The 144,179-nt window shown below is 39.7% G+C and overlaps 1 protein-coding gene across 7 annotated transcripts; it reads right to left on the reverse strand.

Annotated features, from left to right (window-relative positions):
* Positions 1-11,321: 11,321 nt before the first annotated feature.
* Positions 11,322-106,283, reverse strand: SLC6A11 (solute carrier family 6 member 11). 7 transcript variants are annotated; one of them, XM_051627788.1, is made up of 15 exons: positions 106,260-106,283; positions 105,132-105,362; positions 101,094-101,228; positions 100,781-100,921; positions 99,270-99,360; positions 79,765-79,897; positions 58,368-58,502; positions 27,300-27,403; positions 21,704-21,828; positions 19,455-19,567; positions 17,960-18,097; positions 16,128-16,230; positions 15,189-15,289; positions 13,803-13,973; positions 11,322-11,846 (listed from the first exon to the last, which is right to left on the reverse strand). In XM_051627788.1, exons 2-15 carry the CDS (start codon positions 105,349-105,351, stop codon positions 11,694-11,696), a joined length of 1,863 nt encoding a protein of 620 aa, XP_051483748.1. In that variant the 5' UTR covers positions 105,352-105,362; positions 106,260-106,283; the 3' UTR covers positions 11,322-11,693. The 7 variants fall into 7 exon arrangements, with proteins under 7 accessions (XP_051483748.1, XP_051483750.1, XP_051483745.1 ...); XM_051627790.1 differs by lacking the exon at positions 106,260-106,283 and adding an exon at positions 105,974-106,067; XM_051627785.1 differs by lacking the exon at positions 106,260-106,283 and adding an exon at positions 105,806-105,962.
* Between the last annotated feature and the right edge of the window lie 37,896 nt (positions 106,284-144,179).

Raw genomic sequence — 144,179 nt, forward strand, 5'->3', positions numbered from 1 at the left:
TCTGAGTCCACACCCTCAGCATAAACTGGGGGTCCAAAGAACAACATAAGGACAGAAAGGGACTGGCAGAGGTGATCCCACATTCGCTTTTCAGATACTGGCAACTTCTCTGCTCTTTATAACTAACTGCTGCCATTGAGAAGGTATTAAAGCACAGAGTGAACTCCATCCTTCCAAGGCCTCTGGGGGGCATTTTCCTCCTAGCTTGGTCTCCAAATGTGCTGCAAACATTTTTGCCAGGTAGCTGGAGAAACCAAACTGAGTCCTACACTTTGAGCAAGGGGTCAGTTTTAAGGTCATGGTAGAAAAACGAGATGAAACAAATCCAATTGCACCTTGGCAGCAGCTGGACTCAGATCTACCCTAGCAGAGGCCTGATGCATCTGCTGACCTGTGTGGTGCCACTGAGTGAGGTCACCGAGGATCTAATGCTTAATGCAGTTTCTTCTGTGGGAGGAGAGCAGAAGTGTGCATCTGAGGTGAGCCCTAGGCCAGCCTATGCCAGACAAGAGGAAAGCTGCATCTTTTGAGCATCAGCTTTTCCAAGAAAAGAAGCCACTGGAGCAAATGTAACACCCATCTATAAGAAAGGAGGATCCAGGAAACTATAGACCTGTCAGTCTGACCTTAGTACCAGGGAAGGTCATGGAGCAGATCATCCGTGTGTTTTGTTACACAGAGAGATGTGCAGACAAATTAGAGCCTTTTCTAGTGTGACTGCAAGAACAGAAACCTCTCCTGTTCTTTAGATGTGCTTGCATCTATACACCCAATCCAATCACAAGTGGCAGCAGAATTTACATTCAGTCTCCATCCATCCTCAGGAGTGCTGTGTTGTGTAAGCAGAAAGAAACTATTCCTGGTAAAACAGGTCCAGGATAATGTCACAGCTGGTGCTTTATACACTCTCCTTTGTCTCCTGCACATTTAATGGTGCTCGAGGTTCACGTGCACAATATGAACAGAGCTGAACATGCTATACAACATTTCCTTTAAAAGACCAAATTGATGAAGCCCTTTTAAACATTTCCAGAAGCAAACGCTGCTCAGACAGACAAATCTAGTTTTGATGTGCACCCCCCAAAGTAACTATGTCAGACTCAGAATTTATGTCTACATAAAGAAGGTTAATGAACCAGGCAAATTGGACTGCACAGGAGACAAATGCCAAATATTGCTCCTAGCTTTCTCTTGTGAGTCAGTGGCTGCTGTGGGAATGGGGATACTAAAATAAATAGCACCACATAGTCAGTGCAGTCAGACCATCCCCAAATGCCATGAAGCTGTCAGTCTGCATGTCAGGATCAATGTGCAAGCTTGTCAAGAGAAAGGCAGGGCAAATCTGGAGCTTTAAATAGTCACCATCTTTTACAGTAGTTTATTAGCAGTAATGGAAGGGAGGCCTCCCTGTGACTCCAGATCAGGCTCTTTAGTCAGAACTGCACTGTAATCACCTTTTCCTGGGAAATCTGTAAGGAATACCTATTTATTTGTGTCTGAAAAAGAAAAAATCCTAGTCAGAGGTGACAAAACAATTGAGATGATTTGAAGATGCTTGGAGTTCCAATCCAAGATTAAAGTTGGCAGCATTGACAATGTTTGGGGGAAGGGGCAATTGAGGAAGCAGAACAGTTCTAACTGGCATTGACAGAAACTGAAGTTCAGCAGTGCAGCCACTTTGAAGACTCACAGAAACCCTGGGGCAAGCCCTCAGGGCCCAAGCTCAGTTTTTAATCAGCTGTTTCAAAGAACCTTCAGAAACCAGAGCTGAAGGACCTTGACAGACCACCAAAGGTCCAGCTGCACAACTGCTCTAAGGAGAAACCTCCCACTAACTTCTGTGGTCTCTCAGTTGAGGCCTCAGTGTGATTTGTTCCATGCTGGACATGTTTTAGCAACATCCTGCCCCATTTCAGGTGGCTTTTTTCCTCTCAGAGCTGCTTCTCAGGTCTGTTCACAAAGAGTATGTAGAGAAACTGAAGGCTTTGCTTCACGTGCCTACACATGCACGCACCATTAAATACAAATCTGCACCTTCTTCCCATCTTCCTTTGCCTGCTGCTTATCAAGCACATCTCATCACCTCCCATCTGTATAGCAAACTGTGTCTGCAGGTACTAATTATACCCTTTTCTAATTGAACAGGAGGTAGGAGCTTTTCCAAGGCATCTTTGCCCTTCTCCACACCAGGCATGCTAAAAATATGAAAGGCTCAAATTTGAAGTAGAAGTCACATGCCAGAAAGGAGGCACTGGAGAACTTGGACATGTTTTGCCATTCCAATAAGAATTATAGTGTGCACAACTGCCTGCTTCTCCTGCAGGCTTACTTTTAATATTCCCAGACACTCAGTGAAGCATCTGATTGAGGATGGGACAGCAGGGACGTTATAGTTTTGCAGACTGTATGTTCTGAGATGTTCTTCAGAAATATTTGACAGGGTTCAGAGCAAGAATAAAGTGAGGACTGAAAAAAGTCAGATTTTAATTTGGCTTTCAAGGTTCAACTAGGCCAGAGCAACCTTGCAATGAAACTGGTTTTACTGGGTGAACTGACTGGGGGTGTTTGGTGTGTTGGATTTTTTGTTGCTTGTTTTAAAATAAAACAGGGTCCATCTCAGATCCACTGATCAATAAGAGTTTGCTACAAGTCTTCCCAAGGGTTTTCAGCAACTCACATTTAATTACATATAGGAATATAACAACTTGAAGAAAATCCAAATTAAGTTCCCTTCCACCTTGGTTGATACAGCCTAAAACTTCAACTCCTGACAAGAAAGCTGTGGTCCTGCAATGCCAGTGAGCTGCTGTACACATCAACATCCCTGAGTATCAGTGGATACATGCAGTCCTGAACACAGAAACTGTAGGATCTACCTGCAGGATGCCATTAATTCCATTTATTTTATATTCAGTACAAACATGAGAATTTTTGAGGCCTACAAATGATTATGCTGACTCTACACATGGTGGTTTTGATTATTTGACAGCAGAAGTTTTGGGGAAGTGGAAACAAGACATCTTTGCAGCAGCTACCATGGGTTAACACTTCCAGCTGAGAGCTGCATCTTAGGTACACACAGAGGGACAGGCTGGTGATCTCTGGTAGCATTCTTAGAGAAGATGCCTTCAGTGAAGGCCAAGAGTGAAGTACCAAATGGCTCATCCTTCTCAGTGTAGCTGCAGAACCTCCCTCTGCACCTTAGCCTTGTGTGTGTCACAACCAGTATTTACAAATGCCTCCTTATTGTGGCTGGAGAAGATAATGATGATAATTACTCATCAAAATGCAGGGGAAGGTTAGTTGTGTTATGACCCAGACCATCTCTCAGACACAGAGAAGAGCATAAATGCTTGAGAGTGCTCACACTGTTAGTATTTCCTCCTGTATTTTCAAAAATGACTGCCTTTCACTGCCCATTTTCTGGTGAGTTTATTCCTTGCTTGATCTTTGTTCAAAGTTTTCTTTGTCTTCTCTATTTCACATGGAAATTACAATTTCATTCTGCTCCAAAGAAAATAGTCCAAAAAATTTCTTTTTTGAGAACACAACCACTGTTTAAGACAACAATTTGGTAGGAATTCCACTCAGTAACTGAGGAAACAATATTACTGTGCACATCTACCTTCTCTTTTCCACTGGGTATGTTGTGGGCTGTCACTGTTCCTGATGCCACATGTTATTTCCCATTATTTTATCAAGCACAGTCTCAACTGACAACTAATACTCCCATGACATTATTTAATAAACCTTTGGGAATACGTAATAAAGACATTTTCTTACAGCTTCTCTGCAAAGACTGTAAATGCATTCTGCACGTGAGGATCTAGGGAAACCTCTCTTGACTCCCTTTCTCCCGGTTTAGTTGCTGAGCTGTGTCTTTTATGTTGGCATGTGCTGCCACCTAATGATGAGGAAACCAAATCTTTCGACGAAAAGAATCAGAACTGCCTGAAAAAAAGGGTGCAGCTGCAGAAAGTGCTTGCAGATCTGCCTGCCTGAAGTGGTGCATGTCAAGCACATGCACTGAACTAGGGAAAGCTGGTGACAGGGCTGACCTCCACTTGCCTGCTGCAAACAGCAAGTGGGCTTTATACACAACCCCCCAGGTCTGTCGGGTTTAGATGATTCTAGCTAAAAGGTGGCCTCACTGCAGCCCAGAAATCCTGTTAGAAGGTACCTTTCTGGAGCAGCTGGTGCTACCTCAGCCCTGCACCCCCACTGAGAAAGGAGACCTTTCCCAGGGGACTCCTCCACATGATGGCAGAGGATAGTGGAGTGGAAACAGCATCAGCTGCTTTCCCCGGATTTCAGTTCTGGTAGGAAAGTTTCAGCTGGGGGAAACTCAGCTTCTAGGTCAGAGATTTCATTCATTATTGCCAGATTACTGGAAAGAAACAGTCTCTGTTTCAGCTAACACATGCAAACGAGGAATGGGAGCTGCTGCAAGCAAGCAGCATTCCTGACTGCAAAGAGCACCAGCCTCATGGAGTTCAAGCATTCCTCAGTTCTGTCAGCTCAGGAACTTATTTATGTAGTAACCTGCCCTCAATGCTGTATCCTCACTCCATCCTACCTGCACACTGGCCCTCAACACAGAGCCAACAGTGCCCAGCACAGAAGCATCTGTCGTAACAGTTGAGATATTCATAGAAAACCCCCAAACTCTCCAAAAGTACAGGTAAATTTCACTCCTTCAGCTGAACAGATTAAACTTGTGCTTCCTCTGCCTTCCTGTACCAACTCAAAGGCCATCTCAGCCCATGCACTAGGACTCCATCAGACCAGGTGTTACAGCTCCCAACAGGAACACACAAGGCCTTCAGAACACCATCTGGAAAAAATCATTTAACTCCAAATGTTTTTAAACCACCTTACGCGAATGACCTAAATAATTAAGGTTCTTTTAAACTAGCAAGAGCAGTGCAAAACGTGGGGCAGGCTTACAGCTTAACCTGTGTGTGGCTAGGACAGATAATCCTTGGGGTGGTTGTGGAGGTTGAGTTTGGCAAGGGTGGGAATAACAAAGGAACAACCTGCACATTCTGTTGCTTCAAACCCTACAACCATTTTGCCACTTTAGGTCACGGCACACAAAGGCTTCCCACACAATTCAGAAATCCATGAAAAACTACAGCCTAGTTCCAGAAATCACAATGTTAACAAAAAAAGTTGAGACAAAACTCTTACCACCCACCCAACACCTCTTGGGCCCTACCTGTTGTATCCTTGAGGGACGTGAAGGCGTTGCCAGCCACTGCATTCATCACTCCAGCTCCAACAAAACCTGCTTGGTGACAAAGAGCCACCCAGAGCAGCACTTCCATAACACCCCATCCAAAAAGAGCTTCTCCCCACCATCTCGTACATCACTTTTCTTTCCTGTCCCAATCATTGTTGCCATGTGCTGTCAATTACTTGTAATTAATCCAATCAGCTAATAGCCTCCAACAGCACCACCTGCTCCCTCTTCCGCTGAGAAGCACAGGCTGTTCTGAATTGCATAGAAGGGGGAGGAAAAAGGTGGTTCCTACAGAAGCTGTAGGCTCTAGGGCTGGAGGAGGAGAAGTTTGTGCCACAAGAACCCAAGTTTTCTGTGAAGTCTGAGGCAAAAAGTTGGTGACTTGACAAACTGGCAAAGCAGAGACTATTAAACATAACCCGGGCTAGTTTTCTGGACAGAAGCTCTAAAAATATGCAGTAAAGGTTGAAAGCTGATTTAAATGTCACTTGTAACCCACCATGCTTTTATCCCTGCAGACAAGACAAAGAGATTAGTTGTCCTTTGCTTGTCGTAACAGCCTATTTCTTCATTTCTGCTTACTGACCTGGTGCTGTGTTAGTTGGCTTGTAACTTTTGCCACAGACAACAAAACTAATTTCACTAGGAAAAAAAAGCAAAAGCAAACCACAAAACACCAAACCAAGCAATCTGATAAAGCCCAAAATAATTCCTTTGCATGTTTCTGTTGAAGTTTATACGTTTGTTCTTCCAAATTGATTTGGGACAAGCCAAGAGAAGGGCTGGATTAACAAGAACCCATTGTGGTTCTTCCTGGCCTCCCTGCACAGGGCTGAGAGCAAAGTGGTGCCTGCAGCAGCTTCTGCTCCATGGCTGAGCAGCTGGGCTTGCTCCTGCTGACAAGCCCGGGTGTGCTGATCACAGAGGGAAGGATGTAAAGACAGAAACAACCCAGACATTTCCTGCCAAGTACAGATAAACCACGTAACACCTTTCTCAAAGGCACACATGGTGCCACGTCCCGACTGCGTCCCTTTGTTACCATCCTCTGTGTGGTCTGGATCAGCTCGACATCTCCCTGGTGTGTCTGGGCTTCCTGACATCAGTGCTGAGCAGGGCACAACAGCCAAACCCCACGTCACTGGCTGCAACCAAACTTAGAACTGGCCCTGGAGGGGTCAGGCTGAAGAGCTGCAGTTTGCTCTGTGGAGCATGGTGTGCCTGAACTGCAGGCAGTTTCAGCCCTGTGGGAAGAGGAGAGAAGTGATTCATCTGTGTAGGATAAGGAAGTGGGTGTTTTTATTTAAATAAAAAGAGCTCAGCCAGAGCTCTGTGTTGCTGGTGAGATGATGGACAGTAACACTTCAGCAAAGCTGCTGTGCCTCTTATGTAGGGCTGCAGTAAATGAGGAATGGATAGTGGAGCTGGCTGACCATGTTAACAGCCAGCTGATGGAAATGGAACACACCCCGATATTCGGTCGCTAACCATCTGTAGCAAGAAATTCTTGGCTATCTTATGCTTCTCTTCTTATTTAACTGGAATGACAGTAGCAAGGGCCCTCCTTCTGAGAGTCATGGACCTCACTGTGATAGAAGGACCCTCTCCAGCAGCTGAAAGTAAGATCTTGTAAGAAGCAGGGGCCTGGCTCTGGCTTCTCACATGCCTTATAACAGCACTAGAAACAACTGCTGGGAGGGCATTTCTTGGAATATGCAAAGGGTTTTCTTCCTTCCATGCATGACAATCATAGAATTGTGGAATGTCTCGGGTTGGAGAGGACCTCTGAAGGTCATCTAGTCCAATCCCCCTATAATAAGCAGGGACATCTCCAGCTAGAACAGATTGTTCAGAGCCCCATAACACCTCACCTTGAATGTCTCCAGGCATGGGGCTTCCACCACTTCTCTGGGCAACCCATTCCAGTGATCCATCACCCTCATAGTAAAGAACTTTTTCCAAATGTCCAACCTAAATCTACCCTTTTCTTGTCCTATCATTATATGCCTTTGTGAACAGCTCTTCCCCTGCCTTCCTATAGGCTCCTTTCAGGTACTGGAAGGCCGCTATAAGGTCCCCCCCCCAAGTCTTCTCTTCTTCTCAACCCCAACTCCCTCACCATGTCTTAATAAGAGCTGCTCCAACGTGCTGATCATCTTCATGGCCCTCCTCTGGACATGCTCCAACAGCTCCACATCCTTCTTGTGCTGGGGGCACCAGAGCTGGACACAGTGCTCCAGGTGAGGTCTCACCAGGGCAGAGCAGAGGGGCAGAATCACCTCTCTCCATCTGCTGGCCACACTTCTTTTGATACAGCCCAGGATGGACTTGGCCTTCTGGGCTGCAACTGCACCTTGGTGGCTCATCTCCAGCTTTTGATCCACTAAGACCCTCAGGTCCTTTCCCACAGGGCTGCTCTCAAGTGTCACCTCCCCCAGCCTGTGTTCATATCTTGGGTTACCTCAGCCCAGGTGCAGGACCCTGCCCTTGGCCTTGTTGAACCTCATGAGGTTCACCTGGGCCCACTTCTCCAGCTTGCCCAGGTCCCTCTGGATGGCATCCTGTCCCTCTGGCATATTGACCTCTCCACCCAGCTTGATGTCATCAGCAAACTTGCTGAGGGTGCTCTCAGTGCTGCTGTCAATATTGTTGATGAAGATACTAAACAGCACTGGGCCCAGCACTGAGCTCTGAGGGACACCACTTGTCACCATTTTCCATCTGGATTTAGAGCCATTGACCACTACCCTCTGGATGTGACCATCCAGCCAGTTCCTTATCCACTGAACAGTCCACCCATCAAACCTGTATCTCTCCAACTTAGAGAGAAGGATGTTGTTGGAGACTTGTCCAAGGCCTTGCAGAAGTCCAGACAGATGACATCCATAGGTCTTCCCTTGTCCACTGATACAGTCACTCCATTGTAGAAAGCCACAAGGTTGGCTAGGCAGGATTTGCCCCTGGTTAAAGAGGGCACACAATGTGTGGCACTTGAGCTTCTGATGGGAAGGGACAAGAACAGGTGATGATCAAGGCAACTGAGGAGGGCAGATGCAGAAAATTAGCTTGAAAGCCCAAGAGCAGCCTTCTGCAATCAATGTGAGCATGGCCAGCCAACAAGGAGGTGGCCAGGACTGGACTTCAGAATGACTTGAGGGAGTGCAGGACATGGGTGAGGTTGGCTGCAGCTCTCAGAGGCCAAACGTTAGAAGAGATGGAAAGAGCTGATCCTTTCAGAATTAAAGTATGTAAGGAAATCCCTCAAAATGTCAATCCTCAAAAAACGTCCTGCAAAATCTCACTTCAAATCAGCACCCAAATCTTGGTCCCCTCTATGGAATGACATCACGATGAGTAGTTGGTAGTTTAAGAGTAGCTTTAGAAAGAAGAGCTGGAAGCTCAGACTCTTGGTGCTCAGCCCTTGGTGTCCATACAGATCCAGGCAGTCGGAGCAGTTGTGCCTTCTCAAGCTCTTCAGCCTCCTGCAAACCTTTTTTAACAGCATCTCAGCCAGTTTCCTCCTTTTCACGTTGAGCTTTGTGCAGATTTTCACATCTTCCAGCCAAATGTGCAAGTACAGGATCAACCAGGACATCTTTTACCTACTTAGAAACTGGTGTTTTTCGAAGTCTTCTCTAGAAGTGCTGCTGTGCTGTGGATGAGCAAGTTCAGGTGTTCTTCTGAATGGGGAGTCATTAACATCTGAGCCCAGATTTCCTGATAGGTTCATATTTACTCAGGATTCAGTGGCAAGATGGGGCCCAGCCCCTGGTGCTGCTGCCTGGCTGGATCCCAGGCCTGCCCTTGCTTCTGCTCCAGCTGCACCAACACCAACCCTGGGGAGAGGGTGAACAGCCTCCCCGTGGTGTCTTTGGTGCTGGGTACAAGAGCTGGTCCAGTCAGAGAGGAATTGAAAAGTTTTGCCAAAAATCCACAGCACGTTTTCCTGATTCTAGCCATGCTTCATGAATCAAGGTGAGAATCAGCCTTTAAAAAAGAGCTTCATTTCCCATGGGGCAGGTGACTAAATACCAGGGTCCCTCAGGGGCGAGTTTCAGGGTTCTTCATCAGTGTGTTGGGTGCTAAAGCACAGGCTTTTCCCCTGTGCTGACATGAGGAAGACAAGTATAGAAGCATAAAATCATAGCACAAAAGATGACCAAAGGGACAGCCCTGGCCTGTGACTGAGGCCATGGTTAGAAGGTTGGTTGAATCCAGCAGCTGGAAGGTGTCCTTCCTTCACCCTTACACGGGGCCTCCTCTCAGCACCAGCAGTTCTGTGGCCGGGCAATGAGCTGCAGGCACCAAGAACAAACTGGTGATTTGGTTGGGTGGAGTTTTGGTTCCCCAGGTGGAACCTGGGCCACAGTGAAAGAGCCCCAGCAAGGGGAGGGATCAGGGCAGGGGTAGGAAGGGGCAGCAGGTCTGCACTTTGTCAGGGCACTCTGGGTTTCTGTTCAGTAACAGTGACATTACGTGGCGAGAGCAAGAAACTTCCATTTGTTTCAGCCACAGACTCACTGGATGAGCTCAAAGAAGTTGCTAAATCTTGTATAAAGGCTCCCCATTTAAAAACCAAGGGCCATATGTCTGCCCTAACAGGGTAGTTGTGACTATTTAATTTGTCAGATGAAGGTCACGTGACATACGTTGATATAAACTAAAATCCACACCATGGGTTTTGCCCATTTCCTTTAATTTTTGAAAACAAGTAAGTAGATGGAATCTTGTGCTCTTCAAAACCAAACAGAATCTTTCTTTGCTTAAAGTGTCACATAAACCTCAGTGCTTGTTCATTTTTATTGCATTATTTTTAATAAGACTGCAGATACTTCAGAAAAGGGCCATATTGTTTCTACCACATAAAAAAAAAAATCATCATGATATAGTTGGGGTTTTTTTTGCATTTTCCCCTTCCTATTGTTTCAAAAAAAAAACCAACCCAACAAACAAAACTCAAATACTATTAGGAAATTTACCCTCCCACACCCCTCCCCATGAAAGAAAAAAAAAAATATTTTTAAAAATCAGTAGAGTGTTAAACAAGTCAGATATTAAATGCACACATTTACAAGCACAGCACATTAGTCATCCTGTGTGGGACCTTAGACCATGCCAGACCCTATGTATGTGTACAAAGCTGCAGGTGAAATGGTTCATAGCAGCAGTAGAGGAAGTGTGTTCCATACCAAGTACCTAGTTCCTGTGGAGATGTTTGGATGAGGACAACAGTTCCAAACACATGGACAAGCTAAAAACCCACCAGGCAAGTGTTGCTGTTACTGCAGAGTGTGATGATTCAAAGGGTGCTCTTGACTCGTCTGGGACTCTCATTTTGTGTCTCATGGATGGCCCCTGGAGGGGTGTGGGTTCCACCTCTTGGCATGCTTTACTGTAAACATTTGTGAGGAATCCTGGTTGCTGAAGAGAACTTCACTGGAATCAAGGCCAAGGGTAGCCTAACACTGCATCTACATCTCCATGTCCTTCACTGATAAGAAAACCTGTTGATGTTTATTCTGGGAGGGAACGTTAATCCATCCCAAGGCCCAACTGTGGCTTTGGGGCCTTAGCTGTGCAACTCTGGTGGGTGGGTGGGGGTCTTTAGGGGTCTCCTGAAGGAGTACACATCATCTTATGGACCATTAACTTCCAAGAGCAGCAACATTCAGAGCTCCTAAGAAATATTCTCTCTCCAATCTCCAGAAAAACAGTGACTAGGAAGGGGGCCCATTCCACCACAATTTTTTAGGCCTGTGGAAGCAAATGGAGGGTGGAGGGGAGGTGGTGAGAGCAGCTGAGGTGGAGCTTCCTGTGGGATTCCCTGGGAGAAGAGCTTCCTTAGGTGCAAAACAGCCTTGCCCTGGCCTGGGGGGAGGCTGAAGCACCCTGGTCCCAGCTGGAAAAGCTCCCTCTGGTTTCTGTCGGCTTTGGATACAGCCCGAGTGGAGGGAGGGACACCCAACAGCAGTTACAAGTCATCCCCCCTGTCCCCTCCCAGTTTCTTCCACCATCAACAAAAGGACATCCTGGTCCCCTTTATATACAAACATGAGAAGCTGAAATGGTCTGAAATGTGTACAGATTAGGAGGCTTTTATCTAGACAACATCACACCTGCCAGAAAGCAAAGTAGAAAAGTTTTACAGCACATTATCCAGGACCCTCTAACTTCTAAAAAATAAAAACATGTACTGAAATCACCACAATACAGGAGGTCATCACTAACATACCATATCATACTATTTTTTTTTCTTTTACAGAATCATTACTTACATATAGTAATTTAAAAAAATCACTTTTAAACAAGTATACAATTTTCACTTTAAAATTAACTGGTTAATAAAAGGTTTTTTTTGTGCAAAACAAGCCAGCCTCTATCATTAAGTGAATTTATTTATTTCTTTATAAAAAAACCAAACAAACAAAACAAGCAAAAAAAGATAGTTCTTTCAGAAATGTGTCTCCTTTTCTGTAATGGTTGAAATGGTGCCATCTCCTTTCAGTTTGGCATCGCAGTCATTTATTGCTGCAATGTAGGCTCCTCCTCCAAGCTTCCCTCTCATTTTCAGGTCTGAGCTAGGTGTAACCAACTTCCTGAATTTCTAGAAAAGTGGAGAAAATGGAAATCATTCTCTTGTTCTTGGTCACAGACACACATTTCTTAAACAGACTGACTAGAAAAGCCTCTTCTCTTGCACGTCAGCTTCTCACTTCCCTGGTACAGCCACACCACAAGCTGCCTGCCCTGCAAACCCCCTCAGAGCAAGGGCTGAAGAATGAGGGCAGAGACCAAGGCAAAGGGTATTTTCATGCTGATTTAGAGTAACATTCCCTTCCATGAAGGAATTCCACATCAGGCCTGCTCCGTGGGCACATTCTCCCTCTCATGGTAGAGTCAAAAGGTCTTTACTGAAAAATTAAAAATGAGAGACTACCAAAGTGTGTGAATCTACGAGGAGGGACAAAAGAAAAATGTGTGTCCAGCTGAGAACTCTCTTCTACAGCAGTAACCTCAGTAGCAACGTTGCTGCTCACAGCTTGGAGAGAAGACATTGCAGAAAGGTGGCTTCTAGGGAAGGTGGCTTCCAGGCAAGGTCCCAACTGTTAAAACATCCCTCTCAGCATTCAGGTGTGGAACAGCCCCTGAGCAGTGTGCAGTGCCTCAGGCTGCACAACCAGAGCCCGTGGAGAAGGGCTGTTTGCTTGCAGAGACAGAGCAAGGGTGATGCTTTAAGGAAATCATGGTAAGATTTGTGCAAAACTCCCTCTTTTGACATGCTAAGAAAACTCTATTATGGATAATTTACCCACAGGAAAGATGTCCTAGGGCCACATTTAAGCAGCTTAATGGATTCATTTCCATATGGACTGCCACCAGCCAGCATAATGAGCTGCAGGGTGGCTTCTGCCTCCAGGAAAGCTGTACCTATTACGTTGAGACATCCTCAGATGTCAGACCTGTAGGTTGTGAATGGCAGATAACATGAATGTGGGTGTACACTGAGAGATCCTTCTGAAGTGCCAGATAAGTTAATGAGCCCCGGGTATCCTAGACACAGGAATTCCCACTATCTTGTTCTTCTCATTGGGATTATCCTAGAAAACATCAGAAAGACTGAGAAAGCAGTGAAGGGACTGAATGAAGTCCCCTCTGAAGGAGGCAATACTGGGATACCTACTTTTACTGACTAGTATCTGAGGAACTCCAGGTGACAGAATCAGGCTTTTCTGGAACATGAGAAATCCCTGATGGCTGAACAGGGTTTATATTCTTGTTTCTTCCATTAGACCCATCTTCACTGTCTGTCTTTGCAGAAAAGGTCTTATATTTAATAACCTTAACCTCAGCCTAGACCAGAGATAACTTCATACCAAGTCTTAGTAAACTGCCCTGATTATTTCTTTTTGCCTCTTTCTCACTTAGAGAACTGTAATCAGGAAAACTGTCCAGAAGTCACAGTGTGTGTTTGATACCCAGCTCCTGGAGAAAAATCCTGGCAGCACACACATCAGTTACCAAAACCACGGAAGGAAGGCAGCTGACCTGAATGAATGGCTGGTACAAGCCTTCTTGAGGGCTTTAGCTTCTGTTACAGATACTGAGCAGGAACAGAGAACCTTAAGCTAGAGCTGGTTAATTTACCACAGGCTGAAGTTCAGTGAATGAAAAAAAAAAGAAAAAAAAAAAGGAAAGAAAAAGGAAATTCAAGGGAAGTTTTGTCCAGGGAAATGGTGGAGTCACCATCCCTGCAGGTATTTAAAGACCTGTATGTGGTGCTGAGGGACATGGTTTAGTAGTGGGCTTGGCAGTAGGCTAGTGGTCAGACTTGAAGATCTTAAAGGTCTTTTCCAGCCAAAATGATTCTATGATTCTAAGAAAATGGAGAAAATTCAGATGCCTCTTTCCATCCATGCCTGAGAGGCCTGACCCAACTTGCCACTGGGGCAGGTTCATGGTGTTGCTTTTTTAATTAAACTGTGCTCAGTCTCATGCAGCTGAGGATTCACACTCCCCACTTCTTTTTTTCCAGTACCATTCATATGAAAACACATCTTACCTCTATGAAAGTGCCTTCTGTCTTCCACAGCTTGATGCAGATCCACAAAGGGATGCAGATCATGGAAGAGAGTGCCATCATCCAGCCTATGCCATAGCCCCAGTCAGGGTATATATACACATTGTTGTATTTCAAAGGCTTGTATTTCACCAGGAAAAAGATGAAGATTCCCTGAAATAAGCAGAGACACATATTAATGGTATTTGAAAAAACACTGTAGATGTAACAAGAAAATGATTGGCTGTTTAGGCAAGGCTTATCTCTCTCAAGATGGAAAACAGAGGTAAGCTTTCCAGTCAGAGGAAAAAACCCAACAACAATATCATGTTATGTGCAGCTTCAATAACGTCTTGTTGGTTTCCACAGAAATTAACAACCTTTCACATTTAAATCCTATTTACCTCTCGATCACAATAAAACCTGCACTTTGATGGCAAACAGTACCTGGGCAGGAAAGACTAAAGTTTTGCTACCATGAACTAGTTTGTGAGTAAGTAACAGAAGCTGCATTCTCTCCAACCTGGCATGATGGAAAAGGAAAACCAAAATGTTCAAAGTAGCCTTGATCCACTGTCTGTATCTGCAGATTACGTGTTCACCCTCACAACAGCTCTAATATATCTGTCTGAATTTGTCAGGTATTTCAGTTTCAGCAAGAGATACTAAGTTCATTTCAGAGTTGGTGAAAATTAATCAGAAATTTTCCCAAGTTTGCAAATGAACTGGCAGAACTCAAGGGAACCTGGATCTTCAGGTTGTTATCATTTACATATTGGAGAACTGGCAGATTTTAGTGTCTAATCCTCAAGAACTCATGGATCAAATTTATGGGAAAACCTTTAGAAACTCTGTTCCTCTTAGGTAGCCACAGCACACTGCCAGAGTTGGCAGCAGGACTGCTGGCAAATGCCTTCCCCCTCTTCTTGCATCCGAGATGTGCTCTTGGCCTCTTCTACTCGAAGAAAAATTGTCCTGTCTTCTTTGAAAAATGTCTGCTCACCTGATGAGAGGGAAGGGAATAGGAGGCTGGAGCCACAAGGAAAACCAGCCCAGGTCTGGAGGAGCTTGAGTTATGCTGGATGGACACCTGGTCTGCTAGTGGTGCAGTGATAAAAGCCTCTGTTGTATTGGCAAATGTTCATTTAGGGCCCTGAGTTTGCTTTTTTCCTATTATATATTGTATATACTAAGATGTCTCACAATTCACAGAATATTTAACAATTTTTACAGATCCTACAGAGTGTTTTGTCTTTTAAACATAAGCTACACATCAATCGGTGTTTTTCTCGACCCTTGTGAGCTATTATCAGCAGCAAAATTCTAATTTAGATGGACAGAAAACCTTCTTAACCTCTAAACCGAGTCAGCTGGATGTTCTGTACTTACTGCGCAAATACCTGGAGTTAAGACCATCCAGCACCACTTGATCAGTGAGAGTGGTTTGTACCCAATCATGTCTTCAATGTTTTCATAAAAGCGATTGCTGCCTGCCCAAAAAACCCAAAGGAAAAGCAGATGTAGAGTGCACATGGAAGAGGCTGTGAGGGTCAGGATTTAAAAGAGCAAAGAGAGTTAACACAGGTTCTGGTGGAGCTGCCAGGACTGAGGCTGCTGCCTCTTGCCCTGACACATCTCCCTTTGTGGCAGAGGCTGCTGCCTGCATCTGGACCTGACCAGCATGAGCAGAGGGAAGGAGGGGGTGAGCAGCCAAACCAAAATGGCTTCTAGTCAGTTACAGCCTGAGTGAGCCCAGTTAAAGGGTATTTCCATGCTACAAGCTCAGGTGTGAGTCCCCAGATGGCTGGGGATGTGTGTCAGCTGAAACTCATCTGGTGCTTTACCAAGTCAAGTTGTCAGTCCTTTGTGAGGAAAAAATGTTGAGGGATGCAACCATGAACAATCCCAGCCCTGTGGAGGTTTGCTCTTGGCTTTGCTGGCAGACAGGAGCAGCAGAGCTGGGACACCTGTGTCCCTTTTGTGTTCATGAGGTATGAGCTCCAGATTCCCAGTGCCAGAAGGGAACATGCATCCCAGATGCTTTGTGAGAGAGGACAGACTTGTTGCCGCCCCTGCTTTCTAGGGCAGGTAAGGACTTCCTTGGTGAAGGAAGGCAGATGTCAATCCTGACCAGGGCCAAGGGGGAAAAAATAAATTGATTCTGCTGTCTTTGTTACTTGGAGGGGGAAACAAGGCATTCCTGACTTTTGGTAGAGCATGGCAATGGGAAGGGCCCAAATCCATGAGGGTCCAAGGCTCCCACGTTGCTTTTATGCAAAGAGAAAACTTTCACACACACTCCAAAGCCCACATTTTTCAGCAACTCACCATAAACCCAGCCTATGCAGACACACTCAAAGATGGCAACAAAGAGAAGGCACATGCCACTGGCTGCGTAGGAGTCAAATAACTGGAAGACATACATCCCACCCTGAAAGACAAAACCAGAGAAAGGGGAAAAATGTGTTGGCACCAGTAGGAGTATTTCATAGCACATACGGCTTTAATGGCACAATCGGTTGGCTCTCTGCCAATCTTCCAACTGAAGTTGATTCCTCCCTGAAAAAAAGAATATTCATTTCTTAGTGATTTGTTATTGTGAAAGATTTTTTTCTTCCAGAGCACTTCAGATTATTCCCTGTGCCTGTTGAATCCTGAACATCTGCCTACAGGTAAATCCTGGAGCGGAGAGATCGACATTTGACTTGTTTCCAAAATGCTCTCCCACTTCCATGCTTTGCTTCAACTTCATGTGTTATCACATCAAGCTGTAGGTAACTGCAGGTGGTTTTGATCTCCAGATCACTGCATATGAAGATGCAGGGTCTTGGTTTTGTGTCTTTGTGGGTTTTTTGATAATTTTCCTGGTGGAGAATTCTCAGTCCCTTCGCAGAAGTGTATTGAAGCTTGTGCTCCACCGCATTTGCTTCACATCAAGTCTCTCCTCAGAGAAAGACATCTGATTAGTCTGGTGCAAACTGTCATTAAAAAAAAATAATAGAACTTTCATTTTGCCCTAGTCTCCACTTCCCTCCTTATCTTTAGTTATTCTCTCCTTCAAAGTGTATTTCAAGGTAATATATTCTGGTCAGTTGATTGTTGTAAAACATTGCATGCTGGGGACAAGAGACTAACATACTTACAATTGCCTGAAGCCTTTTTTGGGAGAAAATTGCTCATTTTCAGTAACAAAGCAATTTGAAAAGCACATCATCTAAGGACTGTGGCTCTGTAGAGGGAACTGAAGTGACCTGAGATGAGTTCAGGAAGCCCTGCCAGGCTGCTTCACCCCCCTGAGCTGGCTGAACCTCTGCGTGTGTCCCTGGGTGGGCAGCGCAGCCCAGCTGCCTCCCCAGGTCCTCCTGATCTGCAGCTCCTCACACACCACACGTCTCTCTTTCCTCCTCCCTGGCACAGGGAGGCTCTGCTGGCCCAGCAAGCAGAAGAACGTGGGCAGAGCACAGTGTGGACTCTGCCCCTCTTCTGCCAGCTTCGAGAGGGCAGCACAAAGCAGAAGAGAGGTGACAGAACCCACAAGCCCTGAGCAGCCAGACTGAACTCCTGCCAAGCATCCCAGGGTTCCCCCCAGCCTGGGTACCAAACACAAACATTATACCATGAACTGATGGGAGGGACTGACACCCTCTGAATTTTTGGTTTAGAACATCCCAAAACAAACACTGTGGTTTGTTTGAAAAGATTTTTTCCTTTTTTTTTTTTTTTCCTTTATTAATTTACTCTCACTGAAGCAATTTCCACTCAGAGATTGGCTGCACAGATTTACCTGCCCTGCTGATATAAAAATAAACCACATTTTTTTTGTTTCCTATTTTCACTTTTCTTCATCTTTTTTATTGATCTATTCAGTAGTTGCTTTCAGACTGGTCTGCCCAGAATAAATAAGCAGAAACTACAGGCAGTGTATCTGGTTGGCTGGTGCAAAGCAGATGGAATTTCCTTGGCTAGGAAACTTTGGATAAAATATTTCCTGGGGATACATTTCACATTTCAAATGTTAGACAGTGGCTGGGAACAGTCTCTCAAGCATTTTTTTGTTGTCATATTCCTGATGGTGAAGTTTGTCTGTGGCAAATGTCCCTGCATTTTATCTGTGATGATTATAAACTAAAAACCCAGCAGTGCAACAGCGCCCATCTCACCTCAGTTAACATGATCAGGCCAATGAAGTAAGACACAACAGAAAGGCCAAGAATCAAGAGTTCTCTCCTGTAGCCCCTTCGGAAGATCTTTGGGTACATATCCACCACAGCTGTCACGATGCTTTCCACACACACAAACTAGGACAAATGACAGGAAAGTACAAATTAAACACATCTCATCTTCTGCTGGGGTTTGGATTTGCTATAAAACACTTCAGACACCCTTCTGTGTTCTCCCAGAGACTGAATGATCCCTGAGGACACTTCATAAACAGAAGCTCAAACTGAGAGGAATGTCATTTCAGAATTAGAAGGCCAAAGCTATGGATTTCCAGCCCACCACCAAATTCCAACAGTTGAATTACCTCACAAGGCTTTTGCCCTGTAGCAGGTGGATTACATGAAAATTAAACCTTTCCAATGTGGCTTTTATGGGACCAACAGCTCATAGGACTGCAGCAGAATTTCACTCTAGGCATCCTGCTCCTGTCACTCAAAGGGATGCTGGGCAGTGCTGTGAACCTTCCAGCACTGCTAAAGCATCTACAAGGTTTTTGGACAAGTTCTCTCCAACTTACAGAAGAGAGAAGTTCCACAAAGCTATTCAGTGCCCCAGCCAAGTACCTCTAATGAAGGAGGGAAGGAACGTTCTTACTAACTTTAAAAATCATCAGAAAAGGAAGAGGCCTGAGCTTCTGACTTACTCTGGAGCAAGGCATCTAAAATAGGCACTAAAATCAATGTCCACAAGTAGACAATGCAAAGCCTGCTTCAATCAAACAGTCAGGAGCAGAACTGAGGAACTGCTCATTTCAAAAATGACTTAAAAAAAACAGAAAAAAGTTAGATCAGGAAAAAAAAAAGAGCTGTTATTAAAACGTTCAGTTTAGTGATTGGAAATGTCATGAAAAATAAGCACTGAACAGCTTCATTCTCCTGTATACAATCATAAATTTTCTGAACCAAATCATGCTGAGACCTAAAAGTTCCAGCTTCTTTGCATTTTTCATCAAACAGCTGTCATGGTTTTTGTGGTCACATAGGAAGGATAAGGTCTGTGCTGTCACTTGGCTGCAGGATGTGCCTGTCCCCTGCTTGCTGGGGTACCTTGAAGTATAAATGCACCATGGGAATTTACATTGTCACTATCTGATATGCAGCTTCAAAATTCATTGCAAAATGCTCTGAAAATGGGAAGACACACTGGTATTGTACTGAACAGTAAAGTCTATCAACTCTATGAAAGTTCAAACTGATTTCCACGTTAATAATGAAAGCTGCAGTCAGCCCTAATCAGTGTTCACAGCAGATCAAAAAGGAATCTCCACTATCACATAATTAGGATTTTTAAAAAGGAACTGGAATCAATGGTTTTAAGCAAGGAATCAAGTTAGGGTTCATGCTTTCATCAGGTTAGATGCTGTTTACATCAAGGATCCTGATACACACGTGCTAGAGAATGTGACAAAATCTTTAAACATTGTTTGTTTCATACCTGACTATCTAATCCAAGGAATATGAGCATCATGAAGAACAGAGCTGCCCACAGAGGAGAAAGAGGCATCATTGTAACAGCTTTAGGGTAAGCAATGAATGCAAGTCCTGGTCCTGAAAAGGAAGAAAGGCAATAGTTTATACTTGAGTACTGGGTCTGGCTGAGAAGGGGTTAACTTCCTTCAGAACGGCCTGGAGGGAGCTGTGTTTGGGATGTGGGGATGGAACAGCATTGCTCACACAGCCCTGTGGCTGTTGCTGAGCAGAACCTGCACAGCATCACTTACTAAACTGTCTCTATCTGGACCCACCAGTTTTCCCACTTTTGCTCTTCCAGTTCCCTTCCCCATTGCACTGGGGCGGGTGAGTGAGGGGACAGCAGTGTGGGTGCTGAGCTGCTGGTGAGGGTCAGTTCACCCTAACCTGACTGTTCTTTTATGGCAGATAGGAGGAGATAAATACAAGATCAAAAACCTTGGCAAACTCTACATTTCTAACAGTCTAAACATCTGGTGATGAGGCTCCTCAGCACTGAAGATTAACTTGGCCCATCAACTCTGCCTACCTCCTGTCCAAAAGTCTGAAGGTCAAAACTTCCACTAAGACATCCCTGTGCCTCCTTTGTTCTCCTCCTTTGTGTGAACATACTGTAAGTCTCACACACCTGAATAAATAACAGCATGTGCTCCTGAGATTGCCTTAGAGGACTTATTAGCACTGAACTTCTAAACATACTCTGGAATATTTCTTTCCCTAGGACAGCTCAGAATCTGACAATTTGTGCAAGAATGTAGGCAATGGTAAGAGCTGCATCCTGGAAGCCACACACGGTGCAAGCCAAACATCTGCTGGCTTGTTCAAAATCTGCTCTGCATTTCTGCCTGCTGCTGCTGGTAATGTTCATTCCTTGGTTGTGTGTTTAGAGAAATCTTTAAAACAGAACATTTTTGCAACAGCATTGGTAACTTCTCAGATGTGCTAAACACCATCTCACCTAGCTATGTTTTCCTGATCTTTTTTACCTGTACTCATTTTTCAGCTGCTGCAAACTCTCATGCTCTAACAGCTTTTATTGATGTTAGCCAGCCTTTAAAGCCAGGTCACAAGTCTCTGTGCTTCTTCTGCAATACCTTCAGTGAAGACCTGTCAACACACAACTGCTTTTTCATTTAATACAGTATTTACAAGCTCCTATAATTTCCAGAGTCACTGCAGTCTTTTAACCTTTTTCTATATAGTTCCTATAATAACATAAGCCAGTTGTCTTGAGGGCTTTAGAAAAAGAGGAATATTTTCCATGACAGTAGCAGTGAAGCTCTATCTGCTTTGCAGTTTTCCTGCTAACCTTGACTAACTTCATGAGAGTCATTTCTCCTTCTCAACAGTTCACCATTATGCTGCCTTCCTTTTTTTTCCTGTTCTTGTTCTGTTGAGTTTCAAGTGATGCTTAAAGATGTTCCATTCACAAAGGTGTTAAAGAGCAATGAATTTTCACTGCGTGTCCAATTCCAGGTGATGGTCATAAATGTTAGATGGTTAATTTCTCATAGAGCTGGGCCTTTGGGCCTTTCTGGACTCAGAAGACCAGAGGTTAATGATTGGTAGAGTTAGGTTATGGTTGGACTCAATGATCTTAAAGGTCTTTTCCAACCAGAACGATTCTGTGTGTCCGTGGGAGGAAAACTTCCTGACATTAGGAGATGGTATCACCCACCTGATTATTAGAAATCTGTATTTGGATAGCATATGTTAAACAAGACTTGAGAGAACTTCCACTGATTTCTCCTAAACAGCTGGTTTCTCATTACTTTCAGAAATTCCTTTTTTCTTTCTTTCTTTTTTTTTTTCAGAAGGAACAAATAACTTGTCTGCATTTCATGTCTCATTTACAGAAAGCTGAATGCTCCTTTCATGAGGCCATGAGACTCAAGGGGCAGAACTAAGCCATGCATCTCTGCTCAACTCTCTCCTGGTTGCTCAGCTGTGTTCCAATAGCTCCTTGACTTTATGAATTTGGAGCTATGCACAGTAACACAAATATTTTTCACACATAAATGTATGACCATAAAATAGTTAAGAACTCTTTTTATAGCAGTTATTCTAATGAGTCAGGTAACAGGTTTTTAAGAGGAGTTTGGTAAAACTATCTGCAAAACAGTCAACTTATCCATAAGACATGGCACAGACTAAACATTCTGACAGCAATCTCTGGGTATTCTTGTTAACTTTTGTCAGCTTTTGGGAACTTACCTGATTCTGCAACTTCTGCAATGGGCACGCCTTGTTCATAAGCCATAAATCCAAGAACTGAAAAGATAGCAAAACCAGCAACAAAGCTTGTGCCACTGTTCAAGCAGCAGAGCATGATGCAGTCTCTGAAAATATAAATAGAAAACACTGCAGTTGATCTCCAGACCCTGGGTTTCTTTCATATACTGAGCCATAGGACTAGTAGAACCCCAAGCAGCAGGACTGGACATGAAGGTGCTCACTAAAACTAAGCTCCCAACAGTTATTGTGCCAAGGGAAATGATGAGCCTTTGCTGAAAGTTACCATTGAAACATCCTTTGTGTTTTAACTGGTTGAATTGCAAACTTGTTGCTACTCAGCAACACTACACTGCTTTTCAGCAGAATCTTTAAAAGACATGTAAAAATACTGTGAGAATGGAGTTGCAGGAATGTATTTCAGAAGACATGAATAAATTATATAAAAATGGTAGCAATTGGTTTCCTGGAAAAAAAATCCTACAGTCAGATCTTACCTAATTCTATTCCAGTTAGAGTATAATGACACTATATATCCATATAAAAATTCAACTCCAGTTTGGTTTATAAACATTTTTCAAGAAGCTGTGGTAATGAAAAGCATCATATATAATCTAAGGTGTTTGTATATACCTAAAAAAGTGCCTCACAAGTAGGCAAAGACAGTGCAGGGACACTGATCTCAGACCTATGTATCCTACACACTGAACAACAACAATTACAAGGCCAAGGTGAAGAAATATTTCTTTTCCCAGGTTGGAAATATCACAAGAGTTAATCACTTTTCAAAAAGGGAAGGTACTCTTGCAGAAAGGTGTGCTCTTTGCCCAGAGCCCAGGGAAATAGGCTTGTTCATCCTGTGCTCAGAGAGCACTTCAGGCTTGACAGATGATGAGGTAGGAATGATTTCTCATGGCAGTCTTTAAAGACTGTTTGCTACAAGAGACATACTGGGGTGCATTAGAAAGGGGGTGGTTAGTAGGTCAAGGGAGGTTCACCTCCCCCTCTTTTCTGCCTTGGTGAGGCTGCATCTGGAATATTGGGTCCAGGTCTGGGCCCCTCAGTTCAAGAAGGACAGGGAACTGCTGGAAAGAGTCCAGTACAGAGCCACAAAGATGATGAAGGGAGTGGAACATCTCCCTGATGAGGAAAGGCTGAGGGAGCTGGGTCTCTTGAGCTTGGAGAAGAGACTGAGGGGTGATCTCATCCATGGTTACAAATATGTAAAGGGTGAGTGTCAGGAGGACAGAGCCAGGCTTTGTTCAGTCATGTCCAGTGACAGGACAAGGAGCAGTGGGTGCAAACTGGAGCACAGGAGGTTCCACGTAAACATAAGAAAAAACTTCTTTCCTGTGAGAGTGACAGAGCCCTGGGACAGGCTGCCCAGAGAGGTTGTGGAGTCTCCTTCTCTGGAGACATTCAAAACCCACCTGGACACATTCCTGTGCAACCAGGAGCCCGGAGTTCTTTGTGCTTTGCAGAGAAATAAAACAAAGAAAAAGATCCTCCTCTTCCTCACCATTCTTCTCAGTATTTCAGCACTGAAGTAGCTCTGCAGAGACTCAGGCCAGCCTATCTCACCTAAGAAACTGATGAGTTCAATGCTGAGGAATTAAAACTAAGTGTGATAAAACCCTGTCGATAAGAGATGTCAGAAAGATGAATTTTTTTAATCCTTTGGGGAAAAAAAAAGATACTACTCAAGGGGGATGGATCTGGCTGCTCACCAGGCACATGACACCTCCGCCTGGAACAGCCTGTTTGCTGCAGATAAGATTTATTTCAGATAATTCCCAGTCCAAACAACAAGATATTTTTGTCTGGTTAATGGCACAGGACATTTGAGAGCTGCTGGTTCTTAACCATGAGAAAAAGACTTGAGGTGGAAAGACATTGCTCCCTGAGCACCTTCAGAGCCCCTGAAGGCCCTCTTGAAGGAAGGTCCTAGAGCGGGGCCCAAGTGGTATGAACTGGACAATCCTATATAACTAGAGAGTGAGAGAAGAAGGGGAGCACAGACATTTATCCACTTGTGGGAAGAGCGTGCCATGGTATTAAGTAGTTACAAGGCAGGCATGCATTTCTCCAAGGAAATGGGCAAAATGAGCCTAAGGGGAGTTTCATCATCTCCAGTTCCCGAGGCACCTGTTCTGGTGACAGAACACAGCCACAGCTCCACCATTTTCTTCCCCAGGTAGACACTCACAGCCTGAACACTCAGTTCTCTGGGGACCCAGCAGTGTTTCCTGTCCCAATAAAAATGTAACGTCCAATTTTGATTTCCATCATTCCTTTTTCTTTGCAGACATTCTCCTAACCTTTTATCTCCTTCTGTTTCTTTCCCTTAGCCAGAAGTAAGTAACCTCTAGTTCAGTCTTTTTTTCTGCTGCAGGAAGAAAAACAGAGAGGGATCTGCATCCATTGATTGTGAAACTAATGAATTTTAAAACACATTTGCCCAAAAAATCATTGGAAGAGGAACATGAAGTTTATCTAATTTCCCATCAATTTTTTATAAGCACCTTTGGTAGGAAGGCATCCGAGCCTGACTGAAACCCAAATTGATTTCAAAGGAAAGGAAAACTTCAAATTTTTATGAAAACTTCACATTCTTCCCAATTAACATCTTGCCAATCACCTGAATAATTCAAGACATGCATCCTTATCCTCTCTCTGCCTGACAGGCAGGATACTGCTGAAAATTGATTCTGCCTTCCTCAAGGAGCTTTTCTTAGTAGAGAGAAGAGCACACAGAGCCTTTTGCATCCCTATGGTTATTTCCTTGCCTTTATGTTTCCCCTCAAGACCAATTCCCATTCCTCTTTTCCTCTTAGACTAGAAGCTCAATGAAGGACACACCTTCTTAAAAGTTTCGTCCATGAGTTGGCAGTGTGTGAAATCACTCATTTATCTCCTGCACCACAGCAGCAAGATGGCAGCTGACCCTGATTTGTAGATGGGGCTCATACATGAAACTTGTCCTGCTGAGGTGCAGGCTCCAGCACCAGGGAGTGGTGCTGGGAAACCAAACAGCATGTCCCTGGTGGGGAAGTGCAGTCTGTCCAGCAGGGAGCTGGATCAGTTCTGCAAGTACAGACCACATGCAGCAGGAACAAGAACATGGTCCTCTTCTGTCTGCTGAGGTTGTCTGAAGTTAATCCACCACTTAGGAGGGTCTGAACAGATTAGGAATTCTTGGCTTCTTAAAACTTAGAGGAAACACCAGTACACTTTTATTTCTATGGGGCAGAGACTGTCTGCTGATGGTGGTGCCTTTCCTTTCATCTTTTCACGAGAGTCACTTTTGACATAAGCTGTGGAAAATCCAGGGTGGGTCTCTATTAATGTATTACAAGGCAAGATAAGTAAGGACAACAGAAATTCATTTCCTATTCAAACGTGTGAAGGGGCTTGTTTGCAATTCATGTACAATGGCAATGAATTAGATCAGGTCACTAATAAGAAAATCCCCCGACAGTTTATGCTGACCCATTTCCCACTAAAAATACCTCATCATTATTTTTCACTACAAATGTGGAAAAAAAATGAAATAAAAATAGTAAAATAGAGTGCAGAAAGAGTGGAAGTAGATGTTACCATCAGACAATACACTGCAGGTATTGCAAGAGGCAAATCAGTGTCTTGACTTTAATTTTTTTAAGTGCTAGTTAGAATACAAATTCAATTCTGCTTCCCACTGCACAGCTGCTTTGTATGTCTTGCTGAAATCATCCCTCCCGAGTTTAAGGGACAGGGACTTACCAAACCTTCATGACTCAGGCTTGTTTTTACAAGGCGTGTGTAGAGGGGGTTTTTGGAGGTCTCCTGTGGAGTCCTGCACCTCATATACGTCTCTCTGGTCGCCCAAGCCTAAGAAGTTAGCCTTAGTTGTCCTGTTCACAGCCCTGTTTAACTAGCTGCTTTCTACAGTTAACTTCTGCCCTACTCATTTCCTCAGATTTCTTAAGAGTGAAAATCAGGAAATTTGTGAAAATATTTTGTTGGAGGAATTGTGAAGCTTGGACTCAGTAAAAAACACTGCTGCAGCATCTTGCTCAGGAGCTTTAAAAGAGAGCTGATGCTGCTTTTTACAGGCTATGCTGCTTGGGTCAGAGGAAGAGGAGGAAAATTAAGTTCTCTGATCACATGTCAAAGCTCCTGCTTTTTGTAATGAGTTACAAAGCCATAGTAAAAAAGATTACTGCAGTCCCTGAGGCAGTGACAGCATAGTTTGTATATGGGATGCAAATGGAAAGAAATAAAAATAAAATTAAATCAGAGAGAGAAGGGGTAGTGCTGTTGTTCAAGCATCATTTGTGCCCATTAGGGAAAACTTTCATTACCCACCGTTCTGTGGGGCTTTGGGTACCCTCTGCTGGGGCACCTGCATTGTTATGCTGAAAGCCATGTCCATCAGCACTGAAGGCTGCAGGGTACTTCTACTATGTGCAGCAAAACATTTGGAATTTTGGCTGTCACAACCAAAGAGCACCTTCAGTTGCTGCTAAGTTACTTTGCATGTTTAGATGGCAAAATACCCTTAATTGCCACTGGATAGCTTTGCAGACAGTCAGCTGGTGGGTACATTGATGTCTCTGTAGTTTCCAGTATCCCAATTCCCTCTCTGTCTGGAGGGCCCTACTGTTTGGTGTTTCTCTGACAGAAGAGCAAATTGTTGCTAAGACACTGAAAGAAGGCATTGCCTACAACTGACTCCTCGTGTCTCCAAGCAAAACTGTAAGTTGGAATTTAAATACTTGCACATTTGGGGTTTGGGGGGTGGTGTGTTTGGGATTCTTTTGCTTCTGGACAGTGTTATTTCCTTCACAGAAAAATGAAATTTGAATTTTCTGTCTGGAGCTCATAATGAGTCAGTGTAATGAAACTGTCATTTACTGTTTTGTGTTAAAGGCTGTAGAATAATAGGAAAACTAATTCAATAACTTCTGATGCTACAAGAAAAAAGTAGTGCTCATATTCCAGCCCATGCCAGTAAAATGGAATGAGGATTTTGTGTGAGTCATCCTTTTGACATTGATTCAGGGAAGATTAAATCCTACTGAAGTCATCAGCAATTTCCTTACTGATTCTATAAAGATGAGCAGTGAAATGCTACCTATCTCGACTGTGCTCTAGCTAGGAGTCAGTAAACTGTGCAAAAAAGTGACATTCAGAGCATAGACCAAACTCGGGTGAGTTTTAATAATAATTTTTGGGTAGGATTTTTTTTTATTTAAAGCAGATGCACTTTATACAATCAAATATTGCATCCACATGCAATTATACATGCACAGAATTCTGCAGATTATACTTGCAATGGTGCACACCTGCGTGTGCTGAGTGGCTGTGCAAGGGTCAGGTATGATCCAAAGGGATGAAAAGAGATTTTGGCAAAGAATTCCTCTGAAACATCTGTAAGAAACATTACAGAGCTCTGTTCTGCCAAAAGATGTGCATGTGCTTATGATTACTCACTCAAATAGCTAAAGGAAAAAGGAAGAATTTCTGAGTGAAGCTAAGTATGTGGACACTTCCAGCACTGAAGCTACAGGTAAAAATGAAGCGTGGAAGCTGTTACCTGTAGCAGTTGTTATTGTAGTTGTTGTAGCTTCCCAGGGCTGTCAGGCACCCCAAGCAGATGGCATAAGAGAAAAATATCTGTGTGCCAGCATCCACCCACACCTGAAGACAAAAAAGATGGAGTGGTTAGCAAAGGTCAAGAAGGAGCCACCTTTATGCATGTATTGAGTGCACATTTGCAGAGGCAACTGTACAGGGTAACAGTGTCTGGCAAACCTTTTACAAGTGAAAGCCTCAAAAAAATAGATTCTGAGTTAAATTCTCCTTTTCTTCTCAGTGGTATAAACAAGGAGTAACTCAGCTGGTCTTCACAGGGTCAACCTAATCTAAATAGATTAGTAGGCAATAATTAATGGCCCAAATTAAGCATGAAGACATGGTTGTTCTGGTCACTGTACAATTAACAAAAAAAAGTTATGTACATCTTAACAAGTAAGTAGCTTTATAAAATCATTATGGTACCATTTAAATCCTAAAGTGGTGCAAATACTAAATTCTAAATCAGAGGAGAAAAAAAAAATGAAAAAAAGAAAAAAAAAAGCATAAGCTGACACTGAGATTCTTCTCCTTAACAGCAATCTCAGGACATTAATATAACATGCAATTTTTTTTACTTTAAAGATACTCCAAAAAACCCAGTTCATGTTGTTTGAGTAGAGTCTGTGTGTGTTATTACTGGAGGTGAACATAACTCTTTTAACTCCTGATTTTACCATGAGAGCAATGTGAGGAACCCGCACCTACACAGCTGCACTATTCTTTCCAATCCAATAAATTCTGACTCCTGGTTTCCTGGGATAAATGAGCTCTGTAAGGTTTTTCTGGAAGCAGAGCAACCAAAGTCCTTTTCAGAGAAGTAACAAAACACTGCCTGATAACCAGAGGCAATAGCTGTGTAGCCCTTAGCTACACAAGTTTCAGACGAGAATGAGGTAATGCAGGTAATAACTTCACCACTAATAATAGTAATACTAATATTAGTAATCAAATACTCATAAATACATGAAGGAGATGTATTTGTTTTACATGGGATCAAGCAAGACCCTGGGCCCTGAAGCTGCTGAGAGTGTTTCTGTTCAGGAATACCATTACGATCACATTTGATTTGCATCAGTGGCTTAAATGGTTTCATTGCTGTCATACCAAGTCAGGTTCAGCTGGTTACATCTCAAAGTTGCAGCACTTGGGGAGGAAAAAAACTGCACAAAGCAAGGCCTTTGACAGGCAGGCTCTTTAACAAGATCGGAAGCTCCCAGAAGCTGTGAGCAGCCCAGGTCAACTGAAAATGCAGGGTCTGCTTAAGCGTGAACAAAAGCTGGGAGACTGGATCAGCAGGATCTGCTGCTTCCTTCCACTCCAGCTTCTGCCCAGGGTACTGGTGCAGCACATTGTCCAGCACTTAGATGAGCAACAGCCTTTCCTGTCGGCATATGCCAGCTCCACAGAAGTCCGATTGTTCCTTGGACAGCAGGTCCTAGTGGAAATGAGGGCAAAGAAGAATTGTGCTCTGAAGTGAGAACCTTCAGAGCTGCTTGAGGAGCAAAGAGCACATCTCTCTGCAGGTCCTGCATACATAGTTAGAAAAACAGGTGGAATTCTGGCCATAATATTTCCTTCAAAGAAAACAAGTGTCCTCTAAAGACCATGATGTCTGACAGTGCCACTTAAAAGTGGCAAATACTTCATGAGAAACATGTTCTGCAGGAGGTATTAACAGATCAGTTCATTATATTCTTGCCCCAATAGCCAGTGACCAGTTGACATGTAGCTTCAGAGTGCAGGGTTTAGTAATTTGTTGAGGTAAACAAACTGTTTGTTAGTCTAAGTCACACCCAGTCTTAGTCAATAAACTGCTCCTCAGGGGTAACTGTTCTCATTAAAACTTCTCGTGGGTGCAGATGGGCTCTTGTCGATACTGTGCACAAACCCAGGTGCCCTCCATCTGGCTTATGGCAACAAAAGCATTAGAAATGAATTCCAAGAGTGCAGAATTTGCAATGTCTGGCTCAGACTAGAAGTTGTAACGCTGTTCAAGTACGTGGACTGAATGTAGCACCATTCTGCAGAACAATGAGATTCTGAAGGACAGAGACAAAGGAAATGCTGCCAGTAAGCTGCAAACCAAGGGTTCTGGAGCCAGCAGCTGGTGAAAGGCTGGGACAAAAGGAGTACATTTTTTCTGAAATGAGACGGGGCTTGATGTGTTTCTGGCATGAGTGAATTCCAAAGGAAAGGATCTGTACCAGAGAACATCCTGTTCATGCTTTAAAATCTTTGTACCTTGAAAATACTTTGGTTAGTGAGAGTCAGTTCAGCACTAACCATTCATAAATTTGGGGATTGAGAATGCTTCATGGTCTTCTTTTAAGCCTCTTCTTTAAAAGTTGGAACTATCTGTTTCTTCTCGCTTTTCTCATCTCATATTTAAAATGTCAGCAGGCCAAAATAAGATTAAAATTAAACCACAAAATCTTTACTATACCTTTGTATTTTTAAATACTATTTTTAAAGAGCCAACACCAAAGGACAAAATCATCTGTATCTACTGTACTTATATTTTTGCACCCAGGTTCCAGCCACTTCCTAGACACACTAGGCCCAGTCCTGTGGTATTGGCAGCCAGGCAAAGTAGCCTGGCAAAGGCCAGCTCAGGCTAGAGCAGCTCAGATGTCTCTCTGGCTGTGGTGCAGGTTCTTGCTGGCTAAGCAGGAAGGGACTCTTCAACCAGCCCATGCCATGAAGCTCTGTTCCCAAAGGGAAAAGGTGCAGTAAACAAGCCTCAACCCTATGGCACTGCCTGCTTCCTCCAAGGAGAAATGAGGCACAACAGTGAGATACTGTGTCTCCACTCTCCATTTTCTGAGTGGGAAGGGGAGCAGCAGAGCTACCTGTTTCCTCATCCCCATCCACTTTCCAGCTTTCCAGATTCACACCATTAGCTCACAAGCAGTGGTCTCTGCTGTGTCCTGCTCATAGTTAACTGATGTTGGTACAAACACAATTCCACAGAACAGAAGAACATTTTTTTACAAAAAATGGAAAGAGCTGTTTTGCAAAGTCCAGCTCTCAAAAGCTAGCAAATCCAGGATTTGCCTGCCTGGCTAATCTCAATTTGGCTTCCTTATGTGTAGGTCTAGGACTCAACTTCATTTACATGACTATTCATCTTCCTGCCCAGGGAGATTAATTGAGCTAGTGAAACAGAGGATCCTGTTGTCTGGAGGATCCCTTGTCTCTTTTGTTGCCATGATTGTAGTACATGTAATGAATGAAGAAGGATAAAGGAAGAAGAGGGATGTGCTGTAGTGAAGACAACAGAATTCTGCTCTGGAGAATGAGAGTCTTTTCATGTCTCTGCTATAAAAGTTTCTGTGTGACGTTATGTCCATACATCACTTGAACCAACCCTTTCTCAAATGTTCATTAACTGGGTAGTCCTCATTTAATGGGTGCCCGAAGTGAAGTACAAATTATTGAACATTCACTGTTGCCACCAAAGTGAATGAAAGCCACGTATGGAACAAGTGATAAAACCCCAGTATAAAAAGCCTGCTCTACCAATTTCAAATTGAAAATCCCCACATGACTGGCAGCCTCTCATTTTGGGCTCATTATAAATCTCTTCACATCAATCAGAAGAGGTCATGCCACACACTGAAAACAAAATAACTGAGGTTATGAAACACATGGACAGTGCAGAAATAAGTTACTTGAGAGGCTGAGCCAGTTGTGATGATCAAGGTCTGAATGATATGCAATGTATTTACAGAGCCAAGCAATGTGTGAAAAGGATAAAACAAAACTTGAATGTCTTGAAATGAGCTTAGTTGGTGCTGTACCTAGTACAGCAGAGACCTTGGGGGAAGCCTGTTCTATGTTGATCTTTATTCCTCCCATAATTCACGGGGAAAAAATAACATTCCCCACTTGAAGGACTACCATTTTTCTCTAACTTTACCTTCCCTTTACTTTTTGTATAGGTAAGAGTACAGAATTGCAGAACATAGCAATGCAGTCTAGACAGCTGGGCAGACAGTCCCTCCATGCACAGGACCCACCACGGCCCTGTCTCAGTACTTGCTGCCTTACAAGAAATGTGCAGGGCTTGACGTGGCAGCCTCACCTGTAATGTCACACATGAGGTGGGATTTGCATCCCCCAGACTCAAAGTGCAGGCCCAGAAAGCTCTCAACTGCTTCAGAGTATAAGCAATGCCAACTCGTGGCATCCCAAAAAAGTCTGCACAGATACATTACCAGGGATACCTCAGAGATCAGGATCTACAGGGCTTGCTGCAGCAGCCTTCCTCAGGAAGGAGCCCTCGCCACCTTTAGTCTGTACCATTTCCACACCCAAGCAATTGGGAGAATATTGTTAACCACTTAAGGCCATATCTCATTCCAGAAGTCCTCTACTGCTCTTAGAGCAAAGCAAACATTACTACACAGCTGTTATGGAATCCTGTGACTGCAGGAAATACATCCCAGGACAAACTGAATTTAACTGGCACTTCCACAAGCTTTTAGACAGGACAAACAGCTGAATGTAAAGCAAAAGATGTAAAATTGTTTCCTGTCTGGGGAACATGGGATAATTAAGTAGTTATTTACACTCTCATCCTGCAAGAAGATAGGTAGTTTTTAAAAGATATATTACGTTGTCACCTGAAAAGCTTCATTTTACACCTCAGCAAGGAGGCTATTAACAACATGTCACCCTCCTGTCTCGTTGTGCACGTCTCTGCGGATTAGTCTAGAAAAAGAACGCAAGATGCCTAAAATGCACATTGAGGACATTGTGAGCAGAAATTTGAGGGGTTTATTAAAAGTGTGACACTTGGTAATCATGTTTGTGACAGATGATATGTTCAAATCCACAGCCAGATCTCTCACACCTCAGTGGCTGGGCCCTGGAGGAAGACAGGCCCTGGTCAGCCTCCACTGCCCCTGCCTGTGAGGGTCAAGTCTGTGGGTCAGGCAGACAAGCTCCTGGAATAAATACCAGCTTATGGTTTAATTCTTCAGTCTGTTGCTCAATAATGGTTAAAATGCTAAATGCAAGCAAAAGAGAATATGATTTTTTTTAGGAGTGGCCCAGGGCACTAAATCACCTCAACCACTTCCTACAGTCACTCCTTGTTAACTGTCTCCATGCTCAGGTGTGTGCACCTGAACCTCCTCTCAAGCACCTGCACGTGCCCACAGCAGCCTCCTGACTGCTGATTCACAGATCTACTGGGATTGCAAGGTGATTGGATTTTTTTCTCTACTTTAAGTCAGCAGATGAGAATAACCATGTAACACTAGTGCTGTTGTCACTGTGGTATCAGGTAGGAAAGAACATATATGGGCCTGAAAGATATGGTGGAATTTACACCAAAAGAACCCCAGAGAAGCTCTAAAGAGCAGGCACTGTCTAGATGATGAGGTATATGCCTAATATATTCCAAGTAGCAGGAATTAATCAAGTTGCTATAAAGCTCTGGCTTTATACCAACCAGGAGACCAGTACTGTCCATGTCATTACAGCTGGCTCAGACCTAAGAGGTGCACCTGACTGAGGCAGGAGGGGTGTCATGATGTCCTCCTGGTGGCACTGCTCTCTGAACTCCCAGGAGCAACAAGGACATCAAGGTAATAGCTGTGGGCTCTTCATACTAGTCTGGAGCGACACGTTAGGCTTTAGGTCAGAGAGATCAGTGCATGTAAAGAAACACACACGTCCCCCCTTTCTCTTTTTGCAGTGTTCTAAATTACATTTCACAGATTTCTTAATGACTCCAAATAATTGTGATACTTTGGTTCAGGAGACAGTTTAGAGAGTAATGGCTGATCCTAAAGAACTGACACATCCATGTTTCTTCAAACAGAGCTAGAACAATCAAGTACTATAAGGATTATTCAATTAAACAAAACAAATACATTGTTTATCTGTCCTTTTTTCAAAGTCTACAGTTCACAGATCTGTTAGAAATGATACACAGGTAAGGGATGATAATATTTGTACCCACACACTTGGGTTGCTTCCTTGTGTATTTCTGTCAAAATCAAGGGAATTAATTTCACACGGGTGTCTGAGTACTAGCTGAAATATGCATTCTAGTGCTATGGTTTCATAAATATGCTTTTTATTTATCCCTAACAGTGAGATTGAACACTCACTTCAGCTGCAAAGCTCAAAGCATAACTAGAGTGGTTAATGACAATTCCATAATGAAGCACTCTGAGATCATGGGAGATCTCACAGGCCAGTTAAATGCAGCTTCACTCACTCTTTAAAACACGATGTTCCAAATGTCAATAGTCATTTATTTCCCATTTTGTTATCAGAGAATGAGCAATCACTTTTGAGCTTTCTTTTAATTTAAAATATTCATGACTTCTTTATGAATCTCAGCAGTGTTTGTATTTTAAAAAGCAGTTTGCCTTTGGTTTCAAACAAGAATTTTAAAAAGAGAGTCTCTGCTGTCAGGAAATAATAAATGAAATTCCAAGGTAAAAGCACAGAAGAGTTGCAGACTTTTCTATCAGTAAGAATGCCTGAATAAAACACCCTCTTGCCAAATAGAAATAGGAGCATTACTAGGGTGTAAGCCCTGTACATCCTGACAGGCTGAATGTTCACGTGCCATTGTCTCTTATGATATGTGGGGAGTGTGTGGGTAATGTCAAAAATTCCTGTCAGCTACAGAACAACATCTCTACCTGTACTAGACTCAGGGTTTAGCATTTTCAAGTTGGCTTCTAAAGCACATGCTTTGCTTTGCAAGTCAATGGTCACAAAGCATGGTTTGCATCCAAGCCACCTGGGAGTCAGTCAAGCTATCTGGGTATTTCATGTACTCTAAAGGTAGGCAAATTCAGGGAGTGGAGGAGACCAGGACAAGAGGATTGAACCAAGAGCAGAAAAAAAAAAATAATAATAAAAAAATCTGTATGCAGTGTAGAAAAAAAGAAGAAAAGTTGGAGAGTGAACAGAGGCTGAAAAGCAGTTGTGGAACTCACACAGTGGTCAGGATAAAGATTTGGCTTCATCTTTTGGGAAAAAGTACTGTACCTTTTCATTCTCATACAGGTTAAGACATGGCAGGCATGTAAGAAACTATACAAATGTTAGGTTTTAATCTTGAAGTAGTATCTGCACTTAAAGAGTACCCCTGTCAGACATGAGGGAGTTAACAGCAGTTTAATTATGAGCACTAAGAAAAGCTTTTGGAGAATCAAATCATTTCAAAAGAATCTGCCAACTGTGAAAGTACCACAGGCTTCCTTCCCCTCCTCCTGCCACCTGAATTGGTGTTTCAGGGACTGCCTTTGGCAACTGCAGCACCAAGCACTGCTACAACAGGTGAGAATAGATCTAATTCCTGACACAACCCAGGGCCACTGGCCTCTGCTACTCAAAATAATCTTTTCATATTAAGAAAACAGCACATACTTCCTAATGCCAGGGAAAAGTACCACATAGCCTGAAATAGCCCAGGCAGTGAGCTTTACCATTTTTTATTTACAAGACTGTTTTTTCCAGTCTTAGATCCCATGCCTCTTAAGTAAATGACAGTACTACCGGTAAGATCAACTCCTGAAGTCATTGGGAAACTAAGAATTATTCTACTGATTGAACTGTGCTCACACAGTATAGGGCAATATACAACTATAAAAATTATTCCCAGAACATTTCTTAAATTGCTGGTTATTTACGTTCCTTTGCTACAAGTTACATTTTAATGTGTATATGAATGTATCCTGTAAACAAATTATAAAACAGGTAGTAGTGGAAGACTGAGCATTTTAACTCTTATCTTACTCCAATTAAAATATTTTTTTTTTCAGCTTTCTCATGATGAAGACCACTCAACTGCATCACAAACTGTCATGTTTGGTGTGGTGCAGCAGGAGAGAGCACCAGGATGATGAGCAGACTGTGGTATGGAGGCTGGATGTACATGCACTGGAAGGAAAGCAACAGGAAATATGGGGGCTAGGGTGTCAACACTTCCTGTGTTCCTTGCGTGCTCACCAAGATGAAGAATGCTGTACATGCACATGGCACCCCACCAGAAAAGACAGATTCATTGAGGTTATTTTCAGTTTCAATGCAGAATGCTTTGTCAAATGGATGGAGAAGAGGCTGAAGGAGCTACATCTGCCCTGGAGGAGCTACATCTGCCCCAGAGGCCACACTGAGCGGGACGGGGCTGTGGTTTTAGATCTAGCTGCAAACAGTGCAAAAGCTTGTACTTGGGACATTTCACTGCCAGCAACTGAAATCTCTGTTCAAAGGCATGAAAAAGAAAATTAACTAGTTTCCATTTATTCTCTAGTCACCCTCTTGTAATCAACTGTTTCTTTTTTTTTCTTCAATAGCAGACAAAACAAAAATCAGCCGAATGTCTGTGCTACACAGCTGCACAAAATACATATTGCAGGTCAAAGTACCCTTCTGTCCTCAAAAACAACTCCAGCACTTAGAAGATGCAGACACTAAAAATGGATAAATCCAGTCCTTGCATGCATTCTGTTCTTTCCCTGACTAGCAGTACACTAATAAGGTATCTTATTCCTATGAATCTTGCAGAGAAAATCAAACAGGGAATAATAAACAGTATTATGTTAGTTTTGCCACTTAATTAATACAGTTACTATAACTGCAGAGTTTCTCATGTTTGACTATAAAGTAGCAAAAAACAAAAGTAAAAGAAGTAATTTTCTAATTTTGGTATATGTCTAGTTTAAAAAATAATCTACAAATCTTTTCTATATAGTTGATTAAAGGAGACATTTATTTACAAATCAGATACAAAGATATTCCCCAAAATTAAACTAGTTCATCGCAGGGGTCACAAGGAAAAGCTTTTATCTGACTAGGAAAATACAACTTCCCCTTTGAAACTGAGACCTTGGAACAACCCAGGAGAAAACCAGATTATAGCAATGCAATTTTAAAGTAACTCTTCTGAGTGTTACTCTAACTAAAAGACACAGACTAAAGCTTCTGAGAACTTAGAGGTGACCTTCATGATAAACCATCCTGGAAATCTGAACAAACTGCCTCAGCAAATATATTCTCAATAGCTTTTAAACTTACTTTCAGAATACTTATATTCAATGAAGTATATTCCTTCAAAAGAAAACTTTCAGTGTCTACATTTATGAAATCTACATTTATTGAACATAAGGTAGAACTGTGATGTAGAAAAAATAATGATAGAAAGAGATAAAGGATATAAATCAAAGACTATTCACTGAACATGTGACTGTCCCCAGGCTACTTGAAAGTGGCAACTGTTTCTTCAGACAGTCATCAATGTAAAAGAGCTTAGCATGATGCTTTACAAGTGCAACACAGCTCCTCTAGGCTTATCCAGATGGCAAGAATAAGAACTAAAATACCCCTCAGTTACCTCCATGCACCCTCAGTCAGCTCCAAGGCTGAGGACAAAGCTGGGGTCCCTGTGTTCAGAAAAGTAAAGCTAAAAAAAAACCTGCTGGATCCAACCATGCTGGCACCAACTGTGTTACCTAAAATAAATAAGCTCTTTAGCCCCTGCCCCTGTCCCCAAATGCCTTCTAGAAAATAAATACAAAGATAAAAAAGAAAAAAATTCCCTTGTTTTACTCTTTACTCTCCCAACTCAATGAGAAATGCCATTAAATGGGAAACTAAACCAAAACAAAATATGAACTGTGCATTGTGGAGAAGCAGCAAAAAAAAACCCCAACCTGTTGAGTTTTGGAAACAGGACTTGGTTTGTTTCTGAAGTTTACTACCCGGGGGTTTTTAAACAACACAGCTTCTGAAAGCAGAGCCTTCATTAGAGCAGGAAAACACAACCTAAACGGCCAGGCAGAAAATGGCTGAATTAAGCTCTTTTTTTCCTCTTTTTAATGGTAGTGATTCTCAAAAGATTAAAAGTAGGTTAGGCGAATAATAAAACAGCTATATTTCTAGTGTCTACCTGACAACGGCTTTTGTAGAAGTGAATAATTACATGAAAATCACTTCCTTTCCACCTCTCTTTGGGACTTCTGTGGGTTGCTAGGCAGTCTCTCTCCTACCTTCTGCTAATGTTACTTACAGACGGGATGAATGCAGTATATTCATGATGAGAATGGTGAGCTGAGGGGGAGAAGGACCTAAATACTTGAAGTTTTGTTTATTCATTGCTGCCTTTGGAGACCAACACTATAGCTCAGATTACTTTACACATATTTAAATGCTAATTTTCTGAGGCATGATTGTTAGCCAAGTACCACCCTGTTAAAATGGGACAGGACCTTCCTCAATCCAGGAGTCACGCCAGTAGTATGTTTGTGTGGTGCCAGCCAATGTTGAAAGTCAGGTGTTGGAGCAAAGCATACTGAGGTTCCTTCTGGGACTTGGAAGAAGAATTCTTGCACTCAGTCTGACTGCTTTTCATGATTGAAATAATGTTTATTAGGAGACTGGGTTGCTTTCCTGAATTTCTTAACTCAAAACTTAGGAGACGCCTTGATTGCCTTAGAATCATAGAATCCTAGGGGTTGGAAGGGACCTCGAAAGATCATCTAGTCCAACCCCCCTGCCAGAGCAGGGTCACCTAGAGCACATCACACAGGAAAGCGTCCAGGCGGGTTTTGAATGTCTCCAGTGAAGAACACTCCACAGCCTCTCTGGGCAGCTTGTCCCAGGGCTCTGTCACTCTCACAGTAAAAAAAAAAATTTCTGATATTCCCCTTGAACCTCCTATGCTCCAATTTGTATCCATTACTCCTTGTCCTATCGCTGGTCATCACTGAAAAAAGCTTAACTTCATCTTCTTGACACTCACCCTTTACGTATTTGTAAACATTGATGAGGTCACCCCTCAAGTCTCCTTTTCTCCAAACTAAAGAGACCCAGCTCCCTCAGCCTTTCCTCATCAGGGAGATGTTCCACTCCCTTAATCATCTTTGTGGCTCTATGCCTTGGCATGATTCCAGAACTGGCACCCACAAGGCACTGTTGTACATCCCTATTTGGACAATTACGAGTGCACTCATATAGGTTATGGTGTATGTTCATTAAAAAAAAAGAAATAAACATTACCCAGAAATCACTCTTCTCTGCAGAGCACTAGCTGAGATAACAAGGGGTTACCTGAGATCACAGGTATGTGTGGGTGGTTGCAGAAGGGCAGTGACCCAAATGCAAGGCTTTGTGGGGCTTTAAACCCTGTCTTTGATTCCCAAACTCTGATTTCAGCCTTCTAAGCCTGCAGTTCACTTTGAGTATGGACTTGTCAGTTGACAACCTCCAAGTTACCTCACTCAGCACGGTACAACAGGAGACAGAAAAGAGACCAGAGGCTTTGGGTTCCCTTCCCAGTCAGGACATGCTGACAGTAGGATTCAAATACACAAACTAGTACCCCCAATCAAGAGAAATCCCCACCTGACGAGAACTAGAGTGCTAAACATATAGCATTTTGCATCATTATTTTACTAGTTTCTTACCAATTGTCTCTTTAGCCTGGCTAACTGCTGAGGACAGCCAGCTGCACACCCCCTGTGCCCCACACATCTACACAGCTTTGCTTCTAAGCTTAAGATCGTTACAGAAACAACAGAAGGTAACAACTCCCAGCTGTAAACCTGTTATTTCATTAAATTGCAGTAGTGAACTCATCTCCTTTCCTAATTGACATCTCAGACCTCAAGCGAGCTCTGAGTTCCAGGTAACTGAATACCCAGGTGGCTTCAGTTTCCCACAGTGGCAAACCTGAAACCCTGTTGCTTCTGCATAGTGTCACACAATGACCATCCGGAGGCTCGGAAGAATGCCTGGGCCACCGCGGGTGGCAACGCAGGTAAGATCATGCTCCAACCTCTGGGTTGTCCCAGGGTCTTTACTTCCCCATTTCGACACAGAAACAGCGCTGCCTAAGGGCAGTTTTGCCTGCAGGGGGTGTAAAAGGAGACTATTATGGCTGTGACAGCACCCTTTCAGGTGACCAGCTTCAGAGATTTAGTCTGTCACAAGGTTAGAACACAAAGAGATGGCATTGTCTTGCTTGATTTCTTCTGTGCAGATATAGAAAATCCCAGGAATAATTTTCATAGGACTTTTCCCATAATTAGAAAGGAAAAAAACCCCAAAATCCTAATAAAAGAACAGATATTTAGCCAGCCCTATCTTTTATCTAAAAGTCAATACTAATATTCCAGCTTTGGCCAAAGGAAAATTCCATCTACAAAGGTAGTTATGAGTCCAAGGATTTCTCTAAACTGTCTTTACCATAAAACTTGCATGTTTTCATTTACAGCCAATAGTTACAAGAGTTGCCTTAAAATACATGCAAGGACAGAGTTATCTCATAGTACAGGATTTCTCCTTGAAATATATACCAGTTTTCCCTTGCTTCAGTTCTGGAGTATATGGTAAGGAGATGGGAGACAGTGTAAGACACATAGAAATATTCAAGATATATTATTCATTTAAAAACATTTATGTCCACAATTTCTGGGGAAGAAAAAGCAGTCACTGAGTAGCTGGAACTTTTATTTCATGTCTGAGTGATAAGAAATGAAAATTGTCTTCAGTGGATGGGTTGCTTAAATTTTAGGAATCTGGCAACTTGGAAACCTTTTATTGTTAAGAGGCAAAAACAGAATTAAATCCCAGTATCTCTTGGGAGCAGCATCTGATTTTCCACTGACTCATTTCCTGTAATGCATCCCAAGTGTACCTGGAGTTTCCCCCAGCAGGGTGGTCTGCATCACTCCCCTGTGATGAAGCCTCCTGGTGTTGACAGCTCTCAGGTTTTGCAATCTCACAATTGCCCAGCCTTCTGCAAAGGTAGATAGGGAGTATATTTTCTACTAGAGACATCAGACTACCAGGTCTTTTGGGGGGCATGTTTGGGGATCAAGGCATGCTTAATGTAATCTCCTATATGTGATAAATAAAGATGCTCCATTTTATAAAATAAATGCAGGAAGTGCAGTGAAATAATTTCTAAAATGAGGGTGTTGATTAGTGTTCCTCTTTACTGAGACAACATCACCCAATGCTCTCAGAAAGAGATGTATTTGGCTGCTCCCACATACACTATAATGCCTATGGACAGTCAGAGGGGGTTCAAAATATTTACATTTAATTGCATTGAGAGATTGAGAGGTCATCCTGACTAATGTCTGGATTGTTCAGAAACCAAACTGCGATGTTTTTAAGGTCTTTTTTTCTTCCAATGTTCCATTTGCAAAACATTTGCCAGAAAGTAGGGCTCAGGGGTTGCTTTGGTTTTTAGATTTTCAGGGAGGTCTATCAAATGCAGTAGGGTTCTCTATCCCCTCAGCAAATTGATCATTTCAAGGCACCTAATTACTATTACAGAGCTTCTTGATTGCAATATCACAGGGACAAAAAACCTCATCTTCTCTGATAGTTTTTTTTGTTCTTAAAATTCTCATCCAGCATCCTTGGAGCCTGAGGGACACTAGAGATGTTAAGCACAGTAATCAGCCCTGTGATTTTTGGTGGGACCTGTGGGAACTGATGATCCCACTTTGAGTCCTGAAGGTTCTACTCGAGTTGCATATTTTGCCTCCAACAGCTTTTAATGTCTACTTTGCAAGATGAAAATTTCTCTGTTTAAGGAAAACTTCCATTTAGCACCATACAGTGTTAGAAAAAGGCAAGGAAACTCAGGAGAAAAAAAAAAGTGCTACCTCACTACTGAATGTTTTACAATTTTACAGTTAATTTTAAACAGGTAAAGCTTCTGCAATGTTAGGGCACAAAATTTAATTGACATTTTCCCATTGATTTCCAGGGGCCAAGATTTTTAGGTTTGATAGAATTGGAATTTGCAAAAAAAACATAACAAAACTAAAAGACTTGCTTAATGGCTTTTTTTGCTTGCAGAAATATTTATCAAGCTACAGTTTGAAGTATGTGAAGAATTAGTATATATTCTACTACTTTAATATAGTATTTGGCAAATTATGGGCTTGAGGACACCTTGTGCAGGGTAAAATAAAAATAATACTCATCCCTTAAATCATAAAGACTTCAATATTGAGCTGGGTTGGAATAATCAAATGTATGATATCCATTCTCATCTAAATAAAAAAAATATCCCTCAGGAACATATTCAGATTTTCTAAGCAATAAGTAAAATTCTATCTCAAAAAAGCTTATTTGTGTTCATTATATCTTTCTTCATTGCAGAAATCTCCTTCACAACACAAAAGATTTTCCTGACTGCAAATATTTTGCAGAAGGAACCCTAAAGGTGGTACTTAGTATTAGGACAATTGCAGTAAATATGGAAAAAAAGCATATGAGGAGATTTTACCCTTACACACCATTGCAAGGCAGAGAAGTTCCCTGAGGAGGTCACTGCACTATCTGATCAGGTCAGTCTGAAGACAGTGGTGATTCTCAGATGTTAGAGATCCAGACTCAGTATGTAGTGCATACACAAGGCCTTAATTCTGTCTTTGCATATGAACACAAAAGTCTTTCAGTCCTTATTAAAAGAACTGTCTTTGACTGGAGAGTTTGTGTCAAAGGATACATGAAAGTGATCTGGGTCTATGTACTCTTAATTGTTTTCCCAGTTCGTGTTCTGCAAAGAGATCCAACAACTCTGCTTGCTTCCTCGGGGTGGGGTGGGCAGAAACTGACAGGCACTCATGCAAGGAAAAGAGCAGAGAGAGTGGAAACAGCTCTCTCAAAAAGTGCTTTTCACTTTTAAATATTTATTTCTTGTTTGTTCTTCCATTTTCTAAAGCAGCAGCACCAGCATTAAGGCTGTTTGGGACAACCAATGCACTAAACATCTGATATACATTTTCATCAATTAGATCAGATTTCATTGCCACCTTTGCCCAACTTATCTTGGGGAGGTCTCAAGTCTTTTTTAAGGCTGTACTTTCTACTGATACAACCTTTTTTTTTTTTCTCCAGTGACTGCTGTCAGCAAGTGACTGTAAGAAAACGATCTGTCTCTATTGACTCTTCATGGAAAGCAGAGAGTAGCAGCCCTAAGAGCATGGCTTCCTCACCCACAGCACTGCCTTTCTCCAGCCACTGCCAAAAGCATAAAAGCCCAAAGGCAAATCAAGCACAAATCTGCAATGTTGATCTGCACAGAGGTGAAGAACATATTTGCCCTTCTCAGCTGCACTGGCACAGGGCCATGGGTGGGCACCTCAACATTGGATTCCAGCCCAGCTGCTGGAATTGTGCCACTGGCAGCTGCATTTCCAAAATTAAGAAACCAATCAAATGTCTATAACATTACCAGTGCAGAATTCATCTCTATTTCCAGAGTTTCTTCCCTCTGTTCCTTCTACACTTGGTATTGGAAACAAGACAAAAGCTGCTGGTAAAGCTTAGAAAAGCTGCAGAAAAGGTAAACCCCAACCAAGAGAGATTAATGCTCCTGAATTTTCTGAAAGTGGACATCAACCATGTGGCTGAAGGTGATGTCTGTTTTGATTTTCAAAAGCATTTTGGAAAAAATCTGTCAGCAAAAGCTCTTTAGGAAGTAAGCATCTGTGCTTTCAGAAAGTTGTTGCTGGAAAAATTATTGATGAGGAGATAAGAAACATTAAATAAGAGTAAATGGAGGGAGGCACCGATGGAATAATAAATACATCCTGCCTCTGCTGTTCAGTTTCTTCAGAAGTCACTGAGGAAAAAAAGGGTTGATACAAAGTTACTCAGTCTAGCAAAGATGATAGTTAAAAAAGTAATGACACTAAGTTAACCAAACTAGCAGGGATTACATCTAATTGTGATGATGGAACTTTTTGAGTGCCAGTGGAAAAGAAATTTTTTTAAAATGGCAGATAAAATTCCATTACATTTTAAGTAATATATACAAGAAAAAGCAACTCTGATTTGACCTGTGAAATCCTGGCTTCTTAGCTGACAGTTTTCGTTTGGAAGCATTATCTTGTAGTTAGGTTAGATAGTTCCAACAGTGTTCAGCAGTGGTGCTTGCTGGAAGGCCAAGAGGCAATGGGCACAAACTGAAACATGGGAAATTCCTCTTACACATAAGAAAAAGCATAAGAAAGAACAGGTTGCCCACAGAGAGCTTGTGGACTCATTCCTTGGAGATACTCAGAACCCAACTGGACATGGTTTTTGGTGAACTTGTCAGCGTGGGCTTTACAGTTGGACTTGATGATCTTAAATGCCTTTTTCAACCTAAATGATTCTACAGTTCTAAGCCCTGAGCAACCTGAGGTAGTCAAACCTACTTTGGGTAGGGAGGCTGGGCTGGAAGATCTCCAAAGGTGCCTGCCAGCCTCAGCTATTCTGTGATTCTGTGTGAGAACAGACGGAGTGGGCTAGGACTTCAGCTGAGGTGGGATGTCAGTGCAGTTTAACAAGTCATGGATGAGAGGGAAGGAGGAGTAGGGATACTTCATTTCCTGATACTTCCAGTGTAAAAACTGGAAAGTCACCAGATGAAGTTTCCAGGAATCCAGTTCAAAAGGAATGAAAGCAGGTAGCTCTCCCTGATACAATGAGCAGATCTTTTATGTAAAGCATCACCTTATATACTTTCAAAACAAATAAAATATTTCTTGATGCTTATTTTAATGCTACCTGTTCTACAGAAGAGATTATCCTGTCCATTCCACTAAGTAACATTGTCTAGTTTTTTTTTCTCACACTCATTTCTATAATTCTTGTAATCTCTCATCTGGTAATGGCAGTACAGGGACTACTATGTTGTCATGCCTATACATCTTCTGGCAGCACTTCCCCCACCAATCCATGAAAAGGATAAATGAAATAATTAATAATTGATATCAAAGGATTAAAGATAATAGTTAAACTATGAATCTAAATATATTAGTTAAACTATGAATCTATAGCAGTGAGCCACCAATGTGTACTTTCTGTTCAAATAAGCATGCTCTAACCAGCTAGCAGGTACTTCATCTTATTTTTCAGTAGGGAGACAGGAGACTGCACCTGCAGGGAGGACACCTCAGGACAGGGACCTTGCCAGTAAAAGCTGGACAGAAATTCTTACAGCAGAAACAAGCTGGAACCACAGGTTACAAGTGGACTCTTGTGTTTACAGTTCATAACGGACCTATCCATAATTAATTGTATTAATTTATACTTTCAGCCTCCCACATCCTCTACACAGTGAGTTCCACCATTTAGTTGTCCATTATGTGAAAGAGCACGTTCCTTTGTATTATTCTAAACTCACTACATCTCCATTTTTATAGACTTTTGCCAAATCCAAGGCAGGGTTCCAGTAGGACCTCCAGAGTTACTGGCTGACTGCCACACAAACAGGGACTGGTGCCTTGGCTGCAGAACCAGGAGGGCAGCTCCAGTTTCAGGTCTGACAGTGTGCAAAACCTTTTCTTTCCCCTGCTTTTCACAAAAACCCACCAGTGACTGTTGGCTATAACTGCCCTACAGAGCTACCATTGCTAATTAATGAGCAGATCAGTCTTCTAAGGAGCATCACAACTACAATACAATTCTCTGAAAAGCTGCTCTGCTGCTGAATTGTCTACAATACCACCAAAACTGTGGTCCAGCTTCATCTAATATCCACCAAATACCTCTACTATGTATTGTTTTTATTTTTAAAAATATTTATTGCCTAAAGACCAAAAGGAAAAGTAAAAAATGGTTTTAACATTTAACAGAACTCTCTCTAGAAAATTCCTCAACTAAACTCAGTATTTAATAAACCAATTAAAGGTGCCAAGTGACAACTTATTGCCTATCATCCTGTTACAGAAATAAATGCTTAACTGAAGACAGCATTGATTTCATGGTGCCCACATAATAATCTAAATATTGCCCTTCACAAGTATAATAAAACCTGAGTGCTTAGGTAGAATAAATAATAAAGACACAACCAAGAGTTAATTCTCTTTTTAAAGCATTAATCCTGAAACAAAGAGAACTGAAATCCTGTGCAACATACTCCTTCAAGTATTGGTATTGACAATATAGGCCAACAATCCCAAATGAGAGAGAAGAAAGTATATAATTTTATAACAATTTAATTACAGTTTAGTCAGCCTTCAACAAAGCTGCAGATATGGATAATCCCATCCTAACTAAGCAAAAATTGTCCCAGAAAATTAAAGCCATATAGTTAATTTAGAGCATTAACCACTTTACTAAAACATCCTAAATCCTCTTTTACTTTGAGAACTGCCATTTTCTGTTTAATACGACTTAAGACAATAGAATGTAAAGTATTCAAATTACCATCAAGACAATCAAACACTTTTATTTTTTTTTAACTTTAGCTACTTATGTGCAAAGAATAGATGTTTGCATATAAATACATAACAAAAGTATGGCCACATTGATTCAGTGCAAAGGTAGTGAACTGTCCTCTTTTAACTGTTGCCAAAAGCAGGTGCTCAGGGAAAAGACTACAGCTAACATTTACCAAAAATAAATTCCAATTTTCTGCTAGCTAAACTGATCATGTTTGTCTTCAAATGACTTGAGTATAGTGCAATGGAAAAGCTCTCCAAAGGTGGCTCTCTCTTTCCTTTGCCTACACAGGAAGCCTGGCAGTCCCACCACCTGTCTTACCTGGCCTCATACCTTCTGACTGCACATCACAGGTAACCAACAGGCTTTAAATAGCTCTTTAAATAGAGCATTTTCTCCCTGTGGTACGGCTTTGCTCTGTGGCTCCCTGTTTTCTGCTGTTTTGTGCAATCACATTCAAACTACAAATATTTTTATCCAGTTGCTTAAATGTACAAGACAAGTAACAAGTATGAGTCAAGGCCTGGAAGCCCAAGGAAGCACAGAGAAATGAAAAGCCAATAAATGTTGCTGAGCAACAATTAAGGCTAAATGGATGTGCCCTCACTGTGCACTGCAAACCCTAATGAGTTAAAACAAAAGGCTGTATATTACTCATCTTTCTCAGTCAGAACAGAACAGCAATTCTAGGAAGGAGAATTAAGAAACCATTAAGGTCACCTCCCAGTTACACCTGCAGAAAATCAGTCCTGCAGCAGCAGTGCCCAGTAGTAAATTGTTTCAGAACATTGAGGACTACAGTTACTGCCATAAAACCACATTTATGTACTCGCTGCAATCTTAAAGGCTCCATATTCACAAACAGAAACTATTTCTTTGTCCTGTAGCATTTTCCTCCTTGAATTTCATCAAGGATTAAGCACTGAGGAAGCAACAGTCATTAACTTAGATGATTTATAGAATCATAGAATATCTAATGTAAGCTTTACATTCACCCCTCCCCATACTCTTCACTTGCATGTAAGTCAGAAGCCTCCAATCCTAAAGGAGATGCCAGCTAGAGGTGGGAAACCTGGCAGCACCTGCAATAGGCAGCAAGCACTTCCAGCAAGAGTCCCAGGAAGGAGCTCTGGTCCAGGAGGGTGGATAGGCCAGCTGCTGACTTGTTCTGTGGTCTTGGACAAATCTGATGCTGTGGGTGAATGAGCAGGGCCACAGCTCTGCAACTGCCAGGGCAGCAGCACACTGATACAAAGATGATAACTTGGTATGCACCATCTGAATGTGTCTCAGAGTTAATTACTGGTGAATGGTAGCTGGAATTTGCTTGGAACCCCAGCAAGAGCCTGGCATCTGCCCAGGATTATGTGCCAAGAATCTCTCAGATTCCTCTAACAAGCTTAGAGCAAAAACTTATCCAATCAATCCCAGATATTTGGATTATTTTTTTTTTAAGAGATATTTTTTAAGGCTCAGTTACAAGTCAGAGACTGTGCCTGACAGTTTAAAGTAACTGTCATCACTAGGGAAGCAGTTACTAACAACATCTAGCTCCATCAGGAGCTCAACAGGTACCACAAGTAAAATGAGTTCCCTAGATAATTTTCATAAATAAATGCAAGGGGGAATGTAGAAAGGCAAAGCAATTAAGCAGATTTTTCCTAGACCTTCAGGAATAAGCTTGTCATGTCTTCCCTGTGACAGATTCGTCTTGGATAAGTTAATTTGGGAAACAAACATTGCACTGCTGGTATCCTAGGCTTATTTTAAATGCTTATCTGAAATGTTCAAAGAGCTGATGTGCTGGTAGGTATTTTGCCTCATACCCAGCCAGGAACACGGACTGATGTACAGGTCGTTCCAACCCACAAACATCTTTGATGTGTCTGTCCCTCAGAGTCACTTCTTGCACATTCCCCCTCCACCTGAAGGACAATTTGCTTCTGGTACTTATATTCCACAGCACTCAGCACAAGAGGATGGAAAGAAGACAAAAAGGAATCACATTTTTGTTTATTCCTTTCCAGTTTGCTGCCAACTCATTTATTCTTGTGTCCTTCAACTTGGTATTTTGATAACACACACTCTTACTTCTACTTGAACCTGTATGCCCTATGCAGTGTATAAAAAAACAACAACAAACCAACTCTCCTGGACCTAGAGAGAGCACAATATCAATATTTTACTATTTGGAGTTGTCTGACAGACTGGCTGGCAACAACTTACTTGTTCAGTGAGTATACATTCTACTTCTTTGTGACCTAAGCTATTTTAAAAATCTGCAGGTAAGTAGAGTTATATAAATACAAAAATACAGTTATTGGTGATATACCAGTACTCAAAATCATTGCCTCGTCAGTCTGAAAATATCCAGGAGAGTAAATTAGCCCCTAATGTTATTTAGCCCGTGCCTCATTCCCTCAAGCTGAGGTACCCGTCTCTGCTCTGGCTGTAAGACTGTGGTCACTCCAAGCCCTCTACAGAATTGGTGCAAAAAGGAATTTATAAGACTAATGCAAAGTGGTGGCTGACTGAATGACACTTCCAAGATAGCTTTTCCTCTCCACTGATGAAAGAGGCAGCCATCTACGAAACTGGAACTTTGCTTACACACACCAGTTATATATGCAAGTCAAATATGAAGATCAAGATGCAGAAGAGATCATTGTAGTTTGTAATCACTAATCATGAGCCACATTTTCTGCCTTCCTCCATAAGACAGTAACTCACTGAAGGCTAATGCCCCAACTAACTGCTGCAATCATTTTCCACCTATGTTTTGCTCACCTTCATGGATGGATAAACAAGTTCATTTAGACCTCCAGGCTGGCAAAGTACTGGCTTTCACTATACCTTTTTGTGAACATCCCTCAGAGTCACCATGTTGTTTTATTATTTTACACAGAGGGATTTAGAGTATTTTAAAAGCATGAGTTGTTTTTAGAGTGACAGGAACCGTATACCCAACTGGCAAATTTTGGTAAACAAGCCACTCAACATTCACTAAAATTCAGCTGTGAGCCTAGTCCTTTTTAAAGAGAGCTGGGCAAAGACAAACCTTTCATTTATGCCACAGGGTTGGCAGAAACTTGAAGTAAAACCGAGCTCAAGCACTAGAATAAAGAAATGCCATTTAGGAATTGTATTCAGGACCTGCACTTCTTGACACTAAAGGGGTTACTAAAGTACTGACATAGCTCAAATGTTTAATTTCACAGAAGAATGAAGATTCAGTTCAACTTACATTGTTTGAAAATTTGTGTCAAACAGTAAAAGCAGTTGGTCAAACACTGGAAGGTTTTTTTAAGAAGTCAAATGTTATTTCTCCATTTTTAAATTAAGCATTTGGTTTGTAATTCCTAAACAAGATGTTGCTTCAAAATGAAATAATACTAAAAAGAATAAAGGAAAACACCTCCTTAAACTAAAAACACTTTTTAAAGCTCTGACCTGCATGAAATGTTTCACTTTTCTTCTTCTAAAATACCAGTATGTGAACATGGAACGTAAGTGCAAATTCACCAGGAACCAGATCCTGCCTCCCATCCTTTACAAACTCAGCTGCACTTGCTTGATTCAAATGTTCTCTGAGAAGTTCACATGGGTTGACAATAAACAAACAAATGAAAGATCCGTGAACCCATACTCCAAACTGCATCAACTGCTGATGACTTCCTGCCAAGTTTGTAAAAAATTTACTCAATGCATTTACTGCCTCTCTCTTTGTAACCATCAGATGCTTTCTTTCCATGTCCTTATTTACAGTCCTAAATAGAAGCAGTAGCTGGCACTGGTGTGACAAAACACGTTATTGCCTCTGTTCTCTGATGGCATAGAAAGATATTCTTGCAGCCAGGATTCTGGTGCAAATAGTCACAGAATGCTCAGTTGATTTGAGCCTCCGTGTTTAAAGCAGCTGTCTATAAACATCCATATGGAAAAATATGTGAACATATGGAACTCTAAGGCTGTGAATACAGTTAGGGAAGATATCTTTAAAAATATTAATCACCTTTGCAGGAATTCCTGTATTATAAAATTTTCTGGAACTTAACATTAACACAAGAATAAATTTATTTCTTAAAAGACTTCAGAGAAAAGGATATGAACTGTATCCCCAAGTCAGGGAATGTACCACAGCAGAATTTGAAGAAAACATGTTGACTATCCCATTTATCTTCATGGGCAATTTTGATCATAAAATTTTAGTGTGTATATAGCTCTGTGTGTGTGTATGTATAAACATTTGATATAGCATAAGGAGGAAACCATTAGGCAGTGCTAGGTAAAGCAATCAACAATCAAGCCAGCTTCGATGGCCTGAACAAAAACTATTTGAATACAATGTAGTTACTTTATCCATAAGGAAGGAATTGTCAAGAACTCAGTACAGACGTTCAGAGAAGAGAGGATCTGAAAGCCACAGCTGCCAATACACACATCTCCCCATCTTTCCAGTTTGCACTCCTGGATCTGGATCCTTTCCATGAGCTGCCTGGCAGATGGTGACAGTTCATGATGGGGAAGCCAGCTTCTTTCCCCACACACATTAGGGCAGTGTGCCAGCAACTGTCACCAGCCACCTCCCACCTTCTCTCAGCTTCCCTCTCCTTGCTTTCTATCACCTTTTTCTCGCATTCCCACACTCCCCTTACAAATCAATCAGGTATGTATGGACAAGCATCACACAAGCTGTATGCTGGCAGGTACAAAACCATGGTAGGAAGAGGGAAGAGCAGCAGTCAGGCACATGTAGCTGTCAGATGCCTACGTAGCCCCCAGCTCAATGCAGTCCCCAGCTTGTTCATACTGCCCTGGAGGAAGAAACCTTTTCTGTTCCTTTCTGCCTCCTCTTTTTGTATTTCCATTGGTTCAGAGAATACCTTCAGGGAAGAACTTCAGAAATTCCTCAAGGCTACTTCTGAGGAAAAAAACATGTGTGAGCCCAACTCCATCTACCATAAAATCCTTTGGTGGAGACCTTTCCAGGCTCACATGCAGCCCCAATAACATGGCAGCTCTCCAAGGGTAGTAGTTCGTGGGGTGTACACAACACACTTTAGCTATTACTGCTTTTATACATATGTTTGCCCAGCCTTCTTTTTGTTGGAATGTTTTGGGAATTTAACTGTTATTCCAGTCCTAGGATGGAAATAAAAAGTCTCAGCAATGTCCGTGGGATTAGAAAGCATTTTTTGTACAGGTCTTCAAAGAATAATCTTTAGGAGCACTCAATGTTTTAAAGACTACACAACAGATTTTCTGCAAGCTGCACATCATTCCACTAGTGTAGTAATCTTCTCTTTTTCTTTTCTCTCAGTCCTCTGAAATAACAGGATTAGCAAGAATCCTGTTAGCAATTCTTAAAATAACTATACATTTCCAGTGCCTCTATTTATATGGCATCATACACCCAACATCTGACTGTCCCAGAAATAGTGTGGAATATTTATTTGCTTCCCTTACTGACTATCCTTACTATGCCCAGGTTCCCTTATTATTTTTCCCTCCATATATCACTTTGTATTTTTGGTGCCAATTTTTTATTTCATCTGAAACAAATGCATTTTTAGCAACCCCTTCTCTCACTAGGAGACTTGACCTCTAGAGCAGTTGATAGGCTGGAGTCACTGGTAGTATTCACAATTCCTTAACTGTTCCTGAGTATGTTAATTAATTAATGCACAAAATGGCTCTTCAAGCTTGACTGGTACTTCTTTTCAAGTACCATAATTGTAAACAGTGAAAAATCTCTCCCTGTTATGGCAATACACTGGGTTAATGTGTGGATCCTGTCTCCCTCCAGTGGCATATCACACTGCCCGTGAAGTCTAATATTAAAGTGCAATCAGAGTTTCCCAGAAACTTAGGTGATGTCTCCTCTCCATTGCCAAGGTTGCTAAGGGGTTGCAGAGATAGGTGGAGGATGGTTCATGTGGCCTAGAAGCCCCAGGGAAATTACCTAATGACCCCATTCTTTTAACAAGTCTCTTCTTATCTGCCAAAATCTGCTGTTGCCTGCCCACCTTGTTGGTGCTTGTGTAGCAGCAGCAAGAAATACAAGGAAAAAACACAAGGAGAAGGAAGCAAACTATTTTTTCAGGGCTCGAAATAACTCTCCAAAGCAATAACTGGACTTCTGAAACCTCATTTGCTACATAAAAAATAATAGTCACAATATTAGTCTGTTGAAAAAACAGAGCTGTATATTGAGGCAGAAGGTATGTCACACTCAGACACACCAGCAGTTTAGCATCACAGATTCCATTTAGATTGTGCCTTTCCCACAGCATACTAAAATATGCCTAAAATCTTTGGCCAACATAGTGACTTCTGTGGTGAACAAATACTAAGGTGTTCCATGCATTGCAGGGAGTAATTTTTTGACCAAGGAGAAGGCCCTGAATGTCTTCAGCCCGTGCCTTCTAAAACCAAGGTGTCCAAACACTGCAGTGCAGATTCCCTGCGAGAGAGCAGCAGGGATGTGTCCTTGAGCAGGGACAAGGAAATGTGCTCCCAGGCTTGCCTTGGGTCTGCCTTCGGGGAAAATGGGAAGAGTATCCATCCCAGGAATGACTGATGGCTTTGCTAAGCACCCCTGTCCTTTCAGCAAGAACACCGCATTACAGCCATTTGTTGGTCTCCCTGTCCTTCCAAACCACATAAACAATTTGTAATGCAAAAGCCATAGGACATATTCAAATGAAATATTTCCTCCTTGTGGAGAGCATGAACTGCATTGCAGGGCAAAACGTTTCTAAATATCATAGCAGTCCATATCCTGTGCTTACCTTACAATCTAAACTCTCAGTTACTTGTAATGACAGTGCAAACAGCAGACTTTGAGAAGAGCTGATTCTTTGTCAAGTTTAAAGGTAAAAAGTTTGGGTAGAGGCTTTACTACTTGACGACAACATGAGAGCCTCATAATCTGAAGCAGTTGTGTTTGAATAGTTTGAAATTGAAAATGAACAAAGACTCTTTCTTAAAAGATGTGTAAAAAGTGGGAGTTGTACTTAGCCAGTAGATTCAGCTAAGGATTTTCCTACCTATGGCCCTTGTATGAATTTCGGGCATTTCCCTCTTTATAATTTACTGCAACTCACATGTATGTGCTTCCCAATTACCTGGTTCAGAAAGCGAATACCTGATGAAGCAAACAATATAGAGAATAGCAAGAAATTGGTAGGAAAAAGGAGAGTAAATTCCACAACTGATAACAGAACTGCATGGGAACTGGACATCCTCCTCCTCTTGTTACTACTGTTTTTTCCCAGTTAATTGCTGGGGTTTTTTGTGTGTTTTTTTTTTTTTAAATGGCTGCACAAACTCTTACAGAGGTAAAAAATGCAGTCAATTTCTGAAGGAATTAGTAGACTTAGTTTTATTAAGAGGCTGGTAAGACTTAAGACATGCAGCTAGGCTTGCTTCCAGTATGGAAAGCATCCTTTGAACCAAGTCTCTCATTAGACTGCAAACTTCCCACTTGTCACATTCCAAAGAAAAAGTCTCAAAAAATTATCCACAAATTAGATATAATTTAATTGCCAACCTATGAAAATTCCTGTTTCAATTCCAAGGATCAGTATGCTTAGATAGATACACTACAGGTCTCACTACACTACTCTCCTACTCAGGAACCTGTACAGATTTTCCCTTGATTTTCTAAGCATGAAACCAACTGAAAGTGAAATCACAACTTCTTCTACATTTTTTTATTTGTTAAGAAAACAGAGCCCTAACACTTCTCTTTAAATGCAACAGCAGGGAAAGCAGCTGTATTTTCTCCTACCTTTGAAAACATGGGGTTTCATTCGGCCTCAAGGTGGCGATACAACTGTGGTAGTTGCTCACTTTTCCAAGGCTGCGGGTACTAAAATTGAATCAGTCTCGGATATTTCTTCTACTAAGAGAGTTTTTGGTAAAGAATCAGTGTGGCATTACTGCTGCAGCTCTCATCGCCAAAGCGATTACTAAGCATTGGAAATAAAAAGTTCAGGGAAGATTAGTTCTCAAATACATTTCCAGTTTGGATTTTCAGAACAGGATTTAAGAAAATATTCTCTCTACACCAACACAGTATTCCCAAATGTCTCTCACACATATGCATATTATAATTAGCCTAATTGGAGAGCAATTGATTACAGCTTTAGTGAATAGCATTTTAATTTTTTTTAAGTATAATTTTTTTGTTTATGCTCGAACATTCTAGGATGATGTTAAGGAAGGAGAGAATGACTAGCAAAATAAACTCATGTTAACCTGAAAAATAAGGAGTATGTAATAAAAACTATGGGGGGGGGAAGTGCATTTATTATAGGTGATTTTCTGCCCCCCAAAGAAAGTGTTTTATCTAAAACAACTACCTGATGTACTACAATGTTTTTCTTCTCTGTAAACACACAGACCATGAAAACTGAGCCTCAGTGCCACAAAGGAAAATGCAGAAAGAAATTTTTTAGAAAGAGGACAATGTAAGTAAAAGAGTCATGTTTGTATCATAAGACTTACCTAGTGTAAGGCTTTTTTCAGGTTAAGTTGATGCTAACTGCTGTGCATTCATGTACTTATTTTCAAGAAGGGCAAGAAGGAAAATCCAGTGAGCTACAAGCCAGTCAACCAAATTTCAGTGCCAGAGAAGTTTATGGAAGCCATTTTCAAACTGGGTGGAGCACCCACTGCAAGAGCACCCACAGGAACCCCTGGAAGCTCTGCAGAGTCACCTGCAGTCATGGCTACCTACTAGTTCAACTCTCCCAGTTGAGCTACTAGAAGTGAATGGTAGAAATGCTTCTTCCATCAAGAATTTTGTGCAATTTTAACACTTTCCCACTGCAAACAAAAGATCAGAGAAATTTAGAATCAATCCTGGGATTGATTTTCCTATACCTTATGTTGTTTTTTCTTTCCTTTGCCCTGTCATGTATTTACCATGCTTAATATTCACGGGAGTGTATAACAGACAGAAAGTAAAACCTGTATTCTATCCAGATAGAAGTGTATTCTTACATGCATTTCAGTCACAAACCCCAGATTAAATTTGTTCAAGATTTTGGTAGGCACCAACCATTCAGAGGAGAGTGCAATGTCAGCTATGCTGACATGTTCAACCCTCCACACACTATAATGAGTATCTTAATTAAACCAATACTTTTTTCTTTTTTAAAATAAAACTACCATAACTCGGCCAGTTATTAGCATCCAAGGACACAATAAACAAAAAGGCTTTATTTTTTATTTTTCTCATCATTTTAAGAACCCACTGCTGCAGCAGGGTTTAAATTTATATGTCTGTGTTTTCCAGGTCATTGACTATAATATTAGTCCTTGACCCATTAAACTGGTACGTCTGTTAGTCCCTAACTGGTTTAACCACTTCCATGCACAAATGTTTTGGAAAATCCCATTATGAAGAACCAAATGTTTTCCCCAAAAAGGAGCATTGAGTACCACACACAAGCACAACTGCATATTAAGTGTTGTCCCTGTTGAGGGACAACCAGAACCATATTTTGAGTCAGAATTGCACAGACAAGCCATAGCAATCCTATTAACTTACTAAGATGCTTATTTTCTGTGAGTTATAACTCAGGAAAGAGGCTATATTTAAGCTATAAGCAGCACCTGTATCTTCCAGATAGCAGCAGAGGGACATATTTCAAGCCAATTTGAGCATGAAGGCTATAGAGACATTCCTGTTGTTGAAACAAAGCATTTCTGAAGCTTAAATATAGTACTCCACTATTATAATGAAAAGTGATTGGTATGAGCTCTACAGATACACAGGACAAAAGATGGCATTTTCAGACCAAGAGGATTCAGTCTGCTGAAAAGATAGAATATAAAAATGAAATAGAGAACACAGCACTTGAAAGCTAAGAGGAACTGAAAAGACAGATGAATAGCTGCTTGGAAAGCTATAATGAACCATGGAATGCAAATTACACAAAGATAAAAGATTCAAGGTCTTCAAACTAAAGTGAGCCCTGAAGAGAAAATTTATTTAATTCACAGTAAACATAGTTGGCACTGTGGTTCAAATACTGCTCTCCTCATGCAGACACAGTAGTCTCCCTGGAGCATGACTTAAACAGACCTCCAAATGAAGAGGAGAACAACTTCTCCTAGTACACACCCACTGTGCTTTCATACGGTGGAGTAAATCCAAATAAACTAAAGATGAAAACTGGAAACACAAATGTCAAGGTTATTTCAGTTGTCCTATGCTTCCTTAACGGCAAAAATCTCTAGAACAAATTGAGAAGACCCTTACAGAATGGGGGATTTTGATGCAAAGGGTCATGGTTTTGAACATTATGAAGTTATGCATTTCCATAAAATGGAAAACAGCTCTAATATCTCTTCTTATACTTAAAAGTTACAATAATGCTGACCCAATTCCACATTACTTTCTTTATCGAATATAACAAGTTGTGTCAAATTCTATTTTTAAGATTGAGAAGCTAAACTGCTCTTCTTTCTTAAAAACTGACCAGAGGGCCCTCCCATAACTCAGAAAAGTTTCTCCAAAACTTGATTAGCCTCACCAAAATATTTCAGTGTCAATGAATCAGCATTTTGCCAACTGAAAAATAATTCTCTAAAACCACTTGATCACACATATTACAGTTGGATTACCTGTATTAGTGTTCACAGTTTCTAGTATGGTCCTTTCTACCTCAGGTTTTTCCTACAAAAAAGTGCCTGGAATACTAAGGCTGATTTGCAGCAGTGTGTCAGTTTAAGTCTCACTGAAGTGAAGAAGAAAGTTGGCTTGTTGAAGCAACACATTAAGCCTTCCCAAAAAACACTGGAGTATCAGCTGAGCTGTATGTGTAGGACAAACCGACACATGCACATGTGTCTTTGAAGTGCTTTATACTCCCCAGGCTGCTCAGACTAATACCATGTGCTTTGGAAATTGTCATGGCAACAATGTATTTCTTTACAAATGGAAACAGTATAGTAAATAGGCATATAAAAACCCCTTGTAGCCTGACAATGACATTGCTTAAGCTTGCATGCCCTCCCTCAATGCCAAACAGAAGCAAGGGTGTCAGTGGCACGTGAAAAATCCACATGCAGGGCAAAATCCTATTAACAGGCTCCTCACACACCACTGGAAAAGTGAAGGAACCAACATTTCAGCAGCAGGACCACCTCCTCTTCATACTAGGTCGATAGACTTCACAGGTGGAGGAATCCTCATGGTGTGGCACAAGAAAACAGTATTCAGAGAACACTTTTTGTTAAGGCAGGGGGTAACTGTAGCTGTCAGAACCACACAGCAGGTGAAACACTAACTAAACTGAACCAAATAGACAGATCCCACGTTCTCAGATAAGCATAAGCCATCCAAATTTCTTGTCTCTGCTAAAATGATCATCATCTTTGGAAGCTATTAACGAAGTCTGATCCACCTACCCCTAAAATTGTTGCATTTGAAACTCTTTTCACTCCATGATGGTAAGTTAACCTCAAACCCTTCTCTCTCCTTCCCATGTTAGTGTTCAAGTCATCTGTATTTTAGGTCTAAAAGTGAACCCGGGGTTCACTTGAAATTGGGCTGGCTTGCTAAAGTTACTACAACCTGAGTCTATTATATGTTGCAAATAAGTAACAGGGAGTGCGTGAGAGAATCCTGGGTTTCTCTGTTACTGTGGTAATTTCTGAGGTAAACTGAGACCACCTCTAAACCAGCAAGCCCTTGGAAATCCAGAGCACATCACTGACATTCTAACACCACTTCCACAACTCCTCCTTCACCTCCCATCTATGCTGACACAGAACGATGGAAACATTAGAGTCCAAAAGTGGCAACATGACTAAATTTTTAGCTAAAATTGTCAGTATTTTAAAATAATCTTTTTCTTTCTACCTTTTTCTTTTGTTTTGTTTTTCCTTTTTTGTTTTTCTGTAGACATATTACTTGTTGAACTGCACTTCACAAGTTAGTCTCAGACACTTCCAGGAAATAACCTGAAGGGATCCCTCTATTGTCTTTTACAGAAGATACACTTTTTCAGTCAGCAGTTTAAAACAAAAATTATGCTGACACATTTTCAGAAAGCAGATTAAAGAAATAATTTTGACAATTAATCCCAAACTTCCTTTCTCTCTCTGGATCCATTTAATATTTTAACAACCTTAGGAGTATTACTATATGTCTTTTACATTCCCAAACCAGGTAAGTAAAATGCTGCCTGCAACCTGACAGGTTTTGTAGAGCTTTTGTCATTTCCCTCTTCAATACCAGACAAATTTTATATAATAAGTGTTTGATTGTACTCGTCTGTCACTTGGAAAAAAAAGAAATAAATCAACTTAATCCTGTATTTCCATGTTCAACTCTACTCTGGAAACAACTGAAAAAGATACAGCTGCTGGTTTGAGTACTTCATCCCTCTCTGATTTCACTTAGAGGACTTCTGCTTCAAAGACAACAATCCTCTGAATAATTAGTTTGTCTACTAACCTTCACTGACATTTAGATTTGGAATGTGGAAAGAACTGGAAAATGGGTAAGTCTTAGTTAAATTTGTTCCATTCAACCAGTGGCAGTGATCTTGCCCCACTGTGGCAGAAGTAGCAACTGCAACTGAACAGTTCTGACAATTCAGATTTATAAACCGATGTACTTTCCTACTAAAAGAATAATATATTCCACACATGTAAGCTTTGATGGCTTTAAAGCCCTATTCACAGTTCCAAATCTCTACCAATAAACAATTATCCAGCAAACACCTGTATTCAGACTTCAACATCAAGAAACCCTTGCAGTTTTTCCCAGTCTGAGAGGAAAATGAACACATGATCCTACCTGTGGGTCCGACAGTCGAGAAAGGTCAGGGTACAAGTAGAATTTTATCCCCTCAGAAGCACCTGGTAATGTTACTCCACGAATCAGAAGAATCATCAGCATGATATAGGGGAACGTGGCTGTCACATATACAACCTAGCAGGAAGAAGCAAACATTAGAAAAATATTTTCTTTCAACTGCAACAAAACCACCTCATTTCCATGTCCAATTTGCCAACAAACTACAAAAAATAAAAAAAGGTGGAAAATACCCTCAAAAGATGAATTTTAAACTCAGAAGTTCATTATCTGTCTCATGCCTAGGTAAATGAAAGAGCTATATCAGACAACACACCCATGAATGGATTCTCCAATACATTTTCATAACTAATGAACTGGAACTTGATTTTTCAGAACATGCTGAGTATTTAACCTCAAACATTAAATCATCCCATGTGTCCCTGAGTGGGTTCACTCAGATATGGAGGAACTTAAAATCATGGCAGATCTTCACCATTTCCAGTTGCCCAAGATATATTTAGACACTTCACTCTCACTCACCTTAACAGGAGGTAGTTATGTATCTTTCAGGTGTCTTGAAAATACAAATCATGATTTTCCCAGGAAACTGAGATATCCATTGTATTCCAAAAGGCCTCAGAATTGATTAATTCATAGGTCAATAAAGTGCAAAATGGAAAGCTTTATCCCAGTGCTTATATTTATTATAATTGACTGTTAGTGGAAATGTAAACAAATAGCACTAGCTGAGTTCAAACAGACCTTGTCTCAAAGAGACTGCTCTCCACATTTAGGCTTCAATTTAAAATGGATCATCAGTTAATGAGAAGTAAAAAAGAAACACACAGAACTGACAAGGTCGTGCTCTGAGTCTTTTATTGGGTGGAAAGAATGGAGTAGCCAGCAGCCAGTTCTCATGTTCCTCTATTTCATTCCTTCCCAGCTATTTTTCTCTACTTCTTTGAATCAATAGTTACTTTTAACAGAAAATGGTCAGCAGACATATACATTTGATGACATGGCAGCTGCTGCACCTGAATATGTTACCATATTAAAGAGCAACATCTCATCCCATCATACTTCTTTAACCACACTGCTTTGCAGCCTGCTATCTTGCTCACCCTGCCACTGCTTTGAAACATTTAAAACCAGTCAACAGACTGCAGTCCTGTAGAGGCAGATTTCTTCCTAGGTTTCTTCGGGTGTATTTCCTCTCTCAGCTCCATCAAAGAGGAGCTGAAAACAAGAGAGGTCTGGTAAAAGTACCCTCATAATACCTGTACTCCTCCTGCAGCCCTCCAGATTTGTGGAGTTCCACCTCACACTCTCCTGTTTTGCTGTTCCAAATGCCTTCCAGAGCCCATCCACACCTACTAACATTATTGCAAGTACTAAACCCACAACCTCTACCGTGTATTTTCGTCATGAGGGCAGTTGTGCCTCAGCTTTAGAGAAATGGGGATGCTCCTTCCTTTCTGGTTACCATGTAGAAAGAGGATATAACCAGAGCGCAATCAGGTCAGTGTTTCTGGAAATAAGTACTAATGCTGATATCCAGAACAAGGGAAGAGATACCAAGGAAGGAAATGTGGGAAAGATGTGTCCTTCCTGAGGCAACTGACATGGTTGACAATTCTTCAGTGTTAGTGTTCATACAGCTAATGAAGCTGCTAAAGCTGCAAGCTTCTTTTGTACTGCAACAGGTATGTGATCGTGTTCAAAGCAGGGAGAAGAGGCCACCAGAAGCTCCCAGTATGCTGAGCTGTTTGATCCCATTGCACCCAGTGCATCAGTTGCTCATGTTATCATGCCTCCCAAGAACTCAGGAGGTGAGGGAGGATGGGACATTTTAGAAATCAATTGCCATTATTAGTATCATGATCACATCTGTAGGCATTAAAAGTTTCCTGAATTGTTTTATTTTCTTTCAATGCATCAAACCTCTCCGAATATAAATGTGAACACAACTGTTTCTAATTACACTGCATCCTGTTTTAATTGACTTTAATTGCTTGGTATGTTAATTTGCATTCCAATACTCAAAATGCTTTTTTTTTTCTTTTAAGCCCTTGTCAGAGCAATGCCAGCATTCAAGCAGTTGGAAAGAAAATGAAAATTTCTGGCATGCTAGTTTTTGCACCAAGTTCCTCTGCTACAATATAATTGAAAGATAAATTTACAAGGATAGTTAGAAATACAAGTATGTGGGAAGGCACCTAGTGGGATATCTAAGAGCCCCTAAGCATACTTAGGTGCTACACTTAAACTACATTAAGACCACAGCTGCTGAGAATGGATATTTCATTGACTACCATGAATTTTAAGTACCAAAGTACTGAAAGTAAGTACAGTACTAAGTGCTGGAACTTTAAATGCTGAGACCTTAAGAGACTTGGATGTCTATATCACTCAAGGTTAGTTACACAGATATCTTGGTATCTATGCAATGATTTCATGAGTGAGGCACCATAAAGATCTTGAGAACTGAACTGGCTTCCTGTTGGCATCTTTTCCTACCTAAGAATCTTTTAAGTGCAATTATGGTGCATAGGTTCTAATTTGGCTACTAAGACTGTGGAACATCCTGTCCTAATAGAAAAGGTGCTTTTCTGAACATTCTGGTCAGATTATGCTGCAGAGTTCAAGTAAAGGTGACTTAGCTTGTGAAAAAATGTAAAAGAAATAAATGGAAGAAGCTCTGCTGCAATGAGCTCAGCCACAGAAATCTAAAAGCCTAAAAATGGGTTTTTCTGGCTACAACTGCTACAGAACACACCACCCTGATGTTGACACACGACCTCACAGCAGCTTCTTTACAGGGTGAATCCTGAATAGGAAGTAGTAAACTTAAACCCTTTGCTTGGCTCTTGCTGAGAACACAACTGAACTAGATTCAGTGAACAAAATACCATTTTATGAGGCTAGGAAGCTGAGGGAAATCTTTGCTGCAAGCTGCCACATTCAAGCTTGTTTGCACTATAATGAACCAATTTCATTTTATAAATGAAATAAAAGTGTTCAATTTCACTGGATGCTTCAGAAAATTGCTGGGTTGCTCAACCCCTTCCCTAAAGTCCTCTATTGCTTCATCAGGCTATAACCACAAGTAGTACCATCACAAGAATTGTCAGCAATTTACCCAAACTCATTATTAGGAGAGTTACATGGAAAACACAAACTGAGCCAATGCCCTGCTTATCCTTACCTTTCATTTAATGTTTTCAGCCTGTTGGCTGAGCCATTTAGCCTGTACAACAGAGAATGGACCGACACACTAGCACCTTCCTTTGGCAAAAGCAGACTGCTGAGCAATCTTCAGACCCCCCTGATGTACCCTCAAGGGCTGCCCTGGGGTAGCCTTTGAGTGGGCACTTGCTGCATGAGCAGCAGCTCTGGTTGGGTGGGTGCTGAGGGTGTCAGGACCAAAAGCCCTACAGCCTCTGCAGAAGATGCCTTAGAAGGAGCCAGGCAACAGCAACAAGTGCCCCAGCAGCACCCTGAGCCAGGTGGCACCAGTGCTGGCCCCCAGCACCCCAGCCCCTGAGAACAGCAGCCCCCAGCACCCCAGGACGGGAGGCATCAGGGGCCTCTCCCAGCTCCCCAGCATGGCTGGGCTACTTTCCATCTGTGATATCATGAGATGATAAAGGCAATAAAAGATGTTCAACCACCACGGTATCCTGTGAACGTTCCATCCATCACTCTTTGAAAAAGACTCTGCTGCTGCTATGACACTGTAGCATCTACAGACATACAAATGACAACTGAAGAGAGAGGTTTCCAACACTAATCGGATTCACAAGAAAAATGGTATAAAACAAGATAAAGGAATGACAGCTGATTCCCAAATATTTAACAAGTATGCCAAACAGGGGAGGGGGAGGATCTAGATCTGCCTACATCTTAAAGCTACAATGGCATATGCAGAAAAAGAAACTAAACCAAAAACCCAGAACAGCAGAAAGGAACCAACACTTGTACTGACACATCACATTTCTGAAGACACGGAAAAAAATCTCTCATCAAGCAGAGCTGTGCAAGCCCTTGCTTTTATCCACATGGTAGTGAAGGCAATAAATAAGCAAGTAAATAAAAGTCTGAGTCAAGCAGGAACACTTTGCTTTACTATGAAATGAAAACTCCACTCCAAAATTGATTTGGAGTCAATACAAAAAAAAAAATTCCATTCCATTCTGGTTTGGCATTTGTTTTACTGAAGGGGTGGAAGGTGATCTCTCTCTTGACTGATAACTGCTTTAACAAGTAAAAATCATTATTTATAAGCTGAACTTCATTATTAGGCAATGGATGAAAAATGTCTCTTTATCAGAAAGAATTATTTTTTACATTGGGTCTGAACTTTTCAACACTTCCCAAATTCCATTCCAACAATATATTGTTGGAAACGCCCACCTGTAGTCAGAAGTTCCAAAAGGAGGGGAGGAAAAACATGGTGGTTGTTTTGACTCAGTGCAGAGGACACTGGTGCTCCAAGAGCCTCTACCAGGCCAGTCCAGCAACCAGCCACAACTGAAGAGCAGTGAAAAAGCACCCAAGGCAGACAGTACCAATGCACTGCAGCAGCTCGTGATCTGATTTGGTAGATTCTGTACTTCTTGGAGTCTTTCCATCAGATTAAATCATTTTCTGAAATGTCATTGCAATTCAGTTGTTTCAGGCCCTTCATACAAGATGTGTATAAATAAATTCTGCTTTTGGAATCATGTAACCACAGGGACAGGTTAAGCTTGCAACAGCTCAGAGCTGCATTCTTCTCAGATTCAGCAGGGGACATTATCTGAGCAAAATGTTCATCATGCTCCTTCCTAATCTCTTCTCAACCTACAGCTGTGTCACCTGTGAAAACAATCGTGACATTTCTCCTACTAGTTTACTCTCATGTCTAGGCAGCCTACAATTGAAAATACTCAGCATTAAGTACTCCATCACCAAACACTTTGATAAATCCTAGAACTCATGATCCCTGCTGAAGTGAGTGAACAATTCATGTAGATCATGAGATATTTCTCCTAGTCAATATTCCTTAAGCAGCATCAGGGTTACTAAATATTTGTTACTTGAAATAAATTCCCAGCTAATTACTACAGCTGGTTTTATTTCCAGGAGGACTTAAATCAAGATCTTTTTGCTAAAATTGCTTTTCAAGCTTGTCAGTTATTTTGATGGGGTCTATAGCCCTCAATTAATGAAAAAAAAAAAAAGTACTTCTTATATCAAACACAATGCTAGATTTTCATCTATTTGAGTAAAAACTCTCTGATTTCACAGCTAGTGCTGCAGCAAAACACTGATTTGTTAGACTACCAAGAAAAAACAAATTGAACTGGTCATAAACATGGCCTGAGAGACTTCAAGACAAGTATCTTGGAACATGGCTGTATCCACACTGCAGAACTGGTGCACTTCACACTCCCAGCAACACCTCAGCTCCCTAGTTATCCCTACTTCTCAAGTCAGTGGTTGAATACAAAGAGATGGTGTGAAACTCCCCACATCTCTTTCAGAAAGTGACCTTTGCTATGCCAGTAGAAGGGAGTTTCAGTGATTCTGAAGAGGCTACTCAATCCATGCAACTGGAAAACAGAACTCTTGGCATAGAATTTCCCCTCCACACGGAAATAATCAGTAAAGTCCAATTATGGGGACTGGAACACACAGAAGTGCCTACATAACATGTAGAAGCAGTTAATTTTATCACAGTATTTAAATCAATTATGTGAGCACCTGCATCTAAGCACTAAATAATGGCAAATTCAGATAACCAGATTCTTTCTTGAACTGACCATATGCATGCACAGTTTAATAACGACCTAATTACTCAACAAGAATGTGCCAACAGCTTCTGAAAAAGCAGGACTGATCATAATAGATGGCCTGGATCCTGAAATAATGCCTTTAAATCACTGTTGCATATATTTCAAGAATCCATTCCAGTCTGAATAGGTCTTGGTCAAATTAATAGTAAAATTCGATTTAGGACATGAAGAGACTCAGAAGGAACTCAGGGCAATTACTTCCATCCTCCCAGTGCTGCTGTTTTTCATCTCCAAAATTATAATGCCCAAACTCAAAGTTCATCCAACATTTACCAACTGCCTGAGCTTTTGCAGAGGAACTATGTTGATGAAAAAAGTAAAGGATGCAAAAATTCTAAATACTAACATGCATAGAAGTGTGCTCTCCATTTGCTAGAAAATGTGCTTGTCACATTGTTAATACATTGTTATTACACTGCCAATTCAAAAATTCCCACAGTTGTAAAAAGAGTGTGTCTAAAATAACTGTGAAGAAAGGGGAGGCCTGTCATTTGATTTTCAAATGCAGAAAGTTGCAGAAAACCTTTAGCCAAACAAGCACTGCAATTTGGCAAGCAGATTCAGCTCTACCAGCACAAACACAAAAGAAGCAATCTGATGATAAAATCAGGGTCTAATTGTCCCTAGTAACTATAGGGTGTGGTGGGGTTTTTTTGTTTTGTTTAGGGAAGGTTGTTTTGGGTGGGTTTTTTATTTTTTACTAGAGGCTATTAATTTAAATACATTACTTTATCTCTAGCATACCGGTGCCAGCCTGGAACTGGAATGGCAAATGAGATAATGGTATCCTATAATATGAATATCTAACATCAATTTACTGTTTTGGTTAACATTCAAATGTACACAGAGGAAGACCTGCCCTTTGGTCATGGGAAGGCAGAAGAGGACTGATAGGGAGGAAGCAAACTTCAGCATCTTGGCTAAGCTCATTACTGCAAGTAAGAGGCATTTATGCAGAGCTCCCATCAAGCATGGAATTTGCAGAGCCACAAATATCTCAAAGTCAAAACCTGCTATTTAATCAAGTAAAAGTCAACTTTAATAATCAATCAGGAAGAATTTAAAATATAAATTAGAACTAATTAATCAAGTGAGGGTTGTTTTTTTCACTTTGAAAAGGTCTTTTAGAAGTTCAAGCCTTTATAAATCAAAGCTGCTCCTTTTCAGAACCTTCTAAGATTTTCTGACTTTCTAAATGCCATCTAATTTGCCTTTATACACAACAAGCCAAATATTGATATTAGTTACATATATACCCAGAAATCTGAATTTTTCTTCAAAAACTTTTAATATGGAATTCCTGATATACAACAATCCCATTTCTATGGAAATAATTTACAGTGGTTCACAATGATCCCGAACTAGCACCAGAATTTCCAGTTTTGTTGCTGAGTTTACACAGGTAGAAATGGGGGGCTGTTAAGGTGCTACATTAATTTGATTTCTTAACTACTCTAGACATGCCTTCCAGATCCCATTGAAGGCACCAGTCAATAGTTCCTGACATATTATAAAAATGTTTTACCTGTAAAGCAGATAAAGATGCAAGGGTCAGAACAAGCGATGATTTTCCTGCCACACAAAAATTTATAAGATCTTAAATATGCACTGGAATGAACTCAAAATGTTTGGCCAACTCATTCCTCCAATCCAGGGGACAACACAGGTTTGTTTGCCCTCTGCTTGCTGGAGAATATGAAACTGGGTTTTGCAGCTGAGTGTTGTCCTCATGTAATTACTAGCTGCTCTGAAGAACTACTAGTTTCAGTGAAATAAAAACAAAGCTTTACCAGAACATTCCTTATCATCTCTAGCTTAGATTCCTTGCTTGTCCTCCTTCATTTTCTTCACTTGTCTTTAAAAAAAAGAAACAAACCCTCAAACAGTAAAATCAACATGTTCACAACTCTCCCAAACGATCGCCACCGCTATGGGAAAAACAGATGCCTGCATGTAGTCTGGAAAGGGGATGCAATGCTGTCTACCAAAAGGATTAGCAAGTGAGGTTTCCTGGCTATAACTCCTCCTTCTTAGGTAGCCACAGGGTAAAAATGCCAGTCAGCAAAGACCAATATAACAGAGTACACTGTCTGCACAAAGGCCTTGACAGGGGGAGCCAAGGAGAGAACCAGGCACTGTAGCCAGCATATAAGAAGTCATCAAGTAAATGCATGACTACATTAGAGATTTTTAATAACTGCAAACATTTAAACCATGAAACACCATTACAGCAGGAATTCAGAATTTCCCTAAAACTATGCACCAAAACTAGTCACACATGAGTCTCTTTTTGATATGCAGTCTATCAGTCTTCCAAGAACTTCAGGAGGTATGTTAGCAGCTGTTTCTAAATGACTCATCAGTCAGTGCTGTGCAGTCTTCTGGGAGTACCACTGTATTATCTAATCTTCTGCAGTAAATGCTGGGAAAAAAGGGATTTGTAAACAAGCAGGCAAAAAAAGACATCCTTATAGCACGTTCATACTTCTTTCTTTTGAGCATTTTTATAACAATGAAACACTCTTGTGTATTGGACTAGATTACCTTTAAAGATCCCTTCCAACTGAAAGCATTTTATGATTCTGTTGGGAGGTTCAGGACATGTATAGGACAATAAAAAGCTTTGGTTTATTGTTGAAAAAGGTTTGTGTTTGTCTGCCCACAGGATTACAGACAAATTTCCATCACCCTCTGTGGAATATAGGGCCTTATCACCATGGTGACAGCTGAGAGATGGATTCACTACAAATCATTTGCAATACTACTTGTGTATTAAGTATAATCATCCTAACAGAAAGACAATAAAGAGGCTTACCACCTAAACTAACAAGTATCCTTACCATGCAGACCCTAAATTCTCCACATTTCCATTCCCTATGGCTACTACATCTATGATAATGCAGTTAGTCACATCTTTATTTTGCTTAAAGGCTTTTTGCATTGTAACTTCCCTACTAAACAGCCTCCAAATCCAGCCCCTAAATCACCTCAAGGCTGATTTGCCTTGCACTGATCTGACAGCAGCTGCAAGTTAATTTGTGGTTTTAAGTTTCAGACTGAGAAGACGATGTGACATGATGCACAGAAAAATGAGAGGTATCCCACAGTAAAGAGATTGGGCTGGAAGACAGTGTGCCTTAAGACTATGTTACTGCCACAGATGTATTTTTCTATCTTAGTAAAATGCTTTGATGTCTCTGTTCTCCCTTCATTTCAACAGAGACGTCTGTTGTGCAGATGTAAAGGTGACCTCCTTGGGGAGCAGAGGCATCTCACCATGCTCATCCAGGACTTGGTACACTGGGATTCTAACCTCAGCAAAGCACTCCAGGAACAAATGACGTACAAACTAAACCACAAAAATACTTACAGACCCGAGCTACAGCAGTTACCCCAGACAGCAATGAACAAATTTGTACATGGAAAATAACTGAAAGTTTTGTCACAGTTCATTCCTTGTGTCAGACTGTTATTGCAGTGCCTTATGCTTTCAAGATATGACACAATCAAGCTTATACAGGACGTTTCATGGTTTTTTCTTTTTTAACCACACAATTTTTTTCACTGCCCAGCAGCAAAAATGAATCAGAGGTGCATGGCAGCCTACTCACTTCTCAGGGATGTGTTTTAATTACCACCATAGCACCAGCAGCTGCCTGAAGCTGCCTTTGTTGCTCATGCAGAAATTTATGTCATTAAGCTTTCCCAGTCTTAAGACTGAGTTTGGATTCAATCCATGTTAGTTGACACAGGGGTGGTATAACAGAATTAAAATTTGTAAATCTCACAAGAACAGCCTGTAAACAAATTTCTGCTACAAAGACATCTTTACACTGTAGATAAAGACAAAAATAAGTCCTGTACTGACTGCAGAAACTAAAGAGATTGCATTCCCACCGGCAGGATTTCGACAGAATATTCACCTTTCCACACAGTGCCACGGGGACAGATACCTATAAACTGCTTTGTGAAATGCTAAGCATGAGCCAGTCTTGAAGCTATATAGATTAGCACTAGCTGAGGACAAACTACCTGTGTGAGACTAGAGGATTATATCTATTCTACTTTAGCTCAAGAAGTATGAAATGGAAGCATCTAAGAGAGGCAGTGCTACAAATGGATACTAAATCTCACATTTCTGAATTAGCTGAGGGACCAAGGAGATACCTTGTATGCTCTTGCTGAACAAAAGGCACAAGGGATATTCCAAATACATACACCAAGATCCAACAAAACCAATATCTACAGGGATTTCTGAACACAACTGGGTAACCACCCAAACATTTCAGAAAAAGCTGCAGAAAACCTCAACAGTTATAAACAGGCAGGGGAACCTGGGACACCTGACAGGCTTTTCTGCCAGTGCAGAGGCAATGGGGATGGAAAGAGGGGTCCAAAAGAGACAACAGTCCTTCTATTTGTGACTGCTGTGACTGGGAAGGCATGAGGTGGAGGCAGGGCCACAACAGGTAGAGCTCTTTGGGAGGATTGTGACATGACCTCCGATGCATCCCTTGAGTAATGGAGCTCAAATGGAGCTGGCCAAAGAGCTGTGATCATGCACAGCCTCCCTGGGTATTGAGGAGCTTGTTCTCTGGCACTGTCCCCTCTTCTGGCACCTGGCTAATGGAGCTTGGTAAAGCCCTGGTATTGGAAGGCAGAGTGAAATTGCAGAAAGCCCAGTGAGAAGGAGCACCAGAGTTTGGCTTGAAAGGTGTCTGGGAGAAGAGGATGGCTGAGGACACTGTCTAGAAGCAAGAGCTGAAGGAGGCAGCAGCCACTGACCATGTCTGAGTGGATGGGATGTGTGACCCCAAGCCAGGCTCAAAGGTCACTTCTGTCCCCAGTAACAGGCAGCCCAGAATCAGAGGCAGTCCTGCCAATGACACCTTGGGGTTGGCAGTCCAAGCACCACAAGCCAAGGGACACCAGAGCTGTCCCACAGCTCCCTGGCCCCTGAAACGAGCAGCCTCAGCACCGGCAGCCAGCTGCTGGTCTCAGGGAACTCTTGCAGCACCCCCAAACCTGAAAGTGGCAGCGACTCCAGGTCCCCTCGCCCACTGCAGAAGAGACACCTCTTCTGCAAACTGGCCCAGCTGGCCCCAAGCTCCCTGAGAACAGCAGCCCCAGCATCCCAGGACAGGAGGCATCAGGGGCCTCTCCCAGCTCCCCAGCATGGCTCGGCCATTTTCCATCTGTGATATCATGAGATGATAAAGGCAATAAAAGATGTTCAACCACCACGGTATCCTGTGAATGTTCCATCCATCACTCTTTGAAAAAGACTCTGCTGCTGCTATGACACTGTAGCATCTACAGACATACAAATGACAACTGAAGAGAGAGGTTTCCAACACTAATCGGATTCACAAGAAAAATGGTATAAAACAAGATAAAGGAATGACAGCTGATTCCCAAATATTTAACAAGTATGCCAAACAGGGGAGGGGGAGGATCTAGATCTGCCTACATCTTAAAGCTACAATGGCATATGCAGAAAAAGAAACTAAACCAAAAACCCAGAACAGCAGAAAGGAACCAACACTTGTACTGACACATCACATTTCTGAGAACACGGAAAAAATCTCTCATCAAGCAGAGCTGTGCAAGCCCTTGTTTTCATCCACATGGTAGTGAAGGCAATAAATAAGCAAGTAAATAAAAGTCTGAGTCAAGCAGGAACACTTTGCTTTACTATGAAATGAAAACTCCACTCCAAAATTGATTTGGAGTCAATACAAAAAAAAAAATTCCATTCCATTCTGGTTTGGCATTTGTTTTACTGAAGGGGTGGAAGGTGATCTCTCTCTTGACTGATAACTGCTTTAACAAGTAAAAATCATTATTTATAAGCTTAACTTCACTATTAAACAATGGATGAAAAATGTCTCTTTATCAGAAAGAATTATTTTTTACATTGGGTCTGAACTTTTCAACACTTCCCAAATTCCATTCCAACAATATATTCAGTCTTCTAAAAATCTCCACCTGTAGTCAGAAGTTCCAAAAGGAGGGGAGGAAAAACATGGTGGTTGTTTTGACTCAGTGCAGAGGACCCTGGTGCTCTAAGAGCCTCTACCAGGCCAGTCCAGCAACCAGCCACAACCGAAGAGCAGTGAAAAAGCACCCAAGGCAGACAGTACCAATGCACTGCAGCAGCTCGTGATCTGATTTGGTAGATTCTGTACTTCTTGGAGTCTTTCCATCAGATTAAATCATTTTCTGAAATGTCATTGCAATTCAGTTGTTTCAGGCCCTTCATACAAGATGTGTATAAATAAATTCTGCTTTTGGAATCATGTAACCACAGGGACAGGTTAAGCTTGCAACAGCTCAGAGCTGCATTCTTCTCAGATTCAGCAGGGGACATTATCTGAGCAAAATGTTCATCATGCTCCTTCCTAATCTCTTCTCAACCTACAGCTGTGTCACCTGTGAAAACGATCGTGACATTTCTCCTACTAGTTTACTCTCATGTCTAGGCAGCCTACAATTGAAAATACTCAGCATTAAGTACTCCATCACCAAACACTTTGATAAATCCTAGAACTAATGTTTTTAAAATGTTATGTACTTTGAATTTGCTGTATGACATCTGTTTAACTGAAACTTCTTTATTAGACAAGCTTCAATGACGCAGGACCATATATTTACAATACCTTGAGAAAGTGTTTAAACAAAAGAAACAGGCTTAAGGAAGGAACAGAGAATTCCTCTTTATTTCTGCACAACTATGCCAAAGAATTACATGGACCTCTCAAATTATGTTGCATTTTCCAGCTTCTGTATTTTGTGCTCCCTGGCATGATTTGCCTCACTCTAGGTAAGAGTAGTTATTAATAAAATGTGTTGTGTTTTTTTTTTAGTGGCAGTTGTAGTGAGAACTGTTCTCTCTGCACAGTTGTAAAAAACAGCTCCTGTGTGACTGTACTAAAGCATCTGGTTTCAGGTACCTGCTTTTATGGTGTGAGCTGTTCTCTTGTCTTCCAATGTATTTATTGACTTAGAAGCCTCTGTCACTGCCAAGCAGCACTATCGCCAAGTTACACGATTGCCATAAGTTCAGTGTCATGGTACACAAAGGTTTCATATACTGAGCTAATATTTAGGTATGACATATATTTACATTAATGATACTCGATTTTATTGAAAATCAATACTGACCAAACTGATTAAACTCCTTTTCCTTTTAGACATGTTTAAAATAAGACTAAGATTAATAATGAAGAGGTCTTGAGGTCTGCTATTGACAGCAGGTAATTTTTTTTCCTTGCATCTCTTAAATAGTTGTCACCAATGGGTTTCTAAAAGGTGTTGCAGCATAGGAATACATTAAGTGCATTAAGTTACCATGGTCTTAAATTGGACTTTTTGGATAAGAAGCCTTTGAAGTGTTTTTAACAGAAAATTGATTGTGGTGCTTTGAAAAAGAGTAAAATTTTACCTTACTAACTTTAATAGATCTTAAGTGAGAAAGCAATTATCAAACCTTAATAAGGATATAATCCTTCCTGTACTTATGTTTAGCAAAACCTTGCACAAATATGTGCAACACAGTAATACTAAGAAATAATCAACGACAATCTTCTTACCTGCAACACACTTTGAAGAGGCATTTTTATTGAGTAAGACAGAAACAACTGGGTTATCATCATAACTGCAGCTTTTGATTACAGCCTTAGGATTTAGACTTGAACGCCAGTTAGTATGACTTAACAGTCTATCCAGTTTGATACATTTAAGCAGATAAACAAGAATCCGTCCTTTTCCAAAGTATTTTTGTTTGGTACTGTGAATTATTACTATTTAGAGTTAAAAATAGACCAGTTTAAAATACAGTATAGAATGGTTTGGGTTGGAAGGGACCTTAATGACGATCCAGTCCCAACCCCCTGCATGGGCAGGGACACCTCCCACCAGCCCAGGTTGCTCCAAGCCCCATCCAACCTGCCCTTGAGCACTTCCAGGATGTGGAAGCCACAGCTGCTCTGGGCAACCCGGGCCAGTGTCTCACCAGCCTCATAGTGAAGAATTTCCTCCTCACGTCTAACTTAAATCTCGCCTTGCTTGTGACAAGCCCTTGTAAAAAGTACCTCTTCAGCTTTCCTGAAGAGGTGCTGGCTTCTGTTTGATGCTCTTCTCTATGGCGTTGTTCACTGATTATTTTTTGGGGTGGGGGATAAAACAATTCATAAGGAACTGCAGGTTCTGTTAAAGGAGAAATTAAATGTGAACAGGTCCTATAAGAACAAATTACTGAAATTGCTGCATTTCCAATGTCTTTTTTTTATAATGGGCTAAAAGTTCTGGGTAACCTCAATGGGCAAAATGAACCTCTATGTGTACCCTTGGCCAATCAATTCTTTTCTCTCACATCTGCATGTGCCCTGAGCTGCCCTTCAGTGTTCCGGAACACACTTGTGACTTGCTTGGGCTGTGGACCAGGGCATAGATCCAGTCTAAGGAAGTATTCACATTACAGTGGATCTCTGCTGCAGCAGGGAAGGTAAGAAATCATGAAGATACAACTCTGATTAAAGTTTAATGTTTCAGACTTTCCACAGCTGTCAAACAGAAGTTTAGGAAAACCACTCGGAGAGGCACAAAAAAACTCCTTTTCTAACAAATCTGAGGTGTCCTTAAATGCTCAGTGCACAGGAGACTGAAACAAATATTGCAGTAGCTGTTTTAAAACCTCACAGAGGAGGCGGGTAGCAGGAACTCTGCATGCATCTCATGAATGTTCTACTTTCCCCCTTTGAATACAGAGATCAGTCTTGGACAGAGTGTTAAAGCCTCACCATGAAGGGCTATTCTTTGCTATTACTTTAGGGTAAAACAAAAGACACTTCAGGAGATACAATCATTGCTGCCTAGTTCCTTTTCCTGGGTTCCTACAATGGGCCCCAGTTCTTTTTTTTTTTTCCTTCCACACATCTTTCTCTTTTATTTTTTTCTTCTGTCCTTTTACTCTTTCTTTCTGCTTCATTGAATCCATTAAGGCCTTTATATAGCCTGCTATTGAGAAATAAATTTTCTTTGGGACTAGTGACTGAGTCTTAACTGCTGGCAAACAAGGCTTAACTCCTGATAGGAGGGCAGAGAAAAAGATGGGTAGAAGGTAAGAGAAGTCCATCTCTGAATCTGGGTTCTTCAAACACACCAGACACCTTGCTGGTAACCAGCTAAAGGAAAAGGAGCAAACTAATCCTAGCAGGTTTTCCAACAATCTCATGCATTAATCTTGATATACGGAGTTATCTTTCTGCTTCTATTTTCAAATATATATACACACTCTTTTCAGTTATTTTCCTTCATTTAGGCCCATATGCCATACTTGGTTGCACAACTGTCAATCAGAAGGCAGCCCAACATCAACAGAGACGTATTGCTACAAAAGAGGGGTAAAAATGGGGCCTCTCTCAAGTCATACAAAGATGATCCACAGTCAAACAACATAAGCACTATTCAGTCTACTAACAGTGTGATAACCCATTTCAAAGACACTAAAGCTAGATTCAAACCCAGTGCACTGCAGCTTACCCCAGAACTAGAACAGATCTGCATGCAAGCTGAAAAAACTATTGCTCTGGGTTGATAAAGTAGGTCTTATGCAGGTGTGCAACGCAAGAGAAGCAAGGGAGCTACACAGGGGCCAAGCAGACATCTGAGTACAGAGAAAAAAATCAATCCATGGCCCTTTCTAGCATAAGAGGTGTGCATAGAACCTGGCCAGCTCCAGCAAGTGTGCACAGGCTGGCAGACACTGCTGGCCCTCCCTGCCTTTCCCATGGTGGGAAGTTGTGTGAGGTTAGTCTTTTGGCATGGGGATACAGTCTAGCAGTGAGGGCCTTGGCAGGTGATTTGCAAAATCTAAGGTTTAGAAAAAAATGCTGAAATCTTGAAGTTCTGAGCAGTCGCTACCTAAAATTGAAAACCTCTCAACTATCCAGGAGCCATATAAATAATTCACAAAAATATAAAGAAATATGAGCTGGAAGGTGAGGGGGAAGGTGAAAAATAATGTTCTATTAGTATGCCCTCTACTGTCTCCAGCCTGGATAATGAAGTTACCTGGGCTGATGAGCAGGTAACATCCACAAACCCTCCTACACTCCCCATCACTGCAAATGCAGGTGGAGGAGGGAGCATGACTATAAAGTAAGATAAGGGGGGGATGTGGAGAGTTCAGTTGTGAGAGATGACACAACACCCAGCCAGCCAGAGCCTGGAAGCTTACATTTTGCATTTCAAGCTGTTCATACAAATTCTGGGATTTTCCTCACCAGAAAAAAAAAAAAAAAAGAAAAATAAATGTAACCAACATTTAGGTACAGCTGCAGTCTTGTTTTTTTGTTTGTTTTGTTCTGTTTTCCTAGTAATACAAAGCAAGGAGTTTGATTTGTTGGAATAAACCCTCAATGGTTCTGGTGTCTATTTTGTGTTGAACTATTCAGGCCTACCAGCCTGGGACAGAAAGTCTTCAGAAGCACTAGTGTGATGTGGGGCCCTCAATTCAAGTATCCAAGTATTCTTTGGTATTTTAACACACAGAATTAATATAAAATTCCATAAAACTTCCTGACAATTTACACTTAAATGGCCCTTCACTGGGTTCAGCTCAGCAAACCAAGCTGATCAGTGGAACTAATTAAGAAGGTAGGAACAGCACTGGAAAGGACAACACCCATGCAGTTACAAAATTCATTTCACAAAGTCCAGCTTAGAGGCCCTTATAGTGATCACAGCTATAAAATGCACTTAGCAGCCTTTACAAGACTCTTGTCCGAGTTTTACACCTAAAGCTTAAATAGAACACTCAAACCAGGGAAAAATCTGGAAGTTGGTATGGAATCTAACCAAGTTTGCCAACATGACATTTAGAATGAGACAGGCTCCCATCAGAAGGAGTAAGCAGAAAAGAATTATGAAGAACATTACACGTTAAGGCACTACGCACACACAGAGGAAAAAGAACAAGTTCAACAGCATAGGAGTAAAATAACACTCCCCAAAGACAAGAAAGTTCTCTGCCTTGCTAAGCTGTTTATAACTTTTTCAATGATGTCATGGTAGAAAGTAAAACAGTTGAATGAATAGTGAAAGTAACAAGTAAAAAAGTTAAGAGTACCTCATACTTTTATGTATATATATGCAGTAACTACATTGCCAAGCAAACTTGCAAGGTCATTTCTTAACCAAACAGTATCCTTTTTAGGGATCTTCTCCTCTAGATTGTTTTATAGACATTTGATACATGTGGAAGAGTTGAGGATTCCTGCATGTTCTTATGTGAAGTCAGGACAATGCTCTTGACCGTGACCTTTCAGCATTACCTTCCATGTCTATCAGCCTCTGCTTTTGATGAAGTTTTAAGTATTTCAGGTGGAGAGACAGCACAAAGTTAACACACTAAGATCAGAATGATGCTGAACTCCAAGGAACACAGCACAAGGAGCAGGAAAGCATCAAAAGATGCAGAAGTCCAAATCAGAGAGAATAATATTCAGTGATTACTGAAACCTGTATGTGTGATACATAACTTAGTTACAGAAAAATGTGAAAAATGGACTCATATGAGATTTGTCCCTCTTCCAGATGATCCTGAAACAATGTGGGAAGTGTGAAAAGAACACTGTCATGTACTAACATGAAAATCTGGAAGGTACACGACAATATTCCTTTAACACATCATAACAGAAAAGGCTTCGTGGTGTCATAAAATGACAAAACCTGACCTACAATTTTAAAACAGACATTAATTTGTTTGTTTGCTAAATGTTTCCCAGGCTACAAGCAATTTTCCTGGTATATGAAGACTTCATGAATCTTACACAAAGATAAAAAATTAGCAAGACTCAGCAACTATGTAGGTATATACATTACAGAAATACTCAACATTGTCATATTAGCAATATTATTTTAGAAAAATAAGATACTAAGCCATGCTCTAATGATCAGAGCCTAGAATGATAATTTAGATGTTTAGAAAATTAACTTTCTTTAGCCTTCTGTATAGTTTTTACCTCATCTTTGGAAATATTTAATGCTAGCTACTGAAAATACTTCTGCTTAAGATTGATACAATGAATTACCAAGCTCAGCAAGGTGAAACATAAACATTACATTATGATAACACTACACCTTCATCTTTTCCTCGTTTTGCTTTTTGAGTTTTGAGTTTCAAAGACCCTGCATTTAGTAGTCCATATAGAAGATTTCAAATGTGAAAGCCAGCACACAAGTACCTTCAGATCTAAGATGGAATAATTAATGGCAAGAACGTCAGAAAAGGCACAAATGAGTTTCTCCTAGAAGCTCTCAGGACCACCTGAAATTATTCTGGTATTATACATCTGTTAGAATGGAAAACTAAAATGCTTTGAGAAAGCAATGACTTTTCAAGAACAGTAATGGAGAAGTTTGAAACATCTTGTTAACAGTGTCACAAGCACTTCATTTGGAGCTGAACTTTGTTAGATTTAATATATGCAATATCTTAAAATATTAAATATTTACAATCTGAGTAGATGAATTCTGTGGCAGTGCTAGTTAGTGAATTATGGTTCTATTTTATGACAACTTTTAAGGCTTGGATTTTTTTTTTTCACCATGCATTAGGATACAGAGTAAAAAGATGAAAAGAGTAAACCAACCTCTTGAATATTTCACAGCATATGAATAAGGTAAGTCTCTCTCTCTCCTCTTACCCATTTCTCTCTTCCTGTTTGCCCTGTCCTCTTTAACTCTAGCTGTTCTGTCCCACAGACACCTTCCTTTGAAACTGTTTCCAAAGGTGATAAAGATTTAAGAAGTTTTCTATTTTGAATAAATGTGCTATTTCATCAAAATTATTCAATCTAATTAATGTATAGTGCAAATTTAACAGGCTAGCCTCAAAACCCTTTTAATATTATTATAAAAATCCAGGAGTCATTTTCACTGCTTCCTGGAAATCAGCATATAATAAATTCAATCCAGTGTGAAGGACTGTGATTGGATGAGCTTAAATATAAGCTTTCAAAATGCCAATTTGTCAGAATTGGAAACTGCAGCCCAGAAGTCTGCTCTGTCACCTATAATTCAGAGTATTTAATATCTGTATCACCCACATCACCTGACTGCTATGTCTTTGATTAACTGGTCTGGGATGACAATGGGATGGCATAAATTTCCAGTGACTTTGGCTGTAGTAAGTGGCAAGTGTAAGAATATTAAAATTCTTATGTATGTCTAAAGAGTGAACTCATGCCCAGGAAAAAAAAAAAATGGTACTCCTGGAAATAAATTGCAATGTCACTCATTCATCTAGCAAAAAGCTTTCCTTACTAGTTAAGGGAAGAGAACTAGAAAAAGAAATTATAATTATTGGCTACGAGAGACTTTTACTGCATGTTTCTTGAGAAGCAATGGAGCCTCTGCAGAGGCAGACTGCTGAATACCACAGCATCTCCAGAGGAACACAGGAAGCTACCAGTCTGCTTCCTCATGATTTTGGAAGCAGAACCACTGCTCATGGTCAACTAATCTAAACAGTGTAAATTTATGATAAGTCTACTTATTACAGGACCCTGATCCAATTTATATTTAAGCTTGAGACCTATAAAACTGAATACAGGATTTTAATGACATCTGCTGTTGCAAGACTGCTAGTTATTTCTGCTCAGCTGGAAAGATTATAATCTCATTTCAAGTGAACAAGACATCTCTTTCTCAGGCTGTTTCACTTAACCTCATCAGAAAGGTAGTTATCAAAATCACACTGAAAAAGAATAAAATTTATTCCACCTACCAGTAAATTGAGGTTTTAGCTAAGCTATCAGAATAGGGGGGGGAAAAAAAAAAAGAAAAAAGATAACACAGGTCAGTTTCACTTACTTCCAAAATGCAAGACCTATTTCTGGAGAAATGGTATAAACTGAAAGAATTTCCTGTGGTATGTATATGAAGAACAATAAAAATCTGAATGTAAACTACAGAAATGCAAAATATTTTCTTTCCAAAATCACTATAGCCTGTCCATATCAGCAAATGATTCCTACCAATGCTATTTTTCTTAAGTACAGTAGGGTTCTGCACAACCTTGCATGCATGCACAGTACATGCTTTTTCCTCCACCCTTGGGTCAGATTATACTACAGTAGAATAGATCTTCATCTTCAGCCATTCTCTCTGATGGAAAAAAGAAAACTAGCTTTGCTCAGTTTCATTTCTTCACTGCCAGCTGTAGCTCCTCAGACATCTCTAAACCACTTCTGTACCTCCCTGGAGTGCCTGCTTCACAGCCATATGGAACTTATCTTGTCATTCCCCTTTGCTTCTCTGTATTTTTCTCTTTAGGTTTTTTTCCTCTTTTCTCTAAACTATTCATGGTTATATGTATCTGTGGGGGGAGAAGATGGGCTGTTCTCCACAATCTCTTTACAATCTTTCTCAGCATTTTTCCTGCAGTGACTTGATAAGAGGAGGACTGCATAAATCTGTGTGTGCAAATACTAAGATGAGAAATGCAGTACCAGATTGACTGACACAGTTGGCAAATACAGGCAGAATTCAGCAGTTTCAGCCACAATTTTGGTAGGAGTAAGGATGTGTGTGGTTGAGAAAGCTGAAAAATTTTACTCTGACATTTTTTGAATTAAAAAAAACCAACAACCAACACTGCATTTCAAACATTTAATTTACAAATGTAGGCTACTAAACCAGAAACAAAACACAAAAATCCAACCACACTTCCTACCGAGGTAAAAAACATTTGAAAATTAAACGCACAAATTGTTCCAATCCTCCTATTTTTTTCCTTGCATTTTTTGGTTCCAGTTCCAACATGAGAAACTAATACTTTTTTTTTTTTTTTCAGACGCCCCCCTTCCAGAGCTGTCTCTTTTCCTCTCTCTGTTTAGTTGATTAATCATATATTCTACTCAGAACTACACCCTCTGCTACTCCATCATCCCATGACCAGTGTAGGCTGGGAAGCAGTGTCTCTCTGTTGGGTGTCCAGTATGGAATGGCATTCACTCAAAAACTTACAAGAGTACTTGATACTTTTCTTTTTTTTCAATCTTTGTATCTTCTCTTTCATTATTTCTGTTTTTGTTGTTCTGTTTGCATCATTTGTTGTAGGTTGCTTATATTTATAAATTCTTTCTGCTTTATGTGCATAATTTACTTGTGTCACTGAGAGTTTCAGCTCCTGTCAGTTTGGGACAAAACCCAAATTTTGGACACATGCACAGATATCAACACAATCCAGTACTGATTTTGGGGTTCAAGGATTAGTCAGTAGTGTAAATTAACAAAATCAAACCAGAACAAAACCAGGTAGACTCTTCTAACAGAGTTAGGAAAAGAGCAATTAATGAAAGCCAAAAGGAACAAAACAATGCAGAGTGTGACAGGTTCTTAATCAGCCAGTGTTACAGTTTATAGACCCCTAAGTACAGTTACTGCCAGCAATGCCACATGGATGTGAAATTCTACCATTCTGATTTACATAAATGACAACACAGGTTTGGAGCACAAGAGAGTCATAATGACACACAGAATTTTAACCTTACCTTTCCAGTAGACTTTGTGCCTTTCCAAATGCAAAAATAGCAGATAGTCCAAGCAGCAAGGAGGCACAGGGCAAGTTCCCAGCGAAGATTCCCAATATGTTCAATCCCATCAGATATAGCCAGCACCCTCCGTCTTCCAAGGGAAACAAAAAGAAAAATAATCATCATAGTGAAGCAAAACAGCACTACATATAAAACACAGAGCTAAAACCACACCAACGTCAACCAAGTTGATGCCTAGGTTACTGGGTACTGAAAATGCACCACGATAAAACAGAAGAGAGAACAAAAAAAAAAAATAGAATATTCTCAGTGGATATCATATCTGGTTGAAAATGAACAGATGTTTATTTTTTCCAGGTCACAGAGAAAATAAAATATTTAAAATTTACTTGTACTTTCTACAAAAGCCCAAATTTCTTTAAATTAGTAAGTGAGCCCAAAACAAAACACTTCAATAATAAATGTTTCCTTTCGGTTTGACTGTTTTTTCAGAGAAAAAAAAAAAGTTCTAACCTGTATTTTGACCTTGTAACATTTATTTTCATACATTTCCTTTTGTATTTGAAATTCTTATTTTAAAACACTTCTTTTCAAAACTGTCAAACATAACAACACCTTCGAGATGGATTTTATTTAGGAAATGCTAACATTAACATGTTAATATTTTTAAAACCAACCAACCAAACCTTTTTTTAAAAACCAGTCAGCAGAAATATGTATTTCATTTACTACTTGAAAATACCAAGTTTGAAATACTAGCCACTCTGTTCTAAAAACATAAGACCTCATTTATTTTAGGAACACGTCAGAGCTTACAGTCCAGGGCCAAAGTATTCACTAACTTAGTAAATAAAGAGAGTTAAGAGGTATTGGTTTTTTGGGGGTTTGACTTTTTAACAGGCATTTGTGGACAGTTGTTAGTATTCATATGGAAATCTTCACAACCAGGCTTCAGTGCTAGTTTCCAGAAATCTGGGCTAGCTTTTTATTAAAGAGAACAATTTTTTAATATAAGAACAATGCTCTTATCTGGGAGATGCATGGTCCTTTTATGTCCTTTTTTTTCTTTTACTTTAAATAAACACTCAGATCAAACAAAATTTAAATTATTTACCAGTCCCTAAAGAAAACATGGGTACTACTCTTGGTTGTATGAATGGAGAGGTTAAAAGCAGGAGTAAAAATGTATTCCTATGATGCTCAATGATTTCATGAATTCTCTTGAGATTTTTCAATTGCTCTCAAGCCTGAAAGAAACCCTGTAGATAATTAAAAGACTTTTTTTTTAATTTTCTTTTCTTTTTTTTTCAGGAATCACAGTTTTCCAGAAAAATAAAAGTATTATTTAACTGGTATGAGAGGTCATAAGTTGATACAGATTTAAATTCCACACATTCAGAGATTTGGAAATGGCTCGCCATTTTTAAATAGCTTAAAGCAAACAATTAGTCATTTGGTAATTATATGCACAGAATAATTCATTTCAGTCATTCATGCCTTTCATCAGCTTAGTAAAATCTCTACACAGACTGGCCACAGTTCACTCCACGTTTCCATAAAAATCTTTGCGCACCTGTATGCACACGTATACACATTCACCTCAACATTTCCAACATTCCACCTTACATATATTATCCTGAGCACAGTTTTGTCTGAAATCTTTATTGTCTATTATCTGTACAACCTCAGATACCCTAAACTTACACTACTCTCTCTCCAAGAGACACTAAGTGATAATAAATTAACTGAATTTCAGAAGTTAAAATCCCTGTATTAATTATCACTATATAATATATAATTAATATGCATATAGGTATACAGATAATAGAACAAATTCTGATATTAAGTAACAAAAAAGTCCAACCTACAATTACCAATATGAAACAATTCTTCCTTTTGCATTTGATCCAGTCATTGGCCAAAGCAACCAATTCAGGGAGTACAATCATGTAACTTCCTGCCTATTTTAGGCTGTGCTTAAAATAAATAAACGTTGGGGCTATATGGGAGGAATCTGATCTGGCCCTTTCTGCTTTCACCAGAGGATGAAGGCAAGTTACTTCAGCTGTCTCTAATGATGGAGTAGGAAGATGGAGAAAACAGCTGGTGATATGGTATGAAAATGAAAAGATCTGACATTCACAAAGCCTTTTAGATGGCCATACAGATGCTGCACAATCTCTTCAGTCTTTTCACACATTTCAAGAGCTGCAGCTGCTGGTCCTGCTGCAGCTCTGGGGTGCAGCCATTTATAGCGTATGTGCTAAAAACTTACACCTTAGCTAAAGCAGAACAAAATTTTATGGGTTAAAGAAAAATCACCAAAAAAAAAATAATCCCCAAAACAAACACAAACCCTAAAGCCTGAGGTTTATGTTCTTATTTTCCAAAGAATACAGAGGTAGGGAGGAAGGTTATACAAAGTTTTTGACACAGAATGTGCTATGTGCTTAAATATAAAATCATTGCCACCTCACGCACATTTTCTCTTCATCCAGTAACTAGCTTTATTCTACCATCATCTAGTTAGGGAAGTTAAGTGACCTAGCATGGAACATCCTCACGTAGCTAAGACCCACAAAGAACCTAATGAACTGTCATCAAAACGTTTGAAAATGAGGAAAGGGAGCTTTTAATGAAGGATATATTTTAATCAAGAAGGGGAAGCCCATGTTTTATATCTACACTCTATAACTGAAAATTACATCACTGAGACATAATTATTCAGAAAAGCTGATTAAATAGTTAAAATACAAATTCTTCTAAGCAATTTACCAGATGGTATCATGTGGAATTTGACTTTGGATTACATCTACCCTCTTTACAAGTTCTCACTCAAAAATCAAAAGAAATCCTTGAAATCTTAAGTAATCTTGAGTATCAGGCTGTTGCTTGCAAGAGAACCAAGACAGAGAGGGTCTAGGCAATAAAAGGCCAACAAGCATGTGCTGACAACAGGCTATGGATAACCATGCTGAAAGACACGTTACAAGTGAATAGTCCAACACAAAAATGTGATGACAAAGCAAAGAACAGCTACTAGCAAAGAGACCTATTTTGATTGCAGGTACTAAAAGGTGTCTTTTTAACAAAAAGCATTTTATAAATGGGCTAAAAAGCCTCCAACTATAAATTACTGTCATGGAAAAGAACTAGATAATAAATATCTTAATGTTCCTTATTTGGGCACGAGTGTAGAGCCTACCAGAGCAACAACCTTAACCCACCAGTAAGACTTCTGCTCTACCAGGATTAAAGAGGAACAGCTTTGACAAATGCAGCTGCTAATATCAAGAAAACATTATTGTAAACACTGACTTTCTGCAACCCTACGAAGAGAAAGCAAGTTATCAGCCTGTTGGCACCCAGCATGATGTACAGTCTGTGTGCCAGCAATATGGAAACCACACAGTTTTGTTGTGAGATTACACATATCCAGCCTTTCTGCAATTACACAAGTGTACATTACCTATAATTTCTGGGTTATTCCTGCAATGGACTTTTAATATTCTGAGAACTGAGTATTGGTATACTGACTCACAGACACAGGTTGGAAAGAGGTTCAGATCAATTTGAATTTTACAGTCTGATGAAGTGAAACGCCCAAGACCAGCAGGGGCAGCCTAAAGAATTGTAGTTGTTGTTTTGCTTAGAAAGGTTCTAATTTTTAGGTTCAAGTGGCATACTATATTTGTATTTTTTAAAGAGAAAAAGGAAAACTAAACCAAGAGAATACACAATTAAAAAAGAAACAAAATGTTTGTGTTTGGGCCACAGTAATTTTGAAACGGAAACCTTTTTCATTTAGTTTGATTTTCACTGTAAAATAATTCATAAGTTTCCTTATGTCTCAATGGTTTTTCATGGCTATTTGGGTGATACTTACGTATATGGGCACCTAAACATAAGTAGAACTTATTTTCCAAAATGAGGAGGTGTGACCACATGTAAGATGGCTGCAGGAATGCAAATCAATGCTATAGAGAAGTCTGTAAGCTTATTCAGGTACTGGATGCTGCAGAGCCATGCTAGCACAGCACTCTGCCTGCACCAAGTATTGTTACAAGTAGTTATTTTCCTGTACCACATACACCATGGATAGAGGAGTGCTTCTTTGGAACAGGAGCTAGGCAGTTTAGGCAAGCTGGAACTTCTGGACTGTCATATCATGTAGGTATGAACTTCATGGCAAAACCTGCTACAGGACAAGCCCCCAGCAACACAAATGTCTTCTGGAAGACTGGCAAATTTATTTAAGAGAAGCTGGCAACTTCCTCACTTCAAGACTGTTGCACGTCTATATGGATGATGAACTGCATCCCAGCAGTCACTAATTCCCATGAATGGCACCTGCCCAGTCTCACGGTACCTTTCAATACTCATGTCCTACTACAATAATCCCTCAGCTTCCAGACCCACAAATGGGCCAAGTGAAATACCAATCTTTATTCAGCTCTCTTGTAGCATGGTTGCAGAACTGTGTGCTGTGAGAAGAACACATGGAAAGCTCTCAGGAATTATTCCACAGTGCAAAAGAGTGAGCATGATGGAGGTACATCATGACTGATACAGTGGCACACTCAAGGCTCAAACAGAGCTTGCAGAATTACCCTAGGCTAGCACCATAATCCACACTCAGCTCTCCAAGTAATCAATTTCAGCAGCCAGTCACTTGAATTACTACAGTGCTCTTTGCTAACTGCCTAACAACTTCTTAATAAATAAATGTTATGACTTTCTGTCTCATAAATAGAACATTTCACATACCAAAATACAACTTTTTCTTCAGAACACAATTCTCAGTGAAGATTCGAGATGAGGATTTTTAAAAGTAACCAGTTCTGGGAGCTGTTTGTAGAAAGTTAATGCTCAGCCTTTTCTGAATGCTCTGTGAGAAGCTTCTGATAGCAGACACACCTACCTTGCCCATGCAGAAATCTCAGCCTGCTTCTTCTTTTGAGTGTCATGAGAAGTAAATGGTAAATTAATGGCCTCAGCACAATTAGCCCTACTGCTCTCATTTAAAAGACACGTGGTGCCAATCAACTTGAACTGTTAGCACCTTAATCAGTATTTAAATGTTTCATGTTTCCCTTAGAAAGTAAGCAGCAACAAGTCCAGAATATACAATTAAACCATAACATATGATGTATGGAAATAATAGATCCAAGGAAGAGAAAGTCTTGCTCAGAGGCCAGTAGTCATCTCCTCAGCATGCACAACACAGCTCTCCCTAATGTCCAGGCAATAGCTCTCCTGCTGAAACCATCTGAAACAGCAGCAGCAGTTACAGGTTTTGAAAGGAGGAGACACCCAGAACATTAAATACTTCTCAAGAAGCCTCAGTTCAGACATATCTGCTTTTATTATTTTATTATTCAACTTCAATAAAACAAAAAGGGGAGGATTTTAAAAATACGTGATTATCCCCTGCATCCAAGAAGTGTGGTTGATGCTCTTAGGGGTCAGAAGACAACAGAGTTGATCACAGCTTCTTTCTCCTCAGCAGTTAAGTTTCTATCTAAAAGCCGCCGTGACCTTATATAAATTGCACTGACAACAAAAAAGAGATGTCTTCCTCTTTTCTTACCACTGCAAGTCCCTGACAATGCCCTGTTCTCCTTATCTCTTAATGCAAGGAAGGACAGAGAAAGAACAAGAGCAAAAAAGCAGTAGAATCAGCATTGAAAGTGACACTGTCTGTTTTGAAATGACAAGCATTTGAAAAAGAAGTTCTATAGTGAGATGCTCAGAAGTAGCCAGATCTGTGAAGGTTGTTTGCACCAATGTTTCATCACATGTGATTGCCCATGTTAAAGCAGAACAAAAGGGAGTAATTAATGCACGGGACATAATTTATGCAGATTGCAATGGGAAGAGGTTGCAAACACTTCATGGTCATTGTAGGTGAAATTATTCTGGAAAAGAGGGCACTGCTGTCACCTGAAGCATCCCCTGGTATAAACTACGTGGTCTTGTAAAACACGGCAGTGGGATCTCAACACAATCTACAAATCAGGGGATACTAAAAATAAAAATGAAAACCAGTAATTTTCTGAGCACAGAGTGCCCCGGTTAGATAACTACGGAAGTCCAACAATCTCTGGGAAGGAACTGGAGGTAACTGACAAGCCTGTTTTATATTAACTGAATTATGAAGAATCAGCAACCTAACTTAAAGGAGGAGTTCAAGACATTTCTTTGTGATAAAACTTCTCACTTGTCCACTATAGATATTTGAAGAGGTATGAGAATGTCAGTAGCCATATGACTTAGCAAAGGTGTAACTACATGCCAGGTATACTATAAATAAGAATCTATTTCATAAGTATTTCAATGGAATGTCTTGAAACCTTATAACTAGAATTCAGTACCCCCACTGGCCTAAGGCCTGAACAGACGTACCTTCCTTCCAAAAAACTACTGCGAATCATCTACCTTGCAGGTCAGTCAGAAGAGATACTGGGTTCAATGAAGTTATCAAATATTTTCTTAACAAATGAAAACTTTCATATATCATCATACATTTAAAGAATTTTTTAAAAGTAACAACAATCCTGACAGACAAAAAAGCCTAGAAGCTAGAGAACCACTGTAGCTGCCAGTACAACAAACTGGAGGTAGCCATAGGTAACCTTTTTAAGCACAACAGAAGATAAGAGCACTGCTTATTACAAGCTGCTTCAAGCAGAGTAACTTTGAATATACCAAGTTTGCTGCCAATAACATAAGATTATAAAACATTTGCTATAAAAAAGATTTGTCTTCCACAGAGACCCAAAGATACAAATTGTTAGCTATTTTTGGACCTTATTGAAAATAGAAATTGATGAGAGTTTGAAAAGATGTATTGTAGGTATTGAATTTGGGTTTTGTTGTTGTTGTTTGGGTTTTTTGTTTTGTTGTTTAAAAATACGCAGCAGTTCAGTTTACTGAACCAGCCAATGGCCTGGGAAAGCAGCCAGGGCACTGGTGGCATTTGAGCATCTTGAATGGAATATTGAGGGAAAGAAGCTCCTTTGGTATTAGGGTTAATTTGAAATGCAAAGTTGACTCTAAACAGAGTAAGGTTTTTTAATTCAGTAGTAGCAAGCTGTTAATTCTACACAGAGTATTTTGCTCATAAATTGAAAACTTAATTTAAACCAGAATAGATTTGTAACGTGTCACACCCAAAGACACATGATGTTTGAAGGTTTCCCTGCCTCTAGTCACACATATATAGCTTGACCAAATGCTATTGAAGAATGAATTTTTTTTACTTATTTTCCCATACCTAAGCCAAAAAAATTATAAAAGTAACAAGAATCTAATGAATAAACTGAAACAGATTGCCCCAGGAAGTTGTGGAAGCCCCAACCCTGGAAGTGTTCAAGGGCACATTAGCAACCTGATCTAGTGGGAGGTGTCCCTGTCCATGCAGGGGGTTGGATCTAGATGATATATAAGGTCCCTTCCAACCCAAACCATTCTATGATTCTATGAAAGAGAAGTTTAAGTGGAACAACAGGACAGATATCTGAAGGGTGACATTCTTCATGTTTTCCATTACCTGTCAGATATGTCCATGTTTGGTCACAAGAGTATTTACAGGTAGACTGAACTAAATCATTACGTTGTTACTGCAGTATGGATTTGTTCTGGTTACAGCTTATAGTACTACACATTGTAAGCTTACAGGTTATATTGAATAAAAGTGTGGATAAAAACAAATCAACATGGACAGCTGGGAAGGAGACAACAGAGCCATAAAAAATTTCAGCACACTCTAAGTTCACATAAAATAATATTCCTAGCAAGAAACTAGACAGAATACTATGACCTTTTGCTACCTACATTCCAGGAACGTACTGTTGCTAATGGTTACCTCTGTTCTGTTAATTAACATCATTGCACACATACGACGCAGCAAAATTCAGAAAGATAAAATCCCATGAAGAAGTTATTTCAGAAAGAATTATGTACTTGCTGAAAATGCTTTTACTTTTTTAAAGAAAGTACTAAACCGCCTTTCAATTTAGTAGTTCAGTACATCTGAGAGGATGAAGGGCCTCTCCATTGCTGGAATTACTATAGAGGAGCATATCAGGAGAAAAAGCTACTTCTGACTACTCATTGCTTAATAGTAACCTTTCCATCTAAATTTGAAAACTGACACTTGGAAAGCTTATGACACTACATTATTGGTGGGGAGAACACTGCATTTTCCTGGGAAAGAGGGTCCTTACTGAAGTGTTCCAATGTGTGGAGCTGTACCAAGCTCTTGAATAGAAAGGGGATTAACTGATGCCAACACATTGTTGAAAGGAATGTACTGGGAGCACTTACTGCATTATTTCATGATTTGAAATGCTGAAGAACAGATTCAGGCTATCTGAGGAAGGTCCCTTCATGTTCCCTCTCTGATTTGGAACAGTTTCCAAGACACTTTTCTTTAAAAAAAACAAAACAAAAAACAGCAACAAAACAAACCAAAACAAAGTGAAACAAAACAAAACCAACCAACCAACAACAACCACTCGAACAGAAGAGGCAGCCTCTTGAGGTCATTTCTCCATCTGCATCTGTTCAGAAAGGAACATAGGTGGCAATGTTCCCTTTTACTCTGGGCCAGACTCTGACCTCAGAGTATTCTCTGGGGATGGAAAGGGAATGAAAACTAAGCAGCAGTGGTGCTATTGTCCAGTAACCTTTCATAATAAATGTTCTGGTATGCTCCTTCCATGCCTGCAGATTTTTCAGACCCGGTCCATGTTTACCTTGTGAACCTTGTTTCTGAGCTCCTTGTACAAAAAAACACAACATATTGGAGTACCAGTGCTGGTTTCCCATCGGTTCAGTAGAAAAGTACCAGTATCTTTCAGACATCTTCTGTTCCTGTGTTAAAATGAGTAAGTTCCTATCCAAATATATGTTTTTTGGACTCTCATATTTCTTTCTCTCATTGCAGTTAATATTCTTATTCTGAAAATGTATTGGTTTGAGTATTTCATACCCAAATACATTGAAGTATCATGTGCAAGTATACAGTCTCTTACATGCAGAAATTTGACCCGATATTATGTGAATTCTGAAAATGGTGGGATTCAGATTCCATTCACCAGAATCCTCTGTAGATGCCTGAACTGGTAGGCCCAAGAGCTACCAGCATCTAAGGTTCTGGTAAATATCTGCATGAAGACTGTGGACTGCTGCAGTATCAGATGTTTATTCAACTAGTCAGCAGTCATAAAATCAGCCTCCATTATGATTGCAGTGCCTCCAGACAGACTGGAAGGCTGAGATGTTTACCATGGACACAAAAAAAAGTTACAAGGTACATTCTTTTTGTCTCACAGATCAGAAATCACTCCTTATCTAATGTGTCTGTGACATGTTATTTGAGAGTGTGGCCAACCACAGAACTATAGGAATGCCTTCAAAACACTGTTTTGAGTTGTTTCCCCACCAGCAGCATTTGTTCTCTCCTGTCTGAATCACTGCAGCTTTCACACTACCTGACAGAAAAGCTTACAAACCAAATGCTAAGGCTCACTTGACCCCACAGCCTTGCTAGGCAGCTGTACTTGGAGCTCTTGCTCTAGTCAGGGCTTCTTTACCTCTTGTGACTGCAAGCAGCTTTAAAGGTTCTCTCTGGAAGTCAAACTGCTCTTTTCCTTCTATGAAAACACTAAGCTCTGCTGAACAGCACAGAAGCTTTCCTGTACTGAACAATCTTGCAGGGTGTTGTGGCATTTCCCTGTGGCTGTTTAATTTGCGCTAATTGCTGTCTAGTTTGGAAGAGAGGCAGATCCATGCATCTGGACTGCATAGCTCAAAGGTGGAAAAGGGACTCCAGGAAACCAAAAGGCTAGTTACTCTGTAAAATTCTCAGTATTTGATACTAAATATATTATTACATATGGGAGAAGGTAAGAAGACATATTATCTTTCAATAAAATGAACCTAAAAAGGGCGGTCTTGTCAGTTCCCTAGTCAATTTAGATACAGGCTTGTTTAATTGCATGGAACTATTTGCTTTACACAGTACTCACGCTGAGATAGCCAAGAAGATGATAAATGGGACTGTTTAAAATTGTTTTTGGAGTTACTTGGACATCTCTAAAATCCCTTACATCAAGGTCTTTTAAGATTCTCAGTTTCAAGACAGTGAGCAAATCCAATGGACACCTTCTTGGACCACTGAAAATGATAGTCTATTAATTACAAAGCCACAGGCATAAAGGATTTCAAAGGTATTGGAAAATGTCTTGGAAGAGGTACATGCTGTTTCTTTGCAGATCTAAAATACTTATTGGGGTGGGCAACCTTGGAAAACATGAATGTAACTTTTCAACTTGTCCTGTACAAGACACCTTTCCTCTTTAGGGGGGCTACTGAAGTGAACTTGCTGGTTTCAGGCAGCAGCTGCCACCAGCTGTATCTTGCTTTTAGTTTTTCAGAAGATTTAAAAGTTTGCTTAGATACAATGTAGGAGGCTATACATAATAACTCTTAAAGGAGAAGATAAGATCACTTTCGGATTTGCACAAAGACATCATGGCAAGGAGGCCTTTCAAGTATAGATCTTCTCTTATATAAGTAATGGCAGGTAATAATAATAAAAAAAAACCCCAAAACCAAAACCCATGATAAACCAATTAAAAACCTAGCAAAGCCAGAACAAACATGCCTGGCTATTTTGGCATGTTCTGCAATTGACTGATTTGGCCAACCTTGTTTTGCTATTTTAGACCTTACACAGTTATTACTTATTAAAACTTTTGTGCAATCAAACTGTGCTTCTCTCAAATGGTCTCTCACTACAACATCAGAAAGATTCTAGGTAGGTATACACATCTTTAAACACATACTCCTACATTAACAGCAATAATATGTCCTTAAAGTTACTGTTTAAAATAAATAAATAAAATTAGCAAAACTGGATACCTGAGCCAGCAGCTTCTATCGGTCACAGTTTTAAAGATCCCTGTACATGTTTTCCAACTATTAGTAGGTAAGAACATTACTGCTAGAACTTCTACAGTTATGCAATTCAGGAATATTTTAAATAGCTCATGTATGATCTTCACTACAAAACCGTAATTTCTGTTTTTGCACCACAAGCAGGCAAAAAGCCTTCCCATATTTTGTCATAGCAACCAAACAAATGCTACAAATTCCCGTAAGACATTCTAAGTAGTAAACAGCAAACTCAATGTTTTATGAATTATATCTGAACTGTAACTGAAATAATGGTATCATTCTAAATAACTAGGAAAAAGACAATTTGCTCATGGCATGTTTACAATCAAAGAAAAGTTTATTATTACCTTAAGAACCTACAGCTATTGAAGAGGAACTTGTAACATTTTAAAGATACCTTTCCAAAACGTAAAAGTGCTCTCCTAACACCAGATTTTTATTAGGAGTAAAATTTTTCATTCTAAAATCTGGCTTTCAGAAAAAAATACTTTTATTCAGTCTCCCACTGATTAAACAAAGGGTTTTTTGCAATGATTAGCTTTAAAAATATTAATGGCAATTTTTGGCTGCATCCAAAACCCAAACAGTATTTATTGCAATAACCTGACAGCCTTATCAATGAAGAAAAAAGAAGAAAAACACACACTGTCGACAGACTTCATCAGGATACAGATAAAAATCTTCCTGGATGCCTCCATCAAAATGTTCTTACACCGCATATTTGTTAACTTTGCACAATTTGCACAACATCAGGAAGAAAAAAGCACCTGGAGGACTGGGAGCTTTGGAGACTTGAAGATGAATTGGCTTGAGACTATTTGAACACGGAGGGCAGGCTGTCACACCAGCAGGCAGTAGGGAGAGAAAGGGAAGTGAGGAGGGGGATGAGGAACAGTCTGATTTCTGGCCAACGTCACTCGAGGGAGCATATGAAAAATGTTAAGGGATTTGAGAGGACATCACTGAGCAGCCATCATAAAACCAGAAGCAAGCTTGGGGAGTGAACAACTGGTTAGATAAAATGACTAGGACCAGGTGGCTAGAGGTGGGAAGCAGTAGTAACACGCATGATATGAAGACAAGTCACAGGACAATTTGAACTGCTCGAGAAAAGAGACCAGGATGAATAACAATACAAAGAAGAGACAGTAGTGGGAAGCTTATGTGGAAATGGCAGGATTGGATGTAATCCTAGGGAAAGATACTAAACTGGGGAGTTGTGGTGGGGATACTAGGCAGGCACTAAGCTATGGACAAGGGAGGAAGAAATTAATGGAGGAGTAAAGAACTGAAATACCCCATCAACATCCCAGAAGCATGCTAACACTTAGGTTCCCTCCAGACCTATCTTCCAAAGCATTCAGGACTAATATTAGAAACATAGGCAATGAAGAGCTGATCTGCATAAACAGAGAGAAGAGGCTAGGCCAGGGAGTGAACAGCCAAAACACTCACTCATCAGGCTGGAAACCTACATTCATAGTCCTCCTCTACCCTAAAGCCTGTGGAGTTTTCTACCAAGAGAACTCTCCAGCTGTCAAGCTTCCTGCTGTTGTGCAGTAACTGGATTCATAAAAGCTTGCACTTTCTTGTTAGTACTGTGTATAGACAATTAAATATTTACTGGCATAAAGCCTGGAAGTGGATCGTTAACTAGCAGCCTATGAAGTATCAGAATAGCCTATTCAAACCCTTTTGTCCCCAAGTATCCTTTTCAATCCAAGCCATCTAAAGTACTGAGGCAATGTGAGAATGATCCTGTAAACTTCTGACCAAGGCACCCACATGAGAAGCAATGTCAGGATGCCAGTCTATATTGCATGATTAGTTAATTTTTATACAAAGTAGAGCAAGTCCAAAAGAAGGTGGTGAAATTCCCACCCCATGTGGATCACACTCCAGAAAGTGGAGTATATGTATTCAATTTCTTGCAAGCCAAATCCAATGAAGAGACACTTCTAATTACTTGTTTCAAGCAAGTGGTACGGTCTCTTCAGTTAAGTAATGTTTTTTTAATCTTTGGACAAAACTGGCATGCAGACGTTTTCCTGTTTCCTAATTGAAACAAAATTTGTGAGCCATAATGCTAAATAGTATGTAAAAAGTACGTGCCTCTCATTTTTAGCACCTCTACTCCTGCTATAGCTCAGATCTCCTTCTGTAAAATGGAATAATTTGACCTTACTGAGATTTTGTGAAGCATAATCAAGAAAACTATGATTGCAAAGCCATTGACACCATGAGCACCCTAGGAAGCCTTGATTAAACTAATAACTTTGTCAGCAGAGCAGGAATCCAACTATAATGAGAATATAAAACATAATAAAATGAACCAAGAGAAGAATAAAATATTGAATACCTGTGTACTGTTTGCTCTCTATGTATCCTCTAGCAAGAACAAAGCAGATCTATTGAAGAAATATGAGGCAGTTTTTCAACTAAAGATGATCACACTAACAGATGATATGAACTTAAAGCTGCACAACTTCACCTCTGGCATTTCCTTATACCCGAATACTTCACTTTGCAACTTTTAGGGTCATTTTTTTCTCCATAGGAAGAACGTTATGTACAAGGTAAAAATCAAAAAACACTGAAGTTAATCTGCTTTGTTTTGGGTAACATGTATCCCTCAATATTAAGAAATCAACTTAACATTTTGACACCTACTCCATTTACTTATTTTAACTGAAAGCAGGCTAAGTTAGTGGTTTTGAGGCAAAACCAGATGAAGAGCTTGTGTTTCTCACAACAACAAAACAATTTTCACATGGCCTTTTATGAACTGAACAGAAACAAGCAAGCCTGGCACAACTCTGTGTTCTACAAGACATGCACAATGGACCCAGTTCTGAGAGGTGCTGAAGATCTCTGGGTACTGAGCACTGCAGGATCAGGCCCAACTTGCTAATGACTTTTCATAGGGAAGTAGGATTAACCACAATGTGACTCTTGCAGTCATTTGCAGCATGAATGAAACAGGAAAAACTCTTTTTGACTTTTCAAGGAAAGAGTTTGTGCCTTTTCCTTTTTGCTGAGAACAGCCCCTTTTATTTTCCCAAGACAAAAAATATGTTTTTTTCTCACTAGGCTTGACTTGGAAATGCTAAGGATGTGTCACCCCCTCCAAAGAATGACAGGCCAACAACTAGACCTCCTTTAACAGAGGGCTAAGTTGTTGTTATACAGCCAATAAAAAACTATTGAGGTGGAATCAACCACAAAACCATGGGTCCTCTGTCTGTCCAGCTCCCTTCCCAGGCACTAGAAAGCTCAAATTCCTGACCATGGTGACAGACTCGAGTAGCAGCCAAAAGAGCACACAGACAGAGCTGCTGCCCCCTCTACCTGCCAGACAATTTTCTCTCCTAGGAAAGTGCACAGAACAACGGAGTGGAGCACTTTTTCCTCTCTATTCTGCTTGCCAGGCTATAAACGGAGCCTCATCCATCATGGGGTTGCTTTAACCTATCCAAAACAATCAACACCTCTAGTATTACTGCAGCCATCACTACAAACTGTTGAAATTTTGGACATAAAAAATGTCACTGTGCTGTACCTTGAAATCATGGTTGCTATTTTTTTCTTAGGAAACCCTTAATCAAGCTATCCAATTAGGATGAGACAAATGAGGATGAGGAGACGGCTGAGGTATTCAGTAACTTTTTTGCCTCAGCCTTCACTCACAACCTCTCTTCCCACACCTCTTGAGTGGATGGACAGCAAAGCAGGGACTGGGGATCAAAGCCTCTTCCACCATAAGATCAGATGTGTGACCACCCCAGGAATCTGAATATATATATAAGTCTATGGGGCCTGACAAGATGCGTCCTAGAGTCCTGAGGGAACTGGCAGATGTAGTTGCCTAGCCATTCTCCATGATATTTGAAAAGTCATGGCAGTCAGATGAAGTTCCTGGTGACTGGAAAAATGGAAAGACTGCACCCATTTCTAAAAAGGGTAGAAAGGAGGACCTTGGGAACTGCTGACCTGTCAGCCTCACCTCTGTGTCTGGGAAGATTATGGAACAGATCCTCCTAGAAGCTATGCTTAGGCACAAGGGAATAATTTGACCTTACTGAGATTTTGTGAAGCTAAATGAACATGTAAGTAGTCAAGAAAACTATGATTGCAAGGCACAGGGAGGCAATTTGAGACAGCTAGAATGGCTTCACCAAGGGCAAGTCTTGTCTGACCAACCTGGTGGCCTTCTATGATGAAGTGTCAACAACAGTGGACAAGTGAAGAGCCACAGATGTCATCTATCTGGACTTCTGTAAGGCCTTTAACATGGTCCCCCATAACATCCTTCTCTCTAAATTGGAGATACATGGATTTGATGAGTGGACTGTTTGGTGGATGAGGAACTCTGGATAGTCACATCCAGAAGGGAGTGGTCAGTGGCTCAATGGCAATATGGAAATTGATGCCAAGTGGTGTCTCTCAGGGATAAGTATCAGGACCAGTATTCTTTGATACCTTCATCAATGACAGAGACAGCAGGATCGAGTGCACTCTCAGCAAGTTTGCAGATACACAGCTACAGCTATGAATTACAGGCTCACAAATATATTTTAAGTTTTGAGGTTCTTGCATGTATAATGAGACTCCTCTGAGTGTACCAAAACAACATTCAGGACTTACTACAGTACTTACCTCTAAAGTCTTAACTTTTTCCTTTTTTTTTTTTTTTTTTTTAACAAACCAACCATCCATGACAATAGGCTTTCACTCTCTATGTGACCCAGATATCAAAGCTGGAACAGAATGTTGCATTATCAGAGGAATCAAGTCCATACCTGCTAGGGTAGCAAGGAAACTGTATCCTCTGTACAGACCTGAGGAAGGGTGGCTACTAGTCTGCAGGCCAGAAAAGCTTCATAGCACTGCAAAGCATCCTCTCAGTCATGACTGTACTTGGGTGAGTTGCTGTTTGACTTCAGCAATAGCTTTAGGAGTAGACAAGAACACAGAAGCAATAAAAGCTAGAAATATTTCAGCAGAGAGGCTGAAGCCTTTATTTGCAATCCTCAAACCAATGGCTGATTTGGATTTGCTTCTAGTCACAAATAAATAAGGGCTGAGCCTTCCAGTCTAGATGATAGAAAAGACCTACTAGTACTAGTTAAATGGGGGATGGGGGGTGTGGGGGAAAAGAACAATACTTGTTTTCAAAGCCAGAAGTAAAAACATCCTTTTGGGCCTGGTGTATTAATTTCTGCACACACAAACAAATCCAGCTTGTGCCCGTTACTGGCCTCTGCTGGCATTTAGGTAACACCAGTCTAGGCTGCTGTGTGATACATGACAGCCTGTACATCCCTCACCATCATTCACTTCTACACTGAGAACACCAGGCTTGAAACAAACACACAGCATTACTAAACACGCGTTTGTGCAGACACTGAGCTCTTTTTGTTGGTGGTTTGTTCAGTTTTTTTTAAATTAAAAAAATCTGAATATATTGTGAATACTCTAGAAGACTGTGGCAATGTGATATGATTATCAGAGGAAAGATGCAGTATCACCCTGACAGTTTACAAATGCAGTAATTCAGTTCTACATAGAATGATACCCCATCCAGTAAGCAAACAGGATCACTGGTCACAAAAAGTATCAATCTAATTCACAAATTATCTCTCTGGTGAAAAAAAAAAAGGAACACCCTAAAATATCCACAACCCTCCAACTTTTTTTTCCCTTTACACAAAAAAATTGTGGCCATGACTTAGAGGAGTTTCTACTGCAGATTTGACATGGCAGAGAGCAAAGTGTAAAGGCTTTGAATGGGGTGGTTGTTCAGAAGAAAACTAGAGCCTTTCCCTTCACAGGCATCAACTTAATTAATTGTAAGGAACCTGGTCACTATGCAAATTAAATCAGTCCTGTGATTGGTTACTGCAGCAATTAAGATTCTTACACACTATCCACTTGAGTTCTGAAAATAGCAATGAGCATCTGCTCTGTGCAGTCTACCCCATCAACTTTAGTTGTGCTACTTGGTTCAAAAACAGTCTTTCAATAAATTTATGGTTCCTTACACTGGAATTTACAAAGGAGTAAAGCAACTTCATGAGAACAAGACCTCTGACTAAGTGAAATAACATTTCTGGTAACATCTATACACTATAAGATGACTTGCTGGACAGATTCACTAGTCTAATAATATATCTACTACATATTAACTGCTCTCTGATCTGCACTGCACATCTATAGATAAAGATCTCTACTATGCATTTAAGACTTATGTCTTAAATATATTCTTCTGTTTATTCCAATTAGTTACTTTAATGCAAATCAGTCCTGATCTTCAATAAAGCTCATTCTTCCACTTCTAAACTAGGGTGCCACATCTATTTTAAATATTGAAACCATGCAATATCACATCTACTTAAATTTTAACAAGGCAAATATCTTCCTCAGCAGGAAGAATATACATTCATTTTCCAAGGGTGAAAAGCCATTCAGCTTCAGTTTTGCTTGGACAAAGAAAGTTTAATATATTAAGCTATTTTGGCTAGTAAATTGTCAGCATTACAATAAGTTTGCGCACAATATAACAAAGAAGCTTCAAATAAACAGCAAATTATTTTTTTCCTTCTCTTTTTTTGTAATTTTAAAAGATTTGGAGTATTTTCAACTTTGTACACACAAGATTGTAAAAAAAGTTAGAGAAAAGGCTAAATGTGATTATCGCATCTAGTTTCATAATTCATTCCTAGCTCAGCCAAAATCAGGTAGGCACACTGACACAGGTTGCCCATGGAGGCTGTGGATGCCCCATCCCTGGAAGTGTTAAAGGGCAGGTTGGATGGGTCTTGGAGAAACCTGGTTTAGTGGGAAGTGTCCCTGCCCACGCACAGGGGTTGGAACTAGATGATCTTTGGGGTCCCTTCCCATCCAAACCATTCCAGGATTCTATGATTTAAAACCCACTGCAACCTGAACGCAAGCTTAGCTATAGAGTCTTGTAACTCTATGTGTGTCAAAATAACACTAACACAGGAATTCAGGCAATTCAAAGATAAACATAAAAACCCTCCAAACTCTAGAAACATTGGGATATAAAACTTAGTATGTGCCCTCTATATAATTCAATGGCCTGATGCCTACTTCTCTGCATAACTGCAGTTACCATCAATTGCTGACTTCAGAATATTGTTGAAAAGGCAAATACAGTGAGTAAATCAGGCTAGTACTGGAGAAAATACTTGGTTCATTTAAGTATATGAAATTTTATTTCTGGTTAACCCAAAGGACTATAAGATATTTTTGTTAAAATGATGAAGTGAGAGATAAGAGATGCCACTTCAGAAAGTCTTGTACATTTTGAAACATTAGTTGGTAAGTAGGAAGAGTAGGTAGATTTTTACATGTTAAGTGTTCAGATTATGGAAAATTTTAAGAGTAAACAAAATTCCAATTTTAACCAGAGAGTGTATGCATTTTCATGCCTTGCTCAGATTTCATTTGGCTTAGGGCTTTCTCATTTTTAAATAAAACAGTATGATATTATATTTAAATAAAACAGTATTACATACTGAAGCAATAGCTACCACCCATGAAGGCTAAGGTAACTGATGTAGCAAGACAGAGAGGGCTCAGAGGCAAAGACAACAGCATAAGCTATTATTCAAGAAAAATATGTCAATGTGAAGTACTCCGCCCAAGGACAGTGTTTTAAGTTATGGTCCTTTCAAAGTGCAGCTGTTGCTGTCCTGAACATAAAACAGAGCTCTGAACATACAGCCTCATAATAAGGCTCTATATTAATAATAAAATTAATGAAATTAGAATGGGCCCTCAAGAAACATTAGTAACCCAGATTTTTGAAACATACTCTGTGAGATGACTTAGTATTAAAAGTAACATTCCATTTCTATGACTGTCTCAACACACACTGTGCCTTGCAAGGAACAAATATGCAACTACACATGCACTAATTAAATATTTATAGTAAGAAAAAAAAATGTCATCACAAAAGCAGACCATATTTCATAAAGAAATAATTCTTTTCTGTTACTCCAGCTAGAAATCAGAATCAAGGAAACACAAGAGTGGAACTCTCCTATTACTATAGCTGAATAACTAACATTTACATAGTCCTTGAAAAAATAATGAGATAAAGAAGCCAAAATATTAGCTAGCTCAAACAAGAATGATGATGCAACTTTCAAACTCTTAAGAAAAGAAATGCCCTGGAAGAAAATGAGAAATATTAAAAATCATCTTTTCTTTCACGTCTGCCTCCTCATTAGTATGGGTTTGAGGCTCTTTCCTCCAGCAGCAGGAGCCAAGCTTCCAAGCAAGTGGCACACTTTGTTCTATGTTCTTTCAGGATATGGAATTCCTTTCCTTGTATCCTCTAGAAGAGTTAAAAACTCTCATCCTGACTTTCTTTGGCTGTATGAGAAAATTTCCAGCTGAACTCACATCACTAAGTGCTATAGGGTTACAAGGTATCTAACCATGTGTAAATGATCAAAATAGTGGAAGATAATGAATAGTCTGATCAAATGTAAAGTTTGTGTACTCACTCCCAGAATTCCATCACTGGAGAAGTGGCATTTTGTAAAGAGACTTGACTGCAGTTGCTCATATTAAGTTTTTGAAATTCCACACAGTTTTCTATAAAAGAACAAAAAAAGAGTTTGCTATATTGACACTTAAGTACATTTCTTCTTGTACATCTTCTCGTTCATGCATCCTGTATAACCACCACTCCATAACACAATTTCCCCATGTGGTTAAAGGACTTCTAGGTACAGTGAAATGTCACAGCTGCTACTTCTGCAACACTGTATTTTGGTCACCAAATCACAGGGCTAGCCCAGAAAATATCAAAGAAACAAGCTACATTGTCCCACAACGCTTTCCAAAGGCACAGTTGCAATGGCAAGGGCCAATGAAACATCTGAGACAGAAGAAAAGCTTTGAGAAACTGAGGCAATTGCTTGGGAATTACAACATACTCCTACTCCAACTGCTGAAATACTGCCAGCAATAAGTTTCCACTTTGTCTTAACATGGCAAGTGAAAAGTCACTTGGGCTCATTAATATCTCTAATATAGAGAAAGGAGATCAAGGCAGCATTGTTGAGTTGACACTTGCTATTTGCACAGATTCTCTAAGCTCCTTTGCAGAATTGCTGCTGAAGCCTTTCACATCTATTGGGCCCAAGGTGGGCTCCCTAACATAACCTCAGCTGCAAGATTGCAGAAAGCTTTAGGGTGTGCTCAGAGAACACTATAACCACCAGTTAATAAAACCATGAAGACAGTACGATTGGTACATGATCTGAAACTGGACAGTAACATGGGGAATAAAGGCAAAAACTTCAGGCACCTGGAAATAAGGGCATTGTTAAGCATTCCTCCCCATAGATGTTCATGATCTTCAAATGCAGCAAGTGGAGCGTTACAGAAAAAAAAAATACACCAATGAGAAGGCAGATGAAGGGCCCTATACTGCAAACCCTTCTGAATTCACACCTCAGCTTTCACGGAAGAGGCTACTTTGCAGGCAATGAGGATTATTTACGTGACTGAATTTTCAGAAGTAGCTTGATAAGCATTATTTCTCAACATCTGGCATGAAACAGAGTGAACAGTGAATCTAAAGTTCCACATTTAATATTTTCCTCTCCATTTAAATTCCTCCTGATTTCATTAGAGCAAAAGAACAAGACTGTAACCTGTCATCAGGTCATCAGCTCTTCAGCAGAATTCACTTACTTTATTCAGGAAGAATAGATATGATTGCAAATGAGAGTCTTGAGATTTAGCCAGAATATCTTACAAAATTAACGAAGTCTAAAGCTTCTTTTGCTATCTGCCATTATATTCTGCAGGAACAAATGCTGATACAATGACCTAAACCAAAAATGTATGAATAAATCCTCACTCCATAATTCCTTTTCTGTGGTGTAGTGTGATGTGATTGGGCCATTTCCAAAGACTTTCTACCAGAATAGTTTTCTTCCTGATATGTTCATATATCAATTATTTGGAAGTATTTCTATAGCAACAATCTCTACTGAGGTCATACCTGTGTTCCATTCATGCCCACAGGTAGCCCAAGGAAGCTCTGTAGTAAAGCAGTTAAACAAATAGAAGATAGCCCATGCTAAAATGATGATGTAATATACATTGAGATGTGCCTCTATAACTTGGGTAGCATATCCAATACCTGGAGAAAAAAAAGAGAGACACAAGAGAAAACTTAAGACTCTTCAGATACTTTAAAATCAAAGGCTTACTACTTTAAGAATATAATTTAACTTCAATTTTGATAGAGTGTACTTAATTTTCCTTCAAAGCTAATGCATTCTTTTGCAGTAGAACACAGAACTGTTTGTTACCTTCAAATAGAGGGCAAACTTTCCTCCAGCAAGTAATACCTCCTTCACTAGTAAACTGTCCCAAGGCCGTTTCCAAGAAAAATACTGGTATTCCACAGCAAATGAAAAACACCACATAGGGGATGAGGAAAGCACCTACAAGCAAACATTGAGGGGGTATTGGTTATAATTGATAAAGTTCCTTGATAGCTTAGTGAGAAACTAATTTTCTTATTAAAGGAAGGACCACCTATTAGCCACCTCTCAGGCACGATGCTGAAAGTGCAAAAAGGGTTTACTCCTGGCCACAAAAATAAAAAGTTAACCTGTAAGCTAATGTCATTAACTAAAAAAGACCAAAGTTCCTCAGCATAGACTAAATTCTGCTTATGTGGGACTCAAGCACAGAAAAGACCACAGTCGTGCTCAGCCACACAGTTCTGCTTTGATTATCGCCAAGTCAGTCTACACTACCTTCTCTTCCTTGCTTTTCTCATGAAAGCAGGGATGAAAAAGTGTTATGGAATATAAATCCCAGAAATCCTTTATGTGTTATTTGGATAAGCCTGGTGATAAAGATCACAAAAAGGGAAAGAACTACTTACAAGAACAGGAAAGCAGAACTTGGCTTTATCAGCTAGAAATAATGAGAAATTATAGGAAAATAAGAAAGCATCAACATTTTGTTAGATGCTGTCAGTAAACTCCAGCACAGGTAAAGAATAGTACAATTCAGAGCTGAAGCATTGTATACAACAGCAAGAAAATCTTCACTTGTTGATTACCACATAGCAGAGGTATTGTACTTCAAAATGAATTATCATGTCATTAGGTGTGGCACCTAAAGTGGCTGTGAAGGATGCAGAAGCAAAAAACAAGAGACAAGATACATGTTAGGCATAGTGTCACTTGATGATAATGCAGATTTTAGGTATTCCATTTAGAGTTGTACCTAAATAATTAGGAAGAAGATACAGCCTTTTGACTACATAGAGAATCCATTAACATATAAGGCATAAAGAATTGTCTTCCTCATTCCTCAAGCACTCAGACTTTCTGATGAGTCAACACACAAGGTAGAAAGCAAGCAGCTGTATTAATTTAGACTGAAACAAGGAAAGAAGGAAATAAATACTGAGGACAAAGCACAAAATAACTGATTCTGGCATTTTTTGCTTACACCAAGAAAGCTGTACTGGTTTAACCAGGCAGACCAGCGCAGCAAAGTACCACACTGAATAATTTATCTGAAGTTGTAGGAAGATCACAAAACATGAACTGTCTAACTAAGTTATGACAATGAAGATTAGTACAAGATACACAATGTGTTGCACCCAGGCCTCAGCCTACTTGCCGACAATCAAATAATTCCACAACACTAATTAACTTCATTTAAAGCTCCCATTAAATGTCGTAAGCATCCCACCATTCATTCCATTTCAAATCAACACAAGGTATCCGAAACACACTAAAGTTTTGCTGGATGCAGTTTTTCCTAGGAAAAAGTGATTTACAGTGCTGTCCAACACCGCATACACGTTGATCAGATCTTTACAGCACCAGCAGTAGCAGCGTTTCCCCCTCAATGGGAGTCCTAGAGATCAAGTTTATCATTAACGAACCTTAATCTCTGTCAGAATAGTAACTTTGAACAAAATGTCTCTGAATGCACTTTAGGATAATTTCTACAACTGCTAGGCAAATATATGCCCCCTTCATGATCCTTAAAAAACAACCAAAAAAACCCACAAACAAAACACCACTGCACACCCACAACCTGCCACAATTCTTATGCTTTAGGCATGTTAATTAGAAAGCTGAGAAACTAAATGCAGCTGCTTTAACTTGCAGTTTCTTTCTTCTGACCCAGTACATCGAGAGAGATCTCTTCATGGGTAGTATCTTGCCTCAACCAGGCAACTTGCCTATAGTTGAACCTCAGCTTAAGCAATACACCTCGATTTCACAAAGAATGGAATCCTTGCTTCTAAAACATTGTTTCTCTGTATGATTCACTGTGAAAATTGTTTGAACAAAATCTTCATAGGCTGAGTGAAGTGCTGGCCAGCAGCAAATCCAGCTCGACCCACCCATAAACACAGTCATAGTGAATTTAACACGGCAACTTGTTGAAACTCTAAGTATTAGCTTTGACACAATTTTCCCAACACTGTTCTACAACAGGTAGACAACATAAAATCACAGGACAACAGGTTATCCCAGCTTGCAAACAGAACACACTCCAATAAATACCTAGTTCTAAACACGCAAATAAACTCATTTTCCTTAAACACCCACTAAATACTGCTAGGAAAAAATTAAAAGTACAGAAGCTAATGCTTACACCTGTTTTGACTTGAAGTAACAAAGACAGGCCAGACTTCAGAAGTTCCATACTACTGCTTCCGGATTCATTCTCTGTCTATCAAGTTATTTCACAACTACCTCATATATCTTATAATTGTCTTCGCTTATCACACATTAAGCAGTTTTCAGTATTTACATCTGATGCATCAAACAAGTTCAAATCTGTTCTAATTCCAGCAGGGCATTCCAGAGATCTATAAAAACAGAGGTGATAGCCAGAGGTGATAGACCAAGTTCTCACTGAATAAAATTGAAGTCAATAGCAAATTTTCCATGGTGCTAGGAAAAAGACCAACTAAACCACACACTAACTCTTTTCTTAAAGAATACAAATCACCCAAAAATACAATTAGATTTTTTTTTCTACCTAATGTTATACCCCTAAAAATTATAGCATCACATTTTTTTACAAGCTAGCATATAAAGGTTACTATATGAACAAGGAAATCTTCATTATGCATCAAAAGAGACATTTCAAACTTTTCGTCTGCCAAAATTTCTCTGGGAAAACTTTGACAATCAACAAGAAACTGTTCTGCATATCATATCCAGTGTATTAATATTTATGTACTAGGAGTAGTACTTGGTAGCATCATTCTGAAAAAAGGTGAATTCTTATCTCAGTTTTGCCGAAGTACAGCTATATAAAGAAAGGAGCTGCAAACCATAAACATATTTCCCACAGTAGGATCAGCCTTATAGAAATGGCAGACAGGGGCCAAAACAACCCCTGAGTTCAGACGACTGTGTCTAGGTTTGAAAGGACAAGGGAAAGACATTTGGCACAGGACTGCTCACAAACAAACCGAATCTTTACAAATCAGCCTTTGGACATATTGTTCTTCTCCCAGCTTATTTGCTTACACTAAGACTGAATCAGACCCTAAGTGGAGAAAATGTTGAATTCAGTCCACAGAATACTAAGCTAAATGTTTCATTTACTTTTCTTTCCTCATTTCACAAGTCACAGCTGACCTGCTTATTCTTAACTGCAACATATCTTACATAGTTTATACTTAACTATATCCAACACATGCCACATGCTGTACTTCTGTAGAAATAAAGTTTGTTCTTTTCTCTCTCGAATAACATTCTTAGTCTATAAATTTTTTAGGATTTGCTCACTTATTTGAGTAACAGGCTGCTTTTTCTTCCCCTACCCTACTGTAGTGATTTGGGAAGTAGTGAGAGAAAAAAAAAAAAAAAGTATGGTTTAGCTTAAAAAAACTTCATATAAAAAAGAAAAAAAGTAATCTTCGTAGCAGTATCAAAAACACTACTCATCCTCTCCAAAGTATACTGTGTGAAAAACAAATTGCTATGTTCTTTTCAATGTCAGATATTTAAGAATGCTTAGGTCTGTATTCACATGCAAAAGAAAATCCAGTGTACTACTATAACAGAACACTGGCTTGTCTCAAATAAAACATCTTACAGGAGGGAAAGAAAAAAAAGAAAGAAAAAGAAACTTGTGAAAGTAAGCTACACACTACATGGGGAGGAAAAGGAAAGAGAAACACAATGATTTGTTTCTTAGTTGTCATATGCATAGTGTTTCCCAATCCACACATACACTGAAATCCTGAATACCTGTCACTTAACTAGTGCAAGAAATCATTATAAAGCTTTCTTAACTGTTTATTTCTCATATGTTTATGGTGAGCTGTAAATCAACATATAATGCCATCTTACCTCCTCCATTCTTGTAGCAAAGATATGGGAATCTCCATACATTTCCCAAGCCAATAATCTCCCCTGCCACAGAAAGCACAAATTCAACCTTATTGTTCCAGTGACCTCTTTCATGAACTTTCTTATCATTGCTGTGGACAAGGTTGGTTCTTGACGCTTCTGGGTCTAAAGCATCTTCTGGCTTGCCATTAATTATAGGAATAGTCTTTTCAGCTGTCATGACTGTTCAGCCTAGGGGAGAACAAAAGAAAAACACACATGTTTTGAGTCACTCATTAATAATATTTTTCAATGACTATAAAGCTTATAATTGGCTTCTTGTTACCTATGTAAATTTGCAGCTGAAAGTGATGGAGGCAACTCCATAAGGCTGGAAAGGTTGTAAAGAGGAAAAAAGGAACATTAAGGGGGTAAAAAAAGGAAGCTTGTGCAGAAGGGAAGATTTCCAAGTTGAGACAGGCAACTTAGGAGTATGACACTGTTTTAAGGTGCAGGTAGCAAAGCCTTTCAAAAATCCCTCCCCAGGCAAGGATCCCAGCTTGACTAACCTACCAGAGAACAGAGATCTCCTGCACCTTCCAGGCACACAAGTGAGAGCAGCAGAAGAAAAGGATGTGGAGAAGGGGGCCTGAACGGCCTGTCTGGAGGAGCAAGGAAGCTCCTACACTACTCACCCAGGGCTCTGGCTATGCCTGCCCGGCTGGGAGAGGGACAGGGTCTCTAGCTCAATACTCGGCTCCCAGCACACCTCCGGGGCTGCCGCTCTCCGCTCGGTTGCGCGGGAGGGGCAGGACGGCCGCCGGGCAGGGGGAGGCGGGGATAACGCGGACTGCGGAGGATACCAGGGAGCCGGGTAGCCTCGTCCTGTTCTGCGGCTGCTGCCCGGCCGGCCGGCGGGGATAGGATGCTCCCCGCACTCTGGAGCCGGGATTCGCAAATGCTCAGCCTTCCCTGAAGCGATGGTATAACACCCGCCTCCGCCCACCTCAGGCTGTCCCACCAGCTCCCCCCTCCTCCTCCACCCAGCATCATCACCCAAGCATCCCCAGCCCCTCGGCAAAGCAGCCACGAGCAAGCTCCGGGAGGTACCCAGCCCTATTCCTTGCACCTCCCTCGGCTTCCCCCGACCTGGATGCGGGTCCGCGGCGGAGCGGGCGGCGGCGTCTGCCTGAGCACCTGCCGCCCGCCTTGCTGCAGGGCCCGCCGCCCCGGCGACAACAGCCCGGCCCGGCGACAACAGCCCTGCCGGGCGACAACAGCCCTGCCCGCTCCCCCGCTGCCCACGGGGCAGCCGCGGCTTGGTTTGCTGCTGTGTCTGGTTCAAGTTCAGGCCTGGCAGCAAGTTAAGAAACAAACAAAACCCCAACACCCCCCCAAAAAAAAACAACCAGACGAAAACAGCTGACATTAAGTTCAGCTGGAAAGGGAAGGGGAGAACGGGATATAAAAAATGGGGGAGGGAAAGGAATATGTGGAAACAATGTGGGCACTTTCTAGTTAGGCTGGGAAATTACAGAAATGTCCCACGTGGGCATTTCTAACCCAGGTTTTGCTTAAAATTCTTTTAGTGTAAAAGAGAAGAAAGAATAAGAAAGAAGAAGAAAAAATAATACAAATAGTTTTGGTTTAGGTTGAAATATTTAAAATACAACTTTCCACACACCCCACCCCCCCCCCAGTTAATTTGCTCCATTCCCCTTGTGTGTGTGTCCCCCTATATTTTTTTGTAGGTCAGTTATTTCCACCCCATGTTTCTCAACCCAAACTAAATACCTCTTCCATTATTCCTCTCTGCAGCTTATCCTGGTCAGATCCAAGCTCAGCTGCAGCTGTGACCACCACTGCTTTGCTCCGCAGCTACAGGAGGTGCTCTTTGGAATGCTGTCTTCTCAAATCCTGGATTACATTTAAGAGTGATGGAGGATGTTTTGTCCCAGACATTGCATGCTCTTCCATGTGAGTTCTCTCCTTGCCCTCCAGCTCCATGGACTTTTACACTGCCAGGAAAATTGTTATCCAATGCTTACTGAAGGAAGTGGAAAGTTGCCCATGGATAGATTTCATATTAACTTCAGCTGACTCTGGAAGCTAGAGCCTGATTACACGCTGCTTATATATGTAGCCTCAGTGTGTTTATGCTTTGAAGCTCTACTGTGGTTAAAGTTTTTAGAATTTTCCTTTTAAATTATGTATCACTCAAGAGCGGGTTTTGGGGTCTCACCCTACATTCCCTGTCAACTCTATATTACATAAACCCTTCCACTGGACAGGTGCAGGATGAGGCCTTTTCTGCTCTTATTGGTACCAACATACACTAATCAAACCTATATTGTCAAGGGAAAAACTGCCAGTGATAAAACTATGATCAAACTGCAGAATTCTGATTTAATTTTTAAATTTGTGTCTTTCCAAACTGTTATCCACAGATATCACTACCAGAGCTGTGTTTGGTTTTGGGTGGTCTTTTCTGTTGTTTTGTTTTAATGCAGCTGTAATTCATTATCTGAGGATAGAAGACAATTTTTCCCAACCTGCCTTTGTACAAACAGAACTCAACTTTGAAGGTTTTTGTTGTTTTATTCCCCCCCTTTCAACTAGTTTTCTGCAGGGATCAACACAGGCATTGTTTTTCTGTATTCCCACCAGGCTGAGGAGGCTCACCAGGAATCACTTAAACATCAAAGCTGAAACTGAGTTCTCATTTCATTCCTGAGAGTAATTCTAAAAATGGAGGGAAGCTAAGGGACAGTAAACCTTTGTCTGATGGTTCAATACACAGGAGAGACCAAGCAGACTGATGATACCAAACGGAAGGGGTATGCTCCAAAGAACAGTCCATGGGATGGCTGGCAGATGCAAAAGATGTTTAATCAGTGCTGATTTTCCAGGGTTTAAAATTATTAATTCCAGAGGAAAAGTATCCACTACAGAATACTGTATCCACTACAGTATTCTTGTACTGATTCCCATTCAGTCTCCACCCAATGGAAGGGTTTATGGAAGTAATGTCTTAATACTTTCTGAATACTTTGCTGAAATGCAGGACAGCGTTTGGAACATAAAACTTCGCAAATTTTAAAACAGACTGATAACCTGTTTTTTTTTCCATTTGGTGGAGCCTCTTCTATTGCAATAAAAAAAAATAATCTGCTTTACAGGTTAAGTCTCACTTCACTCACTAACCTAGTGCGTCTGATGCTCCTCATCACAAATTCAAGCCTGCTTCTGTCAGCCTGTTGGGATATTTGCACCAGACATGCAATCAGAGCCCAACTGAGTGGCTGGCATGAGAGCAAAGCTTGCAGCCTGGCTGTGCTGCAAGAAAAGACATTGATAGTTACCAGGATCAGAAGGCTGTTGCTAGTAAAACCAGTATCTACTACTACAATGTTAATTAACTAAAACATTAGTACATATTCTATAGAAGGGCTAGCAGCATCACACATCAAGTAATCTAGTTATGCCCAAGTACATTTCTTCTGCATTGTTTACTACATTCCTGACAACGCGGCATCAGTTCTTCAGAAGCATTTAGAATTGTTGCCTCCAGCCTGTACACCAGAAATAAGTTTCCTGGCCATTCCTCTTAAGTCCCACATTAAATGGATGTGATCTAACACAGCAACTCCAGTTCTGCCTCATTTAGATTTATACTCCACACTCAAGGAAACCATTAACTCTCTGTAGAAAGTTGACAGGGGTGGAAGAACAAACCAGATGTTTTTGCTCGCCAAAGAAAGGTGCTGAGAAGTACCAAGTATTTTAACACTACATTTACTTAGATTTATAAACTAAAATTAATGAAGTTGAGGAATTGATATATAAGAATAACTTGATAAAAGAACTTTCAAGAAAAAGCCACATGCCTACAGGGTTTTGCCAGGACACTGAAATACATGGCCCAGATGCACCAAGGAATACACACTGTACCCAAGCTGCTCTGGTTACTGCCAGAACTCTTATTCAATCTGGTTTTCCATGTATTCTGTTCTGGGACTTCTATCTGGTCCATGCTTTCAAGACACAAATACACAGAGTGTTAAGACACACCAACACATGTGGAGGATTAACTCTTGCATTTTTTCTCCTTAGTGTCCAACCCCTCCACAGTTCAGAAGGCACATGAAAAAAAACCTACACGATACAATCTCACTGGTTTGCTTCTTATGCTTTGGATGTATAACTTTTCTTGGAAAACAGGATATTTTGCTTATCCTGCACCTTTGTTAGGATGCCTCATTTTCTGTAGCACTACATTTGGACAAGACTGAAGTCTCTGCTGCACTACGTAATCTTTTGGCCCACACATGCGCCTCTAGATTTTTGCATTTTTCCTGACCAACACAAACAAAAGAAGAGGCAATAAATAGATGTCCAAAAAAGAATTCTCATTAAGATTAAAGCTGCAATGAACAGAGCTATTTTCCTAAGAGGGATCAACGCCACGTTCGTGCAAAGTGAGCAAAAGTCATGTTATATAACTTTGGAAATTAAAAGGCTTGGGCTTGGCTCCACTTCTCATTACAAAACCACAGTAACTCCGTTGTTTTCTGTGTTGTTTCAACAGTATAGAGCCCTGGGTAAGTAAAATTGAAGGGAGAAGGGAACAGCAAGCCTCTCCAGATTTAAAAGTTTTAATTTAGATTTGATGTAAGCAAAAGCTGCACAAGCTGTATGTAAAGATTTCACGAAGCCAGGCTCTTCGTGGCTAAATAGCTACACAAAAGAGAAGAAATACACATTTCATTAGTGATAGTGATCTGACACAACATTTTGGATCAAAAAGCCTAAGAACACGAAGCAATTTGTGAACAAGATACCTTTAGCTATACTACTACAGACTAGACCTAAGTCAAACAGCAATAGGCTGTCAGATTTGTGCCTAATCAGTTTTCTGCAATGGGGAAACATGATTTTGTTGTTGTTGTTGCAGATAAGAGCTTGAAGTTAAGCAACGACTGATCGTTCGGCTTCTATTCAAAAAGGCTTAACACAGTGTATCTATCTCTCAAATTTATTGCCCATCACTCACAATGGTTGAGATGTGGAATTTAAAGTTCAAGAGAGCTTTGAAAACCACTTTTTCATCTATTGAGGTTGGCCTTTGGGAGCCTCCTCTTGTTTCTTGCCACCAAGTCTGAGATCCATATTTTCTTTCTGTTATACTAATTTTATCTTCCAGACCTTCTTGTCTTCTAAACAGAAGTGGGTAACACATTCCACAATATGGGTTTTCTGCTACAGTCTTGCTACCGTGTCTCCAGCTTTGGATCACCTCTCAGGCATCCAGCTGTCAAAGGCTGAACTCCAGTTCCGTTGCAGGGCTCATCATTGCCTTTGTCAGACAGACTTCAGACAGTGTAGTGACTGCTTCTATTTTAATATATGACAAAGGTGATCTAATGTCTCAAGAGAAAGGTGGTACACGTCATGGGTTCCTCCTGTTGCCTCCAAGCACCATTCCCATTGTGTTTTCTGGGGATACACTGCTGCAAATGTGGCTAATCCCATCTTGAGCTTCCTAAACATGAGCTGTACAGAGAGGCAGCACTTGGAGGGAACCTGCAACAGTGAGGCTTATTCACAACTTCTAAGAGTCAGCAGTCATCTATCTAAATTGAACAGAGACCCTTTCTATGTTGTGTACAAGTCCTATCTACTGACTTGGCTACCAAAAGCATGTTTTGTTTTGTTGTTTGTTTGTGTTTTGTTTTGTTGGTGGTTTTTTTTTACTTTTGCTAGTGCTTAGAGTGGCAATAAATTATAAGCAAGAAGTTATTTTTTATGAAACAGCATCCTCAAGACTGGCTGTAAACCTTGAGGCACTGTACTTCTGAATCAGAAAACATGAAGTATATTTCTATAGAAGGACAAAAAATAACCACCCAGTAGCACAGCAAATGTATGCAGCCAAAGATGTCCAACAAGACAGAGGAAAATGCACTACTCTTTTTGGAGAGAGGAAAATACCTATCCATACAAATGACAGTACTAAAGATTATAGGTGACCTTCTCAGACACCTGAAGTCCTTTATCTTGTCCTGGACATTAATTTTTACTGTAGAGGAAAGAGCAGGGTAAGGAGTTGCTTTGTGCACTGCATGGTCCAGGTTAATGTGGGTAGACTGTTAGGATTTATCAAGTTCAAATAATTCAACAACTTTACATTTCAGGTGGGAAAGAGTGAACCTGATAGGAAGCAGCATCTTCCCAAGCTCCTCGTTGAGGTCCTATTGCTCTTCTTTCACATGAACAGCCCATCTGGCCAGACTTTGTGTTAATCCATTCACTTCATACAATTTAACTGGGCTTTCAGGTTTTGGATTGAGTCTATGGAACAATAATTAAAAAAAACATTTTCCAGCTTATAAATTACGCTAATAGTCAATATTTTAAGTAAATAAACACATAAATACAAATAGCTTGCAATTATATGCCTTCATAGATATTTTTAAATGTACATGTAAAGGAGCAGAAACATTTCCTGATGAAAACTGATTTCTTCTGTTCCGCTTCAACAGCTTAGTATGTTCATCTATGTAACTTCCCTACTGCACTGGTTTGGGCTGAGATAATTAATTTTCTTCACAGTAGCTGGTATTGAGCTGTGTTCTGGATGTGTGACCAAAACATTGTTGATAACACACTAATATTTTAGGTATTACTGAACAACAAGTAGGCTGGAGGTGGAGAAGGAGTTGGGAAGGGACACAGCTGGGAAGCTGACCCCAGCTGACCAAAGGGATGTTCCGTACCATATGACATCACAGTAAGCAGTAAAAGCAGGGGGCAGGAAGAGGAAAAAAGGGAGAACAATGATTTGAGTTATGGCATTTGTCTTCCCCAATAACAGTTCCAAACAGTGAAGCCCTGCTTTCCTGGAAATGGTTAAACATCTACCTACTGATGGAAAATAGTGAATTAATTCCTAATTTTGCTTTGCTTGCACACACAGCTTTGTTTCACCTGTTAAGATGTCTTTATCTCAACACATTCTCAGTTTTGCCCTTTCAACTCCCAATCCCATCCCCTTGGAGGACAGTGCAAGTGCAGCTGTGTGGTGCTTAGCTGCCTACCAGAGTTAAACCACAGCTCCCACCCAGAAGCTAAAAAAACTGTGTGTTATATCTTGAACATACAGTGAAGCGCCCAATTGTCCCTCACAAACATGGCAACCTGTGCAGTACTCCTGTTGGGTGAAGGGTGGCAGCAACACTGCACACAGTTTGCCAAATGTAGCTTAAAATCCATCAAAATTAACAACGGCAAATTAACGTAAGAAATGCAGTCATAAGATGTGAATGAGGAAGTGGTTTAGTTCACTTTGGGGTCTGAAATAGGAGAAAAGCTCCAAAAGACATGCCAGCCCATAGGGAAGACGATTTTTCTCCATGATACAAAATAGTAACACGGCAAGTTACCCCCAAAATTGTGTTCAACTCAATCATGTTTTATTTTTTGTATTTAATATATTTGAAAACAGAGTGCAAAATCAGTATTTGTTTACTGATTAACACTGTAAGCTTTTAAGGACTGAAACACCTACTGTTTTAGAGAAAGTAGTATGTGTTATCTAAAGGAGACCTGGTATCCTCATACAGATACTATCCTACTGCAACTGCTCTACCACATAAATTACATATGACAACTTGAACTAACTCAGCAAACAGTTCTTGAGCTCTCTGCTGGCAAAGAGCTAATTAACAATTAATTCCCTCCAACAAGATCCCTGCAGAGCAGATGATGTGGTACTGCAAATGTTTCAGCCAAGCTACATTTCTGTGCACTGTTGAAAGGTACCTAGATATTTTCACTGCTTTGCTTTTTGCTTTTGTATTTTTAATCAGAATTATATTCCTTTTTTTTGAGCCTTGTTGTGCTTGGGGTTTAAGATGTTGCAGTATTTGAGTACCGAAGGAACTCCTCTTACTAAAACATTTTCTTTACAGCTGTGAAAAATCAGCTGTTAACTGACATCAAGCCAACACCTGTAGATTTCTATTGTGATTGTGTCAAAATAGAATTTAATTGGTAGACCAGAAAAAGCCTTATTGTAAAACCCTACCCCACTATGCCCAACAATAGCAACATCTCAGTGTCTTAAGAGACAAAATGCATAATACTCTCAAATTTATTATAGTCACTTACTAGAAAGTACAGCTATGTGCCAGTCTTAGTTCATGGACTGCTCCCTCTTTCACAGCTGAAAGAGGGAGTAGCTGTTAACATAGACTCTAATCTAATCCACTGGAAAGGCAAATGGAGAAGATACCAGAATATCAGATTATACATAACTTCATAACTGCTGGAAAATTATTTTCCCCAATGACTGATTAAAAGTGAGCAATGAAAATAAATGACAAAAGAAACTTAGAGCAAAAAAACGTACCTCACATTTATGTATGCAAAGCTCTGTGTGTAGAGAAATGAAGAACAGTAGGTAGATTCTTGCTGGCACGGATTACAGAAGCCTGATAATGAGCATGGTGGGAGAGCAAGAGAGAACGTGTATTTATTGCTACTGCATTCTCAAAAACTGATGGCATCCATTCGAGTGGTACAATTCAGACACAAAAGACAGAATGGGCAGATTGTTATGAGTGGAAAAAGGTTTCCAGAAACTTTTGAGAAAGTTATGAGAGTGTTATTTTAACATGATGTTTAAAGCAGAGATGTGAAAAATATTATTTAAATTATTCAGAATATTTCTAATAGTTCCTGCTCTATGTCATCCTCTATTCCTACCCTATTTACAAGAAAGCTGAAACTGATCCTACTACATTTGACTACATTGAGAAGAGAAACTTAAATATACTTGTCTCCAATTCTTTTCCAGAAGTCTGGCACTAGGTAGAATCACACTGCCAGAAACATTGAGCTTAATCCCTAGAAAACCAATTGCATTAGAAGAAAAATTTTGCACCTGGTCATTACATGCACAACTTGTGCCAAAGGCTTATGTTTGATTTCCTTAACATCCTAGTGTTTACAGGGCATGCTATAGGCAACATATAAAACCAGATGAGACATTTCATATTCAGAGACATGTAGTTGTTCCGGCTTCAGAACAGAAGGAAGCATGAGAAATTTGGCTCATTTCAATTTGCAGGCTGTAGTAAGAAAGGTGATAGTACAACTGCTCAGTGGGAGGAAATAAACAAGTTGGTATTCTTCTGTGCTCCTAGTATTATGCTTTAGTTTAGACACAACTTCTAATGACCTTAACCCCCAAGTAGCATCCTATTTAAAACTCATTCTCTAAACTGATTGTCACTCAAAATCTGTAGACAAATGGGTATTATTAATTATTTTCTATAGCAATTCTTACATTCTGAAAGGTCATGAAAGCACAACAGAATCTATCATTATGAGCAAGGTGCCAAAGCTACAAATGTCATCCAAATTTAACAAAAGGGGTTTGATCTTCACTGAAGCCATGCAAACGTTCTACTCAACATCTTCTGAGAAATGGCTGCTAGCCTGACATTGTCTAGTAGGTGATACTGTGATACTCAAAACTCCATTGAACACATCACTGCAGGAAATGGTTTTTTGCTGTTGACAGGGAGAATAAAGAGTCATTGATTTCTGGAGTGAAGGAACAATATAAATGTCAAAAAGAATAATACTTTATTTCAGATTTATGAAATCCAGGAAATCTTTGAGAATAAGAAAGTCAGGGAATGGATGGACCTTTTAAACACTTAATATAGAAAAGGTTAAAAGTTTGGAATTTCACCTGACACAGAAAGGACTAATGTCTTGATAGTTTGGAATTCATTCTGGACTATAATGTAACTCTTACTTTCAGTAAAAATATACCCTGAATTAATTTGTTCCAACATTTGTAAGAATAAAAATGGATATTTCATTTTCTGTAGGAAAAATTCCTTATGCTGAGAAATGCTAGGCATCAATTTAAAAATTGCTATTTTTTTTTTTTTTTAAGCTTAACCTTCCTGAATATTATTGCAGTCATCACTTCTTGATCACTCAAAATGTCTAGTTAATTAAAACAGGAAAACTACTAATAAAACTGTTACTGGAAGCTTAAGGTTGCATTACTAGAAATCCCATTCCCTACTTGTTCCACTGAAAAAGAAAGCCTCTGATGGTGGAGCCAACACACAGACTAATATATCCTAAAGGGTCAGAGTGTGAGTGACAGAGTGACCTATTCACAAGTAACAGGTCTCCCTTAGCCCTGGTATTCACAAGTGTATAACTTCTGAGAGTATCATTCTGTGTTTTGCAATCAGGAAATGGTTTATTTTAAGATTTCTTTCTAAAAGAAGCAGGAAGGATTTGTAGCAGTTAGCTATTAAAATAACTAATTTCAGGTCCTTGTTATAGTAATGATAAGAAAGTATTACATTTCAGGTGCTTGAGTTAAATGCATTTTCAATTTTAAGTTCATTTCTATTTTAAGTCTCTTTAAGCTTATTAAGAGCTAACCAGTTCAGTCCTGGGTTTGACAAGAGCTTTGAACAAGGATCAGAGCATATCTTCCTCTTCTACTGCTGAGCTAGTTCACCCTTTCAGACACAGTAATGGTTTCATCTTTTTTCAAGTAACAGCAAACTTCTAGGTGCAATACAGGGATGGAGTTTCCAAAGCAGCTACCTTCTACTGTGCTGTTTGCATATTCAGCTTAAAGGAATAGTAATGTATGTTCACTTGCTGTATTATTTGCTGGCCAATAAATCTGCATCACAGACTGGAAACACGGGTTTTGTGAGCTGGAACACAAATCACTGTACACCAGATGTTCCTATATACTGAGAAGCACACTGGGTTTTCTGCACTGACCCTTTTTGTAGGACAACAATTGTGTCACAGCATATTAACCTTGCAAGTGGAGTGACATCCTCCAGCAAGACACCAATTTATTTTTGTGTTGATTGCTATTTGAAAGTGTCTATACTATATACTCTCATGCATACACATTTTTTTTTAAACACACTGGCTCTACATGGTTTCTTTAATTATTTTTTCAGTGCTACTTTGCTACCAGCATCCTGAACCTCTAAGTCCCCTTTTATGTTTGCAAATCAGAATCCTGGCCAGACACAGAAAACAACCCATCTATGAGTCCATTTGATTAAAACAAAATTTGGCTGCTGCCTAATGGCTTGCTCAGGAAGCATTTGGGTTGCATTAAAATGAAGAGGCCAAAGAAAGTTCCTGAGCTGCATTTAAAATCTGATGTTAAAGGTCAAAACACCGTTGTGAATGGCACCTAATCAGTGTAACAGGAGAGCAAAAGCTTTCAAGAACTCCTTTTCCCACCTTCAGAATTTACCTCTCTACTTCATTCCTAGCTGAAGCAGTTATAAATTGGAGTTTCATAATAACACAAATTAGATATTCAAGAAAATTTATTTGAAGAAATGCTAGCAGCTAAATGCAATAAACTCAAAACACACTTAAGTTCTGTAGTTTCTATTATTTGTCCCTAGATAGATACTCTTAATGAGGACTATTGTTTTACAATACATTATTCTAACACAAATGTTAGAATCAGCTTTTGTCTGGTAGGCTAAAATATCTGAACATCTGTCCCAATCTACAGTTTCCACAAACATCTTTGTATTGTAAGTCTTGACTGAAAGTTAAGTTTCACTCTGCTCTTACAAATATGAAGGAGCTAAAATAAACAGCAACAGTGCTAAACGTCCATCCTTGAATCTTGCAAAAAAATAAAAGGTATTTTAAAAAGCATCTCCTGATAAAATTCCCTTTCAGTAACAAAAATAGTATGTTTTTTCTCATTGATGCATCTCTAAAGTATGGAAAAAACAATGCCTGCAAACTCCATCCCAGTTCTAAACATGACATTGAAAACTAAACAGCAATAGTAGGACATAGTTGCTATTTGAAAATAATCCCAAAATTATAGTGTACTGCAGTCCCTATTGACATAAGTAGTCAAGCAATACATTTCCCAAGATTTTCTACAGCAATACAGCAAAAAACTTGCACAACTGAAACTCACATGAAAAATAAATCCCATCTCTCTTTCACTTGGATTATTTTACTCATTTTTCCATGGAGGTGTTTTTTTGCAGGCAATTCCTTCTAAGATATTTCAGTTAATTGTTTTGAACTACATATTTTGGATATTATTAAGTTATTGACAGATGTATTAATACTTTTGAAGTTCATTTTAAGACAAGACAAACATTTTCAAAATCACCCGGACATTTAGATCTCCAGAAAACTTTTCAAAAGACTGACCTTCAAAAGCTGCATATAACGAACTCTGGAAAAAAGGTAACAGTATGACTACACAAAACCCCTGGTCATTATTTGGCCTAATCATTTGGCCAGGCAGCTATCAACCCAAATGAGACAGCAAGTGCAGAGGGCATACATCCACTCCACCTTCAAAAAATACCCACACTTTCCCAAATTAAAAAACCATAAAATTCACATAAAATCTGTTAGAGTGTTATCAGACTAGACCAGCAGATTAAAATACTATTTTAAACATTGCTAACATAGTATAATATTGCATAGTACAATACTAATGGCTAGATGGTTTGGGGTTTTTTTGTTTGTTTGGGTTTCTTTGGTTTTGGGGTTTCTTTGTGGGATTTTGTCTTGTTGATTTTTGTTTGTTGGTTTGTTTTTTTTACATAGGCACAGTCATAAAAACTGCCTCCATATCAGTAGCAAGGATGTGTAACCATCACTGGGTCAGCTTTCTCAGGCTGGATTGCTCTGTCAGCATTTTATATTTTATTTTTATTTTATACCTTATGCTTGATTCTGCCTCTCAAATAACAATTTTTAATATTTTTTGCAAGGCATAATTACCTGAATGTAATCAGATACATCTTTTCCAAGAATTTCATTAGATACATTTCTGGGTCGTAATTATTTCTGTATCATCATCAATTTTTTTTATTAGTTAATATTATGTAATGTATTATTTAAAATTAAAATAATTATGCCTCTAAATATAGTCCTTTTTTTCCTCCTCCAATTTTAACTCTAGCATTACAATTATATTAATGAAATTAATTGTTCAAGTAACTTTTAAGATTAATGACAGAATAGTGTTACTTTGTACATTACTTTGCATATTGGCATGAAGACAATATACTTAACAGAAAAGATACATTAGCCTGTGGAGATTAGGAAATACCTGCAATCTGCTCAAAACCTTGTAGTTTTCATTAGAAGAGCAGTACCTCTTTTTGTCAGATGGATAATCAAGTTTCTACTGGAAGTAAGCCAAAGTCATATCCTGGAGAAAGTAAAACAAAGCTTGAATTTGTATTTCCTAAATGTTCCTTCACTTGAAATTAGCTCATACATAAAAAAAAGTCTATGTTTTGTGGGCATATGAAATAATGTTAGTATACAAGGTCTGCTTCTAGACATGATTAATTCTGTTGCTCCTGGCTTAAAATGGGCCTCCCATTTACACTTTTTTTTAATTATTGACTGACTTATTACAACATATTCCAGATCAAGCTGTGCATTTGCACCACTTTCTGAATGTAATATGCAATTACTTGTAATGAAGCATTTCTTTGATTTTCTACACCGTTTCACACTATTTCCACAGGTGCTTTCTAAAGAATGTAAACATTCCATAAATAGGAAGTTCATTCTTCATCAACAACGTTTTGCTGTTTTTTATATTGTTAGCATGGGAGTTCTATGCCTAGTTGCTGTAAGGAGTGATTCATAGAGCTGAACAAAATCTTGGCAGCTAAAAAAGAAACCAAGCCAAAGCTGCCCATTTTCATTACCAGCTATGAACTCTGACCACATGTGCTATGATCTAATAAACCTTACAAGGGAATCTGAGCAGTCAGTAGATTCTGTGCCAGAAGCAGACACACCTCAGTGGTTGAAGCAGAGTTCTCACATCACTGTTTGGATACTATTGGATATCAAAATTAAAATACTTTAAAAACCTTTACCTAGATAAAAAACAAATGTAGAAACAGAATTCTTATTTCATCAAGGACAAGCAGTGTGCTACAGCAGGTAAGTGAGGTAGCAGCAAGGATGCTGTCCTGGTTTGAGCCAGGATGAAGCCACTTTTCGCTGTTACTGTTTATTTTTTCCTTCAGTAAGCTTTCTTTTAACCAGTAGCTAAGTGAGTCAGGAGAGAGAACTTCCTCATCCACAAACAGTCTTTACCTGGATGAACCAGAAATGCCTCAATGTTACTTCCCAGTCAAGTCTTCCAAAAAGTCTAGTTAAAACTCCCACTGACTTTAATAACAGCTTAGAAAATGTATTTTGTGACTGTTCTCTCATAGGGTTGAGATCTACAGTTTATAGCTAAATCGTTGTTACATAATTTATTTTTTAAAAGAAAAGCCTCCTATTGTCAAATTGCTGTGTATTGGCAGAATGGAAAGGTATGCTAGTTTTTAAGTGTGTGGTTTGCAGCATGTACTTAAAGTTAACAGCTATAAAAACAGGTCACATCATTCCCGTTTCCTTGAAAACCACTTGTTGCAATGCTAACAGATACCATGTAGCAGCAGTTACTTGCTCCGTGCTGCTATTTAGCGCTGCCCCATGGATAGACCTTTCCAAACAGTAGCCTTCCTCCATCCCCCTTCTTCATTTGAGCAGTCACCCTATTATCTAGAAAATGGGTTTCTCAGTAGGAGGTGTATGACAACATAATGGGCCCTTGGCTCAGCAACCCAATGTTGTCAGAGCTGAATATCTGGCTGGAACAGGACTTGATATTCCTTAAAATAAGTTCATTAACTGTTTGACCTTTTCTACTTCCTAGGAAGATAAAAGTATCAATGCAAACGAAGCAACACTGGACCACCTAGGATGCCACTTCATCCATTTAAAAACAGAAATGCATGTAAAAGTACAAACCAGCCTCCTCTTACACAGGGACCAGGAAGTACATCGCATGCAATGAAACCAACTAAAAGTCATTAACATTCTCAAACACTTTTCTGGTAGGTACACTGCTACGGAAATACACTTTGACTGCTGAGCTATGGTTCAGACAGTCCCTTTGCCCAAACACTCCCACCTCCAGCTGAATCCCCAAGCTGACGAGTTATTTCTATGTTTATCACTTCTACAAGTAACAAAATTACTGGAAAACAGTAATAATTCTGCTTGTGCTCCAATATTGCACATTTTGTCGCTCCTATTCATGTCAGTAACAGTCTAAACTGAGCAACTACATATCCATGGATTCCATTAACTAGGATACAATAATGTCAGACTTCCCAGTGCTCTATGTTCATAACAACACATGTCAACACATTTTCAGATCCAATTATATGACTGACAAATAAAGAAAAAAAAAATGTTTAAGAAGAAATTACTTTCACCCTGACTGCTTTCTTGAATTATTTTCCAAGAGCTTTCTTTTTGTGAAAACCACCAGGAATTTGTTGAGTACTCCAGAAGCCAAATTACTCTGTAGCCTCATTCTGCATAAATCCCATCTTTCCTTTCTTCACTACCCCTGTTCGACAAGAAAGCACCAACTGCAGCCTCAAGCCTAGCACATGCCTAGCTTCAAACATTTAAGAAATCCAGATGACAACATCTGTGAACAACTAAAAACCAAAACTCTTTTGTTATATGATTACCTCTAATTATGACCTGTTCTGAATGCCCAAAGACATTCCTACTGTGGCCTCTGGAATCACAAATAGAGAATGAGTTTTACTGGTAGACAATCTGTGTCATTCTGTTCTCATTTCAAGTTGAGGAAGAGATTATTTGCTTTATCCTGTACCAGACATGAATGATTAAACATTGAGACAACACCAGAAAAAAAAACACAACACACTTCAAAATAACTTCTGACATAACCAAGAACTAATCAGGTTTTGAATATGTGTCAGTTCAAATAACAATAAAAGGGACCCTTATGTTAATTTGCATATAAATATTACAGTTGTAATACATCCTGACTTATCAGACAACTATAGCCTGTCTTTGATCTACCTATGGCAAGTTTGTGTTGTGCAAATACTATTAAGAAAAAATTAAACCTAAAAATCCATATTACTGCTAATTTCAAATGCAACTGTACAGAGATAAACTCAGATGAGAAGTTAGGAAGTTCAAATCTGGACCTTAAATTATGAAACAACTTTGGGAAAAGGTCAGCTGAGTAAAGCTGTAATCTCCTGAAGGGCTTTCATCTCCAGTGCAAGGGGAGTTCTGCAACACGTAACTTCAACTGTTGGGTAACAGCTACAATACCATTAGAGTAACAGGGAACAAAAGAATGAGAACATTCTTCTGTGTAAGAAAAAGTTAGAAAGATACTATCTCCGCTACCAGACCATTTATGTAAAAATGCAAAAAACCCCATTTTTAAACTATCTTGAAAAGAAGACTAGGCAGTAATTTGGCAGCACCAAGTATTATATTGCTATATGACCGTGATAAACTTAATCTGCATGCCTAAGAACAATGAGTTTCTTCTCAAATATTTCCACTACTCTCATAAATTAAATTTTTATAAATATTTTTAAACAGACCTGATTATATTCTGGTTTATGATAAACAGATTACAGCTATTTTATCTCTAGCAGGGTAAAATATATTTTTTCAATCCGAAGAGGAAATAGCCAGAAAAAACTTGCTTCTCAACCAGAAAATTGCTAGATCAGAGATGTCAAACAAGAGCAACACTCAAAACACTGCTGATAAGTATCTTCTGATGGAAGGACGGGGATTTATACTGTGTATTAATTTTCCCTGTTTTACTTTCAGTTGAAGCATCTTGTTTTCACTTGGTTTGGTAAACACAGAAAGTTCAAAACTGTTGCACAAGAAATACGTTAATTCCTGTAATACTGGCTAGGTCAAGTGACTAATTTTATTGCAACTTTTGTGAACTCTCCCATCAACCTTTCCAGACTCTTTCTGACAGACAGGTTACCCAACATATTATGAAGCAGACACCTGGGAAGCAAAATGGCAAGAAGTGGACAGGCTACAGGCAAGAAACAACTGTGTAGACTAAAAGACCCAAGAATAAATGCTGGGAATTAAAAGCATCTAAAAACATTAAATAGGGGAACACTGATTTTGTCAGTATCTACGGCACAGGCAGGGAGAAATCCGGTCTATCAGCATGAGGCATTAATGACAGAAAGGCTTACTAAAGGACTAAACCAACCAGTAAGACAAGTGTTGAAGAGTCTACAGCAGAACAAGGACATTGACTAGGAGCTGGAAGTCTCATGGCCTTTCCTAGGAACCAACAGGAACTGTCCCCAAGATGATCAACAGACAGACATTCTGTGCTAAGGCCTCATGAAAATGAAACAAGACTCGCAGAAACCTCAGCAATATCTAAACACAACAGACTGTGTAAGCAACCAACGTTTCTGGAGACCCATGAGAGGACTTCTGAAATGCGGAGTGGGAAAAAGAACGTTCTTGCTCTGACCATAGTGGGTTTGCATAGACAGTGAAGAGGCAAGACCAGCAGTAACTAACAGGTAAAGAAAACATTAGCATGTGAGAGAGTCATTAAGTTTGATGCTTCAGAAATTTCTAGTTTCCTCCTGCCAAAATACAAAGAAGGGAAGAATTTTGTTTCCTCTAATCTTCTGTAATACGTACAGTGCTAATCCTGCTAATGCTAAGCAGAACTTAAGGGATATTTTCTCTCTAAATCTACATATTTGCTGTGACACTCTCAGCTTATTGTATATTTGAGTAGCTTGACAAGATTTACAAGTAATTATTCCCTGTCCCAAACTGCATCAAGCTCAATTCTCCATTGGACAATAAAGGACTATTTTTGTCCAAGAAAAACAATTTTGTCTATTTGTAATTTCATTCCATGGTTACATTTATCTACTTACATCACAGTTAAGATTATGCCGAGTTCCACTGTGATTTGCTGATTTATTTTGGTAATTGTCTTCCAACTTCCCTAAACTTATTTTGACACAGCACAGTAACTTGTGATATGCAGCAATCCGTAAGAATACACCCAGATTATTTTACACATATATATGTAATATATGTTTTAATATATGTGTAAAAAACTGAACACACAGCAATATGTGAATAAAGCTTGCTAAAGAAGAAACTGAATTTGCCTTTTTTCCTTTTCTAAACATGATGGAATGTAACAATAATTCAGTGAGATTCACTATGTATTGTGGCTACTAGGACACAGATTTTCTATGTACTTGGTGGAAGAGTTATATCAAAACAAACTGCTTTGAAAAATTTAGCTGAGATATATCAAGCCAGTTGAGTTGCATAGCTTGGATGATGGATACTTGACCAAAGATAGTAGCCCCTGGCTACCTGTAACAAAACACAGTCTATAACTGCAATACATCTGTTAAACTGCAGGAGAGATTTTAAGTCATTCATCTGTAACTCCACATCACTGCAGAAATATTTCTAAATTCTGTTGCTGGCAATGAAGAAAAAAAATATTATAACCAGCATCACAATGTTCTTTGCAAGTTAGGATTTTTCTTGCAGCCAATAAATAAATAGTGGAAGAGAGTGACGTGTTCAGATTTTTTTAAAGCACTATTTAGACAATTATTAGAGCAAATTAGGAAAGTATAACTTGGTAACGACAATACCCTTTCACAGATAAACATTTTGTGGAGAAAGAAGAAGATATACGAGACCACATTCAACTTCAGTCAAACAATATGTCCATAGAAGGTTAAGTTTTAACAAGGGAAACCAGGCCACCATTGATTATTTTGGAAATCCGTGACACTCCATTGCAGTAACATCAGAAAATCCATGGGTGGAGATGCAATAAAGTGTAATAAGAGTGAATAGCACCCACAAAGCAAAAATCCATATTTTAATGGCCTCTTAAAAAAAAAAGTTATTGCTCTTTCGTGACTAAAAAGAGCCTCTTTCCTCCCTGTGTAATTTTTCTGAAACTGCTGGTGCTCCTTTTAAGCACCATGTTACACTGATAACACAATCTCTTCAAATTGGGTGGAACAGGCTTATTTTGTACACTGTGAATGGAGAAAACACACTATCTCCTGAGTAATAACTAGACTTATACAGCAATGATTTCTTTATATGCAATATATTTCATTAATGGAATTTTTGTCTGAATGTGAGCATTTTGCTTATTTTGTAAGCCTGTAATCCTTTTCATGGAGAGTTTTCCTTGTGCCCATGGAAGAGCAGAATTTTCCTGGGGTAACTATACCAGTAGCTTCTAGTAGAAATATAGTCTTCTATACCGACTAGCTTTCATAGACACACAAAAGTTAGCATTTCTTTTCCAGCTTTCTTCCACATACATACTGGAAAAGTAGACTTGCCACCATACAAATGTACACATGTCAAGATGGTTCTGCCATATCTTTGATTCTGGGCATCAGTACCCCAAACCACACAGACATTCTACAGAAGTAAACACAAGGAGCAAACATTGTGCAACTAGAAATCAAGTCTGTGTTTGAATACAGACCGGGAAAAGAAACACTCTATTTCATAAATATCTTCTATAGAGGAGCAAAACAATATGCAGTCATTGGAAAAACAATTTATTTTATGTATGCCCATGGAGAGGAAAAGATTTGCAACTAACAAAAAATTTACCCACTTTATGGAAATAAACACATCTGGTAGCCTTTTGAGGAAAATACACACATCTAGTACAAAATAAATACTCTTTGTGAAATAATCTGACCTTCTAATGTGGAAGACATGGTAATTACAGCCTTTAGAAAAAACAAAAAGAATCTTAGACATCAAGAGCCACTGAGACAGGAGAAGACAAAAGTTTATGAGAGAGTGCATTCACTAAGGAAAGGGAATTACTGCTTAGCCTTGGTACACAAGGCCAGCCTATGGAAACGTTCATTTAAAAAGCAGCATTACCTTTTACTACTTCTCAGTAATTAGAGAATGTATAGAGAACTTTTATTATCACAGTTAATAAACATATGCAAATACACTGTCTGCAGCAAACAACAAAAAAAAGGAATGATTAGACAATTATAGGCATCCATTCAATGCTCAAAAATAAAGCTTACAAGCATAGTTCATAACTTCCAGGCTTTTGTTCCTATACTGATCTCAAGTTTGTTTTATAGAGATGAGATACAGGAAACAATCTATAATTATATTACTTGCACTCATTTATTAAAGATTAATTGAGCCACAGAGCTCATAAACATCAGTTACAAAGTTAAATACCTTGAAAGAAATGGCCTGAAGTAAAACAAAGTTATTATTTGTCAAGAAGTTAGAGCTATATTCATCTTCATAATTTTTTCTTCCACACATCTCCCTTTTTTCTAAAAAGAAGAAATGGAGTAGCTTTATAGGGAGCCAGTAAATCATGTTACTAGAGGTAGTAGGTCTTAGGAAAAGAAATGCTAGCTACCTGATGTGTAGTTTATTTTTAGAAGCTGAACACATCATCAGAAAAGTCTGTTCTGCATTCCCAGAGCCAAGATGGTATGTCACACTCAGATTGGACGCATTTCTGAAGCCTGCAGGCAGGGATCCACTAGTGACGCTGCAGGTCAGCACTGAAACTCAACAGGAGGGCTGGAGTGCTACCCATAAAATTACTGCAGGCAGACAGAACATATACTGCAGAGAACAAAATGTTGAAGTGGCTTTCTTGCCCTTCTTACCAAAGAAGGCAGAATAGGAAGGTGTTACTAGTAACTGGATCACTAGGATAGAAGTAGAAAAGCTTTATGTGGCTTATTACAGGAACAGAAGCTTAAATACAGTTTGTCCTCTTAGGAAGCAGAGAAGAATAATCTAGATAGCAGCTAGCACCACTGAAATGCCATAAAGTTAAAAGAAAAAAAAAAAAAAAACAACAAAAAAACCTGTAACTGAAAAAAACCCTAAACTAAACAAAAAAATAAAACCTGTAACTACTGAAGGATCTTGTATGCACATTACAAGTCAGGCACTCAAAATGGTGCCCAGCTTGCAATTTCAACCTTGGTTCCACAAGAAGCACAGCTGCCTCAAATAGAAAAGCAAGGTGCCCTACCACCTAGACAGCAATCACAGCCTCAGGCTAAGTATTTGCACCACAAAAACCCTTCATCACACTGACTTGTTAATGTAAATGCACTCATATAGCTCCACTCTGGGACCTCTGGGAAGTTTCCTTCTCCCTTCACCCCAGAGATTTTTGGTTTGGATCTTAGTCCTGTTAAAAGCAAAGCCTTTCCCTTTTGGTATAGCCTCCCAGACTGAAAGGGTTTGCTTCTCAGCCCCAGCACTCCAGCTACGAGGTACACAGATGGTTTTGGAGAGCAATCATCCCACTCACCTAGCACAAGTTCTAGGAGACTTTAACCCTCTAGGATAAAAGACAAGACTGTATGAACATGCATCCAGTGCAACCGTCCTCAAAACTCCAAACTGAAAACAACTATGTTAAAGCGCTAGAATTTCTTCTAAGAGGAAAGCACGAAACATAAGTGTCTCATTTAGTATAAAATACTGGTATTTAAGAATAATTAACCATAGCACTAATGAATGTGAAGAGAAATTGTTCAACTGTCTGTTTAACTTGCAATACCAGCAGTCTTACAGAACATGCTCTGGAACTGCTTTTGTTGTTTTGATACAAACAGCAAGGGTCTCCCATCCCCTCAACTTGCCTCAGTGATTCACTCATCTTTAAGTCACAGAGGTGTGTAGCTCTGTGTATTACATATATTCTAGCCTTTGCTCTTCCATCTGCTTTCAATAAATTTACAAAAACATAGTATTTTTTCTACTTTAAAATTAAATTTGTTTTAATTCAGTAAATTGGTTTAAAATTATTGAGAGAATGATTGACAGGCAAACTCCTATCTAACATGATGGTATACACCTGCTCTCCTTTGGAAAACAGACTGAAAAACTACCAAGATCATAATGCCTGTCAGCAGCTGTTGCCAAGTCACTGCTCATTTTCATTTATACTATCTGCAGCATGCTCTCTGCTTGCCATGGACTGCTCTTAGTAGGAGTAGAAACTTTAAAGGAATTAATTTTGGGAGTTAATGAGGTAGTAAATGTAGGAATGTAAATTGCTGAGTCATTTATTGAAGCCAACCTATTGATAAGGCCAGTGCTAGCCCATTCAGACAGCACACCAAAGAAAAACACACAAGATCAGCAAAAAATTATTAACAGCCCTCCGAATTAGGGTAGTGAACTTTTTGTGCTGACAGGAATACTTCCTCTGCTCACCTCCAGCTCTGGGTCAGTTGCTCATGCACAGCAAGGTTGCCAGTGTGTTAAAAAATAACTTAAAATTAACAATCATACCATTACCTTCCAACTACCAGTGGGTTTTCTTAAGTGGCTGTGTTATTTAGATCTCAATTAATGACTTATTTATTATGCAGCCCTGCTGGACAGGATCATCTTCCATTTTATACCTAAGAAATAAAGGCCAAACCACCTGTCAGAAGTACTGTGCATTATTAAATGATCAGTCTCTCTCAAATTCTAAAAATATTATGAAGAACAGAAAATCTCTCTCACAAAAAAAAATAGGCAGTCCCTGGCAGTGCTTGCCATCATTTCCAGCAGCAGAAGAATTCCAATCACCATGTTCAGTGAACTTATAAAGGAGTTAAATTATCACTTAAACCTACTATAAAAACAGAAGGATTTATTAGCCTCACACAAAGTGAAACCTTAGTGGGTCTTCCTAGAAGAGGATTTTGCCTGAACTTCAGCAGAAGAAAACACCCAGAATTGCTTCTCCAGCCTTTTTTGACATTTGCAGTGGAGTATCAGCCTAGGAGATGGAGCATTTTCAGTTTTAGTGACTGAGTGATGATCCATTGTCTATCTAGTCAGACTAGGAGCTTTGTTTGGTTTTGATGAATTACATAATAACTATAATCAAAAGCTGAGAAAGCTTCACAGACAAGAAATCAGAGGCATGAGCTTCTGTGCGGCAGTAAGTGCTGGTAATTAAGTATTACCCATTCTTCCCTTTATTTGGTAAAGCTACACACAGAATATCAATGGAAATTCCCAAAGTAACCACGACAGGATCCAGCCCTCCTCATTTGACCTATTTTGACTCATTTCTTAAGCACAATTCTACCGGTACAACCTCAAGAGTGCCATCAAAACCACACTGCAGCAAATGGGAGACAAGCCTACGCCTTCTCACAGGAATGTATAATTAATACAACATAGACGAGGCGTTCACTTGTCTTCAGCTGTGTGAGGGGAGAAGTTTACTTACAGAATTTGTAAGAGTTATGCTTGCTGGTCAAGGTAAAGGTGCCAGAGGAGCTGCTTGCCAAACGTAAAGCTGAGCAGAGCTTTTGAAGCTCTTAACAGGCCCTTCCCCCACACCCCTCAGCTCAGGTGAGCTGCTCTGAGGTAAAACACCCTCTCATCCCCAACAGTCAGGAAAGCCCGCCACAGTACAGCACCCAGCCCAGCTCTGGAGAGGTAAGGACATAACGAAGAGCTCACCTTTGCTGTGTGCTGAGGGCAGGAGGTGCGGCTGCAGCCGGGGCCGCCCTCGAGGCGGGAGGACGAGGCCTCAGGGCTCCGGCGGCGGGAACAAGCCGGGGCGGGCAGGAGCGGTGAACGCAAATCCTCAGGAAAACGCTGTTCAGGTCAGTGTTTCGTACGATAACAGAGAGGAAACAAATCGGGTTATACGGACAGCGCGCCGAGGAAAAACACTCACCTCGGCTCTCGGGGCGTGAGAGGCCGGACTCCTCCCGTCCCGTGGATGTTTTCCCAGTGCCAACTCCAGAGGTAGTTTTCCTGAAAGTAAGCTCGGTAAATTGCAAGTTTTTTGTGGTAAAACTTTCTGTTGGCCCCTTCAGTGTCCGTCCCCCCCCTTTGTTTTCCTCTCGTGGCTTTCTGTGAACCCGGCTGGCTGGGTCTTCTCCTCACGGTGGCCTGAGGGCGGGAAAGGAGAGACAAAAGGCAACAACTTCAGGGTTTTTTATCTCCTCGTTGCTTTGGCTTTTACATGTGTAGCGTTTTAAGGGTAGTCAGGAGTTGGCCATGTGCTTCCATTCGGGGGTTCCCTCTGGTGCTCCTCTGTCAGGCCTTTAATTGCAATTACACCAATTAGCCTAAGGAAGGGGGGGAAAGAGGATGAAGGGTGGGTGGTTTTGGTTTTAGTTCTCCTGAAGCCATAACGCACGAACTCTGACAGTCCTTTAACAGTTGAAGTTTTCTCTGTGTTCTTGAAATTTAACAAGTCTGCAACATGGCAGCGTGGAGCAGCCTTGCTGCATGATGACAAAACAGTCGATCATGGATGAAATATCTCCTTTAAAAAGACTTAGGAGTGCAACCTCTTTTGCTGTAGTCTTTATTAAATACAACCTTGTCAGCCTGTGCCCTGGCGAAATGAAGGCATTCCTGCACTGCATGCTTTCCCTTTATCCAAATCATGCCTCGAAAGAGCATGGGGGATGGGAGAAGGTTTCTCAAATCCTTTCTGGCGAATGGTGCTTGTTCCCAGCTGGTTTTCCAGGCTACTTTAGAGCTTGTTGGTTAGGGAGCAGAGAGTGAGCAACCCTGCTGCAGGCAGGCAGCAATTGCATGCAGGAGGTGTCCAGCTTTCTGGCCAGGGTGAAGGCTGGAAGTCTGTGGAGGAGCAGTGGAGTATGGCTGGTTCCTGACATCGGCATTTGGTTTTCTACCCGAGATAAGTGAAAGTTTAAATTAGAAACAGAAAGGGAATAGCGATTGAACATTTTACAAACGATAACGTTTGGCCACTGCTGAAGTTGGCAGCTTGTAGCATAGCTGTAGAGTTAGCACAGAAAACATACTTAACACAAAACAATTCCTGACAGCAAAGCAGGTAATTTTTATTATTATTACTATTTTTTACCAATAGGAACACTTCTGTACTAGATCAGCAATGCCGGCTCCCTCTTGTGGCTAATTTCCAAAAATTACATGTTTTTTCTCTCAAAAAGATGTGTAGTCCAGCTGATGGGAGTTAGCCTGATGAGGTAGAACCAACGCTTGAGAGCACGTAGTTTTAGCAAGCTGTAAGTTGTTTGTAAAGCAATGATCAAGAAATCCTTTTGCTGTGAGCAAGCTTTTACTGAGGTTGTACAGGCTTTATATTGTTGTTACGCAAACTGCAAAAGCACAAAGAAACATGCAGGTTTTAAATTAAAGCCTTTTAAAATAAGTGTACTAAGGGAATTAATGCCATTTTATTTCCTACTGATAGGAAATGCTGAATTTTAATTCCATCCCTGTTGTATTTGGAAAATTACCATACTCATAATTACTTCAAAAGTAGCTATTTGCTTATGGAGATACAGAACTAAAATGAAGCTTAGAATAGAAGATTAAAATACTTTAAAAATAAACAAAAAGCATCAATACTTGCAGAAGCGGATCATGGACATTCATCCATGTTGAGCATGTCTTGCAGCTCAACAAGATCTCTAAATTACAAACAAACAACGAAAAAACAAACAGGAAAAAAGCAACCACCAAAGGAAAAGCCCACATGATTGTATAACATGACTATGCAGGTCCCAGCAGTTGGGCTGGGCTATTCAGCCTTAATCCCATGTGGACGTACCCAAGACCTACCAGATTTCGCCTTATTAGTTAAAATTTCGTAACTGGCTAAATATAACCTCCTAGTTAGGACATGCTATTTGTTTAAGAACCTTCTAGCAGGTCAGAAGGAAGCATTGAGTTGAAATAGGTAACTTGAGTGTATCTGGTACATTTTACTTCAGACTGCTGTTAACACTAGGGAAGTCTAACTTAGTCTGACAGCTTCTGGTGCCTGCATCAGCAGAAGTGAGGCGTGATGGGGAAAAGGAACTTGTTCATGTCATCTAAACGTTGTGTTATTGATATAAATCTTATCAGAGCTGCAAAAGCACTGGGGACTTCAATAGTACCCAATTTTGGCTGCAAATACTTTGCTACAGCAGAACAAGCTCTGGTTTGGCATATGTTTTAACTTTTTTGTTTTCCCCTTCAAATTTTCATCTCACCAAATACTATATTAAAGGACTTATCCCTGGATCTTTGTAGGGAATGTTTTCTTATTCAATCTAAACATTTCATAGTGATACAAATTGCTAAAAGTTACCTCAGGATTGTTTCTCTGCTTCTTGTCTCCTCTCCCTTAAAATGTGTTGGAATTGTCAGAATATTATTAAAGCTAACTGTGCCTTTAAGAAATGTTCTTCTGTCAGTTTATTTTATATTTTAGGCCAATCTCTCTAGAATCCTCACCTAACCTTTATGGTACTGGAGAAATGGGGGGGGAGTGGTTGCTAGGATACTTGCAAAAAGGCAAATTAGCTGCACTAGGAATAAAACATCTCTAACCTTTTGAGTTAAACATCCAGTTCCAACAACTGCCAAAATTGCATGGTTCTTCTCTTTTAGACAAAGAAATGCAAAATATTAATGAACCCCAATTTCAAAGGCATATGGGATTTTAAGTCATTGCCATAGTGAATCAAGTTTAAGATATGCCAAACTGTATGGTAAGTTTCTCTTGCTGTTTTCAGAAGGTTTGATCATTATTTATAAGTCTCTTGATATTTTTCTCTCCATGTTTGGATGTGAAGTTTTGGAGTTCTAGGTCTTCCACAAAACACTGAGCTCCCAGCTGAACAAATCTGAGCTCCTGAAACAAAGCAGAACCTAAGGCTTCTATGAAATACTTTTTTACAGTGCTGTTTAATTCTCATTTTACATCATTTCAGTTCTACTGAGCTCCTCTTCATGTATAGCTTTGGCAGCAAAAATTAAGAAAAATAAAAAGCTTTTCGTTCACTGAGATACACATCATCTTGGCTCAAACTCTGACAATAAATCAAGCCTTGGATATTTTTCTGCCTCTTTAGTATAGTGAAATTGTTGGTTATTTCAATACAATATTTTACAATATTGAAATGTACTGCAACAGAAAGCTCTCTCTAATTGCCACTACTATGCATTAACTCTGAGGCAGAGTAAGTACTTACAAAAAACTATTTGAATTTTTAAAGAATGTCATTTTTAGGGCTCCAGTGAATCATGTAGGTTTTGATGAGATTAATGCAAAGAATTAAGTCATCATTACTCTCTAAAGTGATCTACCACCACCTGGCCCCTACAAACTTTGTATGCCATCGTGCTTTGTAGACTAGCAAGTACATCTGCATTAATGGTCCTTTCTTCTTTCCTTTTTACCCTGAGCAATGCAAGATCTTCTGGAACACAACAGATCTAGTATTTTCTTTATTCAGCTCTAGAGAGAAGACAATACAATATTTAATACAAATATATTTACCATAATATAATATTTAATACAAATGGCCAGCTAGAGGAATTAGAATCCAGAGCAGTGTTAAGCTTCATTAAGTCAATATTCTTCACAAAAAAGTAGCAGGAAGAGCTCATTGCTCTAAGTCACAGATGGAACTGCTGGCCTCAGTGCATGATCAGAGATGAATGCATGCCAGCTGTCTACACTGCAGATGCTATAGAATAAAATGCACCTCTGTTTCTTCACATTGCCAAAAATTGTCAGAATTCAGTTTTCAATAATAGCTAGGGATAACTTTGAAAACTTTAGGAGAAGAAGAGTACTGCCAGTTTCATCGTCAATTCCCATGACTCTTCCATTCTGTTTGATGCCAGTAAGAATTTGTTGTGCACTGCTTCTGATGTCACATAAGTCACAAAGGAAAGACTAGGAATTCCTTACTTACAGAAAGACTTAGAGATTATTATACTGCTCTGGCTTGACTATTTCCTTCCTCCAGCTGAGTCGATGCGCAGTGTTTCACATAAGGAAGATGTACGTGATGAGCCTTCCCCCGCATACTACTTTCTTATTTCTCTCTTTTTCAGCCATATACTTTTCTTCCTTTTCTGTTTACCCTTATATAAGTAGCAAGAAGCAGCATGAAGTATATAAATAAATAATAGTTATATAAAAATAAATAAGTAAAAGTATAATAATTGTCTGCATAAATGGAGCTGGGCTGTTGACAATCTGAGATGACAAACTGGTTAGAATCTGAATGCAGCTGCACAGAGACAGCAAACAGCAAATTGGAATGGAAACACATTTGGATAATTACAAACATGCCAAATAGGGAAATGTAATTCTGTGTTAAAATGGTATATGAATCTCAGTGTCTCTAAAACCCCTTGCTTTCTAACTTTCCTCATTGAAGTGGAAAGCTAGGCAAGGCTGGGTAAGGAGTCCAAGTATAGAACTCGGTAACAAAATGCATGTCCTTACTAAGCAGGCATTCTTCATTGCAGGGCTGGGCAGCACTGGGGGTATCTCCACCCTAAGTGCTCTGGCTTGATGCACAAGACCAACAGTATTTATGCATTTTCAAGATCATATACCACTGTATAGCTAAAAATACAACTGTTTCCAATTTATTGATTGGTGATAATTTTGCTACACGTGCAATTTTTCTTAAAAGAATGCTGACTAGTTCCTTTCAGATAAATGATACACTGTATAAGGACCCTTCTGTCCTGCAATGCATCTTGACATACAGGTTGTTTTGGTTTTTCAAAATGTCATAAGGTCACAGAGTTCACATATCATAATTTAAGTACATTTGGTTTTACTCATTAAGAGAATTTCCTATTAAAAAAAATATAGCATTTCCTTTCTGCACTACCTGCTGAATTAAAAACACAGAGGCTATAATACTACAAAGCTCAAGATTTACAAAGGAAAGTAGGTTGTATGAATTAAGAAGTACTGTGGTCTAACAGGTAGGTTAACTCCAGAAAACCAGTGTCAGGGCACTACAAGGGCTTGCTACTTCCAAAGGGATGGGAAGCAACAATATGCCCCAGAGGGGAAGAGCCTCACCAGCCAGAAGCCCTGTCCCACATTACTCAAGGAAGACAAACAGATAGACCCAGAGGTCAGGGTCAGCTAGAAGCCCAGATCTTCAGACAAGTCCATGGTGATGAAGTGTGTTCAGGATCAGGCCAGGAAGACAAGTTCCAAGTCAGTGTCAGAATCTAATGGGAGTAAGCAGGGCCAGAAATAAGCACTAGTTACCAGGTACATCCAGAGTGAATTAGGCAGGTCCTAGGCCAAGTGGAGAAGTCAGTCTGCAGGTCAGGGATTAGATCTGCACCACCCTTGGCTGGGCACAGCTACGACAGGGCTGGAGACTCCTCTAGCATAGCTTCAGGTGAGACCAAGAGCCAGGCCTGAGCTCTCACGGAGCTGCCAGGGGTGCGAACACAGGCCCCTGGGGAGGCTGGTTAGAGCAATTAAGGCATAGCTGAGCACTCCAGCTGAACAGCTCTGAGTCATTCAGTATTCTTAAAACCATATTATCTTAGAAGCAAGAGTGAATGCTGAAGAAAAATAAACATACTTGGGAGCTAGGGATACCACATCACCCAAATGCTAGTGGAATACTGGGACTAAAGCTTGGCTGACAGTACAGTTTCAGTATAGAAGATATTGTGGACATTACCTTGTTTTAACAATGTGTGATTGCAGATAAGAGGGTATAAAATAAATTGAATCTATGTGGGTTTACACACTCCCACATAAAACGGTATTTTCATCAGAACTGAATCCGATATTCAAATTCTGCCACCATCTAAACTTGCATTTCAGAACTAGCAAAATCTTTCCAGAATTACTGTATTCCTTAATCTGCTTAAAGTAGTGGTTAATGCATGCAGTTTTATTTTTTTAAGAAAATGCTAAAATAAAAGCTTAAGGTATTTAACAAATAATACATTTTACCTCAGAAACTCAACAATCTTAGAAAAATAAGAAGGCTATTTAGAAACTTATGTTTAAAGCAAAATCTATTTAAATTTTCTATTCTGAATTACATTAAATGCTTTTTTCTTATAGAGGGTGTGTGTATATTTATATATTTGTATGGTAATCTGTGCAAGATGCTGGTTCCTGAAATACTTTGGCTGTTTACTTCTGTAGGGATCCTAATTTCATTTAGCATGCTTTTTATGAAACATTAAATTGAGTATATACTCTTTACAGGGCAAAAGACTTTTGATATGCAGGCTTTTTTTGTAATATTAATAATTCAAGTCATCATAGTACTTGATTAAGCCTTTATGAATTTCAAATTATTTGTTAGGTAGCTGGAGTAGTTCTTCAGAGTACCTACTTCTGTCTTAGAATTATAAGATGCAAATGACTCGTGCCTCTTCTGTTCACTCAAAAAGGTTGAAAGATTTGGGAGGATCTAACAGTTTGCAGTCAGATAACCAATTTCACTATAAATGAGAAAATTATAAACCTACTCAGAAACATACTTTGGAAACCTGTTTTCTGTTGAAGGTTCTGCAGTTTTAAATCACACTATAAATCTTCTCCAAGCAATGTTATTAGTGAGTGTATTGAACCATAAGGGAGGTAGATTGCAGTCAGGCCGAATATGTATATTCAAAGGTATAATAATTCCTATGGATTATTTGCTGTGGTATAATCGATTTTCATGTTTAACCATTGTCTTAATACAGGTTTAGGTTTAATAGAAATTGAAAAATGAAACTAATTTACTCTGAAATAGTTTGGTAGGAGGTAATTGCTTTTTATTACCTAAAAATGATGTGCAATATAGATATTAAGACTGACTTAACTTGCAAACCATAGTCTTAAGAATTTTAAGTACAGCCTCTTGAGAAAGCTTTCACATGTTAATAACAGGAGCACATCCTCCCACAGGAAAGTCAACAATTTTCAGTTTGTTGTAATTCTTGTTTAGTATAACAAAGCAATACCTGGATTTCTCTGTACAGTGGAGACTTTTGTAGCCAAAAAACAGCATATGCGGAAACTATGCATTAAACCATTTAACAGTATGGTGCTGTGATACCACCACTGTACTCTGCCAAGTGCTTTTCATCAGAATGTGATGCAAAGGAACTGTTTTGGTGATATTGTTGAAGTTTTCAGTGATTATTAGCAGATTTGGTTTTTTAAGAGATGCTAATAAAACATTTTCTTGAGATCCAATAATGTGCTGATACAGTCTAAATCATGGTGAAAATGGAAATGCTTTCTGTAATTTTAGAATTTGTATAATAATTTAAAAAAATCTCATACAAAGTCTCTGAAAGAGTCAATGGTGGTATTCCTACTGGGATGATACCCTCTCACTTCTCAGAACACAGCTAAGCTACTAAACATCTGTAGAAACAAGGCAAAAAATACTATAAATCTGGCTGTACAGTGTTTCATGTTTTCAGCAGGAATTAGTTACATTTTTTACCCTATTTAGAAGCTGGCATTAAATCTTTACAAAGGAGGTCTGAAAAAGGCCTGTAACGCTGAGGGTTTTTCAGGAGTTTCTTCTTAAAGGATGAAAACTTTTGGATATTTTTCCTTGTATGGCCAAATAGGAGTTGTTTTTGTTTTGTTTTGTTTGTTTGAAACAGGACAACTGCAATATGGAAATGCATTTAGGCTATCACATCACTTGCTGCTCTATCTGCATTCCATGTCCTGTCTGCTTTGAAAAAAAATTAAATTTGCACGTTGAGGAGTCTGTTCAACCATTTTGTTGGGCTGTTTGTGACTGCCAACACCTGCCAAGGCTTGGTTCCTCTGTGCTCCTAATCCTTCTCCTGAATTCCCCTGTGAGGTTCATCACAGGACACATTTCCCTGCTAAAAGTACTCCTTGGTAAAATATTATGCTTCTGTGATGTTTCTTATCTCACTGTAAGCACACACCAGTGCCAGAATTAAGACCTTAACACCTCTCTTGTTTAAGAGATGGAACTACACAAGCAAAACATAAAACAGTTTTTTAAGAGGTACAGTTAAGAGGCAGAGTAAGAATTGAAATTTCCATTGAGATAATTCCAGAGACTTTTAATAACATCCTTCTTCCTTTAACAACATATTTAACTTGTTCCTTCCCTCTTTACTTGTTGAAAGTTTTGTATAATGCAGTGTTACTAGAAACTTTGTCTGTTTGAATTAAGAATCACCAGAAGTCTCTCTAGAATAGAGTTTCTGAGTGAAACTGAAAGGACTAAGTGGCTGAATAGTAACTTCAAAAAAAAGAGGATATGGCCAGTTGCTTTGGAAAAAAAAGTCCATTCAGTTGCCAGAGGACTTGGAGATGTTAAGACCACCCAGAAGGCAGGTAGCCTGCCAAATCAAAACTGAAAGTACATCGTGCTTAAAGGGCTGCCATTCACTTTGAGAACTCTCAAGGACTATTGTGGTTTTACTTCTTATGCTTCTGTATTTAGAGCCACAAAGGAGAGCCTGCAATTGAATTTTGATATTTTTTTCATTACTTAATCCCACCTGTATGAAAAAGAGATAATTACAGGAGAAGCAGAGATGAGGTGAGAAGTGCCTCCATTGTAAAACTCAGGCACTCAGAGTTTTCAGTTATGGTAATATCAAGGAGGCTGAGTTTTCCTGCTCCAGTGTGCAGTTACTCTACACATCATTCAGCTGAAACAGAAGCAGGTGGAAGCAGAGGTAACATTAAGAACAGGAACAGTGTTGTAGCAGAACAGGATCATTGCAGCATCTCTAGTGCCATTAAGTAAAAGTTTTGAGAGCTGCCAGGTGAAGTCTACCCAGACTTGAGAGTTGTGCTCAGGGTTTTTTGAACTTGTAATTTCTAAATTTCCAGCTATGTCATTACTCAGCCTCTAATTCTCCTGAACTGGACAGCATTCAAGCAAAAGCAAATTATAAATATTTTCCAGTCTTTAGAGACATTTGTTCTGAAACTGCCTGTATTAGTTGTATGTGTCAATAAACTGGGGAACAGCACTATCAGAAATGCTGCAAGATAAGTAGTTATGGCAATGTCTGTTCTGTTTGGGATTGTCTTCAGAATTCCCAGTCTGCTAAAATTAATTTTAAAATTGAGGAATATGAAAACATAACTCACACTTGTTCTTTAAGATGAAAATCTGGTAAAATGTTTTGTTTATAAATGAGGAATCATTTTCAAAATACTTAATACCTTACAGGTATAACTAAGGCAGGAGCTTCCATTGGTGTGGTGTGCTAGTAAAACCAGGATTATCAGGGGCTTGTTTTTCAACGAGTTGTTGATTATGCAGCAGCACCTGCTTAGTAGCACAAACCTGCCAAATGCCAGTGACTATTTATGTCATGTGCCTGAATCTTAATTATCTCAATTTGTATTGGAATATGAACAGTAACTAGTGATGAGAACACCACTAGAAATGCAATTGTTATCAATTTGTAGGGTGCTGATAATAACTCCGTTTTATAAATTATTTTGCAATAATTAAAAATGTAACTACATTTAACTTGGAGCACAATAAGGTCATAGCAACAAAATACATTACTCTGGTGAATGACTGTAGCCTTCACCATCTGCACAGTACTTCAGTCAACCATATTAGGAGCAAGTCCAGGCATGCACCAAGATAAAATCATAATTATTTCCAAAAATATATCTGGAAGTTTTCCAGGAATAGAAACATTCCTCCCCCAAGTTTGTTATTTGAATGTTGTATTTATATTGTGAAATATTAAAATAATAGATTTTGGGCCAGAGTATGATAATCTATTCTAGGAACCTATGTGGGTAGTACAGCTATTTATTTCTTCTGGTAATTACTGCATCAAAGTGAATAACTGACAGACCAGCTTTAGGGGAAAAAAAAAAAATCATATTCCAGTTAAAACTTCCATGCAAGTATAGATGAACTTGTCACAGACTGGGTCATATGTCACTGAAAAGTAGTTCCTTTATCTGAATTTGATTTTTTGCAACCCTAAGTTTACTTTTTCATTAATACATTTTTTTAAGCAGTACTAGGTTCCTACATAATATTTCTTAATGCAGAGAAAGACAAACCATATATGGAGACCAAGGAGGAAGGACAGATTAAGTCTCTGTGTGAAGCAGATGGGAAATAACTTTTAAAAACATTGAAAAAAAACATGTACTCTGGGGCTTATCTTTTTCCAAGTGCATACACAAATCTCCTTCCATTTTTTTTCAGGTTTTGATCACCTGACCTGTCAAGGTTATTTTTTGCTAGTTCTGATACCAAGTTCTTACCTCTAGTCTGAGCATTCAGTGAAATAACTGTTCAGTAAAATATTGAAATACCCATTCATCAGGCATTTTTTTGTAAGATGCATAAAAGCATAAATTTGAAGGGATGTGCAAAAGAGATGAAAAGCTCGAGTGATGCAGAGAATATATTATTAAACTGAGGCAGATGCAAAAGGGAAATCTATACCTTTTCCATAGGTGAGCATAAGTTTGATCCCTACATTTCATGCAGTGATGCTCTGCAGGATTTCGAGGTGAATGAGCAGCACAATAACTGAAAAAGGGATTGTCCAATCTGTTTTCTATGGGTTAGAGAAGCAGAGGTGTTAAAGACAGGATCCCAAGAGTTACTGTATCATATAAGAACCTGTGATTTTTTTTTTGGCCATACTACTTCCAGAAAAGATCATTTCATCATCAAATAAATGTGTACTATCTCCTTCTGTACATTAGGTTTTGAGCTTGATAATACAAACATTTGGGAGATGTGTTTCTGCAGAAGGCTTTTTCCTCACTGTAATTCAAGATGATTTACAAGGAAAAGTACTGCTTTCATTCACTTTGAAAAGACAGTAAAGCTTAGATAAGCATTGTGCTCAGATACATGGATAACTTCATCAAGAAGAAATGCTAGTAAACCTTCACCACTGAAACCCCCTAAAAAAATTAATGAGCAATGATTACTGCCTACTTTGTATTAAAAATACTATCCAAGCTAGAAAATCACATCAGATCTATAGAAAGGTTGTCTTAATAGAGTCAGTAGGTTGAAACAACTTAACAAAAATGGAAATTTACTTTTACAAAGCATATTTTATTTTAAAATGTTATATTGCCTTTATTTATGTGGGTACTAAGACCATTTGTACTTAGTGCAAAACTAGGTACTTTAGGAAAGAGGAAATGAAAACAATATCTCATCTTTATCCACTGCATATTCTTCTTGAACAGTTGATTAAAAAGCCCCAAAGACTACTGAAAGTGTTTGATTCTTCAACTGGATAAATTGTCTTATACTGAGGCAAGATTTAAATTAACTGCAGATTACACCAACATTCATCGACAGACGGCTATGACTGTTCCATTAACCAAAATGTTGTGGTGTTTATTTTGGACAATCTGTTTAATTTTCTTTTGCTTTCATTTTGATGTATTGCAGATCACAACCCTCCAACATGTGCAATTTAAGTTTTCATTGCTGATGACAAGTTTAAATTGAAAATAGTTTTGGAAAATTATGGCTGCCACTATAGACAGAAGAGAACAATGTAATTATCTACAGCGAATCATTAAAGCTAAATAAGAAATAAAACTGAAAGTCAGCTGCAAAAGCAGACATGCCTTTTGAGCTTTGCAGACTCACAAATGGCTTAATATTCAGAGCTGAGCTGTTAGCATCACAAATTGTTAATTAATAGTTATTTCATTATTAATATTGCTGTTATCAGTCCTTATGTATTTTGTGACCCTTGAGTGTAGCAATGGGGCTTTGCAAGTTTGAGAAACTTGGAGCAACAGTAAGACTGTACCTTTTCTTTTGGATTAATTGATACAGGGCTGTATTTCCATTGAGTTGCACCCTTTGGACAATCAGTTTTATAGAATCACCACATAAATTCAGAAAAGCCATAAATATTACAGGGAAGTGTCTCAAGCCATCATGGGGGGAATTTGTTTGAAACCAATTACAACTTCTTTTTAAAGTTATGGGATGTAATAACTAGATCAGTAATTTTTTTTTTTTTTTAACTTAAGGAAACAAAAAGACAAAAAACAAACCTTATTGGAAAATGGAAAAATTAAAAAATATCTGGTTTTGACTCTACATAGTTCACATCAATAAAATATTCTGTAAGAATGACAAATAAGGAAATTAAAGGAACTGCGATCTCACTTCACTGTATTTACAGAATTTGCCAAGGACAGCTGCAAATTTCTCTCCTGAGAGGAATTATACTTACATATTACATGCACCCTAATCTGCAGGCTAGAGTGCATTCTAAAGGGCTAGGGAGAAAAAAAGAGTGCTAGAAGTCATTCATTGACATTACTGTTCTTTGTACAAACATATACAGAATTTGGGTCCAGAAAACAGCCAGATTTCACCTCCCAGCTGGAAGTCCTGCCAGAAAGCCTGGAAGGGTTTTCTGCATTTACTTGTGGCCAAGATAGTCTTAAGTATTTTACACAATGTGAGACTGCTCCAGGAGAAAGCATTTAAGAGGTTCCTCTTCTCTGACATCCAAGCCTGCTGCACAACCAGAAAAATGTATGAATTGCAGCACCCGCAAAGGGAGGCTGTGGTGGAATTTCACTATCCACATTTGCGATTAATTTGTTTATTCCTCACTTACTCACTAGTTCTAGGATATAATTTTTCTTTTATTTTCTTTGGTTTTGGTTGTTTTGTTTGTTTGTTTTGGTGGTGTTATGTTGGGGTTTTTTTAGTGGAGGGAGTACAACCTGCTTTTTTAGCTAAAATTTATTAGAAAATTTCAGTGTAGAAAGGGTATTTTTTTCTTGCAAACATTACTATTTCCCCCAGATGGAGCTTCTTCTAGCTGGATTTTTATTTTAGAGATATTATTGGCTATGTTATGGCTAATGCTGGTCAGTATAGGATATGCTAAGAGTTATGATGGCTCTTGACCTTTCTAGTATGCATATAGCAGTTGCCCGGCTCTGCAATATAGAAGCTATCTTTAATTTACTGTACTTTAAATCAAAAAATGGCAGCATTGATTGAGATGTAGCTATTGACACAGCTCCTTGTATTGAATCCATCTGTTGTGTCTTCTCATAGAACAGAAAGAACTACATGACATTTGTTATTAACTTAGTGTGGGTGGCTAGGTGTGACAAATCTAAAGCCATTTGCTTCCATTCATTCCACTTAGATGTCTCCTTGGCCCAGCAAGTGAGCAAGACTGTTGGGGCAATATGGCTCTTGAAGTTGGGAATACAATGTCAGACAAAAAAAGGAAATGCTGCTTCTGTGAGCAGTTTCTGGTGCGCCCCAGTTTGCACCATAAACTTTCTGTGCTGTAAAGAATAGCCGTGGCTATAGCTTGTGCTGCAAATGGGGACCCCCGTGGGGCAAGTACATAGCTGGTGAATTGTCACTACACTGAGCCTTGTCACCTTCTTGTGACTCCATCCTTTGTGGGCATTATGCAGTCCTAAACTTAACAGTTTCTGTCTTTCTCAGCATGTTCAATAGCCTCTGAATAGGAAAGCCCTCCTGGTTAGGGTACTGTGGGGGTAGGAAGAAAGGCACAGAAAGGTTTCCCTGATTACTTCTGATGTCTGGTTTATCTATAAAACTACACTGTGCATGCAGTTGGAGAGCGTATACTTTTATCTCTAAGGAAGAGCTAAACACCAAAATGTTCAGGAAAAGGGGTAATTATTTTTCAAGTAAAACAAAACCTTTTCAGGAGTTCCTTCTTGGTTTCCTTATTATGATCCAAGCATATGGTATTAGCAATGTTAAGAGTTATGGAAGACTGTAGTCCAGCAACACCACCAGCAATGAACCAGGGACAAAAGAATTATAACCTCAATCTTACGTGTTTTATATGAATATATATACATATGCGCATATAGAACCACATATATATAAATTTTGCATTATATAGATATATAAGATCCCAGTTTTGGCTATTTCTAAAGGACCGTCAGAAACATGTACCCCATTTTAGCAATGAAAAACGAGTGTGATTCAAGTGAACTCCAACAGAGGTCTTATTCTTCAGGGAAATCAGATTGGGTATGGACTTGAATAAATTCAGATTTAAACTCCATCAGCCTGTGGGAGTCTGTGAATGGTTCATCATGTATTCAAGACACACTGTTAGGTACAAAATGCCAACCAACAGAGCTGCAGTACAGAGATCAGATTCCTTTTCAATCTCAAAGCAGTGATTGCCTTTCTAAAAATATACTAAAAAAATCTGCAAAGACAGAGTATTTTGTGAATTTTTCTTCATCTAACATTTGAAGGTTTCCTTCTTTTAATTAAGGTACTGTCAGAATACTGATGTTACAAACAAGGAAAAAGAAGCAGTTCACAAATAGTATTGAAATTATAGAGAAAAATTTCAGTTTACATGTTTTGACAGATAACAGCTCACTGCTGTGATCTGTCATTTAGCTAATTTTTCTCTTCTAACTGGGTGAAATTAATTTTGCTGAGATTTCTTTTGAAAGTCTACTTGCAGGGAGGCTGAACTTTCCCACAGGAAAAAAGTGCCTGTTGTTTTTGTTCCACATTAATCAATATTTTAGCACTAGCAGTACACACCATTGCCAGTCGCTTGTACCATGCTTTTACACACGAGGCAAATCAGGCAGCTCTCAGTGCTGCAGTCCACAGCAGGAAATCTGGGGTAGGTTTCAGAACAAAAGAAGAAAAATTAGCCTGATTTATTTATGCATTGAGCATGCTCCAGTAGCACATCATGTGATTCCTTGTTTCTAAGGAAACAACGGTGATGCTGAGCACATACTCTTCTATCATGAACTGCAGGATTTGTTTTCCTCCGTGGAGAATTTTTTTTAAGACATACTTCTGAAATAGTTTGCTGCACTTGATTGGCACTGATTTATATTTACAAATATATAATTCTTAACGTATGATGAGGACTATATCTCTATGCTGAAATTAACTACAATAAAGACATAGCACAGTCAAATTAATGTAATTATATTTGGGATAGAATTGCCACAGTTTACAAGGGAACAAACATGTTATACAATTGCTGTCCCTAGATGGTGCTTTTACTTTGGATTCTTTGAAGGGGTAATTTGCATTATATCTGATTTACCATTTTAAAAAACAAAAACAGTGTGACTATTCAAACTCTTCTGCTTTCAGCAGCAGCTGCTTCCAGCAAACATGTCTAGATCATCTAGATACTGCACCTCAGGTAGCAATATGGTAATGTTGAAAAGATGGGAACAAACTTGATAGAAAGGGTAGCACACCTGAAGGAAAGTGGTCTTTTATCTATCAATGTGGATTGCTAAAATTTACAGATCTA

This window comes from Apus apus, chromosome 9, assembly GCF_020740795.1.
Source record: "Apus apus isolate bApuApu2 chromosome 9, bApuApu2.pri.cur, whole genome shotgun sequence".
NCBI classification, from domain to species: domain Eukaryota; kingdom Metazoa; phylum Chordata; class Aves; order Apodiformes; family Apodidae; genus Apus; species Apus apus.

Bases quoted from the DNA above. Each gene is read 5' to 3' on its own strand.
- SLC6A11 (XM_051627788.1), bottom strand. From the start codon at position 105,351: ATGACAGCTGAAAAGACTATTCCTATAATTAATGGCAAGCCAGAAGAT. The intron at 100,922-101,093 runs GTAACAAACAGT...TTTTTTCTCCAG, and splicing joins AGTTTGCCCTCTATTTGAAG to GTATTGGATATGCTACCCAA. The intron at 15,290-16,127 runs GTGAGTTGCTGA...TTTTTTGGGCAG, and splicing joins CTGCATAGGCTGGGTTTATG to GCAGCAATCGCTTTTATGAA.